We start from the raw sequence: 144,179 nt of genomic DNA, 5'->3' as shown, positions 1-144,179 counted from the left end.
TTCTGATATTCTCCAGATTTTTGCCTTTTTTTATTTTCCCAATTATATGACTGAGTTATATAAATAACAGATAATAATTTCTTGAAATAGGTTCTTAACCTCTGAATAATCCATCGAAAGCTTGGAAATGTACAAGCTGGGAAGTATCATCCTACTTATGTATCAAAATTGGATGGATAAATTAGACTCAAGTGCACTTTGGAAATTTGAGTCCCGCACGATGCAGTATTTGCATGATTCAGTATTTGCAGCTCCCGAACTTCTTCTGTGCATGTTTGACACTAAGTGTATCATACTCAGCAACAGGATTCGCTAAACACAGTTCTCATTCCTCAGCACATGCTGCATTGTCCTCGAGCAAGGTGCTGAACTCCAGGTTGGTGGCTCCTGCTGGGTGCAGGCCAGCTGCAAAGAAGCTCTGCTGTGTGTGTGTCTATGTGAGACTATGAGTGTGATTGGTTGAATAGGAAGCAATGTGAAGTACTTTGGGTACTGATAAGGTAGAAAAGTGCTATAGAGTTACAGGCTACTTAAAATATATCAGCATCGACACTAAAGTAGTGAACGTTGTATTTACATCATCATTTCTCATCTTCAGTGAAGTACTTCACTTCCTTTTCTTCTGTTTATCCTCCTGTCGTTCCTGACCTGGAGCTACCTGCTCAGCTTGGGGGGGCGTAGAACCCGATGGTGCTCGAAGCCAAGGTCCGATTTTCACTGTTTCTGATCCGGCTGCGAGCTGCTTAGCATGATGCTGAACACATTCAGTGGCCAGTGGTTCATGTCTGTTTATGTAGAGCACAGTTGACCTTTGGGATCCATGCTTCTAGACTGCGGCACAGGGGACAAGCGGTCTGCCCCCGGTGGTTAACAGTGCAAGTCATCATCAAGTTTGTGTGTGTGTGTGTTTGTGTGTGTTTAGAAAAATGTGGTAAATCTCCGATATTGTCAGGCAAAATTGTGCATATAGAGTTACTGGGTACGTGGTGGACAAAAAAATAATCAGGAGGTGATGCTTCTCTCCCTTTCTCTGACTGTTTCACACACACACACACACACACACACACACACACACACAAACACACACACTTGGACACATATCACCCTCCCGAGTTCTTACCAAAAAAAAAAAAAGCGAATCACTGAAATGGGCAATTTCATATCGTGCTCTGCAACTCTGAACAGTATCTTTCCTTATCTGCCTCATTATGCAGGAATCCGTAAAGATCTTTGACTTTAGAATGTGACTTTCAAAGTTTTTTTTTCATGGATGGAGACAAATGAGCAAGAGGAACGAGTGGGGGGGGCGGGGGTGGGGGGTGGAGGGGTGGAGACTCACAACGCAACAACAAAGACGGGATTTTTTTCTAAAACACTATTTTGTTAGAAATATTACTCTTTCTCAAGGACGATGGCATCTCATTTAGTCCAAAATGAATGTGTGTGTGTGTGTGGGTGGGTGGGTGCCTGCTTTCCTATGTAACAGTTACCTATTGCAACCAAGAATGGTTATTTTTTGCTCAGTTGCACAGTGCTGCTATACACTGAGAGCAACACATCACCTCTGAATGAGGTGGGAAAATTAGGTGACTTTGCTCTTCAGAAACTTAGAGTCGTGGGCAGGAGGTCGTGTGTATTGCAGGGGGAGACTGTTAAAAGGGGCCATAATGCAGTCATAGAAATGGGTGCATATAGGTGACACCAGAGAATTTCTCTTGCTGGAGCTAACAGTGGTTATGGAAGGCATGGTGGGACCTGTTTGTGGCATCTAGAAATCCTCTTTAAAGTGTACCACACGCACTATAATCGCACATTTAATAAAAGTAAAATAAATGTAATCACCACAAACTGAGGGGGGAGTCTGTGGCTAGGGTGGTGTGGCAGACAGCAGCATTGTACTAAACATTGTCCATGTGTTCAGACCTCAACAACATAACACTAGAACAAGAAGCACTGACAGTGTAGTATAAAGTGTAATCCAGTTTCCATGGTTTCATTTGTTTTATAATGTTATGGAGAAATTACCGAGGAAGGAGTTGATGAGATGAGGCTGCTGACCTGAATGTGAAGGAGCTGCGGTGCACTCCAGCTGGTCGGACACGTAACACATGAAAGAAGCTACTGAGCCGTTGTAAATGGAAAATAAATAAATAAATAATAACCACACACGTCCTGATCAGTTATGTTTCAGCATTACTGACAGCCAATCAAGAGCATTGGCCAAGGCCCAGCTGTGCACACACTCTACATTCAACACAACCACAGGGTGTGAGATCTTAATTAGACTTTGAAAGCTTTTGATCTTCCAAACCTGGAATGTACAGACAGGCAGTTCAACTCTGCCTCGTAAAAATATACAGCTGTCCTGCAAATGGAAATACAACTGGATTCAATTTTCTACTAACATAATAGGGATATAGTGACATTTAATATAAATTACTAACTAACTAAATACAATGTGTACGTGTGTGTGTGTGTCTTTAACTTCAGGCCCATCACTTCCTCTTCCTCGATTTGTCCCATCATTGAAAAACCATTCCCTTTTCCTCTGTTACTCACCAACCCTACAAATGTTTTTTTCTCTCTATTCCCCACGACACACACACTCCATTCCCCTTCCATTAGACACTGAAGGTCATCCTAATGGGGCCACTGGCAGATGAATGGTATTGCAGTTTAACACAAAGTTAGGACAAACCACCGCCACCTCTGACACAGTCATAAACACACACATACACACACAGTGTTGCACAGTGATCATACCATTCCTCTCACAAATCCCCGTGTTTATCGCCATTATTCTCTCACTCTCAGTCATTCCATCTGCCTCCAGCCATTCTCTCAATTCAGTTGCTCCATCTGTCCATTTCTCAGTCCCATTGACCCCTTCACTCATTAGCTTCTTACTCACAGTTGCCCACAGGTGGAGGATGCTGGACAATAGAGACACAAACTGTCAGCGAATATTTACAAACTGCGACAATGAATATTATTAATAGAAAGTCTAACTTATATACTTCTCTGAATAAAAAAACACTTTATAAAGGAAGGAGTGCTTCATTATAAATATATTTAAAATACAAGTACACTTTCAGAGTAAAAATAGACACAGGCAATAATAAAATAAAGGCATATCTAAACAGATGGTTGGTGTGCTCGTTTCTAAAGATGCCCACAGCCTCAACAGAGCTTAGAATCAGATTTCAGTTGGACAACACAATTTGTCTATGCTGTCCAAAAAAAAAAGCATTTCTTAATGATTAAAAATACTATGGCTGCATTTTGGTTTGGTGTGGGCACAAATATGATCTTATCACCGTTCAGAATTCCCTTCTTTAGTCTGAACAAGAATGAATCAGACATTTGAAATGCTGGTCAAGTCAGTGTCTGGTCTGCAGGAAGGAAACATGCAAGCATGAACATCTGGAAGTGAGCAGTTTGATCCACCTGTCTTGCCTTCTCTTTCCCCAGTGCCCTGCTCAGCAGAAGGTATGGATGGTTTTTTTTTGTTTGGTTTTTTTTGTTCCTCATTTTGATACGAGAATAAAATGTGACCTCGTAAAAATCACAGTCAGTCTTGGCAGCATCAGCTCAAAGGGATGCTTCCCCTTCTGGTGAAGCGTAAACCCAAAAACCATTCACCGTTGTCACCGTTTGTTGTCTATAAAACTATATTAAAAAACTAATTAAAAGCAAAAAATTCTAAAAATCCATTTGACACATACGATAACCATCAGCTTTTGTCACCTTCAGGGAATATATTTCACACAGTGACACTCTTAATTCTTACCTTGTGGGTCCCGTTCAGCAAACAAAATGTTACAAGATGTTTAAAAGAGCCCTGTCTTAATGGAAACTGTGCACTGCACTTCAGTGTTGAGGAGGAGAGACAGCAGCTGACATAAGTAGAGAAACTCCAGCTTCTGTCCTCCATTTAGCCAATAGGATAAACTTCCTCAGGCCATAACGCATCGCAGAGACTCAAAATAGCGTGCGATCTAGTGTTTTCCGGTAACTCATACAACACTCTGCCTTCACGCTGGGTCAGGGGGAGGTAGGGAAGAAAAATTAGATTCCATGTGTGTGTGTGTGTGTGCATGCTGGCCCAGGGACTTGATCTAGGGACCTTCTAGCTGTGCTAACCGCTCAATCACATTGCTGCCCTTTTCCAGACATTTGCATTTCCGTCACTGAAGTTCTCCAAAAGCACAAGTTGGGTGCACAAATAGGGAATTTGATACTAAAAACTATACTTTATCTTTAAAAGATGTTGCTTGGATGTAAAAACTCTGTCTGCTAAAGCTTCATTCTAGCTTTAAATACATAATTGCAGTGAAAATCTTAGCATTTCCACACTTACCCTCAATGAACTGTGCTCCTGCTCTCTTTCAAGCAGCCAGTATCCCCCCCCCCCCTCCCCCCTCCCCCCCTCAACCCTATCACCCCACTCAGTGGAGTGATGACCAAGATGCTCTTACAGTCCACAAAGCCCAGTTGTGTCCCGAGGTTGCACAGCCTGCACATGTTCAAACACTACAGCATTAAGCAAATACCAAATCACACATGTGATCCCACTGAGCTGCTAGTCCCTTGAAAATAAAACCAAAAACTAAATAATAATGCTCATTTGCTTTGTTTTGCTAACTTTATGCTTCGCTTACACTTGTTGCTATAGGAAAATTCTCACTTACAGGCTCTTGGCTCTTGATAAAATGTTAAGTGTATTTGTGGGTCCATGCCAATGACTCGTCTTTTAGCTTTCACTCGGAGTGTTCAGCCAACATCTCTAAACACTCCTAAATTACTAAAATATTTATTATTGCAATAAAATTCTTGCCAATAAAGACCTTTTTAGAAAATGACTAATGGAAATAAACCAATACTTTGGTGCCAGGGCTGATACACCCATCGATATGCTCCTAATGTGGCTGAGGAGGCGACATATTTTCCTTTTAAGGCAAGTAATAAGCCAATTATTTCTCCATAATGCATTGTTTTTGTGAGCTCTGCTATGTAAAAACTCATCACGTTGGGTAGAACCCCTTCCCAAGATTTGCTGTAATGCTGAGTCTGAATGAATTGTGTTGTTGACTGACATTATGTGGTTTCAATCAGTCAAACAATCAGCCAGTCAAACTGAATATTTAAAATTTTATGGATTAAATTCTCAGAGGAATAAGCTGCATTGCTCTCTGAGCCGATCGTTTGTTATCAGTGAAACGGCTGCCTGTGAAATATCTGCTAGCATAGCCTGTGACCATTTATTAAACTGGCAGAAGTATTTTCCATTTATCTCTGAGTTCCTGACTTGCATTTGTAATGGGAATGCTGTTTGTTTGTGTTTGCGAGCAGGCAGCAATGTAGGCACAGTAGGAGCTGAAACTGCTAAAGTGATCACTATGTTATTTGACTAAAGCTTTGTCAGCACTTCATGTTTAGCAATGAGACTGCCAGCTTTTTTCTTTTGTATGATATTAATATTGGGTACCACGATACTTGTGCATAATATCTGAAAAAAAAAAAAGAATGTTAGTGATAATCTGTTGTGACAGGAAGGATTGGAGTTACACAGACAAACAACCAAAAAGTATTTTCAGGGAACAGCAGCAGTTTTGATGTTTACCTCACCTATCAGACAACCCAGCGTCTTTATTTCTTAATTGAATACGGAACAAATGTGATAAAAGGCTGCTTTTAAGACTTGCTACCTTCAGACTGTTGAGTTAAAAAATCCCACAATGAAAGACGTCCCCAGTGTCACTGATATACAGTATGCATATTTCTGCATCCATGAAAATTGATGTTTATTTGTCAAACGTCGTCTTGTCCTGGGCGCGACGACGGTGGAGCGGTTAGCACTGCCACCTTACAGCTAGGTAGTTGTGGGTTTGTGTCCCCTGTGGAGTTTGCATGTTCTCCCCTAGCTTGTGTGGGTTTCCTTGCACGATCCGAGGACATGCATGTTAGGTTAACTGGTGGTTGTCTGTCTGTGTATGTCTCTCTGTGTAGGCCCTGAGACAGACTGGTGACCTGTCCAAGGTGGACCCTGCGTCTTGCACTGTGATAGCTGGGATAGGCTTCAGACCCCCGTCACCTTAAACAGGATAATCAGTTACAGATGATGGATGGATCCTCTTGTCCTTCTTTGACTCATAATCTAACCCCTTAAATCCCCCTGATGCCCCAGGCATGAAAAAGGCAATTGCTGTCTCTTTGCATTGGACACAAACTCCAGTCTGCTGTGGGACAGTCCTGTGCTTTGTTGATCAATCCAAACTTTTGAGGGTCTAAATGCTATCTGCTACTTTTTTGTTCATTACAAAGTTAGTAAGAATATGTCTACTTCTGCAGTCAAACTGAGGTCTGTTCCCGTTATTAAAAGCTACAAATCTGTCAGTGTGCTCCAGGCCTCATTTCTCTTTTCTTGCTGTTCTTGATCTGAGAAGCACCTGATTCAGTTGCACAGTTGTTGGCGATGATGCACGTACAACCTATTTAAATCAAGCCACTAACCACTTATCGTGCTGCAGGCCTCTGTTTTAACATGAAAGTCATGCCAGTGATCTTTAATTTAGACTGAAAACACGTGCAAATGAGAATCAACTCCCCAAGGCTTGTCCCCTGCCTTGGGCTGTGCACCAATAATAAATAAGTGCCAAAGCACTGTAGCAACATACGTGCTACAGTACCGTAGCTGAACATTAGCTCGGCACCCCAGATAATTCATCCTGAAATGTACAATTTGCAACTTTGTCCTGAAGCTCTATGTGATCTAAATGCTCACGGGAAATGTCAGTTGCCCTGCTAAATAAAAAGTCATCTTCAGGTTTATTATGGAAAGTTAAGCCCAGTATAAATGATTACCATACAAACATGAATGAGACCATCTACACATAAACATATAATATATATAAAACACATCTAAAAGAGAGGCTGGGATAATACAGTATTGTATACTGTAAATGGTCTGCTTTGAGGCCAATTATGCTTAACATTTACCCATTCACACACTAGTGATGGCAGCTGAACAGCAGGTATTTGCCTGAAACAACTTGTAGTGTCTTGTCTAAGGACACTTCGACATTTGTTCAGGGGGAACCGAGAGTCAAACCACTGACTTTGTTCAACCAGCTGAGATGCAGCTGCCACACTGTTGTTTACTATGCACCTGTGTGGAAAGAACAAGAAACCTTGAAGAAACAACATCATCTGTGCACTAAACCTCACATTCCCAGAAGCATCTCACTCTGTGGTCTCTCCTTGAACTCAGAAGCTGGACAACAAAACATGTAACGAGAAGGACACCCCTTGTCGTAGCGACGGTGAAGAATGCAACTTCCAAACACACATCCCCACGCCATTCGATTCCCCCGGCTCAGTGATATTTGAGCTAACAAATTTTCTTTCCTTTAGGGTTGAAATGTTTTTGTATTTTTAAAATCAGAGTCACATTAAGTACATAAAGAAAATTAAATAGACTCAATTTCTAGCCAACTTAAGTAGGTTTAGGAAGATGGTTCGAAATGAGCATTGTAACCCTTCTCTTCCCCCCTTATATTTCACAAGTCTCCTTAGAACGGGACACTGAATGTGTCTTTAAGATCGTTTTGAGGTAGTGTATATTTGAAGATAATATGCAAATGTCACACTGCTCATCTCATTACCTTTCAAGATTATGCTTTTAAAAATTTAAGCTTTGTCCTTCACCATGCTGAGTAACTTGATAAGCCCCCTCATTTTGCACCCAAAACGCTATCAAAGATCCTACTAATTGTTTCCACTGCAGCCTCAACAGCTCTTCGTGAGAAAAGGGATATTAGCAAGATGCTGATTCATGCTGATTCGCATGCTTGGTGAAATATGGTCAGTAATTAACAGTGGAAATGTTACTTCACATGAGGTCCCTGTGGCCTGTTAGGATTAATCTTTGGACACATTGAAGCATGGAAATTGTGTATGGGTCTAAACTTGTTTCACTTTAAAATCAGAAGAGTTTGGCAAGAGTAGTCCTTATAATCCGCCAATAGTGTATCAATCTACTAGTCCAATATGCAATAGAACCACTAAACATGCCAACGGATGCATATTCAATCTATTAAAATAAAATATGCACACACATAAGCAAACGCCTACACAGGAAAACACTCCTACACAGCTGAAGTAAATCAGGCTTGTGATTAGGGACCTGAAAACAGCACCAAGGAAAAAAAAAGAGATGGTTGCAGTAAAAAGAAAGTCCAAAACTCAAACAATGATGCTTAACGCTGATTGGCATATTCTTTGTCAATTACGCCGTAATCTTTCATAATCAACATTATACACAATGAAAGCCAATACAGCAACAAAACATTCGAGACAACATGTTATTAGTGGAGACAAGCGTGATGTATAATTATAACTGTCAAATCATTAAAATCACTTTCTCCACGGTTTTTGATTTTGGGAGAGATTTTAGGAGATAAAAAAAAAAATCTCTTGTGGTTGCCATGGACCCCAGGCTAATGATTTGCTTTTAACGAATTGGGTTGCCTTGACGTCCAGCGATGAGCATTTTCCACTCTCTGCTTGATGAAACTTAGTCGTTTTACCCATCTTGACGTGGAGCTTGCTGTTTCTCGTGCTTGTGTCAAAACACAAGTTCACTTGAGAGACAGTAAATGTGTCATTAAGTGTGTGAGCTACAACCAGTTCTGAGCTGGAACAGGTCTAGCAGCTGGCACTGCTATAGAGAACCGACTACCCTCTCTACCTCCAGCTTGTGCTTCGAATGCACCCGCCCATGGCACAAACAAATAGCCTCACAGCTTGCATCTCCATCACTTCCCTCTTCCCGACACTCCCTTTAAAACCTTTACTCTCATCTCTAAAGTCTTCCGAAATCCCTGGGTCTTTCACTTGCTTGCTACTTTGCCCTGTCCTTATTTTATCTTTCCTCTTCACAAGAGTGGATTTTTAATAAAGCTACTAACTCTATTGTCATGACACTGAATCTAGTGCCTGGCACTCGAGGCAATATGATATTCTACATAGAATCAAACAACATTTGGACACCAATGATCTGCTCTGAGTGGGTGGGTTTGGCTTTTATTTGTGCATCATTAATCTTAATGATTGACTTGTTTCTGCCTCAACAGTGCCTCATAGACCACAGAACAAAGTCTGCGTCTGTGTTTTCAGGCCGGGTTTTCCCAAAGAAATCATTCTAGAGACATTCTCTAAAACATGAACAAAAGCCGTCGCAATAGACCGTTACAGTGGGAGAATTGCAATGTGAAAAAAGTCTGAAGATCACGGCCGCGCCATCACCAGCTGAGCTAACAGCAGCTGATAAGGGGGTTAGAGCAGATAAATACATGGTATGTGTTGTTATTTATCAATCAATCCAACGAGATGGAAGATCATGTCGCTAAAAAGGCCCCAGTGGTTACAATGCAGTCAACAACTAACCTACAGTGCAGATAACATTTGTCTCGTCTTCATAGAAACAAGTGTAGTAACACGTAAAGGGAATTTAGCCTGAAAGTGGGACTGTTAAGACTTTCTTATTCACTCGCTGTTATTAGTTGCACTATTGAGCTGCTTCCATCAACACAATGTACACGCAATTACTAAAAGGTACTGTCTCTCTGTACTATAAATTGGCAAGGAGATTTGTACAGAACTAATACCCACATTAGGCACAGTTGCCTTGTACTGTCCACTGTTGCGATCTTTGGATTATGTCACTGCTGAAATCTGTGTGTTTGTCTAGGTACTGTATCTTAATACTTTCCCCACCACTGCTTTATCCCAACATTCACAATTAGAGGAAGGGTGAGAATAAGCCACAGGGGAGGTAACCCATGAGTCTCCCTTCATAGGGAATTCAAGTCACCAAATAGGCTTGTGCATCTTTATCTCTATCATCTTCCTTTGATTCCTGCTTTTTCTCCACTTCACTGTTCTTCAGCCCCATGTTCTCACCATCTCTCGGACATTTGCGGACAAGGCAGAGGAGGAAAGAGTGAGACAGCGAAAGCGAAACAGTTTCTCTGCTGACAGCCTGCTCATCAAACACAGGTGAGGTGTAAAAGAAGAAAAGCTCAACCAGAACCAACCTCTTATTTCTTATGTGTACTCTATGTGGATAAAGGACTATGTGGACCACCATGGTGTCTTTGTGATTAAGCACATGTACACTTTGCCATCCCTACCTTCTCAAAATTACGTTCATATGCAACTGACCAAAAGCAACTTCCAGGGATTTTTGTCACTATTGATATTGAGTACAGTGCTGCAATCATGAAAATAAAACAAAAAAAAGCAAACAGATGGTTAGAGCAAATAGTCTGCAGGATCTTTATACCACAAACCTGAGTTTGACCAGATTTGTGTTTGGGGTAAGTTTAAGCAGAAAAAGCATTTTGGTTAAGGTCAGAAAAAGATTTTTTTTTTTAAGGATTATTTTAATATGAATGTTGTATGTGAACTATGAATGTGGAGGGTTGTTTCTTTAGTGTAATCTGATTACATTACACAAGACTGTAGAGTATCACAGAATTTCAACATCTCCATCATCATGAGGTTTGAGAATATGACCAACAATTTCACATGTAGCAGACATGTTTTGTGACTAGTGTCAGCAGTAGTGTCCTAAAAAGCTCTCAATCCCAAATTCTTTTGGGATTAAAATATGACACATGAATATGAAGGAAAAGACTATAATCATACTTTGCAAATCTTATAATGAAACATAGTGTCAGGCCATTCATTGGCCATTCATCATACTTTAGCTTAACAGAAGGATGTGATTAGGGGAATGATAGGCAGATCCTGCTGGTGGGTTCAGTTTTCAGCTAACAGTTGCTGGCACAATGGGAAACAAAGGCACTTATGCTTTACTTGAAACTGTTGTATTTTTAAAAAAACTTATATCTAAATAAATCCTCCCAGAAACAAATGTCTTTCAGAATAGTCAGTAGTCAGTGAAGTTGTTTAATTTCATTTACAGCTATTTTGTAGTTATTGCATATGTCTTTTTTTCTTGGTCAGATGTTGATCCATCTCCAATAAACCCTTCCAAAGAACAATTTTGATGCCATGCTTTTGCTTCAAAATATGGAATGTAAATACAGCCCAGAAGTCACCTTGCACAACACCCACCCACACTCGCTGCAAATTAGGGAAAAATAGCAGTGCATACATAAACAGACAAATACACACTGAAAGATGCCAATAGTTGGCTCTGCAGGAGGACGTGGAAGCAGCTGTCTGTCAGCGAGTTATCCTAAAAGCAGAGTGAGTGTTTGGATGCGGGCGCTGAGGCCCCCGCTGAAGGTGGCTCACCTGAGAGCTCCTCATATCATTGAACATGAACACACACACACACACTGACGAAACCTTGTCAGATTGACTGGGTGCCTGGGGAACTTTTAATTTTGGGACACAGCCAACGTGAATGAGCAAAGAAACAAATGTAAACTAGAATTAGTTGCAGTGCCTTCCCTGCCAGCCAGTCAAATTGCAATTTACACACACACTTCTCCAGACACACGCTGTATTCTAATCAGTTCATCCATGCGCCCAAGTGTATGTTCGTGGCAGATGAATTGAAAATCTTTTTAGGCGTTAGTGAGGTATTATGTTGACAATAATGAGACAGACAAGCATTCACATTGACCTTGACTATTGAACACAAAAATCTTATCAGTTCTTCTATGTGACCAAGTGGACATTTGTGCCAAATGTAAGAAATGCTCCTCAAGGGGATCCTGGTATAGGGTCAATAATTAGATAGATTTGGTTTTGGGGTCACAGTGACTTTGACCTCTGATCACCACAATAAAAACAGTTTGTCATTGAGTCCACATGGATGCTTGTACCACACTTAAAAAAATTGCCTTACAGCGTTCATCAGATATTGTGTTTACAAGAATGGGATGGACACAAGGTAACAATGATATTGACTTTGAACATCAAAATCAGTTCATATTAGACTTTCAGCAGATGCTTGTACTTGAAGAAATTTCAGTAATGGGACAGACAGACTTACAACCCAACAACACAATACCAGTACTGTATGTGTACATCACAACAGTAAAATGTCTTTAAGCAAAGTACTGTAAAAAAAAAAATAAAATATTCACACAGCTTTCACACTCTGCAAACAATGCTTAGTGTAAAGTCAAGCTGTCTTTGGAAAAATTAAACACTAACTTCCTTTAATTGAGTATCAGCATTATTCAGGCGAGGAAGGGAATTCTGCCAAGCTTCTGCACATTCATCTGGCAATGGGACAAAAATGTTCTTTTGAACTGGAAATCAGGTAACAGCAGTTTGTTGGATAATTGGGTTTCAGGGCCAGCTGTTGCCTTTTATAACAGAAATCACTACATTAATCTACAAGTCAAATTGTTCATGGATGAAAGAAAGTCATTTTAATTTCAGACTAATTCAATTAGTGTTAGTAAAAAATGTATAATAATCTTAGTATAAAACATTAAAATGATACATGTAAATTTCTGCGGCGTGTCCCACAGATTCTAACTCTAGTAGATATTCCCGTATTTGCTTGTGACAAAAACAAGGGCGAGTAATTAAAGCCGAGTCTCAAATGACTTGTCTTAGAAAGAATTTGTCCAAAAGATTCTCCATTAAAATGTGAATTAACTGCACCACATACAAGAAGGAAATGATGGTTTAAATCAGATAAATATTGTAGATTGATTAAGTAGCACTTCAGTACAGTTGAGTCAAATATACAGTAACAAGGGTAACGAACACAGATGATAATGCCTGATGCACTGCGACTGCACTGGGCTACTTTAAAATGATGGTAAAAAAGCCCAGCCCTGAAACCAGGCCTATTCAGCTATAATCCCATTTTATGGTGATTCCTGAGGGCAGAGTTTGTAATGTAGAGGCTTGTTCCTAAAGCGGCAACTTGATTTTAGGGTAGATCTGACACGATAATAACTTGGAGGATATTTGCTGTTATTTGTATTTATGTGGAATGTCACGGGTATGTTTGTAGATACGCAGGTTTCTATGTTCTGAGAAATACTAATGTCATGGTTCTTCTCTCAAACAGCAGGTCACGTTAGAGGTCAACTACACAAAAAACATTCCTGCAGCCTGTGGACATTCATGTCTCGGTCAGGGACGCTTCTACAGTGTGTCCATACTTCAGCAAGCTACACTACCTTGTTGCCCAAAGCACTGTCAGTATTCATATCTGCTAATTGCTTGAGGGATTCTGGGTCCTTACGGTCGGGAGGGGGTGTAGCAAAATGTTCACATTTATACCACGGTGTCCACAAGGGATCCACAAGCAGTATAACAATGTTTAGCAGAACAGTGTTTTTAGTTAAGAATATTTATTATATTTTTGCCTGTTTTTGATCTTAGTCTTTCCTTTTATTTTTTGTCATCAGCAATAATAAAATATTATCCGAATCAAATGATCCCAAATAATTGACACTATTTATAATTAAAAAAAACAAGGACCCGGGACATTCCTCTGTGGCTCGCCGCATGGTACAACTTCGCAGGATAAATGGTCTTTCACCTCTTGGAACTCAAAGATGAAGCAAACCAGGGATGACAACAGCCTAAGTAACAGATTAAAACTGACAGTATCAGACTAATGAATAGATGCAGTTAAGGGTTAAAGGTGAGAACTGCATAGGGACTTGGACATTATATTTATTTATTTATTTTTTATTTTTTCACATTGTTGGTCTTTAGGTTTAGATTCAACATATATAGGAGCAATGTAATGTTAAAATCTTTAAAACATTTTTGTTCAGCCGTCACAGATATTTAAAAATTCTTTAGCATGGCATTCGCCTAGTGCATAAGTACCAAAATAACACATTGTATTCACAGATGTAGACGTGCATTTGCATACTGATGACATGTCAACGTCCTGCTTGATGGTGAGGGATTAAACTATTGCATCACTGGCTTTGTTCCAGCTTAGCTGATTGTACTGAAGCTGGTATTAATTGGTGTTCATAAATACATGCAGCACAAAGCGACGGCCCGGTTTCAGTGTTTCTGAGAGAAATCCACAAGACTCTGGAGGATCATTTTCACAATGTAAAGATTGGTCAATGTGCTTTAGAAGCATCTATGATGCTAACTATTAAAAAACATCCCACTGCACCACAACAGTTTGTTAGTGTCTGAATAACCCTCTTAGTTGCATTCATTTCCCCATTGGCTTATAACAATCTAATTACTATGAAAGGTAGATGCGTGCACATTAATCAGTCAGAAGCTTTTCGGGGGGGATCGATGAATCCCCCGCTCTACAAACTCTACAAAAATCGCTCTACACGTGTAGCAGATATTTTTCTTTTTCTTTAAGGGGGCCTTGTCTTGTAAATCACCCCCCCCACCAGTCAGCACGCAGGAATGGGTTACACGTTATAATTAGCTTCTAGAGTGGCTTTTATACATTGGCTAATTTGTGCTCTGAAAATGAATTCAAGCCTTGCCTATCTATGTTTTTGTCCTCAACTGCTTGTTGTGTATACTCAAAGCACATTACTTTTCATTATTATTAGAACACGCACACACAGGTTTGAGAAAATTATGAGCACAGCGTTTCTATGTCATTGCAAAGCCACTGAATACTTGTGTTCTTGCTTTCTCCCTCTTTCATTCTAAAAGAGCATAAATTACATTCCATTGCCCGTGATAGAGCATCAGTGATGAAGAAACCTCTATTGTAGGAAGAAATAATGAAACATTCCAACAATATGATAGCATAAGAAATATGCTAATGAACTCGTGAAATAGCACAGCGGGGCAAGTCGATTTCAAGGCTACACTATATGAAACTCACTTTCTTATGAGGTTTGAGGGGCACACCAGCAATGACTTTTTAATATGTTTCTAGCAGAGCAAAGCTCAGAGCTGATGACCTTTGTGAATGTACAAAAACAGTAGGTCTGAGTTTTATTTCCCCATACTATCAATCTTATTTTTAAATGCAACCCAAAGGAGTAGGCCTGGTAATAGGAGTCTGTTTAGCAGTCACCAAATGAATGCCTATCGAAAGTAGGGAAATTAGGAACACAATGAGAGATGAGCATGTAGGAAGCTGAAAGTCACCTTTGGTTTTATTGAGCCTTGCAACAGTAGACACGGAATTTTCTTTCCATTCAGAATCATAAAAAGCAAGACTTCATCCATGTAAATGTTACTACATTAAGTGGTTTGTTCAAATTATTAAGAATTCGCTGCCTGTACTTTTCTTCCACAGAGTTTTCTTCCTGAAGCAGAAAGAAATAATACAAAATAAATCATTTACCTGTTGTTGAAGGAGATTAAAATGACATTGTTATGCACAAATGGAATGTTTTATGTTTGCTTCAAGTGGATCTGCTCAGTGAGAAGTTTACAAAGGCCCAAATGAACAAAGCATTCTTTCATTTCACAAGTCTACTGACATTGTGTCTTTCATTCAAAGTCTGCACTTGAGAGAAAAAGAATGACAGGTTATAACTCTATTCATATGCACTCTCTTCATCTGAGATTGTGCATTGACAGGTCGCGTATTAAAGAACAACAAAAACAAAAAGAAAGTGTAATGTTATAGTACAATGAAGACTGGGGACATGCATGGAATTGTCTGGCTTGCTTAGTTTATTGTCAGACATTTTTATTTGCATTTATTCAAAGCCATGATCTTTTCCTAACCTTACCTAAACATAAATAAATAATAATACATTTTCAGAAAACTGAAGTGAGATGAGATATTTTGGTGGAAAACAAATATGTTTTCTCTGCACATCTTGCCGATATGTTCAGTATCAAGGTAGTTTTAACTTTTCAAATAAGTAAGAAACAAAAACAAACTTAATTTATGTAATAAATAAGACCAAATACAAAGCCAGGAATCAGCAAGTCTAGGTCCGTGACCTTGCCTCCCACACAGGTTCCATTGCACCAGATCCTGATTCCTGTCCCTGCAGGTGGTGGGCCCACAGGGTGGTGGCTTCAAGTTCTTTCTTTGGGCTGTGGCTGACCTGGTCCATGGGCGAAGGTCGGGCCAAAAAAGACGCTTTCACACATACTCCCCTGCTAGGTCTGCCTCCAGAAGGGTGCCCCAGTTTCCCTATTCTGGGTGTAGCATCACATTCCCGAGTTACTGTTTTCATCTAGGGTCTGTGAATTACTCTTAGTCTCGCCCTTCCCCTGCGACCACTTTGCTTTAGGAGACCCTATCAGGGAATGTTACCCTAGACAACATTGCTCCCAGGATCACAGATGCCAAGGTGGCAATTCTTGGATGAATTCTTGAAAGAATATGCTCGTAAATACAAGCCAACAAAATTAGTTTCCTCAATAGGGCGGCCAGGCTCAGCCTTACAGATATGGTTCAGAGCTTGAACATCTGGAGGGATCTCAGAGTACAGCCGCTTCTCCTCCACGTTGAAAGGAGCCATCTTTAAAATGGCATCTTTAAAAATGCCTTCTGGGAGCCTCCCAGGCATATTGAGCTGGTAGGAGACCCCAGGGTAGACCCAGAACATGCTGGATAGATTATGTATCTCCTCTGGTCTGGGAACGCCTCAGAATCCCACCAAAGGAGCTGGAAATGATTGCTGCAGAGAAGGTCATCTGGAAAGCCTTACTGAACCTGCTGCCACAGTCTCTGAATAAGCTAAAAAAATAATGGACTCTGCTCACAGCTACTTTTTATATGGAGCATAATTGCTTTTATAGGAGGCATTGTTGCACACATTTAGTAGATTTTTAGATCACTTTTTCAAATACTGAGGCCACTATACTCCTTCGAGTACTCAAAGTTTTAAATCCTTCCAACTTCAATTCGAAAACTTAACTAAACTTAGATAATGTTCCTTAACATTTATAAGCTCTTGCAAAGGGGCCTGGTGGATCAGTGGCAGAGCACTGGGTTGGGATGCAGAAGGCTGCGGGATTGAATCCCGCCCCACCAGGTGCGGCCTTACCCACCTTGGTGCCGGCCCTGAGCCTGGATAAAATGGGAGGGTTGCGGCAGAAAAGGGCATCCGGCATAAAAACTCATATCAAATCAACATGCAGAGCGTGTTCTGTTGTGGCAAAAGTTGTTGATATATACTTAAAGTAGCTCTTAAAAAAAAAAAAAAACTAAATTTGAATGCAAGGAATCAAATGTAATACAGAGTCAATTTAGTCTATGCAAATACACAAAATTGCCATGACGATGAGTTTTGTGTTCCTTAACTTAACTAAACTTAGATAACAGTCCCTAACATTAATAAGCAACCTTGTAAAAAAAAAAAAACGTGCTGTTGGATGCTTGCAGGAATTGTTAGGCTATATGTAAATAAGGCCTTTTTGTCACTGCTTACATACATAACTCAAGATATATGCAATGGATCACATTAAAACCCACAGATCCCTTAAGTAGTTCTCCATCTTAGCCCTCCTGGATCTGCAGATACACCCCCATTGCATTTAAATGCTGCTAGAAAGGTGCATTGCTTTAGAAATATTATCCATAAATGTGGGCTCCAATTTAATTTTCTGACAAACCACATGAGGGATTTTCTGTGTAAGACGTCTTGTTGAGAGCTTTTCTCTCGTCTTTTCATTTCAGACTCCCGCGACGCCCTAAAGAACCAACACAATATTTCCAACATGCTTTTAAAATTCAAGCAAGACACTAAAATTGAAAGAATCAAGGTGAGAGGCTGTTGAATCTTTTTTCTTATATTTTGGAGCATATGAAAATAACATTGATTACTGAAATGCTTTCCTGTGATGTTTTTTCATCTCTATGTGCACTAGGGCTTCCTGTTTGAACGTACAAACAGGAACTGTTATGATACCATAGTTAATGAGGCTGATAACACCAATAACCTCATCCCTGTAATGGGTATGTCAGTTTCATGTCTTAAGAATAAAAGACAGGCTTCCCGCTGTTTCAACATATTTAGGAAGGAGTGATTTAAGATAACAAAATAATTGCTGAATATGGGTTAGGGTGGTTGTTTGAAAATAACTAGAGAATACAAAGGGAGGCAGCATTTAATTTGGCATGGCTCAGTGGAAATGAGTAAGAAGTAAAGAGTTGTACCATAACTAATAATTCAGAGATTGAAGTCACTGATTGCCAGGGTTTTTATACTGATGAATCCCACCCCACAATGTGTGGCCCTGCCCAGCCACCGAGGACCACCTTTGTGCCCATTCAAAGCCTGAATAAAATGGGAGGGAAAATATATATATCTATATAATAATAATTTAAATGCAAGGAAGTTAATGTAATACAGAGTCGGTTTGGTCTATGCAAATACAAAAAAATTGCCATGAGGATGAGTTTTGTGATCCTTGTAGATGATCATTTCTACACTGTCCAGACCAACTTATGCACCACAGCATGCACCCTGCTTGGCTGAGGCCTGTATCTCCATATAAATAGGAAATAACAAATAATCAAAGCCCAGCCTAATGCAGTCAACGCCTGCTAGATGCAAGCATGCTGAGAGTAAGTACAGCAGCAGCAGCCAGTGTGACCATACTACCACTGATGAGCTAAGAGGAGGCTCTCAGCAGGATCTGTCTGTGCTGTGGCGCCATTGCAGCACTGGCCAGTTAAACGGCCAGGCATCCAGTCATCAAATGGCCTTTAGGAAGAGCCAAGAGGCGCAAGCTAACTGACCGAGTGCATGAGTCATCCTGCACAGCCACATGGTTTAATCAGAGAGCACAAAAACATGAGGCTTGATGCTGACAGGGATACAAAGCACAGAATCAAGCTATGCGGGCTCAACCTATAGAACAGTTTCACCTCCTTGTATTCAGGAAGACTAAAAGTAAACTTGTTGGCAGAGGACGGTCACTGAGTTTCAGTGTACAACAGAGATATTAATATATTGTAGATATTTGCCAATTGTATGAAGACTCGCAGGCCTCTCATTGTTTTACAAATTATTTTGGTGATGCTTTTCTGTCTGCAAATAGCTGGTGGGGACTGGAATGGATATAAAAAACTTAACTCCTAACGAAAGATGGATTGAGGTGGTAATAAAATCTAATGCTTCTAGGTTAACCAAAGTTGTTCATAATTGTTTAAGACATAAGCAAAACACCGATTTTAGTGGTGATTCTAAATAATAACGTTTTAGTTTGTAATCTGCCAATTGTATCGAGCGTCCTCTGGTCCACCAGAAACACCTGTTGTGATTGGCAGCAGGTGAGGAAGAGAGGTGAAGGGGCGGGGACATGAGTGGGGACACGCAAGGGCAGAGAACTAAATGAGAGAAAGGCGTAACAGGAATATGGAGGGATTAGGCGAGCAATAAATAGTTTGTGTAGATTAAGGGATTAACACGCGTTTTCCCTGTCATCTCTTCAGTGTAACGTTTGAAGTCTCTAAATGGGTATGTAGCTGTTAGCCGTTAGCCAAGCTAACCCCGCTAGCTGCTAGCTTAGGTGACTGGTTTAGTAAGCTCGGCTAGCGGTAGTTGGTTAGCAGTTAATGGGACATTTGTATAAGAACCAGACCACTGGAGGTTCGACCGACGCCGTATACACGGTTGGACAGTCCCCGCAGTGGCCGCGACGCTGTCTGAAGAAGACACATTCGGGACGTGTACAGGGTGCCTGCGGGCGCCCAGACGAGGATCTAAGAAGCGGCTGCTATCTTGTGTTTCCTGCTCTGCTCAAGACAGATCTGCTATGACTCAAGTGAACTGTAAGTGAACTGTATTGTCTTTTACTTTGTATGAGTGTATGGAAATGTATAATATGTATTTATTTAATAAACAACAGTCTAAAGTTAGTTATTTAAATAGATGGAATAATGAGTGAATTAACTTGGAATTAAGCCAGTAATAAAAATGATAGCTACCTATTTATATAAGAACCTTACGTGTTCCTGTCAGCCTTAGCTCCAATATGGGTTCTTTGCTAATTTAAGTTGTTAATTGAAATATACTGAAATGGAAATATTAAAGCATTATGCCTGCTGGATTTGCAGATGGAATCGCCTTTTCTTGTTTAAGTTTTGAAGAATTCTCATAATTGCACAACTACTACTATGAGAAGGACGTTATGTTGCAGATTTTAGCTTTAGAATCACCTGACAATGCAGTTTCATGTCTCCTGTTTCAGTCCCGGCTTCTCTGTAAATCCCTGGCATTAAGGCTGTGACATCTAAATTAATCCCATTTAACATGTCACTATTGTCTTCTGTGATGACCTATACCAGAACCCCCCCCCCCCCCCCCCCCCCTGTTTTTATCTTTTAAAATGTTGGCAGTAGTAATATTACATGAACTGTTGGATCATTCAGTCCACATACAAATAGTGTTTGACTCCAAACATTGGTACTATGTGCTCTTTTATTCTGCAGAAGTACTTGTATTCTTCCACACTTTGTAACAGACAGTAATTGGTGTTTTGGTTCTTCCAATCTGAGCTGCTTACAAACTGCTGCATCTCTACATTTGATGAGGTGTCGATCTATTTGTACACCACTGCTCTGCCTTCTCTCTCGCAGATGGAAAATGTGGCTGCGTTTCTATTCATTTAATTTTTTTGACAAAGCACTGGCATGTTACATTTGTTGTATTTGTTGGAACAATCAGACGCTCAATGTAGGCGAAGGAAAAACACAATCCCTCAGTGGATGCCAATTTACAGCCAGAGGGAGACAAAGGATCAAATTAAAAAAAATGAAATTAATCTCAACAGAGGAGCAAAATTATTTTATCCTTAACTTTTAATTTCATGTCACCTTTTTCCTCAGAGAATTCCGATACCATCAAAACCAGTAACATGTATAAATAATACTGCCTGCACTGAGAATGTGAATGAAACTAAACCAAGACTGAAAAATAATATAAAATTTATGTATGCATGTTATAAATGTTGATATATTACATGCACGTTGGCTCTGGCAGGCTGCTTGAGCATTTATTACATATCCCTGATATCTACCTTAATTTTCCTCTATTTAGTTGGCAGTTTGGATAGGGTTTGACAGTAGTGGGCAACTTGGTAAAAAAGTGCTTACTAGGTCACTAGATGGTGAAAAATCAAAAGACCTTGAAGCCTGTTTAACCTTACTAGTTAACTAGTGAGGCTGCAAAATCTTTACCAGTAGTACTAGTAAGAGCCACAACATCGACCTGTTAACTAGTGACAGACCTTCCTATTGGCTTAATAGGATATTAACAATTTTAAAGAAAAAAAAAAAAAGGTTTAAAATTGACAACGCTTGTTTTTTTTTTCTTTTTTGAGTTTTTATCTGTAAATGTAGGAATTTAAGGTCTTCAGCAAATAAAACAGAAAGGACTCTTCTGCTTTATTATTTATTTCCTTTAAACCTACTCACAGTTTTTTATCAACCAAAATACCAAAGAACAAAATATCTACCATATACTTTAAAATAGCGCCACTAGCACTGCTAGTGCCACTAGTAGAGCAAGTTGAACTTGTGATGCTAGTCAGGACTGATGGCACTAGTCAAACTAGCACAATGCAGTACTTTGCACTATCTATCAGGAGGTGGGATTGTGGGTATAAAAGGAAGCTGTGTTAAAATTATTTTATTTACATTAAAAAAGGGCTTTATCATGACCATATAAATTGGTAATCAAGTTTTGCCTGTTTATCTTTCTGTCTCTCAGTAGCTCTAATATGAAGATAAAATCATAAATGGATGTACTGGTATGTCAGGTTCTAAATTAAATGACACATTTCAGTGACAGGCTGCTCTTATGTCATACAAATGCTGTTAGTATTGAAGCTAAGAATTATGAATTTTGCCTTGTTTTGTACACAGGATAGTTATGAAATAATATAGTGGAGGCTCCATGGTCTGACTCTAAATGGCATGTTTTTTTTTCTTCACTGTCAATTGTAGGTCTTCTCTCACACCACTCCTGTTTCTACCTTTTACACTAAAAGCCCCAGGTCTATAGCTAAAAAAATCAGCTGATAATAATGAATATGAATGCTCAGTAGTTAACTAGTAAGGTATAAAAGGCTTCAACTAGTCAACTATTGAGCTTTTTGGCCTTCACTACTAATCTAGTAAGCACCTTTAATCTAGTGCACTTATATATCCAGAGGAAGTTTAAGTTTGATATCAGGGATATGTAATACTTGTTCAAACCACTTGCCACACTGCTGTAACATCAACTTTTCTTGTGCACACTAAGAAATGCTTTAACCTGTATTGTTTCAGTGGCTGCCATGCATTATGCAAATCCTTTTCTTGACATTGGATTTAATAACATAGTGGCAATACTGCAGTTTTAAAGGATCGTACTGGTGTCTCGTGTGACAGAATTGCTTTATACATCCAATTTGTTGAATTAAGATTAGGATTTAAAAGGTCTTATTTAACTGAGTTAACATGCTGTACTACAAAAGTTCTATATTCAATCTATATGCAAATTGGCACCCAATCTGTACATTTTATGTCTCCTGTAGAAGGGAAAACAAACATGATCAAGGATGTAATGAAAATGTGATCTTTGCTTCAAGTATTCTCCTGTCATACTGTGCTATCAGTTTTTAACAACACCATAGGTGTGTAGGTTCATTCTTAACTCCACTACTACTCCTAGTCTGCTCATTAGGTCTTCATCATGGTCACTGATCACAACTGTCCTCTTTCCTGGAAGGACTGGATGTTCAACACATCAGGACAATATTCTCTGTATAGCAAGTGCCAAAAGTCTGTCAAGCCTATGTAGCTGCTCCACATGTGACTACAGGGCAGTGGCAGACCCAGAATATTTTCATGTGGCTGCACAGAATGAAGACATTTTATTTACAAAATATATATATATTTTTTATGTATTGCTCCATAATGTTTCCGCTGCACTGGCCTCCCCTGGCCATCCCCTTAGCCATCGTTTTAGCTCCTGTATGGAAGGAAAATGAGAACCCAGCAATCTCAGGATAATAAAATGAAAGACAGAGTTGCTCATCATGACAGGATACTGTAAACTGATGCCAAGACTCCTACGCTGCAGCTAGGAAACCTTGTGAGGGTAAAATACACTATGCACGTTAAGGAAGGGAAGTCCAAGTTCAGTCCGCCTCTTCAAGGGACTCAACCGAAAGACCTCATAGCTCCATACTGAGTCTGATGGGAATACCTGCATTGCTTTATTTATGTTTGTGTTGTTTGAAACTTTCACACCTTCAGCTGAAGAACAGAGGCTTATAGAGTCTGCTAGATGTGACAGTCAACGTGGTAAGAGCCAGCAAAGCAATGACATTAATGCAGCTATTACTGTCTCTGTGCACTGCACATCCATTGCATTCTGGTTTAGAATAGAATTAAACATGCGAATCATGACTTCCAGACCGGATCGGTCGGGGCCTGGGTTAACGACTGCCACCAGAGGAAACAGAGGTGATGAGAACGTGATGGGCATGTTTAGTTTACAGGACAGGAACACAGAAGGACAGATGGTGGTTGACTTTGCAAAGAGGTTGGAAATGGCTGTAGTGAACACTTTCTTCCAGAAGAGGCAGGAACATAGGGTGACTTATAAAAGCGGAGGGAGAAGCACTGAGGTGGACGACATCTTGTGTAGACGTAATCTGAAAGAAATCATTGAGGGGAGTGTGTAGCCAGACAACACAGGATGGTAGTGTGTAAAATGATGCTGGTGGTGAGGAAGAGGACGAGGACTAAGGCAGAGCAGAGGACGAAGTGGTGGAGTTTGAAATAGGAAGAATGTCGTGTAGTTTTCAGGGAGGAGCTGAGGCAGAGTCTGGGTGGTCAGGAGGTGATTCCAAATGACTGGACCACTACAGCTAATGTGATCAGGGAGACAGGTAGGAGGGTACTCGGTGTGTCATCGGGCAAGAGGAAAGGTGACAAGGAGACTTGGTGGTGGAACGAGGAAGTTCAGGAGTGTATTCAGGGAAAGAGGTTAACTAAGAAGAAGTGGGACAGTGAGGACCGAAGAAAGTAGACAGGAGTACAGGGAGATGCAGTGTAAGGTGAAGGTAGAGGTGGCAAAGGCCAAACAAAGAGCATATGAGGACTTGTATGCTAGGTTGGACACTAAGGAGGGAGAGATGGATTATCTCAGGGTGGTGAGACAGAGATGGGAAGAATGTGTAGCAGGTTAGGGTGATTAAAGATAAGGATGTATTGACAGGTGCAGCGAGTGTGATGGACATGTCTAGAGGAGAAACTGTGAATATATTGGTAGAAGGATGCTGAGGTTGGAGCTGCAGGCAGGAGGTCTAGAGGAAGAGCAAAGAGGAGATTTCTGGATGTAGTGAGGGAGGACATGAAGTTAGTTGGTGTGAGAGAAGAGGATGCAGAGAATGCAGATGGTGGCATATGATTTGCTGTGGTGACCCCTGAAAGGGAACTTGTGCTCATCCCAAACCATAAAATGGGCGTGGGAAATCACTGTGGACCCTTCACGCCTTTTTAACATTTTTCATCTTCTCCTTTCATGAACCCCTTTCTTGCAACCCTTGCTCAATATAATGCACTCCAGTACAACTCCACCATACTAATCTCACAGTAGTATCACCGTTCTGTAGCTATGGGGCGGCTGTAGCTCAGTTGGTAAAGGCAGTCCTCCACGGACCACAGGGTGAGTGGTTCGGTCCCGGGCCCTAGATGTCGAAGTGTCCCTGGGCAAGACGCTGAACCCCTAACAGCCCATTCCCCTCCCCAGCTGTGCAGTGCCGGTCCAAGCCCGGTAGAAATTGGGGAGGGTTGCGTCAGGAAGGGCATCCGGTGTAAGAACTGTGCCAAATAAACATGCGGACAATGATCTGCTGTGGTGACCCTGAACTCACGGGATAAACCGAAAGGACAGAAAAAATCACCTTTCTGCCAGTTTCAGTTTCAACTTAAAAACTGAGAAATTCTAAGCTTGTAAAAGTAGAATTCATGGCAGAGTGGGAGTAATGGATTGCAATAGATTGTACAGATGTACAGTGAGCGTATGTAATGTATTATACCAATATAATCCCTTTTACTGTTCAAAGTAAAGCTAAGCAGGCTGTGCATTATGCATACGATCACACTCTCATACCATCCGTTGTATTTATGTAAAATGTCTTAAAATAATTTCTCTTGTCTTTTGGATGTGTTTTGTAGAGGAGAGTCAATGAAATGCAGCCCTGAAATATTTCATTTTTCCTCATTAATGACACATCAAGCTGAAAATAATCCTGTTTGTCTATGTGTACACTGCTTTTTGTATTAAGCCTCATGAAATCCTTGCTAATGCAAAGATTATGGATCTTTTCTCCCACACAATCACTGATATTTTGTACAGGTTTTGTTCTCCTGGGTCCATCCAAAATGGAAATCAATCAGAATGCCTCAGCTATTGAAATATATATTTGGCGGACTGAAATGATTTTAGAATTCTATTGTTTAGCGTGTTCAATACTTGGCATCAAATGCTTCAAAAGATTAGGGACAAGCACAAATGGATCCAGGCATGATGTCTATGTTTGTAGCTAATCCTATTGAAGCCAAATTGTTCTGTAAACTTAAAGTCACTAAACATTAAAAATTGAAACAGTTTTGAATGACACTCACACATTATTGTAAAGATGTATTTATCACATGCTTAACAAAGGCAAACTTTACAGATTTCCATCCCGAGTTGTTAAATTGACACAGAATTGGCATGTTCTCTGCTCTTCATGAGACTGCCTGCCTGCCCGCCTGGTGCATGTGTATAAGTTGAACTATTTCGGACATTACAAGCTATATAAGTTAGTGGCAGTGAAGCTAATGTGGTGTTTTGTTGACTGCGACCAGTGTTCAAGCTTTAGCTTCTTCCACCACTAGTCTTTCCTCTCCACACAGGCAGATTAACATGTAATTATACAACATTTGTGCACAGCTAGGGCACCCTGTTGGATCCACCTGGCCTATGCGGCCCACGGTGTGGGTTTCACAGCGCCTCTCTTCCTCCACACATGCTCCTCACAGGAAGTGGTAGTCATGTTAAATGATGACCTCATCTTGCCCATTGCTCCATAAGCCTTTCTACTGTATACTGTACGCAAGTGACAACATCATTGACGTCTGTGTATGACAGTGGTGCCAGAGGGAGGGCTGTTGAAACGTTGTAAGAAATTTTCCGTTTTTGCTATTTTTGGGTGTCTTTTGATATTTGACATTTACCTCATGTCATCGATTTCCGTAATGGAGTGTGTGGACAGGCTACGCTATCACCAGGACACGTGTAAATAACAAGTCCCAAACTGCACCGTAAACATTTGACACGAATAACCACAATACACATTCCATTACGTCTCGTGTCTCTAACCCTTAATTTGTCCACAGTAGCTGAAGAAATGTACAGCGTGTGCAATTAAACTCATTTTGATATCTCATTTCTGAATACATTTTGCAACTCTTGCAGTATTACTGAGGACAAGCTTGACATTTTATTATGACGATTGCCAACTAATAATAAAAAGGATAAAAAATCTCCTCATGACTGTGCTAGTGAAAGACAATTGTTATGACTCCTGCAGAGCTAATCAAACAACTGTTTTTAATAAGGGACTAACTGCAGTCTTGAATATTACCTTATTGTGCATTTGTGACAAGGTTATTGTGGATAGCATAAGAAAATATATATTTTATTTTTTTTACATTAGATGCTGCTGGAGAAGAGACCTAAACACTAACAGTCTTAATGTTAACAGAATGCAAACTTTCATGTGTGTACCCCTTAAAATAATGATAAAAATACTCCAGTATGTGAGAGTTAAAATGTAAAAAATGTAACTTATTTCTGTTGTGAAAAAACACCTTTTTGGCAAAACAATTAAAACCTGATTCATAAAAATTTAAAACTACTTTTGTACTATAAACATTACTGTAATGCCAACCTCTAGAAATATTACCATACTGTTAGGAAATGTCCAAATTATATTTAAACAAAAATGAGGGGGCTTACGTTTACTTTCTGCCTTACTCATACCTCACAGACCTTCAACTCGCCCATGGCTTTCGCAGGCTAACGTCAGAGAAACGTGGGTGCACTGATCCCGAAGGTGTGTGTTTGTGTGGCTGAATTGAGCAGACGTGAGAAACAATGTAGAGAAGCTAGTAAACTGTGTGTTTCCGAATGTCCATAGAGCTGTTATGTAATGTTTTTTTATTGATTTATTTATTTTTTAAAATCAAAACTTATACAGGTAATTAAAATGTTATTTTAAAGTCATATTTTTTTTCTTTTTCTTTTTTTTTTTCTTTTTAATCATTCGAACTGGAATCAATTACCCGCATCGTATCTTAATTAGCACTACTGGGTTTCTTCAGCCTGTAGATTTGCATGAAGAATGATGAGTCCAAGCCGTACAGAAAACAAGATGGAACAACATAAAAAAATATATAGTTTTGCAAGTGACAAAATTAAGCATAAGCCAACGTAAAAATCCTAGGCCTTAATAATGTGTGGACACTAATCAGGGAACACTGAGCCCACTTTTTCTCTATATGTGCACCTCTCTCACTCTGTTTGCTTCATCAGCAGTGACCTATTTAGATAAAATATAAGCCTAAGCAACAACCTTCCATGGATTGCAGCACACATATAAAAGCATATGCTGTGAAGTACAGTACTATAAATGCTTAAAATCAAAAGGAATGTGATTAATATGCATAACCAAGTCATCAAAATGGGTCCAGTAATTCATGGAAACTGTAGAAATGGTGAACTGTATGTACATTTCGTATGTGGGTGTATATACTGTATGTGCTCTTCATCCATTACTCTCTTTGGCCTCTGGATGGTAAATATGCATCTGTCTCTGCTCACTGGTATCCATTCATAAAAGGATATGCCACACCATCTATAATGTAAGAAATAGCCTGTTGCTTGGATTTTACTGTCTGAATCCTTTAAAACAGCCTAGATCCCCCTTACTGATAATTATATTAGTATTAAAATCCACGAGAAGCCTTTTTCCTCATCATTTACTGAGTGAGCAGTGGCTTTTCTGGTCCGGGAAGGAGTTGATGAGTAGCATTGTTATATGTGCAAAGGATTAGAAATGGCTATGACAGCCACCTGGTGACAGGCAGCATAACGTCCACCTGTTTCTTGTCTTGAATTAAAGGAAGAGAGCCATTACTGGATAACTAAAGAGGTTTGTGCCCAAGAGATGTGAGCATGTAATGCTGTGAGAAGAGGCAGTGGGAGGTTTCTTTCTTGCGGTTGGAAAATGTGTCTTGGTCAGCGAGGCTCAGTGTATGAGATGTTTTTGTGATACAAAGAGACAGTTTTAGTAGGTGTTCTCACCTAAATCCCTTTTTGTGTTGACTACCTGCTGTGAAGAGCAGAGGTGGTGGTGTCAGTAACCATCAAACAGTGTAATGCCGTTTTGGTGACGAGGTTTACTGGGCTTTGCTGTTTGTTTGCCCTCTTAGTTAGGTTGGCAGGCCGTTTTTGTTTTTTTTGTGGTATGAACACATCATGCTCTTGTTTAAATTTAAAGTCATTTCAACCTGATAAAATTAAGCTGAAACATCTATGGTACAATAGGGAACACAAAACTAACTAAATGTGTCTTTTATGATGGCACCTGAATTGGTTACTGTATTTTTTCCCCCATTTGTTTATCCTCTGCTGTTTTACTTTTTAATTTGAATGGAATAGAATTACTCCTGTACAAAATGGATAGTAGCAATGTTCCAGTGTCAAGATTTCAACAGCGGGTTGGTACAAATTGGTAGCATCGGAGATTATTCGGTAGCATGAATTAGGCTGCTCATATCACGTTGCATGTACGTTATTAGTCCATGTCAGCACCCCCCTGCTCTCAACACAAAGTTCAAATAATAAGAGGCTTTTAGGCCACTATTTGAGCAAGCATTATGCAGTATACTTTTTCTAAGTCAGACTTTAAACAAATTTATCAGAAAGTAATTTTAAATTGTGGAGAACTGTTACAGTCAAGATGTTTTTGCCTTTTAGCTTGGAACTGAACAGTTTCTTAGAATGAGCACTGCATTAAGCAAATGTGTTTTAAGCAAATGTGTTTTGTCCTCATAGGCTAAAGTGTATTATGTGACTTTTTTTTCAGTCAGTGCACTATAGTACACTTTTTTAAAAGAAGTTGTTCTCTGACAGCACATAAAAAAATGGCATCACTTGCAGTAGCTTCATATGATGGATTTCTTTACTTCTGTTACTGTCAGAAGTAAAAATGTAGTCAGTTCAAAAGAACACTTCTGAGTGAAGTGTCTAATATTTTTTCCATTTGTACATGAATCTATGAGTAGTGTAAAAACATAAATGTAGAATGTTTTCGTAATGATATGGGTAATGAGTAGGGGTGGGGTGACGTTTTGATCTAGTCAACTATGTAAATACATCGATTTATGTAACGTGTGTTGATGTGTCAAACCTAAAGCAGGAAGTTATAAAAAGCTGTATGTGCTGCACTAACTGTTAAACCTAAAACCCACAGGTTTTGGTGGAGACTGATGCCTGAGTCACCAGGCAGGTCCTTAGCAGTCGGTTTCATAACATACACTTGCCAGCTAATCAGTCAATCCTACTATTGGATTCCACGCTAGCTCGTATAAACAATTTGTATTTTTACTAAATAGATTTTTTTTTTTTAACCTGTTTTATTGTTGCTTTGATAGACAATTTGTGCAAGTGTACAGTTACAAAGAAAATAGTTTTTTGTTTTTTTTTAAAGAACAATCTCCCGATAACTTTTTGACGTAAATTGAAGGAGCTGGGAATCGTAGCACTTATGAACAGTGGGCAGCTCACTCTATTCTATCACAAAATCGCACCGTGAATCCACGATAAATATTTAATGACTGATTTATAGGGTAAGTTGCCTACTCTGAATCGTTAAGGTTAAGGTTTTAATAATATTTACCAGAGTATTTCTGCCATTTCTTAGAACTTGTCCCTAACCTTTTGGAACAATCCTAAATCACTGCACACCTTGTTTCCTCAGCTGGTTTTACTTTAGTCTCTGAACATAAATCTTGCTTCAAACAAGCTTTTCTGTCATTGCACCAAATCACACAATGTAATGTCCCCCTGCTACATCCACCATGAGGGTCTCTCATTCTCTTTCAATAGTTGGTTGGTTGTGCTGAGCTTCACCAATAAAATGAATTTTATCTTAGCAGTTCATTCTTCAGTGGACACATCAGTCATGATGTGTGAGTCACTGGTGCAGGGAGCCCCTCTGCATTGACGTTAGCCTTCACCAAAGTAGTGCCACTCTTACCTACAGGCCACAGATGCTCGATTGTCTCCACCTCAGCAATGCACACAGCACAGTGAGTGGACATTGCTGGAGCTAAAGAAAACGATGATGTGAAACAAGGAAGCTGAGAGAGTCACTTAACATGAAGAGTTAAAGGAAGATGGCATGAAGACAGAAATATTGTTAATATAACTTGAAAATCTTCAATTTTCTTCCTCCACAATGAAACACAGCCTGTCCCTGCAGACCGTAGCGAGCAAGGCTCAAAGTGACACTCTGCAACACAGCAATAGTAGAAAAAAATATATAGACAAAAACAATCCCAAATAGGAGACGGACATGTACCCTCACAGATAACCCATCATAGATGGATCACTGTGTTCCTGACTTCAGTTCAGCTTGTGGTCTTCTGCAAAATCAGGAGTTTGCACCCTGCAAACATCCTACACAACTCAGCCATCTTCACATTGTCCAGCTGAGTAAAACTTCTGTGTTTTTCTAATGGTAATTGTAGCTAAGAATCAGTTTCACTTTCTTAAAAAATAAATAAATAAATAAATAAACAATTATAAATTAAATCTATATACAGTACATTGTGTAATCTGTTCGAGTGCATGTTAAAAGCTGGGGTGATTTCCTCAACAAGCAAGCCAGCAGCAAGATACACAGACACACATAGTGGGGACTGGCTGACAGTATCTTCGCTCTAATCAGAATCTTAATTAGTCTGCTAGCAGCGTCCCATTAACATACATTCCTCCTAATTAACTAGGGACACACACATACAGAGGGAGAAAAGTGTAGCCAGAGAAATTAGAAGATGTTTCTTGAAGTTTCTTAAGATGAGAAAATAAATTAACAGAGCAGAACAACAAAAGTAAAACTTTAATCTGTCAATGTTGTTCTGCCGTGATGACAGAAACAGCTCTACTCGGCTCAGTAGCTTTCTTGAGAAAAGACATTGTCATCCAAAATCAATAGAAATCAAATTTTATCATTATGTGGGAGCTCTGTTTAGAGGAATGTTTCAAGTCAGTAAAGATGTTGTCATGTCTGGCCGCTGCCAATAAATAAAAAAAAAAAAAAGACATGAAATCAAAACTGACAACACTGGCTGGCTCTGAACACCAGACTAAAACTAGTTCCAAGATAAACTGGAAGGGGATGAAAGCCTTTGACCGGTAGTATAAGGGCTAACCGAGCCGACGTCAAAGAAAGAGCTGGGGACACTGTTGCATTGCCTCACGTCGCCGTCGCCTGGGCCAACAAGTGGCACGGCGCAAAGACGGCAGCTACCAGCCAACCACGGTGGCTCTTTAAGCCTGACAACATGTTGGCATTGTAGCAGCTGTCAGCTGTCAGCAGCTCTTCTCACGCACTGATCCAGAGATGTTCAAAGTTATCGACCTCACCGACAATGGGGTCTGACACACCTTGGTGTTCAAATGCTGCTGTAACATTTGTACATCCGTAGTCCCAAGGTTTCGGCTTTCCCTTCCTTTTTTTTTAATGTTCCTGCTAATATTCCATTGGCTCTTTGCAGTGTGTTCAAGTGCCACTTGTTCGCCCAAATAAAGGAGACGTGAGGCAACGCAACAGTCTGCCTTTGTTGCTGCTAGTCCTTTGATGTCTGCTTGGTGTGTCACTGCCCTAATGCAGGAAAGCAGGTGAAAGATCAAGGAGGCCATTATCATCAAACACCAAAGGGCACCTGTGAACAGAGACTGTTGTGCATGTGGTGCAATAGAAACACACACTCAAAAACATGGAAGGTTAAATTATGCCAAACAATAAAAATGTTGCAGACATTTTTTTTTTTGTTGGGGCTTCATGTATTTATGGCAATTTGATGATGTTTAAATTGCTTAATAGTTTTTTGTTACTTTGTGTGACTTTATACATGTGAATACAGTGTTATTTGTTTTATAACCCTGCATGTGTCAGGGCTGTGTGGTGCTGTGAGCTACAATTTAAACCCTAAGACCCTTTTTAAATTGAATTTAAACCCTTAGACCAAGTTGACAGTGGCAGTGCAACTCCAGTAAATAATATATTTGCATTTATGTTGCCTGGTCGATCTTGACATTTTCACCCAATAACAAACTGAGACACTGACACTGAGATTGTCCATCCTTGGTGTCCAAGTGGTTGATGAGGTAGAATCAGTTAATGATTATTCCCTCATCACTGACTTGTGATGTGGGGGTTACCAACAATTAAGAAAACAGGGAAACAGTGGTTTAGCAAAGACTAAAAGAATATTCAAAGTGAAGACAACGGGACATTTTTTCCTAAATGAATAGGTTTCAAACGGCACATTATTTGTATCTTTGGGAACCTTTTTCTTCTCCGTATGTTCTGCTATTAAAGGCGCTGCTGCCAGACAAACCCACTGCTTCTGTTACTGACTTCCCTGTGTGGTCTCTGTGCTGGAGTCCTCGGAAACTAGCTGTGGATAAAGCCGCTGCGGTGGAAAGGTACAGTACTAATTGACCAGTCATGTTGCAACAGAGTTGGTAGAGGAAATCGTGCAGTGAACATGATTCACACAAGTAATTTACAAGGAAAGCTCGCTTTCATATGGGGAAACGCACACTTTTGGCACCTTATCATCTTTACTTGTTTCATATGTAATTGCTCATGGAGTCATGGTTTTTATATTGCAAGTATCCACGGTGTGAGTCACCCTTTGCTGTAATGCTGGTATAATTTCTTGGCTGAACAACCACTGCTTCCCTTTGTCAGTTTAATATGAAACACTGAATGATTTAAAAACAAAAAAAAAAGAGGGTGTTGTGGGTGAAAGATGAATAGAAGTATTTTGCATTAGACTGTATCTTTGTTGTCATGCCAGGTTTGCCTACAGTTCTGTGTCATGACTCATGTCCTATCCAGAGCCACCAGAGCTCTATTTCTACACCACCGTGGCTCGGTTTCAAATCCCAGCATCACACTGTGCTCATATGAAATAAAGGCAATGCAAATTTGAAAAGCTCTTTGTTGCCATGGGAGGCAGATTCTTTTGATTAAGCAGGCTGCACTGTGCTAAATATGCATTTTGAACATGAGCACTGAAAACTGCTTCCACCCAAACTTTGGACTGTTTTAATGCCTTGCCCAAGGGCGGTGAAGTTTTTTGGTTTTATGATGTCTCACTCATCCCAGCATTATTTCGTAAGAAGTGAGATTCCGTCAGACATTTTGAAAGGTGCGGTTATGTGGCACTGCTTTATATCAGCAGGCTGTAGTGACAGCTGTCTTCCAGAAACCACACACTCTCATTAGCAGCTTCCTCTGTTCAGTAGGAGGCAAAGTGTTAGTGAGGGGATTTGAACCAAAGGGGGCACGCTTGTCTCTCTCACCCACCACTAAACCACCTCACGGATGATACGTGGAACTTCATGGGGAGAGTCCCAGTTTGAGCTGATGCACTATTGCACTCGTTCTTTTGGATTTTCTATAATGGAAATCTCTGATCCTCTGACCACTTGACCAGGAGGGAAGGTGCTATACTAAGTTTTGAAAGTTTTGTTCACTAGACTGCATTATTCTTGAAACCATTTCTATAAATGGGTCACAGTGGCCATGCTGACAATAAATGGAATTAGTTTTTCTTTTCTTTAGAACAATGTCTTCACGCTGAGTAATATTTTGCTAATAAAATACCTCTGGCTGGTAACAGATTTTAAAATTTGCCAGTTAAATTTGAGTAATTTGCAACAAACATGAAAGTCATTTCTTCGCTTCTTGTGTAATCACAGTGCACATTCATCAATGTAACATGCTTAGTTTATAATGAACAAAGCATAATGCTAAACTAAAATACTCTTAAAAAAAAACAATCCTTCAGTACAAATCTAGTCGTGTGTTAACTTCAACTTTATTTCCTTATAAATTTAATAATAAATTTCACCTGAAACTCCAAATGTATTTTCCTTCACCATCCGCTCCTCTTCCCGTTATATGTTCTGTATTGATCACCATTTATCAATTCTCAAAGGTTTATTTCTTAATCTGTGTATTATCCCAACTATGTATCACCTGTATTTATCTTAAAATATACATTTATCAAGATCAGGTGATCAATTGTCAATATTCATATTGATAAGTCGTATTGCTAGAGCCAGTATGTCTCATCAGCTCAACTGTGCAGTGGATTGATAAGGATTTTACTGTCCAGCAACTCATAGACTCCAACAGTTTAGAACTCTTATTCTGGGAAATAAACACAGTGCTCAATACTTGCAACAACGCTTCAGTATTGTTTGACCGATGCTTTTTAAAAGATTTTAATATAATTTTTTTGTGTTTATGCACTGGTAAACTATAACAATATAAAGATTGTGTCAGGGTAGGCTTTTAGGGTGGACCCAAGAGCAACGAGGCGAGAGGGGTTCGGTTAGATAAAAATGAGTTTAAAGATTTTAACAGGACAGGGAAAAACAACCGACATAAACTCAGTCCAGTGAAGGAGGATAAAACTGGCAAATCCCAGAGGGATGACTACAAAACTAGAAACAAGTAATTAACTGAGTCAACCACAAAGGAATTTGACGAGGGCAGAAAATGACAAACTAGGAGGCGGAACGAAAGATAAACGTGTGTTAAATGACTGGTAACCTAAAGGTTAAGGCAACAATACAGGAAGCGACTGAGACACGGGGATCAAAAAACAGAAGTCCAGAAGAACAGGGTCAGGACTCCACGAATCATGAGACGGTTAACTTGGAAGGCGACGTGTTGCACTGATGGCAGGGACAAACAAGGACGATGATCTGACCAGGAACAGGGGGAGAGCTGGGGTTTAAAAAGGGCAGGGGAACAGGTGAAAACAACTGTGGCTGTTGATGAGGTGAAGCTGTAGTAATAAACTGGGGACAGGAAGTGGAGAGAACGGGGAACAAAATAAAAGTCCAGGGCAGGAAGTGAATTACGGTGTCAGATCAAGACAGATTGAAAGTATATTTGTTTATTGAATGTTTATAAAAATTACTACTTTTTTTTTCTAAATTATTATAAAATTCAGAATTCAACCTCCACATTCTTAGTTTCTGCTTCACTGTATATTTTTCTGCCTGCACTGACACTAAACATGGACGGTTAGGTGAATCATGAGGTGTGAAATCCTCCAATATGGATGTAATTCCACAGGTCACTGGTGCTTTTAAAAATATTTATTCACCAGCTACACCCAGATTTCATTCTGACTGACCTTTTTCAAGTTCTCAGTCAAATAACAGGATTGTAGCTTTGCATTTTCATATTTCCCTTTTTTAAAGGGCTGGACTGAATGAAAAGAACCATAATTTGTGGTTATCCCTTAACCGTTGGTGACACAAGGCACCACTGAAATAAAAAGCTGTTCTGCGACGTGTAAGAGAGAAGCATGAGCTGCTTCCTATTCAGTGATGAGACGAAAGACTTTTCTACCAAAGGTTCACTTGGATAAAAATCAGCTCAGTTGAACCACTGTGAGGATTGTTGCCCCTAAATAATTAAAATGTGGACTAGTTTTCATTTGTTTGAATAATTTCCCCCCCCTTTTTTTTCTCCTCTTTATTTATTTTATCAGGCCAGTAGTAATGTTCTAATTTCACAACAGTTGGACAACTCTCAACATCTCGGAACTCAGCATTATTTACCTCAGCATTTAATGTGCTGTACTGATTTTTATGATGAAAAGCCCTGAAATCAAATTACATGAGCATTTTTTTTTTTTTTTTTTTTTTTGGACAATTCAGCCACCCACTCTCAGCAAGCATAAAAATGACTTTGGAGCTTCTGAGCTTTGGTAAAAACTTGTTTGAAAAGCTAGGAACTGTGACCACATCAGTAATAAAGTCACAATAAAAATGCAAACAAATAAAATATTAAAAGGAATTGTAACTCAATTGTAAGAATATGGCCCTTTAAAATATTTCAGTGTTTCTTTGAGAAATGTATGAAGTTGATGTCTTATGACTGTTGTACCAGTTTTACAGTTGTGTACATTTTAAATAATCTTTAAATTTACATTTTTTTTTTTTTTTAGATAAAAAGAAAATACAAAAAATATCAGTCTGTTGCTATTGTGAAGAATAAACACTCAGAGGCAAATAATTAGAACTGTATACAATATTTATTGACAATGTATTGATCTCCATAGGTTTTTCATAGCAAAGACAGATACTGACTTTTACAGGGTTTAACTTTAAGAATGTTACAGCTTTAGGGTTTCTGGGAATGTTCTGGTGAGTGGCACATATAGGGATTTATCAAGGTGGGGGTTGTTGAGGGGGTAGGAAGGTTTGATGCTGCTTGGAGTGATGTCCAAGGCAGCAGGAGGCTAAGGCTTTTTCTGTGAGTGTGTGCAAACATACACCGTCACTAAGATGTGTCATATAGGCTTTTAAGGACGTCGGTTTGTCCTTGTGCTCCACAGACGCCTCTGCTGTCTGAAGATAACCTTGCATTTCTAAAAGAAACCTTAACTTTCCAGGAATTAAGAAAAAAGCCAGTTTCCAATCATTTCCCAGCATGTATTTTTCACTCTGTATACATGGACTATAAAACGATTTCCTTAACATACTGTAGATCTTAGGTTTTCAAAATCCCTAGAGGATTTTGTCTGTGTAATATAAACTGTGAAAATTGCCAAAATTGGATTTTTAAGGTTTTGCCAAATGACAGTTTGCAATTGTTTTTGCATGGGACTGTAGAAATATAAAAATATATAAAACCAAAAACGGGCTGTGAAGTACAAAGTGTATAAGTTGTAAAGCAGACCATGTTGCAAGTGTGCTCTGGAAACGCGTTACTTTCTGGCCAGCATACACCCACCACACTCTTGCAAGTCAATCGTCCGCGTCATACCGTGTACGTTATATTTCCAAAAGGTTAAAACATATTTGGGACTTGTCTATGACACAGATGAATTTAGTACCTTAAAGACTTGTAGTCAACGTAGAAAGCAAAGAAATTATAGATGCACACTGAAATAAGCTCCCTACTTTTCCCTATGGTACAATTCTAAACTTTGTGGCTGTAATGTTGTTTATAGTACGAGTTGTGCTGACCTGAGATGGTTGAATTTTGGACTGATACGAAGGCATCACTAGCCTCTTTATTACTTGACCCTTTTGTGTGTGTGTGTGTGTGTGTGTGTGTGTGTGTGTGTTTATAAATGTACATTAAGCTGTATTTAGCTGATCATTGGTGCAAGAAATTGTTATAGCTTTGCTGATACGTGCTGCATCAACTACATTCATGAATACATGTTTACATTTTGGTAGAACTCAGAAAAAAACGGCAAAAAGAAACAAAAAATTACACTTTAAAACAGACTATTTACATTGTTTCAAATCAGCCTTTGTATTCTCATAACATTACAGTATAATGCTTTAGATTATGCATTGGATTGTACAGGCGAATGTAATGAAGTGGCCAGTGAGTGTAACTTATATTAAATAGTAAGTTACATGTAGGGCTGGGTAATATAACAAAATTATTGAATCAAAAATAGTTTTTTTTTCTGCTTTACCTCATTTTTTTATGTTTCCCTATGGGGAAATATCATCTACAAAATTTCTACTAGCAAAGCTGTTCTCTGTTTATCTTCTGTAAACATTGTAAAGGGGTGGGGTCTGCTGTGGAACAGTAACAAAAACACTTACCCAGGGCAAGCGAGCTCTAAACACTTCCAAGACATAGACGTTTTATACTCTGTACTGTCCCTGAACACCTCTAAGAAACATTACAGCTGTGGCTAATAGGTCGCATATGCTATGGCTTCTATATAGAGACTGTTTTAACTTGTTAATGTGAAGCTCACACACCAGTGGGATGTTAGTCATGTTATGTCAGTGATATGGAAATCGCCATCTTTCTTTGGCATTATTTTTTTTAAACTGTCAGCTGCTGCGGCCACTAGTCCTCATGCTGTTGACTGGCCAAGCTCACACACGTGCAGTCGTGCAAGAGAAGAGTAACAGCTGTAACACCAGAGAACTGCTGACACCATTAATAATAACCTATATTTGAATGATTCAGATCTACTGTATGTATTGCCCAGCCCTAGTTTCAGTTGATGATCAATAATATGTTATCTGTAAGGAAAACATTGTACCCAAGGGTATTTGCCTAAATGAACAACAAACTGAAATATAAAAATAATTATTAGAAGGATTATGTTGCCATAATCAGCAGAACTATCAAAGTGTGACACCGTGTGAAATTGAAAACCTCCAGTTTTGCAGACATTAATGATCAAACATACATTTGTACAGTATGAATTCTTATTTAAGGTAAAGCAAACACAAATGCGCAAAAGAGATTTCAGAGATAAAAGTGAAAATGATGAAAAACACAAAACAAGGAATTTCTACTGGACAGAGCATGCAGCGAGACGAAACTAAATGCAGCTATGCTTTAGGTAAATAACTAATTAAAAAGGACATTTTTAGGTGCTTTTTTTTTTTTTTAACATCTCCAAAAATGCATGGCAAACCAGGAGAAATAATCCATTCGAACCATGTGGAACAAAGGAAATTCATGCTTTTTAAAAAACAAAACTTATTTAGACCTGCCCTGTCCGCCATTAAGTTTTCACGTGGATACAATTTCATGTTACTTGTAGTAACTCTACTCTGGTCCAACTTGAATTCACTCTATGATGAATGATTTGGTACGTAGGCAGAGAAGAGGCTCTAACATCACAGTTCATTCATACACAGTGTGGCAAATTGTTGGGGAGGAAAATATGACACTCTTTTGTATTGCAGCCCTAGTCTTATGTTTACATCTTCATCTCGTTGTAACTGAAGCCTTAACTGTAATCGTAGTAGTAGTAGTAGTAGTAGTAGTGGTGGTGGTAATAATAACAATGTTCCTCCTAAGACAGCTCCCATAAGCACCAGGTATTCGATGAACTACGATACAGCCTCTATGGCTTTTAAGAATGTGTGTGTGTGTGTGTGTGTGTGTGCAAAATCTTTTATAAAATCTATTGTGTGTACATAAAGTCAAAAGCACTGAGTCCTTAATAGTTGATTAACAGCAATAATTTCTCTATTTTGGATTGACGGCTTTCTCCTTTTATAACCTTTTTCTTAAAATGCAGCAATTATTAATGAATTATAACTAATAATTTGGCAAGGGAGGCAGATACAGTATATAAACATTAAAAACAAAAACTGCAGCCAAAAAAACCCCACATCTGCATAAAAATTTATACTGAAGTCTAAATCTGATATTTGATGATTTTTGTGCTTTTGTGTATTCTGGCCTTTCTGTCGACCATATTTTAGCTTTTTATTTTGTTTTTTGTTTTTTAAGTATAAAAGTTATCATATTGTAATGTTTTTTTAAACAGCTGTGAACATTTTTAGCAGTGTTGTAAATATATCCAAGAAAGTCAGAATAGGAAGCTAAAAAGGGGAATTTATAGGACATAGTTTCCCTTTAATAAATACTATACAGGTTATATTTACATATATATGTGTTTAAAGGCTAGACTACTTTCTTAAAATACAGTACATACCAAAAGCACGCACCACATGTATATGTGTTTAGGGGTAAAACCCAATATTGTATATGTAAAGCCAAGATAAATAATGTGTTTGTTTTCACATAATTCTCTTTCTCACTATTTGACACAGTGGACACAATAATGAGTATCCAATTTGGCTGAGTGTTATTTATTTATTTTTTTATAATATATAATGCCATGTTTGATGTTCAGGCCTCTTGAGTGCAATCAGAATCAAATCCTAGACTTTTGAAATCTCAGTAAATATTCTTTCAGGTAATTTGATTAAGTTTGATCTAAGAATGTGTAGAAACAAAGTATGTAATGCTCCCAACATATTCCAAATACAAAGGGGTTTTTTGTCCATATTACAAAGTATTAATATATTACAGATCTCTATATGTATTTTGATGTGCTGTCAGTGAAGTTAAATGTCAGAATTTTAAACTAATACATCCACTTGTTCATTTGTATCTCACTGATATGTGTTTTGGCAATTATTTATCTACTGTTAATCTAATGTAGTAAAACATATAAAATATGTAAATAAACACTTTTAAAAAAACAACAAAGATAAATATGTAAAACTTAAACATTTACTCAGGAACAGGCACCTTATGTTTTCAATCTTTTTTTTTTCTTTTTTTTTTTCTTTTTTACAAGGTTTTCACATGGTATTCCAAATATGGTTTTCAAAGATATGATGGATCTAGTCCTGAATGTTGAATTCATTCTAATGTTACAAGATCACATAAAGATGAAATAAACCAAATGCTAAGAAATAAGCAATCTGTTTGTTCTTGCCCCCAATGCCGTCCTTAGGTTTTCTTTTTAATTGACATAGTAAAGCCAGTAAACAATATTGAAAAAAGAAAAGACAGTCGGGAAGATCATCCTTGACCATTTGTCAATAGAGTTTACGTCAGTCAAGTCTGGGATTGTGATCTTTAGCTGCGAAGCACGCCTCCGTAGTCGGCTCTTCTTTTGAGTCATGTGGCGCTCCAGCGCGTTTCGGCCAAAGTTGTGCCTGGCCAGCCCTGCTTTGCGATACTGCAGAGTTGAGCTGTCATATGTCAGCATGGTATTTCGCGGGTCATTGAGACCTAGAGCCAGCTCTGAAACACCCATGTCATTCTTGATGTCGAAGGTGCCCAAAAGGATGTTTTCATGTGGGTCCATCTGCCCAAAGCAAACAAGTAAAATTTGTCTAGTGTATTAATATCAGTCAGTGTTTTCTCCTAATCACATTTTTCAAAACGTGTCATTTTAAGATGTTCCAACTTTTGTTTTCATAGTTTTTATAGTAATGTACTCCAAAACTTAATGTGGAGAGGTTCCGTTGAAACTTCTAATAGTTGTTGGGTGAGGCTCACCTTTCTAACCAATCAAAATAATGTCTGCTTGACATTGGGTGGATGGGTGGAACTGATTATGTGTAATGTGAAAGGAGTCGTGTCTTGTAATGACCACACAGAGAATTTATACTATGTGTGGTACATTTAGTTCATGAACACAATTTGAACGCTAAACTTTTTCCCTAAGAATAAGTGGAGATCAAAATGGAGGAAATGGGATGTGAATATTGGACTTTTAAGCCAAACACTCAACTCCAAATACTGCAAATTCTGTTGCTTCACCCTGAATTTATTGGACTTTTTAAAAAAAAAGTCTGAATCCGTTTTTTGGCTGCATTGAGTTACGCAGTTAAATTAGTAGCAGTAAGATGTTGTGTAAATGTTTAAAAGCAGATTTGATGTCGTTTGATGTATTTTTGACATGGGTTTTTGGCAGTACCTTATTTTTTTGATCGCCCAGTCCAATTGCTGCGTCATCCACAAAGATCGGTTCCCACATTGAGTCATGGCCATCGAGATCCCTTTGTTTCATTCTTGCATACAAAGTATCATCCCTGCCAACCACATTGCCCACCAGCCACTGCAAGCAAACAACATTGCCATGGTTACGCGAGCAACTAAAAGGCAGTGGAAGAAGCCCATATTTCTGTAGGTGGGTATATGTTTAGAACAAAGATGTACGTTTTATGAAATGATTAAATTGCTTTAAGTAGGTAAATGGAAATCACACGTGGACATGAACCACATGTGTCTAATGATTCTTGTCTTTGCCTTCAACTGATATCACAAGCTGTTAATGCTATTTTTTTCTGCTCACTTCCAATCAGTGGTTTGTATTCAAATGAAATCAGCAGCCATGTTATAGGGGCCACTTGGCACATCTGCTAGTAAGTATTTGGTTTATTTGAGCTGGAAGCACATAATAGGAAGGTGAATTCAACTCTTTCTACCAGGACAAAGAGCCAAGTGGCTCGGAGACCATCTTTCCCTAGTTTGCAGCTGGCAACATGTCACATTTGGATTTCAAACAGTGATGGTACAAGCCTATTAAGCTGGATTTACTTGGCACAGTGAAGGCAGGAAACATTAGGTCAACCCTCAATTTGAAGTTGTGCCTTTCTTTTCCTTGCTAGTAATTATTCGGAGCTGCTTAGACAGCTTTATGAATAATTAAATTTAAAGTAAAGAATATGTGTGATTCTGTGAATCTCGAGCAGAGGAACTGTGTTTACTGTAAATGTGAGTGTATGGGAGCTCATCTACAGATAAAGCTTGACTCTTCAAACAGTATGCAGATTTTTCCACATAAGTGGATCAGTTTTTTCTGAAGAATATTGTGCATTAGTGCTTTTATTCAAAAATAGGATGCGGCCAAGCTCAGCCAATCTTACCTTGTTTGGATCCATCCTCATCTTTTCATTGTTGGCTGTAGTTATCTTCTCAGCTGCCTTTTTCTGACGCTGAGGCCCCCGTCCAAAGAAGATGTAGTTGACCAGTGCATACTCCAGTAGTGCCAGGAAGACAAAGACGAAGCAGCCCATGAGGTACATGTCTATGGCTTTGACGTAAGGGATTTTGGGGAGGGTTTCTCTCAAATGGGTGTTAATAGTAGTCATGGTAAGCACCGTGGTGATACCTGGTAGAGAGAGACCATATCCATGAAACCACTGACAGTATCATCAACAGTGGAATAAGCTGCTTTTATTTGTTTTTACCCCTAATAAGTGGGACGGGAAAGAAATACATTTTATTAAGTCTATACCATCATCCCCATGAATCTCTTTTATCTACTATTAGGACCTGTGTGACAGGTTTAATCTCCACTACACCGCAAGACATCTTTGTAATCACCTTGATGAAGCCCATCATGATCAATGAAACCTAGGGGGTTACCCCCATGACTTAAAACTGAGCTAGAGACGAGCTAAGAGACATGTAGCAGACACTGAGCACCAATTTGAATTTGGCACATCAGCCGAGTTCTTGATCATTAGTGGAGAAGACCTACTGAGAGTTTTCAAACCCTGCAATCTGGGGTGGAGGGTTCTGGGTTTCTGCTCATGGTGAATGACAACTCTTACCAATTAGAATTTATTTTCATGTTTTTTGTCACTTCTAGCAAAGCATTGGCTTGGGGATGTAGTGTATGCGCGGAATTATAATTGGCTTGAGAAGGCCAACACTAAAACTTAAATATGGTAAAAAAAAGTGTTTTCTCATCTATAAGTGCTCATGAGTCCTCCCACACATACTTGTACGTTATACACTTATTTAAGACAATTTTTGTTTCAGCATCAACTTTCTTCAGCACAGTGACCATTTGATTTACATGTAGTGGGGGAGGGGGCTCCCCTACCTCTGCTTACTGTCTCGATTATGGAGCACTGCTTGTTTTTTCTTTTTTCAGTAAATCTGATGCATGCGTTCCCCCTCGATCACTAAATGGAGCTCATTCGTCAATCAGCAATATCGCCTTGTCGACTAAAGCAAAAGACTGTCAGAAGGATGGATAAAGCTGGGGGCATGGACTTGGGTGAAAAGACGACAGGGAGCTTCAGATAAACTCGGACAACGCTCAATACAAATCTCACCGGCTACTCGAGGTTTACGTGATCAAGGATAATGGGAGAGAATGCTGACTTTCAGAACAGACCTGATCCTAAAGCAATTGTTGTTGTAACAGGATGGATCTTTGACCCTGTTTAACACACAGTGAGACAGTAGTTGTGGATCAGTGCAGTGCCACTCTGTGGTCTTTAAATACACGATACGGCTCAGAATGAGCAGCACTAATACCAACAGTATTCTATGAATACATAACACTACAGATTTAGGCTTGATTTGAAGAACTGCATATTTCAGCCATGTCCTTGATGGCACTAAAAAGCGCGTCTGTGGTCATGAATTGTAGGAACAACATTTGACCTATTCACAAACAATACTTGAAGCACTTATTTTTTTTTATTCTTTTTTGGTCTTTAAATAGTTTACTACAACACATTTCCAGTATCTTAGACATTCAGATTTTCCTGCTCTGACTTGCTGTAATATGAAATGTCTTGTGATTTCTTTTTACCCAACTTATGGACTCCAAAGATTGCTGCATCACATATTTGATTTCAGTCAGTCAGTCTATTCCAGTTCCAGTGTAATTTTCCTTGAAGTGTCCACCCCTGGTTTCAGCGCCTGCCGTTCTATCTGCTGTGTATTTGCATTACAGGCCTCACCTAAAGCCACTCTGGCAGCAGAAGCATCGTAGTTGATCCAGAAGGACACCCAGGAGAGGATGGTAATGAGGATTGAAGGCATGTATGTCTGCAGGATGAAGTAGCCAATGTTTCTCTTCAGCTTGAAACTCAGGGACAGACGAGGGTAAGCACCTGCAGAGAGGGGACAGGGGGGACAACAGAAAGCAAAGGCGGTGTTAGGTGACGTTTTCACAGGTCTCCAGGACTTTGTGTTCTTCTTATGCTCCTTTAGTATAAGTATAGTCTTTCTAAGTATAGTTTAGTGTATAATGTGTGACTATCTCAAAGGTGGTGGTCCAAAAATGACAGTGTTGAACATGCTTTTATTGATGCAACTATACATCTATGCACTTGATTTTCACGCTGTAACTGGCAATAACCAGCTTTTTTTTTTTTTTTTTCACCCCCATGTTGAGCATAGTTCCTCATCTCTGGATTGTCCACATTAAAAAGCCACATTTGTTGTCTCCTTTGAACTGAAGCATCAGCACTCTGCACTATAAACTTTTTCCACTGCACATATTTATGCACAGTATTGCAGGATATTCAGTGGTTTATCTGTTAGGGGTCTTTTTTTTTTTTTTTCCTTTTCCCCCAATTTTTGCTTATCTCTGCTGTATTTGAAAAAGGCCTACGGTGGGGTTTTGTTAAGGGCAAATCGTATCAAAACAAACATTTTGCTCCTTAGGGAATTGGCTCTAATTTGCTTTGAGTTGCATAACCAAATTACAACTGAATGGGGGAATGTGCACACAAGAGCTGGAATACAGTGCAATTACAGTTCATTAGAAAGTCATGCAGAAACCGAAGAGGAGTGAGGAAGGAGGATTACTTTTTATTTATTTATTTTTTTTTAATGAAAACAATTCCACCAGGCTCACTCTGATCTGCTTTTTGTGCAACAGTGACATTTTAGCATTTTTAGCAAACATGACCCTTGTATTGGAAAAATGCACAGGCACTGCTGATGTTTGCATTTTTGAGTGAACCCACCCCCCTGGGTCAGTTCCTCAATATAGCAATAAATGTAGGAGGGAGCCCCCATCAGTCTAGTAGATAATACAATCAGGCACAGTTCATACATGCTGTTGATGATATGAAAAAGTACACACACACATACACATTCATCAACAAGCATTATATTATTAATAGGGTTTTGTGGAATATGTGACCCATGCAGAGAAAACAATCTCTCGTTGGTGGAGTGTCTGCGTTCTTTTTATAGTAATACAATACAGTATTCAGTATAGCGCTACAATAATTCAGTAGCTACCTAGAAACTATATTCAGCAGAACCACTGTCCTGCTTAGTTGCTTGCTTGCATGACAAATTCATGAATATGAAAATACAGAAGAGATGAATATTTAATTGTATCAGGCGGCATTTGTTGTTTATTGCTGTTAAATAAGTTATAGTATCTTCTGTCTTCTAGGGCAGCACTTAATTCAGTTTGTGTGCCCGTGTACTTCATAGAACTTGGAATTAGTGGATGCTACTTTCCATATCAATAAGTGCCAGCAGTGATGAGCCAATATGTATGAATCGCCATATTGCCTTTTATGCCTCAACAGAATGATAATGAAATGTGATATCTCTAAGTGTCAGAAAACAGTCAGTGGCTTATTTTAATGAAAATAAAGCCAAAGCAACAACAGTAAACGTGTGGAAAAAAAAAGAACATCCACGCTGCAAGATGATAATTATTTCACAGCTAATGATTTGCTCCTGCATTATTTGCCTTTATTGTTGCTGTGCCTGTGCTCAGCATTGTACAGCGAGTTATCACGAGCCACTTGTTCTCCAAATCTAACACTGTGTGTGTTCATGCATTTTTCAGTCTGTTCAGAGCGTTACCTGTGGAGAAGACAACATTTTTGGAAATGAGCTTATGATCCACAATGGAGAACTGGGGAAGCTCGATCTTGTCCACCCCCGTCACAGCGTTGTCTCCTCCTCGCCAGTAGAACTCAATGTCATCTGTAGTGTAGCCGTCTGACACAGGGGGCAGATGAGAGGAATTAATCAATATTGTCAACGTCCTGTATTTGTATTTGTTTATAATCATGCCCCATCTGAATTGGAGACCGTCCATGATTAGGTCATCTAACATTTCTGTGAGTGCATTTATAGTACAATTGGCTTGTTTACTGCCACTGATTTGAAAAGTTCCAGATCCATTCTTCCCACAGTTTTTTTGCATCATACTTTCATGGCAATTGTCTACCTACATTGGACTAGACTGGTCAGAATTTATGAAACTCATTCATTTACGCAGTCAAATACAATGCACATTAAATACTTTGACACTTTTCAAAGTACCAACAACAATTGTGTCAAACATTATTATTTAACATTCAAAGTTCTCCACTTTTGTGCTCTTTGCTCTTCTTGATCCCTCGTAATAGTTGAGCATGATGTAACCTTGGAAACACATAGGACAAATGTTGCGAAGCACTTTTCATGAACGGGTTCTTGTTTAACCCTTATTCACGAGTGCATACTGATTCCTGCTGTGACGACAGTGGACGACTAAGCGGCTCCACAATTCAAAGGCCTCTCGCCGTCCACTGTGAGGTACTGTTGAGCAAGGCAAATGCTCACGTCTTGACAATAAGTAATTTATTTACTTACTAACAACTAATGAAATGTGAAATCTATACCATACAACCTTTTCAGCACGTGAAACCCTTTGCACATACTGTCAAATGTTTTTTATTTGTCACAGCTTTATATTGTTTCATCCCTTGAGCAACTAAATGATTAATACCAAGAGTTATTAAGAATTATTAAATGTCTAAGCTTGCCCTCCATTTTTACTCCTGGAACCCACTAAATTCTGCAAAGGGACATGGAGCAGGTCCATTAATATTAATCTCAACCAAAGCTGCTCCTTCTTTTGCTCTCATTCTGGCCAAATCCGTGGAGACATGGACAGTGAAGCAGACAGTGGACATGCTCAATAAATGATTGAGTAACACGGTGCTCTGTAGTTGGGGCTGAAGACACGTACTGTTAAAAAAGCAAAAGGAAAAGTGGACATTTTTCATTAGTCCATGGAATTTAGCTCTTGCATAATCCACTGCCTACTGTCTACTCCGGTGCAGTTGTCATGTCTGCTGACTTCAGGGCATTGGATGCAGAGAGGGGAGAGGAAGGAAGGTGGGGAGAGGAAGGAAGGTGAGGAGACGAGAAGAGACAAGCAACAGCTAGGGTTAGTGCCCTCTTCTTTTTCTTTTTCTTTTTTTTTTCTAGAAGGGTGGTTCCCCAATAAAACTGCGAAAAAAGACATAATCTAAGAAAAATGGCAGGTGTCAACGAAATATTCAGTAAGTCCCATTAGCATGGTTTAAATTTCTGTGCATGTGTCACGACAGCCCTGAAAAACCAGCTTTCGCTTTCTTCAATATTTTTCAGTGTAGTGCAACACAATTGTTATGCTGTATTTTTATTTTATTTAACATAGTAAGCTATTGTAGCGAGGAAAGAGTATCTCACAGTTCTGATGGAACATCGTGACGAGTGTATTGAAGTGTGAACTTTCTCGGTTTGGGAGAGAGGAGGCAAAAACTTGCAATACATTGTTGCCTTGCAACAAACGGCTGAATATTTAAGTTTTGCATCATAAAAACTGATAAAACCGCTCGATCCCTCTGTTTTTACAGGTATGTGTATTGCTCCATTTTTGGCAACAGCAGGAGATTAAATGAAAATGGTGAATGTTGTCAGCATTTGAACATGCAACTTAATTTCATTTCTGATGGTCGCAGCACTTGTTACAACTGCCTGTTTGCGGCGGTTGGGATTTGCATGCAGGCCTGCTGAGTTTGCCTGTGTGATTATTTTATCATTTGATTGCATTTGTCGTGCAAAGCTGTTACTCTGTTCAACAGTGATGATGGTGGAGTGTCTGCAATGTTTCTCCTAAATCTCACGGAGAGGGGACATGTTTCAGGTGTGTGTGTGTGTGTGTGTGTGTGTGGGCCTTGGATGATGGTGAAGACATGGCAGTGTTGGATGATGAATGAAGGATATTTGACACAATTTTGAGGGAAGTCTTACCTGAGCCGTATAATTGATTAGTGCATTAAATATAGAACCCAAACCGCTGTCTTTTTCGTCTTGTGTGCTTTTTTTCTTTTTCTTCTCCAACTTATATATCTTGCTTTCAAACACACACACATACACACACATACACACACACACACACACACACACACACACACACACACACACACATATATATATATATATATATATATATATATATATATATATATATATATATATATATATATATATATATATATATATATATATATATATATATATATATATATATATATATATATATATATATATATATATATATATATATATATATTTTGATTTGATTACACCCCTCTTCTTCTTTCCTCTCGGTTATTTCTCTTTCATAACTTGTGTCCATATGTTTTACACTTTACCTTCTCTCGTCATCTTCATCCCACATACACCTGCTCTGCTTAATTAATACTTTTGTGACCCATTTATTCAGTCTCAGTTATTAAAGCAGTCCTCAGTGGCTCTTTCAACACCCCCACCCTCTGACATCCTCTTGGCAAAAGTAGAGTTGGTTGTTCAGTGTTTGAATCTACTAGAATACGTTTTAATATACGTATACGTAATATACGAATACGTCTTATTTTCTTACAAAATTATGCAAAGTAAAATAATATACTTTATTTCTAGAAGTTTTGAGTGAGATATACTTTAGGTACTCATACCTAATAATCGTGATCATCATCATCACCCCCTCACAAAAGGATGTATGCTAAAAGCAATAAGTAGCCAAAGGGGAGAGAGTGAAATGAGATTAATGTGTCCTCGTAGTTCCAGTAAAAAGGCATCCAGCTGCAGACAACTGAGTGCTATTCTACTAAGTGCAACATATAAGCAAATCGTATTAGTCAAGATGGGTAGAAATAAAGACGGGTCATGTTAGGGGCAGACAGAATAACCTAATTTTAGATACATTTCTTAAGTGGTAAAACCACAAATTAAAAACTTCCTCCGTCTGAGATTTAAAAATTTAAATTTGAGTCAATGTGTTGGGTCTCAGAGGATCACCCCTACAGGAAGACCAGGGACCCTGTGATTTCTCTTGTGTGTTTTTCTCCCTTCCTGTGCTATCATGGCGGCCTGCTTTTCTACCTGCACACAGGATATATCAAAGTAGAAGGAAGTTTACCTTATCAACTAAAATCCAGCATCTACACAGCCTGTCCAGCAATGGCTACGCAGTATTCTAGGAATAACGACTGCAAACACACAACAACAATTGTCCGGTCTCTGACTTACACACTTCCAGTAAAGAGAAGTGAGTGCATTTTTGCGAACCGTTCATGTATCAGTCAGTTATTTGATCCAGTCCTCCATATTTTTGATTGTCTGGCAACTCGATCCACTTAACATCATTGTTTCTACATAAGTGAGGCTGACTGTGCACTTTTTCCTCACTTTGCTTTCACACAGTTCTTACGTTACACAGTTTGGCACATTTCGATTGTTTGGCTTTGCATCTTGCATGATATTGCTTGAAAAGAGGGAAGGCAGTGAGTGAGTGAGGGGGGGGGGGGTAGGGTTAGAAAAAAAACATCAGTACATCACATAAAGGAATAAATCTGTTAACTATGAAATGAGGGGAAATAAAGGATACGCTCTGATATTCCTCAATGGGAAGACCTGCAAAGTCAAGCATTGAAAAAAAAAACCAAAAAAATCCTTCGGTGGGACAATATGTATTCTGTGCTACCACGAAAGCTTCTCCCACACATTCCAAAGTCTGGGGGCATTGGCAGGCCGAAAATGAATGGAATTGTTCACGATGGCATCAGAGGAGATAACAATACAATACTAAAGCCATTTAACTGGGACTCTGGCATATCTCCCTGACCAAATCTGACTCCAGGCCTTTTTATCAAGCTTATGAAATAATGTCTCCGTTGATTTGTTATAATGGGCAAAGAAGGATTTTGAAGCAAGATAAAACACTGGCTTCGCTTATGAAAAAAAAAATTAAATAATAATTTATACCTCGGTATCACCACTGTAAATGTGACTTGAAAGGCTGTTTGTAACGACTAAAACTATCAAATTTACTCAACTTCGTCCATTGGTTTTTTTATTTATACAATGTGTACAAATCTCATCAAAGAATAAACACCTTTACAAACAAATGATGCTACGACTTCCTAATTTCGTCACTATGAATAGCAATATTGAGAATTTGTGATGTTGCACCACCACACAAGTATTTAAAACACAGAAGGGATCCAGTGAAATGTGTGTTTATGCCATTGAAAAGTCAACCCTAGCATCATTACACGCACACGCAGGCACACAAACACACAACAGTCATGTCAAATCAAACCCCTGGAACAACTGTCTGCTACTAGCTCCCCCATATGAGCTGAAGAGACTCTTACATTTGTCTCAGAAGAATTTCGGATTCCACGCACTTCAAAGCGACTTTAATGTTGTTCCTGGTATCCAATTAAAAACTCTGCAGCACATAGCAATCTGCAGCCAACTGCATGTGTGGACAGGGATGGAACATCTGAAGATAAGATGAATAAATAAGCCATGCAAGCCCATGAGTAGGAACCGTTCACACCCCAGAGGATATGTGCAGTTTCTAAAAATGGGATCTGATGTTCCGAGAGAGAGAGAGAGAGTGAGAGAGAGAGAGAGAGAGAGAGAGAGTGGAAGTGGCTTCGTCCATATGATGTGGATCGTTGGTGCAGAAAATATAACTATTAGCTGGTAGAGATGCTGTAATGAGACAATAGTTTCATTGTGAGTGCACAGCAACTGTGTGAAATAACAGTCACTATGTGCCTGTGCCCCCCCCCTCTCTCAGTGTATACAGAAATAAACACGGACGTGTTAATCTGTTTGGTCATGCATGTGTGAGCATGTGAATGTATTATTGACTGCAGGTTTGTCTCTAAGTGCTGCTTCAAAGTAGTTACACGGTTTCCTAAAGAGCCATGTACAGTCACATATGCTAAAGCAGCTAATCAGTGGAAATGTGTTCACAGTTTTAATGTGGAGTGATCCTTCTCTTGTTATGACTTAAGAGGAGCACAGCTGCTTCACATGTGAATGGACTTCTGTACATCACCACAGTACATGTGCTTTACTGTAACAGCTACCCAAAAACTGGGTTGGGGGGGTGGGGTAGTCGTGTCTTGCAGTGAGGTGAAATATTGTGTGGCCTACTGCACTAGGTCGAGTCTTGGAGTACACAGTGCCTCATAGAGATGCTGAGGAAGTACCAACAAAACTAATGCAGGAAGACGGGGCTCTGTAGGGTTATCCAAACCTTCATACAACAGTGGTAGCTGTTAAAGTCAGAAAAGCCAAGTGTCATCAGAAAATTAAAGAAGTAGCTATAGTGTATTTTCATTAGATCTTTGGGATCAGATCAAAGATTCATAGACGACAGTATTGCCTGATAAACAAAGAAAATTTGGCTCGTTTGAGCTCCAGTCTGTAAAAAAAATCCAAAGAATATTTGGAAATTAGAGAAATATCAGGCTAAAGTTTTTTTATAATGCACGAAATATTCGGCTAAATGACATCGTAGTGCTGTGATCTTTGATCACATGTCCAAAATGATTTTACGGTTTAGATGATTAGCAACCTTTTAGGAGACAGGATGACTAAACATGAATGTAACAGTAATTTAATCTCATCACAACCCACGTTAAAGAGACAGAGACACAATCTATAGAAATCTTATGTCCATCACATCATCTGGCGACGTCAACATAAACACAGGGTTATGACAGCAGCTGTGTGATAAATCAGATTTAAACTAGTTTTCTCCAAGAAGTTGTTAATGCATCTACAGGCAGAAGAGTTTCAGTACTGGGGACGAAAACGACACTTTGCAACAAAAGACAAGACGAACTGCAGGTTGGATTTAATGAGCCTTTTTCGTAATTAAAGGAACTGCATTCCTGACGGAACTTTCTATGGCTACAAATGCACCTATTAGGTAGTTTGTGCATTTACAATAAAATTAATTAATCTTGCACAATGACTTGCCACTAGTCAATGTACTATACTAGTATGTTGTACTAGTCAATGGTTGTGGTAGTCAGTGTTGTTTTTTTTTTCTAGAAAAAAACACAAAGGGTGAGTTACAGGGCATCATCCACGTCCATTCATCATGTCCTGGTGTGATCCAGTACAGGAAATCGGGGGGGGGGGGGAAGCTTCCGAAGCAATGTATATATTTACAGACAGTGTTGCTGCAGGCTAAGAACAGCTATAATTGTCTGGGTTGCCGGAGAAGAATCTGCAGTGTTTTCTGGGTCACCTTTTATGTAACAAGAACAAATTATTATCAGTAATTTTTTTTTGTGTTTTATAACCTGATTCTATAATTACAAATGTGTTTTCAGTACAAAACAGTGCATTAGCTCCATGCTCCCCTGCAGTGGATTGAAACTGATTATCGCTCGAATAAAAGTTGGTTATTAAACCAGGGTGTATTGTTTAACTTTTGCCTGATACAACTAGGAAAGGTCGCCGTGAAAGAATAAAAGCCTGATTTCTAAATAAAAGTGTTGTATTCAACTTTTCAAACCTTATTTAACCAGTCATCTCTCATTACCAGTCATTTCTGTGGCAGGAATGTTAGGAGACATTAGGGTGGTTAACAATTCAAGCGATAGAGGCAGAACAGCAGACAAATTATGACCCTGATAAATATGTGAAAGAGAAGAGCTGGAGATGGACAAAAAAACACAAGCAGCAGTGTCCAAACATCAGCCATCTAACTCAGTAAGTGGACTCATCATCAGTCCAGCACAGCCCTCCTTACTGCTGCTACACAGGTCCTTCAACTCTCAGGGCTCAGATTAAATAAGTGTGTGTGTGTGTGTGGGCTGCATTAAATAGACACATACAGTGCCATTTCCAAGTGCCTGTAAATTACACACACACACACTAGCATCCATATCTGTCTAAAAACATGCACTCTCACACACCACCACAGCTGCTATTTCCCAGTCAGTATGTTTTAAACTTTGTGGAACAATCCTATCACCAAATTAAAGCCAAGTGGTGTTTACTCATTTGTAAACAATGTATTTTTTCTCTTCTAGTCATGTACTGTAGTGTAAGAGTGAACTCATATTTAACGTTAAAGTTTGTTTGCATGGATAATCAGAATAGCAATGAGCTTAGTCACTGGAATCGCACTTTCCTGTTTGAAGGTGACACAACTGTGACCAGGTCAGCTTGTCGTCATGAGTTAAACAGGAAGTCAGAGGTGTGGAAATGAGTATGAGTAACTCGGATAACGGAGAAGTCCCCAGTGTTACGTGTAGGCGCAGAGGTCATCGTCAGCAGATTAGAGTGACACCATGGATGCAGCCAGCTCTCAATAATTTAACATGAATTCACTGTAGGTCAGTTGTACGGGTTTGAAATTGCGAGGCCAACTGTAAAACCAGTCAAACGACTACTACAATGAATGTAACCTGTTGGCAGGTATTAAACACTGCCATCTGTTGCCTAGCTAAGTGCAAAAACAAAAAAGGCTGTATCATATATGCATAACAGCTTAACCACAAACATGCATATAGCATGTGGTGCATATAGCCCCAGGTTGGTTATAAACAAACTATTGCTATAAGCCCGATGAAACCTGCAGTGCAGTTGAGCCTAATGCACCAAGCAAAACACACTGTGATCCATTAGCTGACTACCTTCCAGCCTTTATGCATTCCTGTAACCACACTCTCACAGGAGTGGTTGGAGCAGGCTGCTGCAGGACAAATGGACAGATGTCTGGATACAGAACATTTTGAAAAGTGGCTATGATGTTGTGTGTGCATAATCTTTGAGCATAGAACGTTCTCTGTATTATTATTATTATTATTATTATTATTATTATCATTAGATTTAGTGACTAAATGACTGGAAAAATTATTATGTAGAGGTTGCAGTAAAATCTTCACACCAGCACTGTTTTATGGAAATTCTTAGGGGATAAACACTTTCCACATGCACACTGATGGTGTCGGGCTTCTCCAAAACCTTACTGTGTAACTTCCTGCATTATTTGGCCTGGAGTTCTGAAAGACTCTTAAACCGCCTCCTTTGCTCCATACGCTCTGTTTCTTTTAATACACCAGCACCAGCTGCAGACCTTCCAGCTCAGATGCACAATTTTCTGAAACATCCTTTAACCCTCTGTATATGTTACACTCATCTGGATGCATTTACATTTATCCAGTTGACTTCTGGATAAACCACTTGTACTAGTAGATGAGTTGAAACTACCTGTGTTGCTTCGCACACCATTAGCTCCCGTCTGTCAATTCAGTACCATGGACAGCACGGTTTGCATAACGAATAGCACACAGTGAAGATAGACACACAATGAACTGTAAGAATAAGGTCATTTGATTTGGTTAATCATGAATCATCAACATGTAACTGGGTTGACAAAAGTAGGCTAATCTTAAATCACCTCACCTAAAGTCCCCTTATTTTTCCATTGTCTTTGTGCTATATATGAGAAATTGCTTAAAAGGATAATGTAATAATACTTTTAGAATCTGTTTTTGTGCAATAAATCAGCACAGCTATAGTAAAATGGAGTTAATTTGTCATAATATCTCTTCTCTGGAAAAGCAAACCCAGCTGAGGGTATATTTGGGAAGGTTTATACTTTTACCAAGGGAAAATATTGTAAGTTGTATGGAAAGGATTATGTTGAAAATGTAAACATTCTAGTGGAGCCCATTTTTACGTGGTTCATAATAGCTGGTAAATTAACTTATGTAAAGAATTTTAAAATGCAGCACTGACGAGTAGGAAAACACTGATAGCAAGGCCTATTATTAGGCTGGATAAGAATGTAATGGTAAATAATTTTCAGTAACTGTCACACAGAAACTACCATGTGCGTTTCATGTAAGAAATCTAGATGTATATTGATAATATATAAAAATAAATAAATAAATCCAACAAAACCCTGTTATCGGTGAGCTGTAATGTCAAGTACTAAAATATCAATAAGTCATTTACGTTTAACTGATAAAATAAGGAGTTACTCACAACTCTCTATCTCGAGTGTGCAGTTTTGCTCATCCAGTGGATACCGTCTCAGGTCCATCATGCAAGCGGCGGTGGTAGTGATCCTGAAACGACATGACATAATGAAATGTGCAGTTCCCACTACTGTGGCACAATCTGACAGGAGACTGGCTGTTGGTTGTCTTTGGTGGTAAAATGACAGTAATCTTCAGTATCTGCTTTGTGTGTACCGACAAATGTAGAGAGGCCAGAGGTTGATGGAAAATCCTCAGTGGATTGCAGTTTATGTGGATTGATTATTTATTTACTTTGTGAAAATGTAATTTACCGAAGCTCGGTAATTTTAATGAGCATTTACAATATTAACATTAGCCATGAATGACTAAACATGACTCAAATCATCCCAAACTTTAAAGGAAAACACTTTGGGTTCGGGGTAGTTGTGCCAGTGGGAACTCCACTGGGGATTACAGGTTAAAGCTAATCCTTATGTCCCCGTTTTTGCATTGTTTGGATAATCCTGTTGGTCCTCTGTTAGGCCGCACCTGTGGACGTGAGACACTGCAGGGATCAAACACGGCGTGTCAGTAATGACGGGAATAGAGCCGAGACAACAGTGGGAACGATTGTCGTCTGTTCATGGAATAGGTGTGATAAAAGGGGGGGCGTTACAGCCTGACGACATCTGGACATTTCATAGATGGTTGCATATATTGCGTGATGCTTCGATTGCTACTTCTACTAACTAAAAGTACCACATCATGGTGGTTTTCCACCACGAACCAGTGATTGCAGTTTGCATGCATGTCTGCCCAGACTCCTTTTGTAATAAGTTCACACAGACTTTGTCAAATGTAAAAAGTCAATGTAAAAGTTTCATCAGTTCATCTTCAGCTTGTCTTCCCTCAGATATTGTGTTCTAAAGGTGGGGGCACTCATCGGGACAGATGGACAACCTGAACATGTGATACCTCTGTCTATAGCTGTCAGCATTGCAGAATAAAGAGAATTTATTTTCACAATCCAGTCATTAACTTATTACAAAAAGCATTTGTCTTGTAAAGGGTCAGGGGGTTGCGGGGTAGTAATGATCTTAGTTTTCATTAAGCAAAAGCCAGGATACAACACACAAATGCTTGTCTGTGTCACTGGTTACTTCAGCTAAACTGACAGGGGGGTTTTCTTGGTTTGGTTTTCTTGCAGTGGTCATACATGTCCTCACCATTTGTTGCATTTATGTATTGTGGTGTCAGTTCATGTATAGAGCTGAATATATGAATAAACAAAAAGAGACGAGATTCTTTTCTATTCGTCTCCTCTTATAATCAAAGCACATCTCATGTTTCAACTTCTTGACTGGTGTCTCCTTCGAAGGAAGCGCTTATGAGGTTCAAACACAGCTCCACAGGAACAATGCAAATAGTGTTATTTATTGTGAGGTGCTGCTCTCTAATTAAATTATTATTATTATTATTATTATCTGTAGTGTTTAGCTATCATACTATGCACCATATACACAAAAGGATTCTGTCTAAAGCTTGTGTAAATCAAGGGAGTAGATTTTGTGTAGAACATGGAACTGATGGTAAAGGCCTGTACAACAGTGGGATTTATCTCATCCTAACTTTTGTTCAGAAGTTCTGTGAGTTATGATTCATGTAACACCTTCCGTCCAAGGTAAAAATTTGTTTGCTTCGATAATCTAGTCTCTTTTAAAGAATCCAGCTGTCCAACAGCAATTTTCCATCGGAATCAATGAGGTAGTAAAAAAAAAATAATTGCATGTAGTAAATAATTTGATTGGCGGCAGTGGCTCAGTTGGTAGAGTGGCCGCCTACCGACTATAGGTTCGGGGGCTCTTCCCGACCACATGTCGAAGTCTCCCTGGGCAAGACACTGAACCCCCAACAGCCCACCCCCATCCCCATTTGTGCAGTGCTGGTCCCTAGTCCAGTAGAAACTGGGGAGCGTTGCATCAGAAAAGGCATCCGGCATAAAAATGTTCAACAAGACTGGTTGTAGTGTGTGGGTCTCGGGGGTCCTGCGCTTACCCAACTGGATTACTGGCCCATCCACTTACTTGCCAGATGTTTTCAGGTCTGTCAGAAGCAGAGTGCTCCCATCACCTTTCACCATGTCTAATAGGCTTTTATAGGGAAAGCCAAAACACTTACATTCAGTCATGTTACTACTTTCAAAACTAATTTGATTTATAATTAAATTGTCACCGGGTGACATATGAAAAAAGCTTATGATGATTAAAAAAACCCCAGGACTCCAGGTTTGCTTCGTAGAGACTTGATTTTATTTGCCAAGAGGTTCACATATTTTGCACATTGCAAATGTTGATGATTTGGAGAAAAACTTTACAATTATTTGTGTACTATCAGTACATTTTTAAATAAATGTTAGAACTAATTGCATTTATTAATAATAAGTTTGCTTAGTTTGTTTGCCGTTCTAATATTTTATATGCAACCACATAAAATGTCAGTGGTTTTTGATTAAATAAGTATTTAGTGTAACAGAAGCCACGGGGTTTGTTCTGTGAGCTTCCTACTCCCTGTGTTTACTTGGTAGGCTGTAGGTGGGAAGCAGCTGGCTATTGGAGATTAATGCTCTCCAAATGCTATCATTATCTTAAATATCAAATAATGCAGCTCTGGATGAAACTCGTGGGACGCTGCAGGCAAAGACAGAAAAGTATTGAGATCCTTTATGAAAGTAAAAATGATTATACTGCAATGGAAAAAACAAGAATGACCCTTCAATGTGTTACTCACATTAATGTCATTGCAGCATAATTTCAGTGTTTTTAAAGCCCATTTTAAAACATAATGCTAACTTTTAAGTACTGCTCTCGGACTGTGCAGAGCATGTGGTCATAATACCACTTTTATCCTGTCCTGCCCCGTAAGCAGCTACCCAGCGACCCAAGGCACTGAAAACTGTGTTGACCAATCACTCCGAGTCTCCCGTCTCTACTGATGGCAAGACAGTGACTGATTAAACTGTCAGCTTAGCTTAGCAAGGCGTCAGTGGATGCAGTCACTGGATGCAGTCACAGCTATACCTCGGCTTCACACTAAATTGTTAATTTAAAAGCTCTTGGAATGTCTACGGCATACGTATATGTGATGTTTTTCATATTCTCACTAGGACTGGACGCAAGTCCACCCTAGCTGTTACTATACTTCTGTCTTCCAGCCACCCATGATAATGCCTGACTCCTGGCGTCTGGTCTGAAGCTCGGTTTGGTTGCCATGCTGCTTCCATGTGGTTCTTTTGGTTCGCTGTTCACGCTGCTCCAAGTTCCTGGTCTTGGCTTTGGGCCTGCTCCAGTATGGGCATTGTTCAGGTCACCTAATTTATTAGAACTATACGACTAAAACATAAGCTCCAACGTTCACTGCTTCAACAGCTCAGCTTCTCCATTTTCCCCTCACACATTCACTCCATGACTGTCTGTCACGCTAAAGACCATTTCTTCAACAAACATTGTCTCACGCGGCAACAACGCTCAAGTCTACTTCCAAATCTGATAACTGATAATCACCTAAACAATCAGGTCATAAATGAGGCTTGGACATAATAACCTATTGCACAAAATACTGGCGATTGGGACCAGTACAATAAAGTGACTATGAAATTATATGATCTCTGTGTTTAAAGAAAACTGTATTTACTTTGTACCACAAAAGGAAACTAAAATAAATCCACTAAGCACAAGTGTGCAGCCAACAGTCAACTTATTGCTTGACCTTAATGCTGGTGACTGCTGGAAACCCTTAAGGCTGCTTGGCCCTGATTTGACCTCACGAGTTTCATCCATTTGGGAACAGAGTCTTCGAGCAGCATCTGGTAAATATGGAGGGGCACTGCAGGTGATGCAACATATGGGGCTCAGTTGGTGTGGTTGGCGGTGTCCTTAGGCAGTAACCAAGCAACTGAGGACTACACTAAGTCTTACATACTGACACTGAGCACGAAATGTGGCTGTGCATCACTTAATGGATGGGAGGAGTGGGATGGTATGAACAGGTAAATAGAAATCCAGACAGCTACAAACGCAACACAAATGCGCACACACACACACACACACGCACACACACACACACACACACACACACACACACACACAGAGCCATGCATCACCTTTCCCTTTCCCACACAGTCTTTTCAAAGACTCTGCCAGAGGCTTTTGCTCTTGGTTCTACACCACTGATTCCTTCTTTAGTACAGAGATCAGAAAGTTGCCAAAAAGTAACTGGCAATTTATTCCTTGGTTAAACACTTAGAAGCCAAAGAGGCCCATCACCCAACAGCAAATCTATCAGAGAGAAATAAACACTGACAACAAGAGGGGGGAAAAAAAAAAGGGAGAATCCTTTCAAACCATTTGGGCTCAAACAGCCTCCCCTTCTCACTCCGTGGCAGGAAATTTAGAGGTAGCGTTATATGAAACCTGCTATTACACGTCCCCTTGAATTCCTTTTGTTGCCATCCAAAAAAAATGCTGTCATGATATTCCTCACTCTCTTTTCCCTGATCACTCTCCCTCCTTCAGATTTCTCCCTAATCTTTTGTTTTTCCTTTGACTGCAGTGGTCTCGTTTGCCTTGTGCTGCCTTCGTGAGTCACAAGTCTGGATGTTTGTTGGTAACAGCAGAAACTACAGTTGTGGTTGAAGTTTGGTTAAATCAGTGTGACTGGTAGGAGAAAGGTTTTGAAATCAGTGAGGTCGGACGCTTTGTAGTAAACATACAGTGTTTGAGCACACAGACAATTTTTACTGTTGATTTTTTGGAAAGGACAGTTATTTGGCTGCAGTATTTGACTGCTAGAAGCTGCTTGCCAGGCAAACAAACATAGTTTCAAAGCTATTTATTGGCCATTATCATTTTTAATTTCCTCTTTTAGAGCCTTATTTACCACATATTGTGGACTGTATCTTCCAAACATTTTATTCTGTATTGATTGTAGCTTTTGCTATCTGCAGGAGTAGCAACAATCAAATCGATTGTGAGGAGTTAAAGCAGCATTTCAGCCGCACCTCACTGGCAGAGCATTGGGTTTGGATACAGAAGGCCACAGGTTTGAATCACGCCCCGCCCAGCCACCAAGGGCCACCCTGGTGCCAGTCCCCAGCCCGGATAAAATGTGAGGGTGGCCACAGGAAGGGTTGTGGCAGGAAGGGCAACCGGCGTAAAAACACCTATTGCAACACTGCAATAGGTGACAGGTGGAAGATTAGTTCAAACAGAAACAAACTAGATAGGTGTGTGTGTGTGTGTGTGTTAGCAATTTACTTTTCATGTGTATTGTGAGGTCTGCCTCAAAATGTTTACAGTTCACCACAGTGAAATGCAAAGTAGTATGTGAACAGATGGTGTGTGTGTGTGTGTGTGTGTGTGTGTGTGTGTGTGTGTGTCGCTGTGAATAAGTTCCTACTGTTGCAATTTCATGTCTAGTACACACTGGTTGTGTTCAGCATTAGTACACTTAAAGTGATAAGGTACTAGATTCACCAGAGTTTGTCATTTTTGACTATACATACAAGTATTGTCATATTCCTGAAGGATCATTTCAGAAGATTGCTGCCAATCAGATCTCGTTCATTTTTTTTTTTTAATGATGTTGTTCTTGGATGGCTTGGCATTTGAAAATGCATAGATCATGAGAGGAAAAAGATCAGCATTGGCTGTGGCTGTCGGTGCGAGAGAGATTCACAGAGGCACACAGGGGTGATTATCTCTGCTGTGTAACTGTGAGGATTGGACTCGAGATGAGCCCCTCCTCCGGCACAAACGTATCTGTGTTGTCAGGTGTGCTTAGATGATTACCCACCATGCTGTGCTTCTCTGTGGCAACTTCCTCAGTGGGAGTCAAGTTCTTGCACAAGACTAAAGGCAGGCGAAGAATGGCAGCCTTATTATTCACCGCTTCATCCTTACGTTCCCCCTCTCACACTCTTATCTATGGACTCATGGTTGGCTGCTGTGATGAAGCTTTATTATCCATCCCTGTCTATTTGTTTTGATAGTTAGTACAAGGCAAAATGCTAAAGTATAATGCTGATATGTACATGAAACATGATGGGTTCACTCCGAATGCCGTGCGATTTCTTTTGAGCATTCACTCCATCACTATTCTACTGAATTAATTTACTTATTAAGTTTGAATAGAATTTCAAGTAGAATAATTACGAGTGTGGTGTTGGTTGTTTTTTGTTTTTTTTTATTATTTTGGAACCGGTTTTTAAAGAGCTCAAATAATAGATAATGAAGCACAAATAAGAGCATTGGGGTGGATAAAGGTGATGGCAGAGGCCTTGCTTTGGTTCTCAGTTACATCATCTTTGCCATCTTGTTCAGTTTTATTTTTTATTTGTTGTAAAATTTGCACTTAATTATGGAACTGGTTTTTGCATTATGTAATTCAGCCAATTTTTTTCGCCCTCACACTCAAAATGTCCCTGCTCGCATTCAGTGTTACTCTGCTCGCACTCCAAACCATCAGGCCTATTTTAGCGTCAGTGTTTTCTATTGCTATACCCAAAAAATGATTTCCAATAAATAACCAGACTGTGTGGTGGGTTGTTGCTATGCATGTTTAGCTTTAGTCCAAGGCCACTGGGTTTTGGTTAGCCATGTTGCTAAAAGTGTAAAAACGAATAAAAATCTGAGAAAAGTTTGAGTAAAACTGAATGCGAGCAGGGACATTTTGAGTTCCACACTTTAAACACTTTTCCACACGTTGCTCTGAACCTTTGACCCTAAGGACTTAAAGTCCTGCACCTTCTTCACCTCTGCTCCCTGTAACCTCACCGTTCCACCTGGGTCCCTCTCATTCACACACGTATTCTGTTTTACTGCGGCTAAGCTTCATTTCTCAGTTTTCCACAGCAGACCTCCACCTCTCTAGATTTCCCTCCACTTGCTCTCACTACAGATCACAATGTCATCTGCAAACATCATGAACTGTACTTCCTCAAAGCAAATACTGCATCTGTTGGACTCTTTCTAGGCATGAAACCATATTGCTGCTCACAAATGTTCACCTCTGCTCTTAGCCGAGCTTCCATTACTCTTTCCCACAACTTCATTGTGTGGCTCATCAGCTTTATTCCTCTGTAGTTGCCACAGCTCTGCACATCTCCTTTGTTCTTAAAAATGGGCACCAGTACACTTTTCCTCTAGTCCTCAGCATCCTCTCACTCTCCAAGATCTTGTTAAACAAACTAGTCAGAAAGACTAGACACTTCCATACATACACAGGTATGTCATCAGGACCAACTGCCTTTCCGCTCTTCATCCTCTTCAACGTCCTCCTCACTTTACTCTTACTAATCTTTGCTACTTCTTGCTCCACACCAGTCACCTCTTCTACTCTTCGTTCTCTTTCATATTCTCATTCATCAACTCTTCGAAGTTCTCCTTCCATCTTCCCATCACACTCCTGGCACCTGTCAATACTATTCCATCCTTATGTTTAATCACCATAACCTGCTGCACATCCTTCCCATCTCTATCTCTCTGCCTCACCAACCTGTACAAATCCACCGCTTTCTCCTTAGTGTCCAACGTAGCGTAGAAGTCTTCAATTGCTCTGTGTTTGGCCTTTGCCACCTCTACCTTCACCTTCTGCTGCATCTCCCTGTACTCCTGTCTACTGTCTTCAGTCCTCTCAGTGTCCCACTTTTTAGCTAACCTCTTTCCCTGATGACACACCAAGTACCCTCCTACTTGTCTCCCTGATCACATTAGCTGTAGTGGTCCAGTCATCTGGAAGCACCTCCTGATAACCCAGAGTATCTCAGATCCTCCCTGAAAACTACACATTCTTACTTTTTCCACTTCCACCACTTTGTCCTTTGCTCTACCTTTGTCATCTTCATCTTCCTCACCACCAGCATCATTTTACACACCACCATCCTGTGTTGTCTGGCTACACTCTTCCCTACTAATACTTTAGAGTCACTGATCTCTTTCAGATTGCAACATCTACACAAGATGTCCACCTGAGTGCTTCTACCTCTGATCTTATACGTCACCCTATGTTCCTGCCTGAAGAACGTGTTCACTACAGCTATTTCCACCCTCTTTGCAAAGTCTACCAGCATCTGTCCTTCTGTGTTCCTGTGCTGAAGACCAAACATGCCCATCACATTCTCATCACCTCTGTTGAGACCACTAACAACATTGAACATCACCCCTTGAATTTTCAGCTTCAAACTGGAAAACTGTCCTTCTACAATGCATGTGGCCATTCTTTCCTTAATAAAATACACATATTGCATTTCTGTAACAAATGAACTATTTAGAATGATGCACAGATAACTGTTTGCATCACTAAGCTCACAATGATAAAAACAAATCGTCATAAAACGATAGCAATTCAAGTCTGAGGCTGCTTTTTATTAGGACAGTTGCTTTTACAGTAAGTAGAAAGACGCAGGAGACATAATGCTTGTACACTATGCGCTGTATATATTTCCTGATAAATAAAACCGTTTCTCCATCTGCCTAACACTTTGGTGAAACATCTCTGCCGGCTGTCTGGCAACCTCACAATGATGACAAGCCTCCAGGAAGTCACTGGCAGTTGTTGTTCTTGTTTTCCTACTGCAGATATAGTTCCAACACGTAACAACTTGTAAAACCACAAACTGTCACTTTCACATTCCAGTTTATGAACCGTATAAACAAACAAAACACTGCATCTTAATTAGTGAGATTTAGAGATGATGTTAGGTTTATTTTAACTCTGAAGACAACTGCACAAGCTGCCCCCCCCTTTCTGCTTCTAGTATGTATTTAAGACATTCAGCTCACAGATTCCACCAAATGTCAACCAATTAACACTTTGTCCCCTGAGTTGTGATACTGAATAAAATTAGTAATTCATTTTTTATGCATGTATTTATCTTTGAAATGTCAGAATATGGGAGTTATCATTCCCATGACCACTATTATAATTCATATTTGATTTTCTGCAGTGTAGCTTTACTACTCGCTTCTACAAAGGCACCAGCGTTGTCAAAGGGACCAAAACATTCCACACGGCATACTCTAATCTAATTTATTGTTATAATGTATTAAATAAGTAACTAAATGTTTTTAGGCTTTTGGGAGGGGCAGTAATATGCAGTATCTGCATGTGCTGCATGGCTTTATGAGCAATCATTGACATGCGCAAGTTCCCATGACCCAATTTAGGATTTGTAAAAATCTGGTCATCCTACTTACATGATATTGAGTGTCAGGGGTGATGGATTTCTTCCCCCAGTTTCAATCTAATCCCACTTCATCCAAAGTAATATTTTCACTGCCTGTGTGTCATAACTTCTGCCGTGCATGGGAAATGTTCAAACCCATATACCAAGTGATTTTTCATTTGAATATTGGATTCTGTGGATGGGTTGATACCACTGAATCCAATATGCAAATCTGCTCTAAGTCAAATGACCTGACACAAAGAAGATTTGTACTATTTGAGTTCTGTTTTCATGCAACCTGACCCCCACAATCTGCTGATGCTTTTTTTTATTATTTATTTTTTGGTCTGCTTATGTCCGCTTTCGATATCCTAGGAATTGAATGAGCACATTGGTCTTGAAGTAGGACAGTAGCACATAAACACAGAATTGATATTTTTATTAAATGAAACATAGTTCAAGATGTCACTATGGTGTTGGAGGTATATCTCATTGAAATATTTCTGCCATTTCCTACCATACTTTAGACATGAAAACATTTGAAAAAAACAAAAAACCTAGCTTCAGAACCCATCAAGCACTTTGCTCGATGCATTGTTTACAGTGTGTAGAAATAAGTTATGTAATTCTTTGCCTTTTCATTAAATTGTCTGTAGCAATACCTTAGCTGTGATCCTGGAATAATGGGCTTGTCGTTAAAACAACTGTAAGTTTGACAATAAGACAAAGATTTGACAAGAGATTTTCCGATTCTGTCTCAACTCAAGAAAATGCGTCAATGAACATTAAAAGGAATGAACAAACTGAACGTCTGATTGTTGATTGATGTTTTTTTTTTTTTTTCTTTTGGCCCGTTGCAATAATGAACCTAAGGATCTAATTACTATTCTGTTTGTTGGAAAGAGAATATGTTGTTTTTTATATTTTTTAGAAAATTTAAAGCCTTAGTATTTGTCCCATGATACATATAATGTGGCTTATTGTTACTGAGAGAGAGAGAAGTTATAATTTTAGTCAAAGAAGAGCAAACGTTTTGAGAACCTTTAGCTGCCTGTATGGTTTTCTGCTACACTTATTTTCTGTCCTTAAGGATATTTTCCTTTTATTGGTCTCCATCTCTAAAGATGTTGATTGTACTTGAGGCCATTTGACTCCCACCTTGACTGCTGCCATAGATACAACACTCCCCATTTTCACCAATTTATCTTTTACCCATTTTTACCTTAAACCCAAGTTTTCAGATATGTTTCCTTGGTTGACATAAAGGCAGCAAAACACACAGAGCGTGTTCACGTGTGAGCAAATTATAACTTGCTAAACACTGTAACGGTGCTGCCGTTGACAGACGGCATTGATGAAGACCAAAGAGAGCAATATCGGCAAGATCGCTTTTAAACCTTCCCCCCCAGCATCACGCCCTCCCCTCTTTCTTGTCTTATTGTCTCTTGCTGTCTATATTTAATTTCACTCTCCCACAGCCGTGCCAACGTGCTGCCATGGTAGCCATTAAGGCGTTATGGTATTCAATAACTTTTTTATAGTGTTTGGGCATCGGAGGCCTATTTGCAAAATGAACTGACGAGATATCAACGGTGTGTGAGAAGTGCGCTGTCATCATGTTAACTTCAAGACTCAAAGGGATGGGTCAATCATTGCATATGGCACAATAGGGATATAGTTTCTGGCAAATGGGAAAACATGTGGGACATGTCAAATTAACATATCAAATGTGCATATGCCCTGATTTATTTATTTATTTTTCTACATTTTAAAAAAAGAGAGAGATGTGCACGAATGAAGAGAGAACTCAAATGCTGAGCTGGGAACTGCACTGTTAGCAGTGTGTTCTCAGCTCCTGAAAGGTAAGTTTTTAGTCACATTAACTGGACTAATGAAAGATGAAAGAAGTCACACCTGGAAGACTAAGACCCTTCCCTGACTGCTGCACGTTGTCCCACTATGTTTCTAGTGCCAATTTTTTTTCTAAAGACGTAAAATTACCTGCTGGATGTTGGTTTGGTTGCTCATTCACTGAAACAAAACCACTGTTATTTGATTTCAGTTTAACCATAAGACTTATGAATACTCTCATTCAGATAAAGTGTATCTGACAGGCTTTTGGCCTGTCTCTTTAGGGGTCACCACGGCGTAATGTGTTCCGCAGGATGTTCATTCAGCAGCAACCCACCCGTGTATTTATTTATTTATTTTCTACCCTGGATCCAAGGTGGCCCTTGATGGCTGGCCGGGGCCGCACCTGGTGGGGTGGGATTCTGCGGCCTTCTGTATCCCAACCCGATGCTCTTGAGCCACCGGGCCAAACTAAATACACTCTTTTTAATACTTCAGTTAGTAATTAAAATGTATGCAGATGAGATAATAAAGACTTGATTTAGTGGTACGAAAGCACTGAGCCGGTGATGTGCACGTGTCCTGTAAATGAGGACACAAGTAGGTCAACTCCATCAACAAAATTTTAACCCAGGGGTGTTTTGCACCTCACATCAGTAGTTTTCTTCATCTGGCTCTAATGAGCTAATTACTGAGTGAGTCTGATGTAGAAACTGTTGGCTCATTGTTATATTAAAGTTGGTAGAACTTTTTTTTTTCCCTCCCAGGTTGTTTATTTGATTTTAAAAATAGTGCACTGGCAAATGTTGAAAGTGTTTGACAACAGGGAATGAACATTACTACAGTGGACATTTGTGCAGCAAAGTTTCTGATGATGTACTCATCAAGTATGCTGGATATTTTTTTTAAATTGATTTACACATGTAATGTGTGTGTAGTCAAAAGTGCTATTTCAAGAGATTAAAATCTCACCTTAAGCCATACAGTACGGTACCATCTGGGTGCAGTCGGATCATTCGATTTTTTACTGTGACTCCGTGGACAAACGATTTCTTGTCATTGAGGAAGTAGGTGTCAGGGACCCAAAGCTGGTCAGCCACCCTGTTATCTAAGGTCAGATTGAGGGGAATTTCAGAGTAGGACAGCCGTTTGTCTCGCCAGGCCTGCTGGAAGTACATCGTCAAAGTGTAGTCCTGTAAGGGCACAGGGGGACAGAGAGGGGAATGGAAGAAGGAAGAAGAGGGGAAGGAGACAGATGGAGTGCAGCCAAGAGAGGAGGAGGAAGACAGTCAGCAAAAGGGACAGTTACTCCAAAAAGTGACCATTTTACACAGCTGCTCACTTTTCCACTGCAAGCTCTCAGATTGAACAAGACTGGGCTTCAATATTGGATGAACTTCACTTAAAAGCAAATGGAACAGGGGCACTACAGGCCTAAAAACTCTCAGTACAAAGCAACAGGGAATTCCCTCTGTTCATAAATACATGAGGTTAAGGCAGACGGTGTGAAAGTGTGTGTGTGTTTTAGAGAGCTGAAGACAGACACAGATGGTCAGTGATTGGTGTGTGTGTGTGTGTGTGTGTGTGTCAGTTTGGGGTCTGTTAATATATGATACTTGGAAGTAGCATATTTGCATAGCTTGCTTGGTTGGTTTATCATTTGTTTTAGAGTGTTTCAGTTGGTATGTGACACTCGTACAGACACACAGAGAAAAAGAGACCACATGCTCCAGACAAATGAAAATAAGCCGCTTCAAAAATCTGCTTTCTGGTGCACATGCTGTTTGCTTGGACATTAGCCGTCTGTCTGGGAAGAAGTGGAGTTTGTGAAATGGGCTCGCTATGTTGTATGTGCATAATATAATCACACATTCTCTTCTGTCCATTTCTCCCCGGAATAGTAGCCCATCTTCTCACATAACATCAAGGCATATGCAGACAGCACATAAGCTTTAACGGACCGTATTTGTCTGCTTTACATAGCTGGGTCAGTCCAAAGTGTAATGGACATGTTGTGCATCCTTTTTAAAGAGAAACTACATGAGGCTTGGATGAAAAAGTCCGAAGAAGCTTGTAAAATGCTGCAGTGTTACTAGGACAAATGCATATTTATTTTATTCGGATGCTCCGTTACATCCGTTGGGGTTTTGATCCCTAGTTATGCTATAGAGCAATGTTGAACAATGTTTTATAAAGAAGGAAAGGCATTTGTTTGGGATCCATTTTTTTATGATGTGAGACACATGCACACAATAACCTAGAGAGTAGTCAGTAGATTGGTGCAGCATTTCTAAACCAATTGTAAAAGTTTTATCCTGTGTACTAAAAAGCCCTGATGGTAAAACTAGGACAGGGTGAAACCGTAAAGCCAGCAGCAGTCAGAGGCTTGTGTGTAGCTCACTGATGTAAGACGCCTACCAATCATCCATGGAAACTAAGTAAAATAAACTTGCTGTCTGAGGGAACTTTTTCTCATGACTGGCACATCCACTTCCAGGTGAAGAGGCTGAACATGCATTTTTGAATATGCCCGTCGGCTACAGATTTGACATCCCACGGCACCTTGGGAACCGGAGGTTTGGATATTGACTGGATGGAGTCGGGGAAAACGGGAGCACTGAAATCCTTGTTTGACTTAAATAGGTTTTGTCGTGCTCTTGTTTGCACCTTCTTTGGCTTTGGGGTGCTGACAACCCAGAGTTTGAGAAATGTTTTATTTTTTCCCAGACATAAATAGTATAGTGGCACTTCCATCATCCTGCACTATAATTGCACGAATGGAGTGTTTGCAACTTGGATCCTGTCAGCTTTTAGTATACACATCTGCAGAGTAAATAAGTTGCTTAATTAGATTGAAAGATTGGAACAAAAAATAAACACTAGGTTTCTTCCAACAGCAAAATATCTGGGATTACTTGTACTGTTGGCAGATTTTAAATGCCTTTTTTTTTTTTTTTTCTTCTCCTCACTTTTCACCCAACAAATAAATGCAGCTCTCCAATATCTGGGTGGCATTACACTTGCACGAATGGATTCTTGGCTGCACGTGCTGACTTTCCGACGCCTGCAACCCTGCCCGGTGGTTATGTAACAGCTCACACTCCGTTCTGTCTGGCGTGCTGTGCATCGTGGCACGTGCGGCTCAGGAGACGCTCCTAAACGGTCTCCTCTGCACTCGACAATAGACGTCGTGAAACAGGAGGATTTGCTGTGATGAATGAAACACTTTGGGTGATTCTCTAGCTTTTCTTTCTTACATGCACACATGCACTGCATCTTGTATCCTAGTGCATCGCAATGTGTCCTTAAAAAAATCAGTCTACTGTGTTTCTGCCTCTGGGTTTTGATGCATTTGTCCATGTGGGTCTACGTAGACTCGTGCTGTATATACACTACTCAAAAAAACTCAGGGATATGTGACTTTCGGGTGAAATTTATGGAAATTGTCCATTTCTTCAACTCAGTTTATTAAAACAAACGCTAAAAACATTGGTGGGTATACCCCCAGCAAAAATGTCAATGTCTCATGATGCTGATGAAGAGGACTGTTTAAACACAAATTCTCAATGAACCAGATCATTTAGAGGTCGATTCACGGATCAGACACTTGTTGTGATTTTTGCGATTAATCACCTTGTTGGACAACAGCGCGTTATGCAGTAACTACTGAAACATTAAAGAGTTTAGAGCGGGTCAAATCACCCCGAAAGTTAACTATCCCAAACTTTTTGTGAGTAGTGTATGTGTATGTTTGTTGTGCTTCAGGGATCGCAGCCTTGGCCGAACAGGGGGTGGAAGTAAACAATGCAGCCATTTTCACTTGCCAGTTGTACAAGAGCTCTCATTGTTATAGAATCCTTAGCAATATGGAACAACAGGGATTAGATAACAAGAGTCACAATCATTATATCTGTTGAAGACCTTGCGCTCATGATAAGCTACATTTGTTAAAGCCATCTCCCATTAAGACATATGCACATTTCTTCACACTTTTTGAATATGAAGTCATCTTAAAGTTAGGAAAACAAAAGTGACAACGACTGGGGAGTTAAGAAAGTGGTATGTAACGTGATGCATAGCTCCAAAACTGAATGAATGTTTCCATTGTCATCCCTGAAAGCCTGCTCCTGCAGGCCTATTTACTTGAGGAAGTTGTGGTTTGCTTTGTGCAATGGGCCCTGTGAAGGTGCCACTGTGAGTATTTACTGTGAACATAAAGCTCTCTCCTCATAGTGTGCATTTCTCTTTCTCCCTTTTTGGGAGGAGGAGGTTGTAAATTACCAGAAGGAGGAGAAAGAAAGACTGCCAAGGAGCAGACAATGCAAAGTGATCATTATACTGTCACCGTTAAATCTGACAGAATGTGTGAATCCATTATAACTAATAGTCCAGTTCCACAGCTCGCTCCCTGTTGTGTTAATCTGCTCTTATTTTAAACAAATTCCTTGCTGATATATTACCAGTACTTAAATATCGAAAACATTTCTTGTCCGTCAGTGAATCAATCAAGCATCTTCCTGTTGTTAGTGAGTCTAACATAAAGTACAGTACGTACAGTTCTGTAAAAACCTCCAACACTAGCTTTGGCTTTAATCTACATCTGTGTTGCAGGTAACAGAGCTACATCATCGTCTCTCTCTCTCTCGTGGCAGTGGCAGAGAGAATCTGTGTCATTTCAGTATGGAGTGCTGACTCCACTCACCTGGCTTGCCTCTGTAGTGCGAGTGAGGCGCACTCATCCCCACTCTGCAGAGCGTGTAGCCATCGCAACACACCAACGGCCAATAGTAAAAGCCCCAATTATTTGCCAGCACATGTAGTGGATTGGACACTGGGTCATATGTAAAGTGCTGAGCAGCTTTAGTCAGTCTGGCTTTGTTTTGGAAAATTCAACATTCTTCTTCTTTTTATGTAAACTTTGGTTTGACTGAGTTGCTCCCAAAAGCTTGTTTCATCACTGAAAGGTCACATTTCACAGCCAGTCAGTCTGCGGGCAGATTTTCGGACAGAGGCAAAGAGTCCAAACGGCTATATTCACAGTACAGTATATTGTATGTTTGGTCCGTCGGCCCCTCAGGCACACAAATTGGACTAAATCTCCTCTTGGCATTTCATCTCACGTATATTACACTTTGAGCCTCATAGAATTTGGTTGAAAAACAGTCTCATAGGATTTTTGTTCTAAAATGAAACTGCAGCATGAAAATATGTTCTGCGGGAAACACAAACTCAAAGTCTAATAATGTTTCAGTATGTCAAGGTGCTGTACATACTTCGATAGTTGCTAATAGGTTCATACGTGATACTGAGCATGTGACCAAAATCTTCTGCCCAAATGTAGACACGTTCAGAGAACATCATCAACTTTTTGTGAAAACATACTTAAAGTGAGAGACAAATCATGGTCTGGTTTAAGTAAGACAGTCAGTCTTCAGACATGTTTCTTTAAATGTACAGTGCAGTTTAAAAAAAAAAAAAAAAAAAAAAAGAGAGGGAGAGAGAAACTTCCCTGCCTCTGAACATAGTCCATCCAGTGATCAAATAACATACATAACCTATTTCTTGTTGTAGTTATTTGCACGGTTGGACAACAAGAGTCACGAATACCCAAAGTGTTCATTGCTCAAATGAATGTCACAATTAGCCTAGTTTGTGTATATGCAGCATTACTATCACAGAAGATTACACCCAGAATACATCTATCTTCCTCATGCTGGGCCGTTTCCGAACAGATCAGTGTGATCTTGTGGAAAACAAAAACAATTGGAAATCAAAGCCAAAAAAAAGCTGCTCCAGCTGCCCACTCTGACCTCGTCAACCCCACTCATCATCCGAGCTGCCCTGTCCACTAACCCTTCGCGTCTCATCCTAGCCCCTGCACCACATGGCTTCTCTTGGACTGACAAAAGCAGGAGGAACTCATTTAAAACTTGTTTCCTTATCTTACACAACCCACTATTTCCCGTACTATTTGTGTCGTCTAATTGGTAAACCGTTTTTTCTTTTTTTTTTTGCCTCGTAACTGTTAATTAACAGTTTCTGTGAAAATGGAAATTTTTTTTTTCTTTTTAAAGTAAGTTCTAATTAACCAATCAACACAATATTATTGTCATTACCTCCTAAAGCAACACGCATAAGCATTTTCCACCACTGCTGTGCATACAGGTTAGTTCCTGGTAAGGCAGCTTTCACAATCCCACACTGGTGTCTAATGTAAAAGGTGATGCTTTCACTGACAAACCGTCTGCAAATGATCTTCTGACTCAGCAGTTTTCCTGGGCTCTAAATGCGGCTTTAACTGTCTGGTTGACTGTCTGACCACTTTAATGTTTTTGTTGTTCTCACCCCATGGACGTACAGCGGGCAGCTGATTTTAACAGTTTAAGCTCTAAAAAAAAAAAAAAAAACCCACATTGTCCTCTACCTACCCAAAGCCAGACAGCACACAGACAGGTTAGGTTGGCTTGAATGCAGCTGGATAATTCCTATCTTGGACTCCAAACAAAGTCTTACATTGGCCTGTGTTCTGCTGAAGAGAAGCATAAATTCAGGTTCAGAGATTCACCATTCACCCTGTTGATCCCCAGCTCCTCCTGTTCTAATGTGAAAGTGTTCTTGGCACTAAACCTGAAGTTACCCCATTGGGTCTGACGACTGAGTGAGTGTGAATGGCTTGTAAAGCTTCTCGGGTCTATAGGGTAGAAAACCTCTATATAGCTGCAAACCATTTACCATGATGATAAAAATGTATGATATATGACTTCTTCCCCATTAGCAGCTGGTAGCCAGAAGTCACAAGCTATACAGCCATGGGAGGTCTGTCTGTGTGAAACACAGTTCATGTCAGGCTTTTGAACAAATGACTGATGCTGTTGTTTGGTTAAAGTAGGAAAAAGTCTAAAGAAAGTGGGGGGAAGACAGAGAACGGCAGGACGTGAGTGAGGAGTGATGCAGGAATTGGAGGGAGGTGAGCACAGACGGAGGAGAATGGAGACTAGTCTGGAGACGGGAAAGACAGATGAATCATAACGAAGGGGGACAAGTAGTGAGTACTGTGAATTGTTAACAACTTTAACACCAGCTTCAGTCCTATATGCATCAAGCTGCGATGCACTGTGAATTCTCACACCTGTCGACTTTAAGACCAGCAATAAACCGGACCCATACCTGACTCCTGCCCCCCAAAACTCTAAAAACAGCCCGGTTGTATTAATGTGGTGGCTGATGGGTGCATCCCTTTCTTCCTGCTTCTCTTAAAGCCAGTTTTCTAACTGGCAGCTGTGGAATGGCCAGGTGAGTTTGCTGGAAGTGCCGGCAGTGAGTGGTAAATGAAAGGCATCGGGAATCTCAGTGGAGCAGTGATGCAAATTGCTTTTATTCTCACAGCTTTTCACTTCCAGTCTCAGATTTCAGCACAGGCACTGACCTCCCTCTGCCGTGCTCTCTTCACTCTTCTTTTATCCTTCATTTTCCCCATCTATTCCCTTTTTCCTCTCTCTCATGTTATTCTTTTCCCCATTTAATCTCCAATTTGCCCTCATTCCTGTACACAAATCTCCTATCTACTTATCCCCTATAGTGTCCGCTCCCCTTTGTACTCTCTCTACATCTTCATCTTTTTGTCAGGGGAACTGTTGCACTTATTTTCATAAGTAAAATAAATAAAAAGGGAGAAGATGTTGGGACACATTGGGGTAGAGTGTGAATGGCTTAAATTATTACAACTAAACCAAGCCAAGGGTGAAATAAAAAAATAAAATAAAAAAACACGTCAGGTGTTGGATCAGTCTCTGAGGTGCAACAGTGAGTTCTGAAGGGCCTTGTAAAAGACTCAGATATGAGAATAGCTCTTGCTCAAAGCTTTAATAGCATAAAAATTAGCTTATTTTATTTAGTTTTATTTATTTTTGGTTTTGGAAAAGTGCACCAGCTCGAACCCTAACACTTGGAGAGTGGCACTGACAATAAACTGCCTCTCGATCCTCCCACTACCTCCGTCTTTACTGTGTCTGTTTTCCTCTCTTGTCTCCTCTTTTTTGTGGAAAAGCCTTCAGTGGGCAGGAGATGTGATCCCAGGACCACTCAACCACATATCTGTGCTCCACTTCATCACCCACCTACTCCAGTCCCTCCAAAAAGCCTTCCTATCCTGAGTGGCTTTCAATTTCCTGTCACGCGGCCCTTATGCCATCAGCGACAGGGTATGAGGAACCTGGCACGGGGCACCGCATTTCCAAAGAAGCCTAATAATAAACATGCCGATCCCCACAGAGCTGAGTGACATACATTCCCCGGTCTCTGGAGATCTGTGTATAGACTCCTTAGGATTCAGCTGTGTATCCGGAACAGCTTGTGCACTGCGTGTAGTAAATCTGCAGCAGGAATGCATAAAGGGGCTGCTGCAGGGGTTTCAATTGGCCTGTTTGCTCCAGAACAAATAATGGGTTTCTTTTTTTTTTTTCTTGTTCATGCTGACAGGCTTAAACAAAAATCTAAAATACATATAAAGACAGTAGCTGCAGTATGTTTGAGCTAATTTTACACTGACAGGTTTATGTTTGGAAAATTATTAGTGGATTTTAAACTCTTGTATTTTGATATCAGCCCAGTTTGTGAGGTCGTCCAATTATGTGCGTACTGTATGTAGTAGCCTGCACATGTTTTTCTGTAGTATTAAGGTCTTGACATTGAATCCCCATAGGGACATTACTATGACTAAAGCTCTCAGACTCCGTCTAAGTTTTGTATTTTTTATTTTTTTTCCTCCCCTCAAGACCCTTTCCTTAGTTTGTGGCATGTCGGGGAGTAGATGATGGATTTCAATAAAGGCCAGACTCTTGTTTGTTTACTTGTACTCTGTCTAACATCACTTTCCATCACAGTGCTCTTCTCTCCCTTCCTCAGTATCTACTAGCCCCCATCTCTGCATATATCCCTTTTCCCCTCCATACTCTTTCATCATTTACTTACGCCTAGACAAAGCTTTCAAGAGAGCTCGCTGCTGATGGTGAATCAAATTTAGAGAAACTTTTTTTTTCTTTTTTTTCTTGTTTCCCCTCCTCTTCTTCTGTGCTCTCCCTAAGTAGAGCTTCACAGCTTTGCCAGTTGGCAGTCGTGCAGCCTAACTGACTACATACAATTTATTAGAGTTGATTGGAGCATCTGCAGGTCCTTTTGTGCCCCTGGAGAGGAGTAGAGTCGAGTGGCAATTTGGAGACGGCGGTGGCGGCAGCGGCGCATTGGAATAGGGAAGAGGGGACAGAGCAGGACGTGCATTATTAGGCCGCTTTTGAATCCCTATGGAAGACGCAGGAAAGCTAATGGAGGTTTCAATACCAGCTATCATTCACACAGGATGGAAGGTTGGCTGGCCAAAGAGACAGCAGGAAGAAATGAGTCTGTCTCTGTGCACGCCATTTGTTCCACTTACTGCCAATTCAAGAGACTGTGTGTGTGTGTGTGTGTGTGTGTGTGTGTGTGTGTGAGAGAGACGCACATGCATATGAATGTATGTGTTTGAGCCATTATGTGCTAAAGATGCTCTAGACAGCTATCTTTTGAATACTGCACACACGCAATACACACACACCGTTCCACTGTGGGAGGCCCACACCTCATGCATTATTGAAGCCTGAGGAACTGAAGGAGAAGCAGATTGCTATTCCCGAGTACCAAGCAGCATACACTCCATTTACACATTGTCAACAATGAGAGAATACAATATCTAGACATCTGTGGATCAATAGAGAGCCCGAGTCAGTACAGAAAACTATCAACATATATCTGAATCACAAATTCAGTTTATGCTTGTCTGTATTTTCCTTCGTCTGTGTACAGAGTAGTGGGATTTGATGGCTAGCATACAGTGTCTCTTTGAGCTAGGACACCCTTGAAGAAGCAATATCTCCTCACTGTTGGACTGACCTACAAGAGACACAGGGGTGCTAGTGTCAGCTTGTGTGTGTGTGTGTGTCATCTTCCTTTTGGGAACAAAAAGAAAGTCTCTATCGTGAGATTAAAATATTTCTACGATGAAGACTTTTTAAAGAGATAATTGGGCTCATTTCCTAACTAATTGTTTAGTCCACAATAACCATACAGTCACTAGCAATAACTCTTCTCATGTTGGGTTAGTTGTCAGTCAGCCTCCTGGATCAGCTATTGTTGTCTAAAATGTTTTAAAAGCCATCAGGCAGACATATTTCTTCATTTCCTTGTGTACTGTGGTTGGTCAGCTGAGAACTCCCAACATCTCCTGTGTAGTTACAGTGATAAACATCAGTTTGGACACACACATTTGTGTGATCCATGTTATTGTCCACATTCTATTGAAATGCAAAGGCTGTTCAGTAAACTGACCTACATAATGTTTATTTCAATGCAATCAGTAATAAGTATAAAATTTTGTCCTACTTCAATGACTAAGCCCCTCTGATTCTATTTTATGCTAAAACTTTAAAACATTCTAATCAATTTGGTTTCTTACATGCAACAATGTGTAATAATACAGTAACCTGATTTGAGTTTTAAGAAGCCTTAATACGCATAGTACTCGAAAATGAAAGTGCATCTCACACAAACCCACTAATACATTGTGGTCAGCGTTAATCCTTACAATGTTATTTGTCTTTCCGGGGAGTTGTTTTGCTCCTCCCCTCATCCTTACTGACCTTTTTAACTTGTGACATAGATCAAGATTATAGACTTATATTTCTTTTCATTGGCATTGGCCAAAAAAAACAAAACGTTTTTTATTATTTTCTTTCTATGCATCTCTTTCTTGAATTCTGTCCCAAAACTGACAGTTAAGGTAGAATGATTTACGCAAGCCTCTAAACTTAGCATATAACTACTGATTTAGAACTTGAAAGAAAAAAGCAATATTAGCTCGATTCAATTTTCACAACTTCCTGGAATCAAAAGGAGAGAGAAGAACGAATAAAGTTAGTTCCTCAGACCCTAAATAACAAAACTTAAAGGGCAGCCTCACCAATTCAGCCTCACCAATTTTCCACTTGCTTTGTATGGCTTTAGTTTACGGTTTTAATTAACATTAATGCTTTTAAACTTCTCTCTGACTTCCCTATATTAAAATATGTGTCTGCTTCTAGCTAAGAATTTCCTCCAGGTGGCATCATCCTGAGGATTTTTTTCCATCATTATGAGTTCAGATGATGTCATCTAGGGGAGCTCTGGAAAAGCAGGTTGACCATGACAACAGACTCAGTAAGAGCAATAAGATGACATAATCTGAACTGAAGGTTCCTCCAAGTGATGTCATTTGGAGCCAATATTCTGCTCAAAGCAGAGAGATATTTTAATGTAGGGAAGTCAGAGGGAAGTTTAATGGCATTCGTGTACATGTACTACTTAAACTAGAACCAAAAGAAGCAATTTCAATATGAGTGAAGGTGTCCTTCAAAATGAAAGCACGTGTTGCAAAATGAACAATGCTAATGTTCAGCTGTTCCATGAAATATAAGCAGAAATACAGACGGGACACAAAGTGATGACAAAAGTATCACATCAAGAGCAACTGCTGCATAATCCCTTTTGATGCTATCCCATTATCAGCTCTCAGTGTCATGTTCAGCTGCTGTGAAAAACCAATCCACACCTGTCGTCTCCCCCGTTTGGCCATTATCAACTTCTTGTATTTCGACAAGCTGTGATAAAACAACAGTATAGGCACAAAAAAAAAAGTCCCCACATGCTGTCTCTTTTCCCCTGTTGCTCTATGTTTTATAACCGTTTTAATCAAGTTGGAAATTGCCAGCAGGTATTTATGCAATGCCATTTATTTCGGTTTTACATGCAGGATGGTGTTCATATAAGAAATAGCACATTGGTGCCTGCCACCGTGACCAATGACCATGACCAATTCCAACACGTTCGCATCCCACAGCTTCACATAATGCATCAAATTGTGCCACTTTTTACACCCCTTTTACGTCACTTTTTGAGGCTCCTCCATTTGACATGACAAGAATCACTTTACGTAAAGAAAAACCTCAGCGTAAGTGGTTTAGGATTAGGGCAAACAAACGTCAGGGAAAAATTAAGTTGGAAGACAAATTTACATGGAAACAAAACGCATACAGTGACATTACACGTACTTCGTTACTATAGCAACCACATGTGTAACATCGTGCAACAATCGTCCTTAAAGCGCATAATGTCTCTCGCTGCAGTCGAACTCTGGTCTCCTGCGGAAAAAGTCTTGTCCACTTGTACTTTCACTTCATATACTATGTCATTTCTTTAGGCATCAAAAATTGCCCTATGTGTCGATTACCGAAACAAACACATGCCGTAAGCTACAACTCAAAGCGGGCTGTTCATCCATTCCAACCTTCATCTTAAAAGCCATCTTCTGCCAAGATTAATATCGTCTGGCTTTAAATCAACTACTCCCTGCCCAGGTGGGTAGTAGCTATCTTTATCTCCAACCAGGTTCCTTTGGCCTGTGCTGGCACAGTGGGGCACTGGGGCAAGAAGCTGTGCAAACACTGACAGAAGTCCCACTTGCTAATTGTTAATAAATGCCGACCGGTGATATAAAATGTGATTAAAGCAGGTAAAACAACAAAGCAGGGTAGAGAGAAGATGACATGTGGCCTCTTAGTCTCTAAATAATTGTACATGCTCTAAAAATTCCAGAAAGAATAGAACTTTGCTTTGGCCACATTGGCATTACAAACGCCTTTACCCCACTGGAGAGCTTTTTGAAAATGCTCTGAGGATGTTGTACAACGATACTCGATGGAATACAAGCTGAGACTCTCCCAGTCCCTGACTTGAACATCAGTGAGAATCAGTGAGGAACATGCTTCGGGTTTGTGAAACAACCAGAACAAAACGTTCCATGTACGTTTTAATGGTAAAACTTGAGGTATCATTTGGATTTTTAATAACACACAATAAACTGCATACACAAACTAGTATGTGCTCTCTCCCTCTCTCACACAGACACACTTTCATTTTGACCTCTGTTCGGTCACAGCAGGTGGATGAGCTGAAATGAAGCAATCGCACTCTACTCACACTTTATAGAATATCATGCTGAGTGTGTCAGTCTGAACATGTTACCTTGATTAATAATCTAAAAATAGGTCCCGCACAGAGATGGTGTTAGGCCCCTCAACACGACACTGAGCAGAGATGCTCAAACACTCAGTGTAGGTGTGGTAAATTGTCCACATCACTTGGAAAGAGTCCAAGTTAAGTTTATGCAAAGTTTAAAGTTAAACTTGTCAGTTATGTCTTAATTGCTGCCTACAGAGGGATGTAAACATGAGCTGTATACTCAAAGGTCAAACAAAGAATCTTCCAGGATAACTAATGTCTGTTGTCACAAAGTGGTTTTTTTTTAAATTTCTGGATTAATACCAGTGGAGAACCTTGTTAACTGATGAAGTAGCGATGACACAGAACTTCCATAGGCTGCAGAGAAACAAATTCAAACCTTGTTGTGTCCTATTCTTGATATTTTCTTTCTATAATTGTGAAGGCTGAAGCAAGGTGGTTTATGCATGTAATGTATCACATGAGTGAGAAATGGCTTCTCTTTAGAGGGGCAGTTCACGATTTTTCCCCCTGGTCTTAATAGAAACGTGAGTGCCCTAAATGGAACGGGCTTGTTTGTCCTTAAAAGCTGTTTTCCACAGTGTCCGCAAATGTTTGCACCCTGAATGCATCTGAACTACGCTGTAAAAAATGTCTTGCTGAGAAATTGCACTTCAAAGTTCACCTGACTTATTGGGCTTATAGAGGGCTTTTTATGTCTGCTATGCGGGTGTTGAGTGACAGATGTGATTGACACTTGACAGTTCACTCACGACGTTCTGGGCTTGCACCGAGTCTGACTTTTGGAGCTTCTGTTGTGTATAAGAAACAGTATTTCATCCCAGATAGTCAGGGAGAAGATTCTCACAGAATCCAAACAGATGTGAAGTTTGGGTAGCACTGTACTTCATGGCTTGGAAATTACAGGATAATAGTCTGGTAAGGTTTTGGAAACAATATGGGTAACATGTTGGTAATAACATAATGGCGTAAGAGGGTGATTGTGTCACTAATAAATATAATAAAACAACACGATTGACATGGGTAATAATATGTCAACATTAAACAAGTGGCACTGTAATAAATTGGAATTATTTTCAGTCGTGTTTGTTTATGAGCATAAAACAACTGCAAAAGGTAAAACTCCCACCGTTGCAGTATATATTCTAAACGTATTATTGCCTACAGCACTTTATCATTACTTAGATATTTGTAACCTTGTTATTTGTAAAATGTTAGCTTATTGTTAGTCTGCTATTAGGGGCGGCTATAGCTCAGTTGGTAAAGGCAGTTGCTTACGGACCACAGGGTGAGTGGTTCGATCCCCGGCTCTGGCTATATGTCGAAGTGTCCCTGGGCAAGACCCTGAACCCCTAACAGCCCATTCCCCCTCCCCAGCGATGCAGTGCCGGTCCAAGCCCGGTAGAAATTGGGGAGGGTTGCGTCAGGAAGGGCATCCGGCGTAAAAACTGTGCCAAATCAACATGCGGACAATGATCCGCTGTGGCGACCCCGAACTCACGGGATAAGCCGAAAGGAGAGTAGTAGATTGTTAGTCTGCTATTAGTTAGTCTGATATTGAGCTGTAAATAAAGTGCTACGGCTGTTTATTTATAAGGGATAACCAATGATCCTGTAGCTTGGACTGTTGGGCTATCTCTGTCTAAATGGCAAATGGTTTGCACTCATTTAAAAAAAATAAAATAAAAAAATTGGTATACAAAACTTCTTAAGTTCAGTGTCCTACCCAAGAGATATGTGGACATACAGTTAAGTCCACATATACCTTGAGACATTTGGGATCAAACTGCAGATCCTAGAGTTAGTGGACAACCTCTTAACCTCCTGAGTCACAGGTAAACGTAACAGTGTACAGCATATATGTCCCTGTAGCTGTGCATTTTGTCCTTGCATTTTTGTTCAGCTCCTCTTTTTCCTGAACAATATTCATAAATCCGTCTTTAACTTGCAGAGTTTGTCATTGCCTCAGTTTGAGCTGAGAATTGGCATGTAACTTTGCCTTCTCGTTAAATGTGTAGGTAATCACACCACCTTAAAAAAACGTGTGAAGACATCTCCATGCAGTTAGCTGCTTCACACTGATCTTACATCAGGTGCAACTGGTATTGTTTTCATCAGAACAACCAATCCAGTGTGAGCAAACTAGTGTGAGCAGTAACACACAAATGGATTGTGTTGGGCGGTGGGGCCGGTAAACTGAGAGATGCCCTCTGAAATGGTTGGCCGGCCGGCCCACTTCAATTTGTAACTCCGTCTAATCCCCCCTGCAGCCCCCCCCCCCCTTGTGTCATTATGAAACAGGCAGAGAGAATGAACCAGTGAGAGAGACCAGACAGAGCAGATGTGCAAGCAAAAGTAGCAGAAGACAGCAACATCAGCTTGACATAGTACAGGTGTGAAAATTATTGCCCTGCACTGAGCGAATGGCAATATGCTGTCAATTCCCCACCGACAAGAAAACAAGACGTTTAACAGTTAGACCTACAGCTGCAGGAAATGGGCTGTTGTGTGATGGCCAAACATGCTCCTCATCATTCACTGTCATCGAGCACAGTGAATCAGATGCCCAACTAACTAGCTTGTTAACCTAGGGGAATTGATTACACGCCTTCCTTCCCCTGACATTTGGAGCTGTGTTACTAATTGTATAATAGGCAATGTCTGCATATAACAATAATCTAAGCTGCACGTCTTTGGTGGCTTATGATGTGTGTACAGTAGGGGTGTGTGTGTGTATGTACAATGGTGTTCAAAAGACATACGGATATTCAAAGTAACACACACACACACACACACACACACACACAGACAAATGGTAATACAGTGTTAAGAAAACTGTGAACCCGACTGCAATACTACTTCAGTAGGTCATACTGAAGCAATGTATTGCTTCATGTTTCTTAGTATAAGGAGTCAACGTTATAGAGAGCCGGAGTGGAACCCGAACTTCCAGGTTGCTTTCCAGAAAAGGAAAAAAAAAAAAACAATTTCATCCTGTTGAGAATTTTAACATTGGTAATACCTACAAAATATATAACACTGCTTTCTAAGAATGTCATTACCTATGAGGCCTAAGTGTTTGTGTGATAAATGTAAATGCACAATCAACGAATGAGTCCGAAAGCTGCAGCCTTTTCAGATATGTCTGGAATAGGAGCAAACCATCTCTGTAGGCATTTAGACAGCAGAGACATCGAAATAACGACTTTATTCATGTGGATCAGATCGAAGCACTGTGATGGAAATACTCGCCCTGCGGCACTTTCAGTTCTAATTCTGAATTACGGATTTAGAATAGTGTATTAAAATCACAAAGGTTTGGACTTTTAATAACCCGTGCTGTAGTTGTTGATGACCTTACTTGGAATATGGAAAGAGAGACAATAACTGGCTGCCAAGTAATGTGTCACACGTTCACTGTCTTAGTTTGGTGTGTCAGCGTGTGACATTTGGCGTAGAGGATAATTGTAAGAATAACCAAAGTCACGGTGCAGTGTAGGTAACTAATAGCGTGCACATAAATAAAGAGAGGAAGCAAATCGTGAGCACAATACTGACAAGTATAACAAAAGGGAGTGCAGTTCCATACTATGCTGAGAATTTGAAAAACAAGATCCATTTGAAGCCTTTACGGAATAAAAAGCCAACTGCACAAACCTGTTGTACGGATAATGGACGACACGTAAAGTGAAAGCCGCCGTGAGAACGGAAATAACAATGATCTAATGCCACAGCCACTATGAGATCACATCTTTGTACACACCCAAAAACCTGTGGTAACCTTCCCACCTCTCGTCCCCCCTCCGCCTGTAGTTCCTCTCACTATTCTTTCTGTTTTAAATTCAAACCTTTTTCTTTAGATGTTTAATTTCTCACCTGCCCAAGAGCTGTCGCTCCCGAGTTTCCCCACTTAATATCAACACGCAAACAAGTCACCTGCTCATCCAGTTGCACCTCATTTGCAGTTCCCTCGAATGCGTACGAATGGTAGCTCACAGTCAGTCCAGATTGTCTGTGTTGTCTTCCAGCCTTCATTCTGTTTCCCCTGTCTCTACCTGTTTATAGGGCCATCTGCTTTGCCTTTTGATTTATTGCTCGTCTCTCACTACTTTGGCTCTTTCTTTGTTTGCATCTTGTAATATGATAATTGAGCAAGAGTTTTAACAGTAGATACTTAAATCTGAATTTCGATTTTCAATTCTGCAAACAATTAAAAAAAATTGGTATATGCCAGTGTTTGCTATTAATGTTTAAGGATAATGCTAGTGTTCATTTTCCTACTTGGGACAAATCAGCCTCTAAGACCAAAACAAACACTGTATCGGTCTGTGGTCCTCAGCTCAAGACACCCTAAGCTTTACACTAGTAAAATGTTCAAAGTTTTATTAAAAAGTAGCATCTAGTAAACACTGCTGTATTCATCGCATTGTAATAAAGATCTAGTTTACATGATTTATTAGTTTTTAGTTCAACAGCTGAGTTCTCTGGCATGGAAGAATAACCTGTTTGATAAAAGCGCATTTGTTGAGGCTTAATGATTTGAACTTTAGATAATACTAACAGGTGGCTTACAGATCTGCAAAAGTAGACTTGTTGACTAGTGTTGCTTTGCAAAATGTGTCTGAGTCACAGGCTGATACCTGTCATCCTTGTCCATCATTCTCCCCCTTTTCAGAGGTTGAGCTCACATCCAAGTCCCCGAGAAACCGATAAAGTGCTGCGAAGTGCACACAACAAAATGGAAGCTCCCACAACTCTTACTGCCTGGTTTTCTCTGGCATAGACATGTGCTCAGTGTGATCTAATCTGCAACATATAATTCCAGTCATTTTGTGGAAGGGGTTGTTTTTGCTCGCATACATTTATCCCCCCCGTATGAATATAAAGACTTTTTTTTTCTGGTGTACCACCTTATTCCATCATTATGATCACCCTCACCATCCTGGCAAAACAACCACCACCTCTATCATCTTTTACATTAGATGAATTTATCAGCAAACACCAACCCTCATGTTTTGCCATTGGTGGCATAAAAATCCTCTTTTGAGTAAACCAGCAACCCACTCAGTGTCTGTCCTTTTAATGCATTCGAGTGACGCATGATTGTGGCCCAAACTGATTACTGAAACTCTACAGAAAGGCATATGTATCAGTAAGTACGAGGATGAATAATGCAAGTTGGAGCTCAGCTCTTTTCATCATCTTCAGACACACACAATCCATCCACTCCCTCCAGCATCCCTTGTGAGTTTGGCTACACAGGCCTGCTGTATTTTTCTATATTTGTATGAGCAGTAATATATGCTGCTTTGGTGCGTTCTCATTTTTTTTGCTGAATGTGATGATAACCACAGCAGGTCACCGCCTAACTCTTCAGGTGAGCAAGAAGAAGCCAGCTTGAAAAAGTCCTAACATTATGTAATAAAATGTCATATTATGACACAGAGTAAACAGACTAGAATATGTTGCTACGCGAGAGCTGCAAGTTCAGTGTGTACAAATATTTGAGGTAAAAATGCTGCAATAGTAACACATGTATTCGATTCGTTTAGAGAAATTCAGGTTTCTACCCTAACTACCCTTTAGGCCGTTATCAGTCGAAAATAATGCTTTAGTAGGGTCCTGCGTGTTTGAGCTCCTAACCAGCAGCAGTAACCAGGTCTTTTTTTTTTTTTTTTAGTGCGGAGAGAAAAAAACAAAAAAACCAGCCCATGACAATCCCATTTGCATACCACCTGCAAACTGACAAGATTAGTGACCACCTAGTGAGCACAGAGTATCATTTCGCAGCTGAAAATGCATGTCTTCCCCAGGTGTCGACGACTGCAAAACTATTCACATCACCAACTTGGAGTCGGATGATAATATGTCAATGTTTTCCTTTAGGGTCCAAAGAAATAATAATACACTGTTGTAGATTTTAAGGTTTTTGTGATTGTGCTGCATGGACAATAATTACATTTCTTTATTTGGATGATTGCATTCAGTCCATGCCTCTGAGATTTAGTTTGTTTTTCTATAACTCTTAATTGAGCAATTTCTGCTGTTTAACATGATGGTGACAGCCGACTCACTAGGAACAATAACAATTGAATCTTCTATTCAGTAGGCATTTTTGATTTTAACTATTATCTTCTTTGTGTCCATTGTTTTCTTTGACCCTAACCTCACCTGTCTACATACTGTTACTGTAAATGTGTTTGTTTTTTTTTTAAGGAATTGTCTTTCAACAGCAGCCCAGTCAGACTGATGTACATTCAGTCCTAGGCAGTGGAAATCAATCTATAGTCATCATTAGAGCTCCCTTCCATTATAGCACAAAACCAAGTCTTACTGAACCCTGGTTGACTTTGTCTAGGTTCTGTCCATAATGTAATTCAAACAGCTAATTTCCTGGAAGCTGCATTAACTAGGTAATGATAGAACATGGATGGAGACGAGTGGGAGATTAGGAGAGCAAGCATCCTCACTTGAGATATCATAGCTATCCGGGTATGTCATACATATTTGCCTTATTTGCTAGCGGGCCATAAGCTCACTTTCGCTGCAAGAGTCAGAGGACATTCAGTAACCACAATTTTAAACGCAGTAGATGGGAATACTGTAATTCCAATATACAGCCAAATGAAGAATATGATTTTATCATCAATCACTGCACATTTCCAAAATAAAAAGCCCGAATAGCTCACTTTTACTTGCTCCTCTGTACCAATTGTCCAACCAACTAGGCAACGTTAGGATCTGTACTTGTATACCAAGTACTGCATCACAGGGTACATCTGGAGGTTAACGTCTTCATTAGCATTGGGGTTTTAAATATAGCTTGGTAGATCATTTTAATGCAACACTTTAGAGCAGAACAAAAGGTGTCTTCATAAAGTCACACATTTAATTAAGTTTTGCACATTATTTACAGTATCCACCCCCACCCCCCCCCCAATAACTCTTCTCCACACACACGCTTTGAATGTGTTTCATTTGTAATCTTGTTGTTGTGACTTCGCACTTTGCTTCCACGCTTACTTACTATGCAAACTGTCCTAGGCGATAACTCGCATACATACAAAGACTGCAGTGATCAAGCCTAGTTTTTAATGTTGGCAAAACCGAGCCAGAAAAAGAGTTGTATGCGTGGTGACAAAAGAAACAATGGAGGCACTAATTTCTTTTAAGAAAATGATATGAAGTTGCACTCATTAAATAAAAAATGATTAATTGTGGCAGTCATCTACTGACGAGTATAATTAGCCTTATAGTGAGACGACTAAGGCTGCATTTAGTTTATCATTGATATCATGGACTCAACGTTAACTGTACAGACCCATGTGAAACCTATTAAAATCATTTTACCTTACAGGCTGATGTCAACTGCTTATCAATTTACGGTTTGCCCACATCAGCAACAGAATATTGAGGGCAGGCACTACAGATGCTGCCTTAATATCATTTTAAAGCTCTCAGGTTTGGATGAGATATTACGCAATACCACAGAAGTGCTTCCACAATCTTTGTTCCCCTTGATTATCATATGGCAAGCAATAATGTTTTGCCTTTCAGCCAACGTCCATTATGATGTATCGCAAGTCTATAATATATAGCGCAGGCCTAGATTTCAGAGCAATCTTGACGCATTTCCAGCAGACATCACATTGGGGATATCTTCTGCTGAGAGGTGGAAATAACTGGGTACGAAAAGGGGGGGTGGGGGGCTGATTTTCACAGTCCCCCTCTAACAATCAATAAGCTCTTCTTGACCTTTATGTGCATCAATAATGGTATTTCTGCCTTTTGGAGGAGGATAAAAACTTTAGTTCATCCTCTGACAGGAGTATTTCTTCCCCTGTGAAAACTGTTGGCTTAGGATTCAAGTGCTCGGCAGCTCAACTAAAAGCAAATATTGAGACTTAAACAGCAGTGCAGACAGTGCACAAAAGAGAATTGCTGGGAGACAGAAAAGGAGAAATCAACTAGCGCCTTCACATGTCCGCATTATCCATTCTTCCTTACCAGTGCACAGTTGAAGGGTTGCCAAACCATTTGCCTGGGGTTGGGTGTCTAACACGACATTGGTATTCAGTGTCAGCCCAGCGCTCTGTATGTCCACCCCTAAGTCATCCGGTGTGACCCCTCAGCAGCTTTAGGTTCATGACCTTCTCTCTAACACCAGCACCACTGTTCACTCCCCACGTGGTAACTTGTTAATGTCACTGCTGCCTCTCCTTTCTGTCTCTTCCTGTTACACACTCAAGGTGAAAATTTGACTCTTTCTCCTTGCACAATCATATTCTATCACCGTTTCACCCCTGAGGCCTTGGGACAGGAACAAGTGACCTTTGATGGGAATGTAATGAAGACTAGCCACAGCTCCCTCATCCCATGTCTGGCTCTGAGCCTAAGTGACATAGCTTTCTAGTTGCTATATGACTCGGGGAGGGCAGCTAAAGAATCAACAGCTAAAGATTCATCATTTACAGCCCTTCCTTAGAGGCTAGTCTAAGGAAAGGTATGTGCATTTGGACGCCCTCTGGGCTACTCACATTTGAAGACTTGCATACTTAGTCTGACTCTTAATCTAACGTGAGTTGAAAGTTGTGTTGCTTCCAAATGGGTTTCTGCTGTGTGACATTGGGAACAAAGTGCTAAAACAGATGGTTTAAGACAAACCTCTTTGCACTTCCTTGTTTTAATGGCCCCGATGGGAAAAAAAAAAAAAAAATCAAACGCATACATCATGGTATCGCTCAATGATGCATCTGCTTTTAATTTGAAGCCTTCAACAATAATCTATCCGAGTGCTAGCAGAAAATATGAATACATACTAAAGCATGGATGTCCCCTTTGCCAAAATGGCTAGTGGTGCGCTGTTGGAAAACGTCCCTCGGTGACATCTCTCCATTATCATCAGCCCTCTGCCTTATCTGAAAACAACTGAGGGTGTTTCTGTCCCTGCACCAAAATAAGTGGCAGACAGACAGACAGCCAGATGGGGGAAGAGAAAATAGAAGAAAGGAAAGTGCTCCTACGCCAGCTGCTATCCTGAAAAGTGGCTACATTGCAAAGGGAGCAGATCAAAGATGCTGAAACCATTAGGAACACACGTGGCTCCTTCTTTTCACGACAGTCCAATGGGTCAGTTGTTAATCACTCCCCTTCCTACATTTGTGGGTGTTTAGTGGTCCAAACCTGACAAAAGAATGAGATGATCAAAGAATCCGTGTGGCACTGGCTTTGTGTGTTATGGATGAAGACTGGGACTTTTTTTTTTTTTTTTTTAATGGGTGTGTGTGTCAGTGTGGGATTATCAACCTCACCGTAACTTACATCTTGGAGGATGTACTCATCACTTTTTTTTTGTTCTCATCAAATCCATAGGGCTGAGGAGCTGACAGCAGTGGATAAAATAATTAACTGTTTAAAGATGCATAACACTGTATATCAGATAGGTATAACACCTTTTCCTTAAACCCAGCCTGTGTATTAATGGGACATAACAGCGCTCAGTCATTAGGTATTTGGGATGTAAAATAACCACTTACATAGCGTTTATATTTGATTCGTGCAAATGCAGCGTTCGATCTCCTTCATGGGTTACTGCGAAAATTAGCACGGAATCAAGAATTCAACAGCTCTGTGGAGGGTTGCGGTGGGTGTATGGGCGCGCTTGTGTGTGTGTCTGTGATAGTGCAGATCTTTTGTGTAAACACATGCAAATAGATATGGCATCGTCTGTTTTCGCGTTTCATCAACATATTCCACAGGAGTGCAAAGATAACAACATGAGCAACAGTTTCTCGGCGCTGCTGCACCAAAATATTTAATTCCCTTACAGAACAATGTGACTTGTACCGTAGTAACACCACAGCAAGTGCTACCACAGCAGGACACATCTGTATAAATTGTAAAGAAGATGCAAATGAGACATGTCAGCTGCAGCAATAGTGGCCAATCACAGAAAAACACAATGTTACCACAATAAATAATAATGTTGGACCTATCAAAACATGATGTTTGTTGCTATAAATATATATTTTTTGCTCACTGTATTGATTAAATCCTACAGAGTAAGTATGATACAATGCTGACAACATGCACCCTGGTGTCTCTCTGTAAAGTTAGGTGTAGTTCTAACATGGTTTCACTAGGAGGTGCACTTGTATGAAGCAAAACTTAATCTCCACTTCTCATATCCACAGCTGTCAACTTCTCCTTCTGTCACTGTTTCCACTAAAGCACTTACAAGCCAGATGTGACCGTCAAATCGAAAACATTTCTCCTGAGGCATCTGATTCTGTATGTCTCTGTGAATTATTGCCAAGATTGAGAGTTGAGTGAACACATTTCAGCCTTTCCTATCAAAGTGGGGAAAAATGCGACGTGTTTGACGTGAAAAAATGTTTCAGTTTTTTTTTTCCAACTTGAATCTTAGAATGAATTTATTTATTTATTTAACGTTAGAATTGTTTGACTGTTTATCTGCTCAGAACAAAAGTCAGCACTTTGCTAATGAGACTGAAAACAAATCTATGTCAATCAATTCCAGATTCCCCAGAGAAGTTTCTATTCATGCCATCGATGCACAGACAATAGGAACATTGCCTGTGATATCTCCAGCCCACGGGTCGATGCAGATGATCAATGAAAAAGACACATTCACACAATCTTACATTGAGAGGTGTTTCCCTGATGGTCTGTGAAGGAATTCCCTCTGGGTGGCTTATGCAAAATAGCAGTGATCATGGGACCAATTTGTTCAAAGGCAGAGGTAATGATAACCTACTTACCATATTGACTTCTGACACCATGTCTATGCTGGCTATGTCTATATTCATCCCCACTCCAACCGGAGGACCTGGGACAGATCAAACACAACGTTAAGGAAGGAGACCCACAACATCAGGTGCAGCCTGCTGATGCATTTAAATGTTTACTAGGGAGTGTGTGTGTGTGTGTGTGTGTGTGTGTGTGTGTGTAATGTGTGCGTGATGGGAACACAGATTAACACTTGTGAACTTGTCAGCCGGATAATAGTTTACAGTGTTTATTTCGGTGGGATTAGATGAGCTGTGGGGAAAGTGCTAGTAATTCTCCTGAAAGTTGTTGGCATTAAACCATATAGCCCCTTAACATTTCTGCTCGGAAATGAAGCATTCATACAAGCAAGGTTTGACATATTTGTTTGATTCCAGCAGATTGTTTTTTTTTTTTACTAGCTCATTATATTTTCCTGTAAAATTGTCGTTTTATCTGCCCCCCCCCCCCCCCCCCCCCCCATAATGTCGGAACTCTGACTTGTTTTGACACATTTAGTCTCCATTGTATTACATAAAGCGTCAGATCGTGGCACCTGCAGAAAAGCCGAACATGATCAATTCTCATAATGTTGCTCGACTTTCCGAATCTGCCAGAGCGCGAGGAATCGCGCTCGTGTTAACGCTGTGCTATTATACAGGCTGACAAGGTGCATCCTCGAATAGAGTTGGTGAGAACATGAGTTCGTTTACCTCCGAAATCTGGCCTCAACCGTATATCATAACCTTTCAACAGCCTATCAACCGTTTCTTTAACCAAAGACATATTGCTAGGGTCACTGACACTGGCACTGCGGAGGAAAAAAAACAAAGAGAGAAAGAATACAGCAGATTTCAATAAACCTAGACCGTAAACTGTCCAAGTATTTTTTTTTTCTTGCCGTCTGCAAGACAGTCACACTTAAAAGAATGAGTGGAGCATCCCCCCCCGACCCATCTTTTCACGTACCTTTGGGCGCACACCACGGCCACGACGAGGAGGAACCAGCAAAAGCAAAAACACCGCATTCTTCTTATTCTGAACACTGCCATACTTGTGTTTTTGTTTTTTGTTTTTTCTTATAGTGAAGACAGACGAGGTCCAACTTATTCTTGCCAGCGCAGTAATTCCAATGCCGGGCGCATGCGTATTTCCGACCACAACATCAAGAAGCAGCGCTGCCGCCGCCGCTGCTGGTGGAGGTAGTACCCAGTCAGGGGAGAAATTTAAAGGAGACCACAAGTTTGTGAGCGGCACACGGGGGTCTCCCTCGTTTGGTTTTATTCGGCGTGACCGTTTGAGAGGCGCCGACTGTGACGGGAAAGTCGGTGGTTCGGGGCGGATGATGTGGGTGGGGATGCGTCTCTCCGGCCGCTCTGTAGACACCCGTCAGCTGCTCCTAAAGCTGTCCCTGAGTTAGGCACTCCACCCCGCTGCTCCGGCTAATAAAGTCTGGACTAGGCACCATGAGTGTGTGGGTGTGTTTGTGTGTGTTTTCAGCTGTTGGTACAAAGAGCCACTTTTAAGCTTCATTTTGTTTCTGTTGCAAAATAGCACTGCTGATTACTAACAGCACAGCCCCCGAGTCTGGGGATTGCTGAGGGGACACATCTTGACACATCTTCCTCTCCTCCCCCCACCGTTTGGTCAGTTGGTGACTCTGTCCATGGTGCTGAATTTAGCGACACCCTCTCTCTAGATCTCACGCTTTACACACTTTTTTTTGGGGGGGGGGGGGGGGGGTATTTTAAATGCATCCCTGCACCAGCAACAATTGCTCATGCATCGATCTCCACGCGTTCGGGCCTCGTACGAAAACGAGGAGCGTGCTGTAATACTGTGAGAGGCGCGCCTCGGGGTTGGAAGGGGGACGCATGGAGCAGAGCAGCATGCAAGCCTACACCCAGCACATCTGCCAGTGCCATGCGCGCTAGCGGCTCCACGCACCGGTAAGCAGGATGTGCGCAACCGTGTGAACTCGGACGAGGACCGTCATGGATGTGGTAGGATCAGAGGCGGATGTTCAAGCGATGAGCCCTGTGTGGGAGTCCTGCAGCGGCTCCACTGCCTGAGCGAGGAGGTGAACAGAAGTGATCCTACCAGGAAGATAAATTTTCTGTGAAGGCGCAAAATGATGACTTCATACAGCATGCAATGCATTTATTAGTGCTGAGATTTTATGGTTTGATTTGGTCACATCTACTGCACTAAAAAAAAGGAAAAAAATCAATATCTGCACCTCATGTGACCTTGATAGAAGCGCTATGCATTGTAATTAAAACTCATTGAAAATAAAACTTTATTTACATTTTGCAAACCACTTGCACAAATTAGGAATTTATCTGCAGGGAGTTGGCAGCTGGAGTTTTTAATCCACTTTAAATGTAAAACATGTATATATATTAAAAAAACATCAACTATAAAAGACCATATACAGAATTTTGCATTCGAATACCTTTGTTCCTTTGAGTGGTAATAACATTTTTATGCAATCATCAGTTTATAAACTGGCTATAGTAACTCTCGTCTTTACGTCTCTTTCTTCACATATTTCACCATTGTGCAGTTTTAAATTGGCAGACTTGCCGTGATGGTTTGGTCCCAGACAAAACTCAGAACACTCACATATTAAAATGGTTACTGTCAGCCATAATTAGCAGCCTGCAGCTGACACCATTAAACTTTATATGGCTGACCTCTGTAGTCCCTTATGAGTTTTGTGACTGAATTGCATGAAAACCAAAGGGCCTTTTTTTAAAATTGTGTTTGCATTCATGTGTCTTCTTCATGTATTTTTATTTTTTTTACTAACTATAAACTGTTATCAATACTATTATCCGTTATTTTAACTACTCACACTATTAGACATGATTTATTAACCGCCCGTATTTGACATTTGTTAATCAAACTGAACTGAATCGTATTTTAACTGAGCCTCTGCCTCAGTCAAAGCCTAAATATAACCACAGACTAGGGGAACCCAAGTGCAGAGACTCAGAATGTCTTGAAGCCTGAATCATCGGGAAGGTTAGATAAGTGAGACAAGACAACACAAGGAATAAAACACAAATCATACACTTGAAATACTATAACTCTAATCTCAACGTCGAGCACAGATTTAATATAGTGCTCACTCAGGTGAATGTAATGATGTTTATAACTGCAGTTATTCTTTGGCGACCTGGTTACCTGCTGACGGCAAAGTGTAACCACCCGGTGTGCCCGCGCCTGCTCTGGGGCTTTTAGTTGGGTTGGGATTCGTGACGTTTGTTACATCTTTTCCTAATAGGCCTGCCACCATATTTCATATCAATTATGTAATCAACAATCTCAAGTCAAAGTTTATTTATGAAGCTCAATATTGCAAATCACAAGTTTGCCTCAAGGGGGCTTTACAATCTTTGCAGCATGTGACACACTCTGCTCTTTTAACCCTGACATTAGACAAGGGTTAAAAAAAATGGAGTGTAGAGATTTACAATAAAAGCCCTTCTGAGGCAAAACAGATGGTGGAACCATCTCGATAACGTAAGTATTAAATAAAAAAACTTGTGTCAGTGAATGGAAGCCCTCCCTACGAATCAGGCACAGAAGCAAGCAAACAGACATTTTGACCTGCTATGCTGTTGTTAATGCCTGATTTACTGTATTGTTGAACATTCCTAAAGGGCTTGAGCTCTCCTCTTTTCCCTCTCCATCAATGCCTTTCTGCATCTTTGCACTAAGAGGAACACAATAACTGCTATTCTGAGCCCCTCAGTAAAACGCCATGCGTTTCAGCCAGTGCAGCATTCAGGTTGTCCTGATGGCGGCGAATTAACAAAAAATGCACATGATGTCAGTTTGGGGGGGGGCATTTGTGTTGTTTCATGTCATTGGGGTGGGGGTTGTTTGCTTGTGTGCTGGCATCTTGGCAAGAGGATAGAAAAGGAGCATGGTGGGGGGGGGGGGCAGGCTTGTGATAGCTCTTTCTGTTGGTGTGTGTTTGTCTCTCGGTTTCCCTGTGCACATGTGCCTGAATACACAGATAACACAAGTTTTGTTTCTGCGACAAACAAAAATTCCAAACACCTGAATGCGCTCGTTGACGAATTAAGAGTAAATTTGTCCCTTGGCGCAGATGGTAAAGGGAAAGCACCAAAGCTTTGGGTTTGGTTGTGTTGGCTCATTTTGCGTTTTACTTTTGGTAAGTTTTGTTTGTTTGTATTAATTTTCTGTCTATTTGCAGACGCTCCGGTCTGTTTTTGGTCATTTTGTCAATTTATGGACATTTTTGTCTCTTTTTTGGCCATGTTGTGCTTTATCTGGATAGTTCCAAATCCTTGTTTACCCCTTCTGAGTCATTATGCATGTTTGTGTGGCAGAGTACACTACAGTACATGTTTTAACTCAGACATGTGAACAATAATTTCAGAGGCTCTCGTCCTTGATCTACTGGGCATTGGGCCTGTGCCCAGTAGGCACATTCAGTAACAACTCTTCACACAAAGAACACACTATTTTTAGTTTTTATTAAAAACTGTCTTCTTCAGGATACATTTATTTTGAAAATGCTCGCATTTTGACTGTTGAACTATTTTCGTCCACAAATTGCTAATAAAAAAAATCATTAACATAATTAAGAAGCCATCAAAGTAAAAGTAGTGCTTCAATAAAGGATCTCGTGAAGTGCAGTGCCACTTTAAATCTAAGATTGTTTGACGGTCATCTGTCACTAGAAGTTCATTACAAGAAGAGGTTCATATTAACTATGACATTTCTTTATAGGTTTATAATTGGTTTCACGCCGTATCTCATTTGTCCTCGTGTGTCCTCTTTTAAATCTTGCTAAAGCTTTGTAAAACCTCACTAAACACTGACAAACTAATAAAGCCAATGCAATCAGCTTTTATTTATTCACACATTTCAGGGGTAACAAGAGTGAAGGTGGTTTTACTATGCAGTGCTTAATAAACCTCTACAGCTTGGGGTCTTACTGTGGAGTCTGCACCTGGTCTGTTCTTAGCAGGTAACACCTCCCATGGTTTAGCTGTCTGATATCCGTCCAGCCCCGCAGAGGTGGAGCGGCACAATGCCAAAGCACATGGCCAAAATACAGTGGCACCATTTCAGCCACATACTGCCATGACTATTTCTTTGAAGAGCCCGTAAATACAACGAGATCTGCCGTATCTGTCTGTCTACAGGGAATAATAGTCTGAAATCGGCATTGGCTGCCACATCCGAATTTACCAAACAATGTAAGCTTCAACGGTTAACGTATATAACATTTATAGTATAATCAAATGCAATTTGTCTGCCAGAGATGAAAATTGCACTCTGCCTCTCCATGTAATTAAAACACCTCTCCGTATTTCTTTTTTATGTGTACTGCAATTACTGCATTGACATTGCTGATGAGAGATCCTTAACTCTGCAGGAGAGCTCTATTAGAGGCCTGTGGAAGGCACATTTAAATGATGGCCTTCTAATTATTGACAAGGTGACTATTTACATCAGTGAGACACAAAGAGGATTCAGGAAATGAAAAATAAGATGGCCAGAGAAGTGTAGTGTCATTATAGTAAATAAGGGGTTGAGATTTTATTTTTTGGGCAGCGCGGTGGTGGAGTGGTTAGAGCTGCCGCCTCACAGCTGCTGCCTTTCTCTGTGGAGTTTGCTTGTTGTCCCTGTTAGCGTGGGTTTCCTCCAGGTACTGTTAGGTTCATTGTTGACTTTAAATTACCCGTAGATCTAAATGTGAGTGTGAAAGGTTGTCTGCATGTCTCTCTGTGTTGACCCTGACATAGGGTGGACCCCAGCCCTCACCCAGTGACAGCTGGAATAGGCTCCAGCCCCCATGAACAGAACCAGAATAAGCTGTTAAGCAGAATGAAGGGATTGATGCTTTTTGGGCTTTTCATTTCATTTCAAGGCACATTTTTTTGAACAAGAAACACACCTAACCACATGCCTGCAATTATGCTGTGCAGGAAATATCCAGATCCTTGTTTCAGTAACGCTAAACCATACTTGCAAGTGACAGTCTTATAAGTAAGTATCAACTTTAGGTAAATGGTACCTGCTAAATGCACTTAAAGCATCAAAGTGTGCAGCAATTTTATAGCTTTGCCTACTGGTAAGTGATTCAATCTGTGAGAAACTGGCATATTTTTATAAAATCACGATTTGTGATTTGTATGTAAAATGATGCAGGACCGAATTTCTCAAATTCAATGTGGACTACAAAATGACACCATATATTTGTCTGTGTAATGATAGAGAAGTGAAATAACATAAAATGATATTATATATAGATATATATTTTGTGCCTACGTTACAGCCACAAACATAAATGTACTTTAAATGGGATTTTATGTGATAGACCAACACACTGTGGTACATAATTCTGATGTGAAAGGAAAAAGATAAATGTTTTGTATTCAGTCCTCGTTACTCTGATACCACTGACTAACATCCAGTGGATCCAATTGCCTTCAGAAGTCCCCTCATTAGTAAATAGAGACCACCTGTGTGTAATTTAATCTCAGAATAAATACAGCTGTTCTGTGAAGCCCTCAGAGGATTGTTGCTCTGGAGGAGCTGCAGAGATCCGTAGCTCAGGTGGGAGAATCCGTCCACGGGGCCACTATTAGTCATGCCCTCCACAAATCGGGCTTTTATGGAAGAGTGGCAAGAGCAAAGCCACAAGAAGTCCCCACAAGCCATGTGGGGGACACAGCAGGTGCTCGGGTCAGATGAGACCAAAAGTGAACCTTTTGGCCTAAATGAAAATGCTGTGTGTGGCTGAAACCTAAAACTTCACATCACCCTGAACACACCATCATGTTGTGAGGATGCTTTTCTTCAGCAGGAACAGGGAAGCTGGTCAGAATGGATGGGAAGATGGATGGAGCCTAATACAGGGTGATCTTAGATGGGGAACAGAAGACTGGGGCAGAGGTTCACGTTCCAACAGGAGAACAACCCTAAACATACAGCCAGAGCTACAATGGATGGGTTTAGCTTAAATAATGTCCATGTGTTAGAATGATGCTGTCAAAGTCCAGACCTAAATCCAAGTGAGAACCTGTGGCAAGACTTGGAACTTGCTGTTCACAGATACTCTCCATCCAATCTGACTGAGCCTGAGCTATTTTCCAAAGACGAAAGGGCCAAAGTTTCACACAAAAGACTTGCAGCTGTAAATACAGCAAAAGGTGGTTCTACAAAGTACGGACTCAGTGGGTCTGATTACAAATGCACGCCACAAATTCTGATATTTATTTGTAACAAATTTTGAAAAACATTTATGATTTTCATTTTGCTCCACAATTAAGTACCACTTTGTGTTGGTCAACCACATCAAATCCCAATAAACAAAAATTTACATTTGTGGTGGTAACGTGACAAAATGTGGAAAATTCCAAGGGGTATGAATACTTTTGCCAGGACCTGTGTGTGGGTGTGTGTGTGTGTGTGTGTGTGTGTAAATAATATGGCATAAATATTGATTTGATTGGAAACATAATGATCTGTCTTTCGTAGGGACCCTTGTTACCACCAAAGAACTGCTGTTGGCCAGGATCTCCACCTTTCCCAGGCAAAATGGCGCAGTAGCGTTTCCAACCTCTGAAGATTACGTTGGCAGAAGAAGCCTGCACGCCTCATCACTCTCACTTTACCAGAGGAGGCGCCACCTGCTACCTCTTCAAGGTTTCAGTGTCCTTTCCTGTCAAGCTCGCACCAAAACTACAGAAAGTTGGCCAATCCCTTGCCTACCTCCACCCTCTCTCTCTGTCTGTTTTATTTTTTTCTAACATTGCCTCTGACAGACGTTGGTCGTCGTTGCCAGGACTGCTGACAGGAGTGCAAGGTAAGTGTCAGCTTTAGCCACAGTTGGAAGGGGTGGAAAGATGGGGGGAGTGATGGAAGGAGGGAGGGATAGGAGGATTATTTCAAGGCCTTTGCCAGAAGCCCCTCTTTTGGTGTCTTGGCATCAGATTTAGGTGGTGTCCCAGGATGATGACACTGTAGTCGGCCTCTAGCATCTCTGTTGCACCACACCACCTGCAGAAGCTGCAGTAACAGAGACAAACTATACACTTGAAGCCTTTTAAAGTCAAGTATGGGATAGATACAATGTGGGCAGACCTGCTCCTCTCAAACATTTCTTTGTTTCTCCCTAAAGAAACCTGCACCAAGCAGGTCAGTAGTGCATTAAAGACTTAGAAGAACAAAAAGCTGCTTGTGTGAATTTAAGTGCGGTCAACCAGCTGTTTCGACCAGTCGAACTCAATTGTATCAGCTCACCTTGAAGACATAGCTCTGTAGCCAAACACCCCCTCTGCAAAGCATGCTGACTTTAACCTGACTTCCATAACTACAAGTGGTAACCATAGAGACTAAACACTGGCTCTCTATTCTCACATCTGCTGAAGGAGGGATATCATATGCATGGCAACTTTCGGAATGTCAGGACAAATTTAGTATCAGCCAAGTGATTTGTTTTTTTTTTTTAAAAAAAAACAGGGTTAAAAGGGAACAAACCTAAAGGACGCATGGCTTCTATCCTGCACTTCACCAACATATCGTCACTCAGAGGTCTAAAGGTCAGCCTCAAAGCTGTGTGGCCAACAAAAGTTCATCTTTACGCACTGTTACTCTCAGAGCTTTGAGGTTGAGAGAGTGAGGATGTTTGTGAAGTGGTCACTGTGGCCATTCCTGTGGGGTGGGGGGGTGGGGGGCTGGCTGCCTTAGAAAGCATCATTAACAGTAATGAGAAATTTAATTCTGTTTTATAGTTTTTTTTTACTTTGACATAGACTATTCTGACTTCAGCAGTGATAAAGGGAAATGTCATTTGGAGGCAGCGATGTGCTCATTAAGGCCTTTAAGTGAGAGACATTTTCAGGACAAAGTGCTGTGCTGCACTGTATGAACTGTGCAGCACAGCACTTTGTCTCATGATTATACTTAATGTTTTCAGATCTGCAACAGTGTTTCGTAAATGAGTGGGGGGGAAAAATGTAAATATGTTTTTTCTTCCCCAGCTGAAATACAAAGGAAATGGCTTTGAAATGACACATTAAAAAAATGTCTTTATGCAAATATCGTACACACCAGTGCTTTCAGAACCAGTGCAAACGTGTGTGTGTGTATAAATAAATAGCATATGTATGACTTGAACACATGCAAAAGGAAAACCATCGTTATGTCTTTTTTTGTGTTTCACTGGAGGCTGTTGGCAGAGCTTTGTGCTGCGAAAGTTATTTCTGCATGTTTCACTTGTCTGTGTTTTTTACAGGTCAGCTGAGGCAGTAAGAAAAGAAACCTTTTCGTTTAAATTTATCTTGCAGCAAAATTATGTGACCATAAGAACGGTATCCTGTTATGTGTGTAATGTGTTTCATTTATGCGTTGATGTGCTAACCATATGTGGCCACGTGTGCAGACCAATAATGTACTGACGGGCACGTGCACGTCTTCTGTTTATTGGCAGTGTTGTTTTTCATTTGGACTAAAGATACAAACCTTGAGGCATTAAAGTGTATAGAATTGACTTACAGCCTCTCTCTATACTCTCCTGCAGGCTGCTGACTGTTGTCCAGCACAACTCGTTGTAAAGCTTTTGGCTAAACTCGGGCAACTGTTTTTTTTTTTGTTTTTTTTTTTCAAAATTCAACATTGATTTTATCTTACTATGATATGGTTTGGTCTCCATGGAAACTGGAGGGTTTTTTTTTTTTCCCTGACATTGAATCCACTGGAGGTGGTGCAGCACATCATGTCTAAGAAGAGAATTTTGAGAACTACTGTATGTGCACACTGCTGTGTATGGGAGGCTGTGGGGGTTGAGAGACAGAAGAAAACAGAGTCCCGAAGTTTTCAAGTCAGTATGTGTTGCATACTGTATGTTCCTCCAACAATTGAGCCATGCACATAGAAAGCCAATGCATACGTCACCAAATTTAAGCATGTTTTCATTAGCTACATTAGCATTCAAACTCCTATCAATATCTGAACCAAACATCCATAAATTCGATTCAGTTTAACCCTTAACCTCCAGGGACACCGTGTACTTGCTGACCCGATCTTACACTAAGCCAAGCTTTACCCTAAACACAAACTGTGTCCTAAATCAAGTCACTTTTAGAAACAATGTTCTGAAATTCCCCAAATTTCTATTCTTGTCTTAAGAGGTGTAGTCCTTCACAGTCAGAAATACACACACACACACATTCCACTGCCAAGTTTCTCCTAGTTTAAGTGGTTACCATAGATACCACATGGCGAGGCTCATGAAGTACAGTGGGTCTATCTCACGTGGGAGATCTTGTGTATTTATAGAAGCACTGTAGTGTGGCCAGAAATGAGTTTAGACAATGCACCGTTTTGGGTGATAACGAGCAGTGAGTTGCAGTACAGTGTACTAGTACGTAAGGCTTTGTCAATGTGCATAGTACTTCAGTGTACTGGATTAAAAATAAGTTGATTCGACTTGAAACTGTCCGTGGTGCTGAATCTATAACATACCATTTAATATTGACACCGAGAGCGTGAGCGCTGCTTTATTCTGCTCTGGTTTTTGAACATGTGCAGCTTGTTTTCCTTACTTTATGTTCATGTGTATGTCAGCAGCCGCCTGTATTCAAAAAGATAATGCACTGAGCATGCAGCTTATCTAAACACCCCCAACTCCAATTCCTGTCCTTTGGAGAGCGTCTCTTCCCACAGAAGGTCAACTAGTTTTGGAAGTTTCCTGGCAATAATCTGCTAGCTCTGCACCCTGCTGCTTCACAGGCTGCGATATGTTTTACGGGCAATCAAATCCAGCGTACATATCATGACATATTTAATTAAATCCTATTTTGTTGAATAATGAACCAATTAACAAACTCCTACTGAAGGCTTTTTTTTTTTCCTCCTCTCATCAAAACACGTCGGATTTCGAAGTGCGTTCTGTTATCTTCCCGAAGTAATTGTACTTCCCAAATTGACGTAATTGAATTGCTATCCACCCCGGCATATGAGGTGTATTGTGCTCATGGAACGAAGCATACCTAATTGCAATCCATCATAGTCACTGTGCCTTTTTCATCTCAATTCAGACCTTAAGTCTTATGAATGGTTCAGCGATTGTATATTGTGGTAATATTGTCTATTAAATATAATGACCTCCCATTATTTAACACTGCTCGCTTGACACGGACGTTACGAGCTAATGACCAATTACAGAGAAGGTATGAATCGGGCCAGACAGCATAGAGAATGAGATGTCAGACGGTGTTGTCTAAGGCATGCTAATCAATAAGACAGGTAAAAGGATTAACCCAAGCAGACTTTTATTACTTTTCAATGTCAGGTTGTCGGGTTAATATCGCTTTCATGCAATTATCCGCATTTACATGGCTTCCAATTTGGCCAGGTTAACAACCTGCCTCTGTACTCTCCGCAGCACTTAATACAAACGTTTGGCTCTGGGACTGACCGAGAGCACGCTCGGTCTCCAGGAAGATGGAGATCCAGTCAATAAAGACGGGATCATGTTACCTTTTAATGTCAGTCACCCAGTCACTTAGGAGATGCATCAAGTGAGCGAGCACACCACTATATCAATGGAGCATTCACTGTAGCTATCCCATTTACACAACCCTGCAGTTATAATAAAACATTAATAACTGCCCCGGCAGACAAGTCACAGAGATATGCATGAATGCACATGTGCATACAGTACATAGATCCCCATTTAGTGGCTGCAGACCCCTCGTAGTGTCACACATTCATTCAGCATTGTACTATGCAAATGTTTTGTGCCTACTGACTCTTGCAATGGACGAAATGTGTAAAAGCAGAGTCTAATGGTGTGTGTGTGTGTGTGTGTGTGGGGCCAGTGAATGATACTTAAAGCGACCAGTTACAGAGCTGGATTAAAGAGCAATGGCTCTTGTCTGTCGTGTGTGTGTGTCTGTGTGTGGGAATACATATAGGCCTCTGCTTGCTGCTGATGCCAGGAGCTGCTGGACAGCATGCTAAGCACATTCACACCAGTGAGGAATACATTACAATCACTTGCCGTCCTGGGTCATCCATATCCTCAACCAGAGTCAGCAGAGTGAATCGGGGCAGGAGCCGGCCATGGTCAGATGAGGCGAACTTGCAGTTGATAAGGTCGAGTTGGTTACACCATTACGTGGGGATGACTGTCGACTGGCAAGTGAACAAAAAACCAGAAATTTTTTGTTTTTACACAATATCACTGCCATTACCACTGTTTCACTATACTACTTTGGTGCATGACTGTACCTAATTTATCAGTACTTACCAGAGGATTGCAGACGCCTTCCATTCATCAGCTACATTACAGTAATGATGCGTTTTGACCTGAAAGCGATCCACTGTTGTTTGCATTTGAATTTAAATCATATTTTGAGATCATTATATAACTTGCTTTATGAGCACAAAGAGACCAGAACTGAAGGATTATGTTGCATAATCAGTGTCCACATTTTAATGCTGTCAGAATGATATCCTATATTCCCCCCCCCCCCCAAATGAATTATTGATAACAAGACTGTGATACCACTTATAATGAAAAAATAATGCTGTGCTGAAATAAAGTATTCTACTTCATCGATCAGTAGAGACTTAACATAGAGCTTTTCACTGCAGTTGGATTTTATTCCGCCCAGTCTAAAGTTATGTCAAGTTAAGTCAGGGAAATGCTTATGTATGTATATCCTTTAAGTCACAAAGGATCACCCAGTGCCTTCCCCACAGTGCTCAGCAGCCTTTTGAGCAAATGATCATCACACTGAATGCATCACAGTGGAGTTCAAGTTTAAAATTCCCAAATTCTGCTTTTGTGCTTGGCCAGCAACCATTTGTTTGGGTTTTTTTTTTTTTTTTTTTTTTCCTGTTGCCCCTTGTGCCGTAACCCATCAGCTGATAGTTGTGCACACTAGCTAGATGTCCACTTTACTGAGCACCAGTGGAAATGATGCAATGTCTTGGATTGTGCTTGTGCAACAGGGATAAACTCACGTCAGCCCAGTAGGAATAGCTGATTTTGACAGCGTGGTATTTTCCCCTTCCCCTTGCTCTTGGTCTATGGATATTGTGACTTTGAAGCTGCACTAAATGTATCTACCACCCACTCCACTCAACCATCCAACCACTATATGAATCACAGTTCATCATGCTTTATCTCTACTTGCAATTTTCTCTTTGCATGTCCAAACCCACACACACACACACACACACACATACTGAGACACACCGGGGTAACAAAAGCTTAGAAGTGGAAAGAAGAGTGAAGTCATTTCAAATTCTCCTGCATTCAGAAGCTCTATGTAAGGTCACTGCTGTCCATTGATATGATAACACTGTTTGTTCAAGCCTTCCTCCTCCACTTCTCTCTCTCCTTGCTCTGTTCGTTTCCATCCACCGCTTTTTATTGTCACAGCCTCGTTATTCCCATCAAACAGAAACATTTCCGAAACATCTACACTTGCGCTCGAGACCAGTGCAGCTCCTGTAAAATTCCTTGATCAGTTAATGGTAATGCCCCCCCCCCTCCTTCTCTTGACTCTCTTAAAAACTCTTCAGGTTTTTCCATCTGAGCGATTCAGGCTGAGGCGGGCGCAACCGCACTAGAGCTGAAGTCAAGTCGTGCTGGACTGGCGCGATCTCCTCGCACCGTTCGCAGCAACAATAACAACCAAAAAAAAAAAAAAAAGAGAGAGAGAGAGAGAGAAAAAAAGGAAAAAGCCTGACCAGCGTTTATTCGTGCTTTGACATGATGGAATATGCTGGTGTTAAAAGTTGACCAGGGATTTCTAGTTGTGGGCTGCTTGCGAGGCATGGCTTTCATTTTAACTTGCTTATTTCTGTCTTGGTGAGTATGACAACTCTTTTCTCCGCATCCGACTTTTTACGCACGACAACCAAACGCTGTGGATGCGATTTGCGCCTGAGAAAACTCTTTGTTATCAGCTGTTGAAAGCATTTGTACTTTATTCACAGTGCGAACAGGGTCTGGGGGAATCAGCACAGCGACACCAGCATCTATCTGGATAACATAACGCGTATTTTGGATCGATTACTGGACGGTTATGACAACAGGCTGCGACCGGGATTTGGAGGTATGTTAATGAGCGTGCCAAATATTATATGATGTCGCCTCATAAATGTTTGCATCGATGTTCCTTTGCCCAGAAGTTTTACTCCAGTGTCTCATATTTATTTAGTTTATGTTTTAATGTGTAAATCTTCAATTGGTTGCGTTTCATGTGTACAGGGATGTCAAAATCACTAGGGAGTGTGTGAATCCACTAGGAATTAATGTTTCTCTTTTTAAAAACAAATGTGATTTCTAATACTCTTTCTGCTCTTTGTATAGATTATACATTAAGTGTATTTCCACCGCTTTATGTTTTGAAAAACATGAAAATGTCTGATCCAAAGTTGTTGTTTGTGTGTGTATCGAAGTAACCACTGATCCTCCTGCTGTAGGTCCAGTTACAGAGGTTAAAACTGATATCTTTGTCACCAGCTTTGGACCTGTTTCAGATGTTGAGATGGTATGTAAACCACCAGGCCACTTAACTAGCTGCTAAGATTTAGACATCTCTTTGATCACTTGTCAGTAAACCCACTGTCATGTTATGAACACTATAGGAAATGTGTGCAATATTATCCCATGTAGCTTCAAGTCACGGTGCTCCTAGTCGTCTTTATTCCAGCATTTGGGCAGGATGTCATTAGTGCAGCTTAGGAGTTTAATCTGGTTGACAATCCCCCCCCCCCCCACCCATCAGAGAGGGAGAGAGAGAGAGATGGGGCTGATGTTGGGATGGTATAGGCTGGCTACTCCTGTCATGGGATAGGCTCAGTGCTGTGTGTCTGTTGAACTCTACGCTGGTTAGGCTTTAGATACCGTTTCGCTAAAGCCTGCTCGAACTGCCATGTGATAGAGTGGTGGTGGTTCTTTAGCGAGGCCATTCATTTACTCTGTATTGTAGCTTTTATGCTTAAGATTTACGATACAGTTAATTTGTAATCAGTTAAACGTGCACAGTTGCTACAGGAATTTAATACAGACAATAGAGAAAAAAAAATTGTTGATTGACATGTCAGGGTGCTTGTTTGGTGGACACTTCTAACTCAAGTCCCCAGGATGAGATAGATGTCATCTTGGGAATATTTTGAGGAAGTTACAGCTTGTGTTCTGCATTATCTTGTTATTATGTTAAATAAAAAATAAAAAGCCATATTAACTTTCTAAAATTAAACATGAACAGCTAAATTCCTTGATCATACAATTTATAAATAAATGCAAATCCTAACTTCAGATTTTTAGTAGCACTGGCAGCAATAGTTGAAGAGTCCCAAGATGGGGGGGAAAAAAATAAAAAATAAATAAAAATCCCACTGCCAGACACATTGCCAGAACTCTATCCAGCAGGTTCCAAAGAAACCATTGCTGACAAACCCATCTGCCATCCTCTCTGGGGGTAGTGAAGATAGTAGCAGCAAGAGCAGAAGCAGCAGCAGAAGTAGGAGTGGTGGTAGTAGTAAATAAATCCGTGCCCCGTAATCTCTCCACCATCCAGGAATACACCATGGACGTGTTCTTTCGCCAGACGTGGATCGACGAACGGCTGAAATTTGAGGGGCCCATCGAGATCCTGCGGCTCAACAACCTGATGGTCAGCAAGATCTGGACGCCGGACACGTTTTTCCGGAATGGCAAGAGGTCGATCTCTCACAACATGACCACCCCCAACAAGCTGTTCCGCATCATGCAGAACGGAACTATCCTCTACACCATGAGGTAACAGTGCTGGACAGTGAGCGCCAAGCCCAGCCAAGACCGGAATAGAGCACAGACCTGGAAATCAAATCAAACAAACAAGCATCCAAGAATATGCACAGGCATGAAAGAAATGAAGTGCCATTCCAAAAAAGGAAAAAAAAAAAATAGTGCCATCTGATACTGCAGACAGGCCTGGAAAGCCATTCAAACAAACATGACGCTAGCTTCTGTTCCAAAAGGAGAAATGCAGCATGAAAAAAATGCCTCTAGAGTTGGCACAGAAACAGATTTTCATTTTTAAAATAACTAGATTATCTAAGCGGATCAGCTCTACTTTAAACCATTGATTGACTGAGTTTAGCGGCTTTATTTAATCCGTACTGTGTGCATTATTGAAAATTACCTATCTTTGCAAGAACTAAACTTTCTCAACCAGCGTCATATACTTCCTAAACAAAAATACAAATGTATTAATCTTCACCTTGCATTCAATTTTTCTTTTCTCTTCTCTCCATTCTGACAGGTTGACCATAAATGCCGAGTGCCCCATGCGTCTGATGAACTTCCCGATGGACGGCCATACCTGCCCGCTCAAGTTTGGTAGCTGTGAGTTTTATTTTTTTAATTTTTTTTTTGTTTAGTTGTTTTCGCTGAGCCTCACTGGTCGGACCGATGGTGTCACTCAGAAATCATCAGTCTGTCACCGCGTAGCTGACTGCATGACAGGATATGTTTGAGGCTGTTTGGGATTTCAATATGAGACGTCACATCACTTTGTAATACAGCCCACAATTTGCTGATACTTGGTGACGCATACACATAGGTGCAGTTGGGGGAAGCAAACTCAACTTGTTTTTTTTTTTTTTTGGAGGGTACAGCACTGGGAAAATAAACCGAGGCCTGTGAATTTAGGTGTTCACATTGTTCGTGCAGCCGTACAACTCGTCATTACTCTCTAATGTAAAACGCATGTTTCACTTATGAATATTATTGCAGAGTGTAGAAGAAAATACATCACACTGCAGGTTTTACTTTGGAACATTCAACCCTATCGTGCAAAAGAAATATATTTCTCAAGATCAATACAACAAAGCAGAAATAATTACAATAAAACAAAGTGACAGTATATCAAACACATATGTTAATAATAATATTTTTAATTGCGTGACAAAAATACAGTTTATGTATAATGCATGGTGCTTCTCCCCACTTCCTGTTTATATTTTCAGGGGCTGTATTAGATGTTACCAAGCTGTGGCAGGAGTTCCTCATTCAATGCGGTTGAAATGTTCAGAAAAGTTGTAAAAGTGTCTGTGAAATGATATTAAGGTTGTGACTGCTCAGTGTATCTTCACATCCATCCGCTTTCAAATTTATAGCATTTCCTTTTTTCAAAATATATTCTTTAAAAATAAGGATAATCTTTCAATTGCCCGGTTGTTTCTTATCTACTGTATGAGAGCGCACACCAATAATTACATCCACGATGTGTATTTCAAGCTTTCGCTAGCATGAGACTCAGGATTAATCCACTCTATTTGTTATTGTATCCACTGTTAAGGGTTATAGTCTCAGCTGTCATAGGGTGAGTGGGTGGGGGGGAACCTGTGGACAGGCCACCAGTCTATCACCCACACAAGGAATACACATAAGTTCTAACTACTCAAAGAATTACATGCCAACAGCCCGGAGAGGCCACTGATTCAGCACGTTTTAACAAGGCTCTTCAACCATCTTGTGTAGATGCTTACCCCATCAGCGAGATCGTGTACACGTGGAAGAAAGGTCCTCTTTCTTCTGTCGAGGTGCCGCGGGAATCATCCAGCTTGCTGCAGTATGACCTCATCGGCCAAACGGTGTCGAGCGAGAAGCTTAAGTCCAATACAGGTGAGCAAATACTGACTGCAGTCCAATGTGCAGCGTGTGTGTTCCACCCTTTTCAACAGTTTGGAGCTATGGGGTTGAGGGTGATGTACGGTTTCCACCTTTGACGTTGTGACATTTTTAGCGATTGTGAACTTTACAGTACATTTTTGCCTGGTGTTGCAGTGAGTGATAGAAGAGCTTTTATTCCAAAGCACGATACTAAAAAAAAAGAAATAGCTTCATGGCACCAGATAACATCCCATCAGAATCCCCATCTTTGCACAAAGCAGACGTTTTACATGTTAAATGACAGTTCTGTTTCTGTATATTTATGAGTTGATATTTTTTTAATTCATTATTGTTGTTGTTGTTTACTGTCTCAGGTGAATATGTCATCATGACCGTTCACTTCCACCTGCAAAGGAAAATGGGCTTCTTCCTGATTCAGACCTACATCCCCTGTATTATGACCGTCATCCTCGCGCAAGTCTCTTTTTGGATTAATAAGGAATCGGTTCCAGCTCGGACTGTCTTTGGTAAGATTTCTTTAAATTCGCTGTGTGAATTTGGAATAACTTTAGTAATTTTCTGGAATAAAGGAATTTTAATAATCCCCACACAGACATTCCATATAGCAGGGAATCAGTCTCTAACCTGGATTAGTTTCTTCATCTGTGCTGTAGCCTTTCATTGTTGTTCAGAGAAACAATAGAACATCAGGTAGACACATCCCTCCATTGGGTGACGTGTTCGCAGGATGTAGTGTCTTTATGGGGTTTGTTGAAAATGTGAATGATTTAGATTAGAAAGAATTATCCTTTAACCTGCTGCATTATGATGTGGAGTCTTATTCTTATAGGTCTTAGACACATTTGCAATGTGTAAAATTATCAAGTGTTTGTTCTCAGTTCTCAAAACTCAACTTTACTTTCCTCAAGTATCTAAAACAGCAATTTAAATTCTCCATATTTATCGATTTGCCTCCCACTCCTTGACCCCAGGGTGACTCTAGCTCTGCAAACTTTAAGCAGTCGGACATTCTGCACTGTGATTGGTTTAATCTGCACGGAGTTGTTATTAAAATACAACCATCTGCGGAAGAACAAAGACTGACACAGTCATTGCGGTATGTTTTAACGTTTCTTCATTATCTCGGTTCCTCCTCCGCTTCAGTTGAGCTGAATTATTTGGAAATAATTGACATTGGTCATGGAAGGCCAGAGAGGGGGAGGATGTTTACTTGGCCTTCTTCCGAGCCCTTGCAGGTTCCGCTTGCTCACATTACATCATGCTACAGTTGTCGCCAAACTCGAGCCTCGGGATCAGAGGGGGTGAGAGACGCTGAACAAAGACAAGGGGGGCCAGTAAGAGGAACGAGACAGACACAAAAGACAGAGACAAAGAAAAAAGTAGAAAGTGTGTAGACATTTCCTACGCTTTTCATTGTCCTTAATGTTACATTTCCATCAACTTTGATTATGATTATGGTTCTGTGGCCTGTGCTTGTCTCTGGAAGTGAGGCCGCACTCCTACGGGTTTGCATACTACTTCAGAGAATACATCCCAATCATTACTGTTAGCATGTGGAAACCATATCTCCCACATCGTTTCACTCACTTCTCGATATGAGATAAACCTGGTTAAAATGCCTTTTTACTACATTGGCATGTGCATTGTAGTATCAGTGCACGTCGGGTTGTATTCAAACAAAAAAAAAAAGAAAAAGAAAGTGGGTGCTAGTGGCTCAGGTGATAGAGTGGCCACCTATTGAATGTATGGTTGGTGGCCACACATATGTCCCTGTTGTTTGGTGAGACAATGAGGCCCCAAAACTGCCCAACATCCGCTTCCGAGGTTGCACAAGCCAGCACACATCTGAGCAGTGGTCCCAAGCCCCGTAAAAATTGAGCTGAAACCAAAAAGAAGATACGCCTAAAACAGACTGCTTTCATTGCCACCATTAGTTAATTGTGGCTGCATATTTGGCAATAAAGCACACGATTTGGCTTGAAAGCAAACGGGTACATTTTATGAATGTCATTGATCAGGCATGTGAGATGGAAAGCTGCGAAGGAGGGAGAAGAGATAAAGTGCTATAGAAATGGCTTCACGAACGTGCTTCATGACAGTATATTAAGCCATAGCATGTAGTGCACTGGATTGTCAACAACCTCCCTAAGAGCTGAAAATCCCTTGGGCACAAGTCTCACAGACTTAATTGAGTGTGGCCTAATTTGTACCTTGCTTTTTACTCCTATAAAAGCACATAAATGCCCCAAGCATTTCATTTCTATCCTGTCTTTATACTTCATCCCCCTCCCTCCTACACTCATTCTTTCTCTGTTTTCTTTCTCTTGACGCTCCCTCCCACCCTGACAGGCATTCATCCCGTACCCCTCCCTTTTTGAAATCATTTAACACGCGCTTAAGATTGGGACTGTCAGCAGTAGGTAGGCTATCGAAGGAGGATGTTGGCCTTTCTCTGTTGAAAATGCTCTTGAGACATTATTAGGAACATTAAATCCCCCATAAGTTCCCAGGCTGCTAATGAAATGTGGACAACTACAGAGCACATTTTGTAAAAGCATTGGACAGCAGTGTTCAATGACCCCTTTTCCCTGCTTGCTTTAGTTTGATGAAAGTGAATTAGATATGTACTTTGTTAATGGGCCATTAAGACATTGTCAGCATCTTTGTCTGACTTAATAAGGACGGAATTTGGCCAAGGCAGAAGAAAATCCTTTTTCTTGTGATTAACAGGTGTCCTTCTAGGTGTGAAAATGCCCTTATTTTGTTTGAAAACTCTTATGGGATCTAAATTTACTGTATTTCAAACAGTAGCCACGATGATGAGTCGCCTTAGATCCACGCATGGCTTTTTTTCCCTCAAAGGGATCCCGGCAGTCTGCAAGTTTAGAAGGAGAACTTTAAAAAAAAAAAGTGCTTTTGCTTTTTTCCACAAATACATACATAGAGATTTCTTGCTTTAATCCATTATCCTCTTTAATGGTTTCCCCCATAGCCTGTACTGGGAAACAGACACATATTATCAAATGCTTTGTGGCTTTAGTTTGGTCATTTGCAGGAGGCCTTTTTATCAGACTGTCGTGCCAGTGCGGGGGCATGGGTTAGTCTGCTTACGAACAGATTAGCATTCCCTCAAGTGACTTTTTGGCAAATCTTACTGAGTTGATGTGCCACATGGCCTGACATTTTAGTTATATGCCATGAAACAGATCTGCAGTCATGTGTCAATGATTGGGAAAGCCGCTTTGTGGACACACTTTTGTTTGAGGAGCAAAATGTTTTGTATTCTTGCATATTACAGTCTCGTATGTTTCGATTCATTTGTTGTAGAAAATGACGTGTAATTGTTATAATTTGTATTTTAGAGCAGATCATTTGCTCAAGAATTGGTTGAAATTAATAATCAATATCTGTGCAGGCATGTGTATGTTACAAAACTCCAGCCTGTATGCAATTACGTCCCACATGCATGTGGGAAGACATGGAAACGTGTGTTTATTTCATTTAATAAGAGCTTTAATTAGCATCCACTGTACGCTGTGTGAAAACGGCGAGTCCCATGCAAACTCAGGTCAAAATACACAGCACGTGTATTTATGTTTGTCTTTAGAAAAAGTCTAAATCATCAATCAAAGTATGTCTTTTCAGTAAACTGGTGAAAGGAAAGTGCCAGAGCTTTTCGAAATACTGCTGATTTTTTTTTTTTTAATGTTTGGGACAATGATTCACAACAGTACATGCCAATACCTAGTTAGAAACAAACGTTCTATCATCTCTGCAGCATGTCGGTCTAATAAACTACTATCTGATCTACTGATCACAGACATTATTTGACAGAAGGTAACATGAGAGTTGAAAAAGCAATTTTGTAAAAAGTTGTTGCCAATTTTTGCTCCCACTTAAATAATAACTCAACTTTTCTGAATTGACAGTTCTGATAGATCTATTTGAAGACCTTCTGACAAATGGCAGGCTGATTTGCAGCTGTTTAGCCTGATGATATTTTCTAATATGTAGTTTATACATGCGTGCTGAGTGTTTTTGCCTTCCAAGAATAATTGTATATATCAGGGTGTTTCTATTTTTTTTTTTTTGTCTCCTTCCTATGTGCAGGCATCACCACCGTCCTGACCATGACAACACTCAGCATCAGCGCTCGCCACTCTCTCCCCAAAGTTTCTTATGCCACAGCCATGGATTGGTTCATCGCCGTTTGCTTTGCCTTCGTCTTCTCCGCCCTGATTGAGTTTGCAGCCGTCAACTACTTCTCCACCCTGCAGGCCAGTCGTGAGCGGAGAAAGGCAGCGGCCATGAAGGTGGCTGCAGCCACAGGGAGCGATGGAGAGGTTCCCTCAGTAAGTTCGTCCCACTTGATTTAAGCTAAGTAATCACATGCGGTGAAGAAAAGGAAGCAGATGGAAGTGGAGACATTCCTACCCAGGTTGCAGGGGGTCGTAGGATTAGTGGTGTTGTGATACAGTGGCATAAATTGCAATTAGCCACTATGATAAATGGTGATCAGAGCTGAGGTTACACTTGCAGGAAGAAGGTTTTGTGGCTTCTCTTTGTCTCCACATCAAGCCGTTCTCTTTAAACTAAGCAGCTGGGGGCATTAAGTTTATCCAAAATAAATCCTGACGTTCCACGTTCCGTGGCATCAGTAGTCTTTTTGAATCCATACGTCTTTACATTGAGACAATTGTTTGCGAACTTAGCAAACTGCCAACGTTCTTATCCTTTAGTAAAAGTATCCCACTGCCTTTAAATTACAATACAGTGAATCAAATGAGGCAAGAGGCCTGTTAAATGCAGCAGAAATAGTGAATCCTATGTGTCACATATGACTTATGTGGAGCTAAATTATTGTGTATCTGTGTAGAATTTGATAAAATTGCAATAGATAATATAACATTCTTTTGTACTGTAAGCAGAGGTGATAGAGGCATCACTCAGTTTGATAACTAATGCTTTTTAACAGCATATGCATCATTTTGCTGTGAATGCTGATTTAAAATAACAGTTGTTACGGCCATTATAGTTATACCGTTATATCACTGTTTAGAGGGTTTTCACACGACGTCATCATGTCACATGACACCTCATTGTCCATTATATTGAATGTGTCACCATTTGTCCACACATTCTGCTGTTGGCATCGTGGATGTGGTGCAATATATTATATATATATATATAAATAAATATATTCAGAAATCTGGGGTTTTGTCCACATATCCCTGCCTGCTTCCCTGATCCGGATGAGTGACATCAGTAACGTTAATCAGAATAGGAGTCCAGCATGTTCTCTTAGTCGCTATCATAAACTTAACGCATACTAAAATCTGGCAAGCGACACTAGCTGTACGATAATTGTGTGTAGCACATGAGGCTGCTACACCTGCCAGCTGCAAAAATAAAAAAGTGGCAGTTTCATTCATCTCGTGTCCTTTGTTTGTAAAAAGTTCACAGTTTTACTATCTCAAGTTCATGAGATTACATTAATGCATTACTTTACTAAAATTACTTTTCCCAGAAACAAGTGGCATCAAAAGTTTAAAAAAATAAAAATATTGCAGTTTATCCCACTGAAAACAGCTCAGCGGGTAGAGCTGTCATCCACCAACCCCAGGGTTGTTTGTTTGATCCCTGGCTCTTCCGCTATCATTAAGGTGGCGCCGCGGATGGTGGCCTCACTGTTTCGGGGTGCTCTACTTTGTCTGGTTGTGTGTTTTAATCCAGTTTTCTGCCACATTTCTGGTTGCTCTTACTCCAGGGAAGAGCTCATGAACATCAGAGCTACCACCCCTGTGGACTCACTTACTACTTTTCTGGCTTCTAATTTTTACTGGCTATTTTGATGAAGGAGTCGTGTAACAAAGCTCCGGAGAAGTGGTAAAAGCTTGTGTGGGTTTGTGCATCTCCACTGACGTGATCAGTATGTTCCTGTCTTACGTGCCCTCACTATGCAGCAAAATGGACGAGCTGACCCTGCTGCTATACAGATGAGTCAGGAGGTTTCAAAATATTCTTGATACTAGAGAATAGAACTTTGGTGTTGCCTTCACCAGATTTAACGATCTGGCTTTTAGAGAAAGTCTTTATCAATGTGGATGCGTTCATAACGCTTTACCTTTTGTGCCGTGAGACCAGTTCTTTTGTAGAGATGTTCAAGGCGACTGCCTCTAGATTTGAGCTGGCATATTCCCAGAGTACATCAGGGGTCAGAGTGAGTGAAGGTGCCACAGTCTACAAAAGGTTATCTAGTTCAGAATTGCTGCTTGTCCCGGTGAGTGAGCTGGTCCCGGGGACTGTAGCCCAGCTTTCCCATTGGTGTATGAGTGCAAATTGGTAATAAGAAGCAGTGTAAAGTGCTCTGGGTACCAATAAAGTAGAAAAGTGCTTTATGATGGCTGGCCCTGCCCAGCTACCAAGAGCGGTGCCAGTCCCGAGCCCAGACAAAATGGGAGGGTTGCGGCAGGACGGGCATTCCAGTGTCAAAACTCGTGCCAAATCAACGTGCGGAACACGGTCTTCTTTGGTGACCCCTGAGGGACAACCTGAAAGCCACTGATCCAGAAGTCACGCTTTTGGATGTGTCACCATAAGCAGTAAGTTGGTGTGGAAGATGGAACTGCCAGCATTCAGCAGCTGGAAATATATAATATTATTGTAACATGTAAATTGTGTGAAGGCAGAGGTACGTTTCTGTCCACTTTGAAAAATGCAATGTCAAACCTCTTGAAACAGCACAACAATTTATAGTAGAGCTCATGGAGATGCACTTAAACAAAGATGAGCCTGCTGCAGCTGCAGAGGATGAACATGGTCCTTCAATGGCTAAACAAGTAAAACTGGTTCTTAACCATCGACAGCGACTACAACAAGCAACAAAGAACTGACAAAGCTTGTGGCCCCACATGTGGTGGATGAAATGCAGGGACGTTAGATAACAAGTAATGAAATAAGCTACTTCTGACAGGGAGTAATAAGTAATAACAATAATTCTGAACAGAGTAACGGGTAATGAGTACTATGTTACATTCTCTGAGTAAGTAGCCCAACGCTGATGGTTGTTTACTCTTAGTTTTGGTTCCATGCATTCTGGAAGTTTCTGAGGTGTCACTTCACCATGTGCTTTATTTGAGGTTACTAATCAAATGCTTTGATGCACGAGGCTGGTCTTTGGCCTAAAGACCAATTCAGTGGTTCTCTGTCCAAACTGCAGACAGGAGAGCAGGTGCTTGCATAATTTTTATGTAAACAATGCAACTAGCGATGCAATATATTTGATATTACGTCTGCCAACTGTTCACCAATATGCTTAATTGTGGCCGCACATGCATTATGTGCAGCGTGAACAACGCGCTCTCCGGTCTCTCCTTCATAGTCTCCCTCATCCCAGTAAAAAACCAACTCTCATAAGCACACACTCCTTACTTTCTTCCCCCACGTGCACAAACAAAAACTCACTAACAATATCCTTATTTGTGTTCTACTTCATCTCTAGACCCCGGCTGTGCTTTTCCACTCTACTCTGTCTGCACTGACACACACGCACACACACACACACACACACACACACCTCTGTTCCCCTTTTATCTTTCTCCTTACCTTTTTGCTTGAATGTGCTACCTAAACATAAAAACTGAAGCACCGCAATCTCCGCTTTATCCATGCTTGTCCCCACACTTGAACACACAATCTCTTATAATTACAGCACATTATGCCCCTCCATCCATGCACTATCATCTCCAGTGCATGTATCATCTATCCAATCCTTCTCTCCCAGTCCACTATTCTGCTCTGTAACTGCGTGATAACCACAGAGAGTGACAGCCAGTGGCCCTTTGACCGGCGTTGCTACAGATTATGTAAGAGCCATAGATTAAGGGAATCCAGCAGATCACTGCAGGCTCATGAGAAGTGGGGGCCGAGAGGGGGCCGAGGGAAGCTGGCCCGACCATTTTTTTTTTTTGTGCAGCAAGATGGAGAGATGGACGTGAGGCGCCTGTGCGGTTTGTTTTCGTGTGCGAGAGAGAGTTACACTGAGAGAAAGATAGAGTGGGAGGGATGCATCATGGAAAATGACTGCTTTCACCAAATACGTAGGAGGGAAGACTCTTCGTTACATAGAAAACATTAAAAAAAATAACAATGCGGTTTCACTGGGAATAGAAACGGCCATCTTTCCGATGTCACGATTATGACCTGTTGTGTCTGTCAGGTGAAGCCATAACAGGACTGAAACGCTCGCAGTAACACGAGTCAAATGGTTCATTTAATGTATCAAATATACGGCTGTAAACACAAAAAGGGGAAGGGGCTGTTTATAGGAGTGTGTAAACAGTACTGCACGCATTGTTGATGGTGTGTGTGAGTAGGTGGTGCAGGAAATTCACAGAACATCAACCATTGGTAGGAGGAAATACGGGAAGAGAGAGATGGAAAGGTTAAATGATGGGGCCTTTATTTATAGGCCCAGCTACAGGTACTTGTACATGTAATTGCAGGTTTGTTGAACGTCGCTTGGGTGGAGCGACATCCTAATTATGCCGGGGCCGTTGTGATTTTCAAGCATTTTTCCTGGCGTTCCCACAATTAGACTGAGTGTCTGTCAGGATTTTTCGGATCGGGCAAGAGTGCTGACAACCAAAAAAATGCCGTGTCAGTGTTTAGTCCCTGAATTACCCCGCGGAGTCTTTTTGCAAACGTGTTTCTGTTTGCATTCAGTGTCTCAAGCAGATCCTGTGTGTTGCAATGTGATAACTGGAGATTCCAAACAGTCCTTGCTCCTCAGAAATTGCCAAGAAGCCTGCCTTCTCTCAGCCAACCTAGTGGAACGGTGTCAAATTGAAGGACCTCCGATCCTTTTGGTTGGTGCTAGTGTGTTTCACAGCATCCCCTACATAACCTTTAGGGGTATTTTCATTGCAGACAGATAATTTAAAAAAAGGCAAAGGACCTCCATTGTCCCCCACCTGTCCTATACAGAAGAGGCATCATACAGCTTTGAATGTAAATTTTCTCTCTTTCTGGTCATATGTGTCTCCTTTTGGTCATTTGTAACTGCTCAGTGTCATTTAATTTCCCTTTTTTGTTTCATGTCCCTTTACATTATGTGTAATTTCCATCTCTCTGTGGTGGCTTTATGTTGGCCTGATGAGGAATCCATCCATGAAAACATCTGTCTGTAGCATTTATGCTTACATCTTAATAGCTTTTTTGTCTTCTAACTGATGTGTGTTTGCCCAGGTCGTAAGTGTAAATGGAAAAAAATGCAAAAAGTAAATGATATTTTTGTCACGATGTGTTTCAAATTTCCTGCAAGTAAATGTAACGTTTTGTTTCGTCCACCAAATTATTTCTAAAATGACTGGATTAAACCAAAAGTGTTGGTTAAGAGATTGAAGTGTGAACAAAGGGCACCATCACTGTGTCCAACAGTAAATAAAGTTACTAAAGCTGTTTACATGTAAACTTTGGACATTTGCAGTTATGATATGCAGTCCCTCTGAAAACGGTCTAGAGAAGTCCAGGGTTGCAGCGCAGGTGTGAAAGCAACATGATGAAGTCATTTCTGCACTTCCTTTCATCCATCAGGCCTTTTTAAAGAATTACATATTAATAATTAACACAGCTCAGCCCTCACACTGCATTCCGAGCTAAGCTGCTGATTAGCAATTTACCTTAAATCCTAAGTGGACTGCACTTTCCTACCTTGCAGGCACTTAAAGCACTTTACAAAGTTGCTTCCCATTCACCTATTTGCATGATGGTGGCAAACACTTTTGCAGCTATTCAACTAAGGTTACATCATAGACTTTCTATAACCATTAATTTTACCCCTGGTAGCCATTATAATATTTTGAGAAAGGTTCCAATGGGGATCACTATATGAATGGATCAGTTGCAGAGATCACTAATGCACTAAAACTGTAGCATGTAAACTGCTAGAATACACAGATCAGAATACACAGATCATGAAGCAAAGCAATGAAAACAAAGCAGTGCCATAGTGGATATGTTCAGGATGCTGATGGTCTTGCTTCAAATATATTAGTATAAAATACATTTACAAACACCTTTGATATTCATGATATTCATCCACAGCATGTACACCCACTCAACTCCTACACCAAAGAACCTGCATGCACTTACTCCCGTGTCAGATGTATTGATAGTGTGCGGTTAGTGTAACCTTATTTCTCACACACCTACGCACACACAATAAGACAAATAGGACAATATGTAACTCTAGCTATAAACCCCCTCTCAACACAAACACACACACACATATACCAAAACAACATACATCTGTCAATCACTCTATGCCCATTCTGCCTATGTCAAAGTGGGTCTGTCAAAATCTGGGGCAGTGGATAAAGAGAAGTGGAGCTGATCCCTCTGGCATTTGACAAAGAAGCCAAACAGGCATGTTGTTATAGCTGGTACACATCGGATCAGCGGAACATACATACAACCACAAAAGTAAATGTATTTTATTGGGATTTCATGTGAAAGACCAACACAAAGTGGTACATAATGGTGAAATGCGAGGAAAATGACAAATGGTTTCAACATTTTTTTTTACAAATAATTATCTGAAAAGTGGGAAGTGCCTTTGTTTTCAGCCCCCCTTGGTTGTAGGACCGCGTGCAATTCTTTTGGGGTTTGTCTCTACCATCTATGCACATCCAGAGAGTAAAATTGTTGCAGAGCGTCTGTGTCGGTCTCTCACATTAAACCCCCATAAAGTACATTTACATTTATGGTTGTAACGTGACAAATAGTGGAGAAAAAATAAACACTTTTGCAAGTCACTGTACACAAGCTAATACATGCAATTTTTTTTCTGCTGACATTTCAAGCCACAGCCTGATGTAGTGGTCATTTAGGACACTGGACTTTTCCCCTTCAGATACAATCGATGCACACACTGTAATTCACTGTAATTCATCACCTGGATTTTCATCCAGGTGGTGTTTTCTGCACTCCGAAGGATTTTGACAAGGGATGCCCCAATGCAGCTTTTTCCCAGACTGAGAACAAGTACTTACGATGGAGTACTTAGCAAAACCGAGTACCGATACGAGTACTTAATTGTTTAGCTTTTAGTGTGACTAGCTGGACAGCAAAATCCTCCTCAATCCACAATTAAGCTATTGAGATACACTGGCAGACACTGATGGTCCAAGTAATAGTGGGGACACACGTCAAGACTTAGACTTTCAATAGCTTGTGTACAAACATTGTACGTCCCTATAAAATATGGAGTTTTGCAGTCACAAGGTTTCGACAGGACAAAACATTCTATACATTTAATAAGGTTTTTTGGGGATTTTTTGGGACTGTGCTCATTTCTTTGAACATAACACCGATGGCATCTGTTCCAGTGGCTCTTCTGTTGAGAAGTTATGCAGTTTCCTGTATTTGAAAAACGGGGATTGCTCGCTATTTTAGCCTCCTCTGGCTGACGGCACCAACAGGCAACACGGTGTTTCTCCACCCATCTTTCGGATGCACACTGCTTTCCTCCCTGTATACTAACACTGTATCTGATTTACAAGTCTTGAAGCAGCGAGCGTGAGCTGTGTTTTACAGTGGTTCACCGAGAGTTGATCAGGCGCAGTGATAACAAGCTGTCGATACACCGCGAGCCTCTTTTTACAATATGTTTGCCACAGCTGCACACATCTGTATCATGGCATCAGTCGAAATCACATCAAATCAACAGGAAAATTATACAGTAATTGACATTCTTGTGTTTAACCCAACCGGCTATGGTGCACTTGCTATATCTATATCTATCTATAGCTACTTCAGTATGTTATGATTGTATCACTCACTGGATGCAACAGTGCAGCATCGGACAATATTCTGTTTGATGTGATTTTTTTTTCCACTGACAGTTTCCAAATCTTTCTCTTTGCCTCATCTAGATGGAAGCCAGTAGTGCGCTTAAGAAGCGGATCAACTCTGCCCCGCTGTTTGACCGCCCTGCCAAAACATTTCCCAACCCACCCGTCAACGCCCACACCTTCCTGCAGCAGGGTTCAGCCGTCCCGGCCAACAACGTTCTGACTGGGACCAGTATCATCGACAAGTACTCCCGCATCCTCTTCCCCCTTTCATTCGGCGCCTTCAACCTGGTCTACTGGATCGTCTATCTCACCAAGGACACCATGGAAATGTCCAGGTGAACAGATGGCATGGTTCTTACAAATACTTCCAGCATTTGTTTTGTTGAGCACCGGGTGGTGTTTATTGCATAAGTCAGAGAGAGATGGTGGGTCTATTTTTGTGCACTACCTCCTCACTGAGTGTAATTTGTTTGGTTAAATCTTGCATAACCTTAGCCAAGTTCTGTGTGTGTGTGTGTGTGTGTGTGTGTTTAAAAGCTTGGTTTTAGCCCATTATTCCTGCCAAAACTCACAATGCAGACATCCAGCAGATTGATTGCTGTTTTACACTGTGGGGAATGAAACTGAATCAGATTTTCCCCTTTTTAAACTCCTACATCTTACGAATAAATTCCAACAGTAACTGCTGGTTTACAAGTGATTCACGATGTACGTCTGCATATCTTACTTTAGTCTTTAATGTGTGTTTAGATTTAGAGTGCAGTGATCTATAATTAGACGTGTTTTAAACCACACTACATGGTTGAGTGCACAGAATTGCCCTCAGAATTCAGAAAATCATCTAGATGAAACATGCGTGGTGCAATTCGGTCAGTTCTTCTTCTAGGTGAGTTTGATGTACTGCATGCAGTATACAGCATATCACTCCTCTGGTTTGTATGAGTGTTTGCCAGCCTAATAACCCATCTCCTTTAAACAAGCCTTTACAGATTGGGCACAGGTTTTATTAAATGGCTGCACTGGCTACAGGACCCACATACGTTAGGCCATGTACTGTACAGAAGGGTGTCACCAACTGTCACCTCAGTGATGGCAAGTAAAGCAACCTTTGTTCTGGTGTGTGTTTGAGGATCAGTATTGATGCTAATTTGGGCCTTTTTTTTTTTTTTTTTAAAGATCAGTATCAACTGAACTTTAATGCAGCCTGTTAGTTCTGCAGCACTGCTGGTCTCCTTCGCAGCTGGTTTCAACCGCTCAGCTTCCTGCTGCGGGAGTGTGAAGACTTATTTGTACAAACTGGTGAATTACTCTGAGTTTGGCTAAAAATTGATCTGCTAATCTCTGACTAATTAGCCGGTCATTAGCAAATGACATTCACACCGGTACTGGCACTGCACTTACTGGTTAAAGTGACAGACATCTCCAGCAGCTGTCACTAATGAACATTAAATCTGAATACCTCACTGAGTAAACTGCTCTCTGTAGCCAGATCAGTACGAAGCCAAAGAAAGAGTGTTGGTAAGACGTGACACTTCACTCCGTAACACCTCTGCACATCTCACACAGCGAGAGAACTGTTTGTGTATAGCTCCAGAAAGTCCAGTGGAGATGTACAACTTGAATCTTATCCTATTGTATTGGTGACAGCGATCACATTCTCCCAGTGTTTTTATTTTTGTCATTTTTGCCATATCTACGGTGGCCCTGAGAGCTCATTGCACTGACAATATAGAAAACACAAGCAAAGAAACGTGCTGCAAAAGCCACAACACAAATAAATGATGAAATGTGCTGCAAAAGCTGCAACACAATAGAAATGTGTCCGGGAGCAACTAAAACTACATTTACAAATCTAAATGTCCATCACTTTTTAGTGTCATAACAATGTTTCCAGATGTTAGACATTTCACTCAAATCCATAGTTTCTAGAATTTCAGATATTTGGCCGAACACTTTAATAAAACCCCTTAATTATAGTTTTTGCATAGTTTTATAACTTTTCCCTACTTTATTAATAAAATACAACTAGTGTGTCACCAGTTTACAGTGCATCCAGAAAGTAGTCACTTTTACAGCCTTATTCCGAAATGGATTAAAATCTATCTTTCTTAAGCTTTTTTACAATTACAGCCTCAAGTCTTTTTGAGTATGATGCTACAAAGCGGCCAAACCTGTTTTGGGGCAGTGTCTCCCCTTCCTCTTTGCAGTAGCTCACAAGCTCCATCGGGTTGGACGGGGAGCGTCGATGCACAGCCCTTTTCAGATCTCTGCAGAGACGTTCAATTGGGTTCAAGTCTGGACTCTTGCCGGGCCACTCAAGGACATTCACAGAGTTGTCCTGTAGCCACTCCTTTGTTAACCTGCCAGTGTGTTTAGGGTCGCTGTCCTGTGAAAGATGAGCCGTGTGTGTGTGAGTGTGTATACACACACACATCAAACAGTATGAAGAATGTCACTTGAAACAAACATACTGGGTTTCAGAAGTGCAGCGGATAATTCTCACAAGTGACATCTTTCAAATGCACTTAATAAAGTGAGACATGTACATGACTCACGGCTTTTATCGATTGCAGATACACACAGCAGTGTTCGTAGCAGCGGTATTGCCAAAGCAATATGTCTGTCAACAGATGACATCACGCTGCAATATTTTGAGGATATCAAGGAGGAGATGTATCTCGTCTCTCTGAGCCTGTGGGGTTTAACGCCTTCACAGGGTGCTGAAGGAGAAATGGCTTTTTATGATGTGTGTGTGTGTGTGTGTGTGCACTTGCGTTTGATTTGTCCCATATGCTCCCAACAGATGCACATGCCTGGCTGTGCATTTATGTGCACAGTATTGATGTGCATCACCAGTCCTTAGGCGTTTCTGGTGTGTGGGTTCAGGTCCTTTGGTTCGCTGGCTCTTTCTCTAAAACGAGAAAAGCCCTGTGGTCTGTGATGAGACAAGTCTGATGACACGACCGTGTTTGCAGGCATCAGGATTTCTCCGTGTGACCGACCATCTTAGTGCCACTCTCTGGTTCTCTTCATGTATTGGGAGAAAGCAGATACTTAAAAATTCCTTATATATTAGCAATAAAGTGATGGAATTTACGTCCTGGAATTCAACAGGAATTAAAAATGATTTTTTTTTTTGCAGGACATGTTTGCATCCAATTGCATGGATGAAGCCGTGTGGCGAGTGAGCTGCCGGTGTATTTCAGGGGCTTTGGAGTTATGGATAAATAACAAAAGAACCCTTTGTTTTCGATTGAAATTTAACTTTTGCTTTATGATCTGTTTGTGTTCATTTGTGGACATTTTTTTATTTTTTATTTTGGGTGATGTTATTTATTATTTGCATACTTTTACTGTTAGAAATGTTTAGTTTGTTCTAGAAAGTCTCAGGACTATGTTCATTATTTCTGAGCTGCTTTGCATGTTGTTGTGGTCTTTTTGAGTTGATGTTTTTTTTTTTTTTTTTCAAACAACATATAATCAGTACCTTCAGGGGCTTACAGACCCTGATCTCTCGGGCCCCCGGACTCTGTGCCCAGTAGTCCCGTCCACTAATCCATCTGTAATTGGAGTAGGGTTTACCCTCACATGCTTACATCCAAGAAAAACTAAGATGTATTGCAGTTACTGTAGACTCGAGTTCTTGCCAATCAGACACGAACCTCGTACAGCAGTTAACGTGACCGTAATGCAGCATCACAACTCCACAGTTAACACTTTGCAATTCATAGCTATTTGGATACACCACCACCCACATTAGTGACCCCTTGATTCTGAGTTAGAACCACCTTAATCCAAATATCACGTCCCTTTTCACTTCACAGAAATAAATATACGGCTCCAGTGCCTCTGACTGAAAGCGGATAGCGGCGCATGCAACAGAGCCCTTTTTCTCTCTCTTTGTGGCTTTGCTTTTATTATGGAAAGGCCTCCTGCAAAGAGGAGCTGGACCAGAAGAAAAGAGAATCTGCTTTTTGTGAGTTTCGCGTGCGCAGGTGGATTTGTGTGTGTGCGTCCACTTCTGTGAGTGAGGACGGAGGCACACAAGTGTATAAATGTGCTATGGCAGCAGTGCCTACCGACTGGAGTCTATTTTAATGAATAGCACCATTCAGGGCGAGACTTGAAGGAAACAAATTTGCTGAAAACACTTCCTTCCATGAAGGGCCCCAGCTGGTTTGCGGACTGGTTGCAGGCTGGCTGACTGACTGGTGGATCTGTGTCAGAGTGGGTACAGCAGGCGAAAAGCCTTGTTCCTCTTTATTGCCCATCAGAGTGCCAGGCTTGAAAAACAAGGTTCCCATTGTTTCCCATAAATCAAAACCACTAAATGCTGTTTCGAACTCAATTTCTATTTTCAACTGTGGGGACGTAGCAATAACTTTGGTGTAACGATCATTCAATTACAGGCCACTCAGACAGGGAGTGAGGAAGGCCGATAAAAACGACGATCCCCCCCATCTATCATATTTCTGTCCGTGGCCTCCCGGGAACTGTGGGGATTGCTACATCCGCTGTGTGTCCCTGCATGAGTGCATTTCTCACACATCCACCTGTGTTTACATGGACATCTGTGTTAGTAAATCCTTAGAAGACAAACTATCACACAAGAAACCAGCTCTCTGTCCCCGACTTCACTTCATATACACTCCCCTGCTTTCCCTCACACTCAATTGCTTTTTCTATTTCTCACTTTATCTCGGTGTCACCCTCTCAGATACACTCTCTCCCTCTTTCTGCTGCCCCCTTTCCTGTCTCTATCCTCCCCCACCCCCCCTCTCCAGTGAACTGCCTGTACTCCGCTTCATCTTTGTTAAGACAGGACAGGCCTACAGGCAAGCAGAGCGATGTCCCTCTGCTTTACCTACTCAGCATTAATCATCCAGCCGTTTCAGAGCAAAGAGGAAGCTTGTCTCTGTAGGACTGTGCTGATGTCTCGTCTCTTAATCTTCTTTGCTGGCTGTATAGATGCATATTTGCCATCTGGTTAGTTTGGCAAAAACATTTAATATAAGCTAGCAGCCTTGCCTGGGTCCATCGGCAAAAGGTTAAAGGTCAAGTTTCCGCAGGAGCCAGTATCCGTCTGTCAGTGTGTCTTTAGGTTGCCTGATACAATCATGACTCATCACTCGTGGGCCTTAAATAAATGTATTAGTGACTAATACCTGGGGCTGTGTCAGCGGTAAAGATGGCAAGTGCACGGACAATATGGCACAATAAAATGCCCAAGCTAATTACATTTACCATAATCTATGAATTTGATTATTTATTTATTTTTAAACTGGTTTGAATTGCATTGATGTTGATTTAGCTATGATCATTTTCATTTTCATGCAAACATTTAAGTGTGTATCTAGTAACCTTGCAGTGTTATTCGGACACGTATGACCACAACAATCAACATGCAGTATTTGCTATACTGTATGAGCAGGCGTCTTATTATTCGGCTGAAATATTCACAAATATTCTGCCTGTCAAAACTCTGCACGTTTCATGTCAAGTGTTACTTTTCATTTTAACCGTTACTGCATAGTTGTCACATACAGTGCAAAGGTTTGAACTAAAAAGGGAACGTCAGTCCCCACACCTACACACACATACACATTTTATGCCAAATGCTTTGCACCGATTGTTTCAACTTTCAAAATCAAATGACTTCAATAGAATTTCGTCCTCATTTTTTTTGCACAAGAGCACACTTTGCCTACAGTGTCCCCAAATGCCTCTTCACCTACCAACCAAAACACGCAGAAATCCTGCTTTTTTTGTTTTTTTCTTTCTTTCTCTCTATTTTTTGTTTTTTGCCAGCAGCCATGCTAGTTCTCTGGCTGAAAATGGCTCTCAGTGCTGTCAAATGTGTCTCCTGCTATAACACATCAGGCACAGGATGTGGAGGTGTGAACTACCTGGCAGAGGTTCCTAGACGATTTTCACAAGGTCCTTGTGAGCAGCATTGGCAACAAGGGACTAAAAATAAAATCCAATAAAACCTGGAAAAAAAAAAATTAATTCAGTCTTTAACTGATGCCAGTTGCACAGGAGCATGTTGTTACATCATACCAATGGTTGTTTGTGCTTGTGTGCAGGCAGATGTGGATGGATGCGAATATGAGTAGGTGTGTGTGTGTGTGTGTGTAGGTGTGTATATGCAAATACTTACATGTTTGAAGATGATAAAATATATTCCATAATTCTATGAGAAAACCTTTATTTGCTTGAGGGAACATTTTTCACTCTCTCTTTTTAACATACACACGTGTGGCCAGTTTTTTCTTTACTAATTCTCCTCTTCTTTCTTCTCCTCCTGTCTTACAGGGACACCGTCTAAACCAAGAGTTTGTCTGCACACACACACACACACACACACAAATTAGATGACAGACACTTGCCAGGCACTATTTTATGCCGCCTCAGTGCTTTGTTTCCCTTTTTAAGTTCTTAAGAGCAGATGTACCACCTCCTATTGCCAACTTGACCCAGGAGCTCTCAGCTTGTTCCACACTGTGGAACAAATTCAAACTGCAACTCTCGTGTGTCTCCCTCACTTCTTTATTGCTCTTCTCTACCAGTTTTTTATTTTTTTAAAGTTGCATACTATAAAACTTCTTCTTTCCATGTCCCCTTGGCTGAGTGGATGGGGAAAGATGTAACGGCTGAGCTGCAGAGCTACAGGCGGAGCCCCTCCTTTGTTGTGTGTATATGTCGCTGTATGTGTGCAACATGCATGCATTTCCACACATAACAGCAAAGTTGCATGTGTTTGATATTTTGAACACACTCGAGGGGATGAGCTATAAACTGTCGGCCTGCCTGGATCAAGTGTGAATACTGGACTGAGTGGCAGGGACTCTTTCACTCCTACTTCTTCTCTCTGCTATTTTTTTAACCCCCCTCCCACAACCTCGTTCCTTTTTTTTTTTTTTTGGTTCATTAGCTCAATTTCCCTCCGCTGATGGAGTACAGAGGAAGTGCAGGAAAATCTTCAAAGCATTTTCATGTTGTGTTCCACACAGACATTGGGCTGGTTTAATATTCACTGTCTCATGCACATGTGGATGGAGGAAAGTGCAGATGCAAATACAGACACTAAAGCATCACTCATGCCACACTTCTCCATGCTTTTCACAAAGACACGTTCCTATGTCCTAGATAGAAATATCAGTGCATGAATAATATGACTTGCATAGAAAACATTGTTGTAGCTCAAAGCTGTATGTGATCCATCTGGAAAATTCAAATGACACAGTGAAGGGAAAACATATGTTTAGGTTTGTTTTACACAGGAATTAGTTTTCAACAATGAGTCATAAGGGATGTGAGACACATCCTATGTCAGAGATTTAGAAAAAGAAAGAAAACATTTCAGATACATTAACTCGCTCGAGCATCTCACACAGCAAGCTCTTTGTAAACCCTGCATCCTTTCTTTGAGACGATTTAGGCCCTTTAGTCATTTCAAGGTACAGTAGAATATTTCTGCTAATTGTTCTGGAGATGACAGCTTTGGCTTCTGGTTTTCATTGAAAAAAAAGCACATAAACCTATAATCATCAATTATACAAAATGCAAAAACATACTCTTTTATTATCCACTTGGGTGGATTTGCATATGAGTATGCAATCTTTCCAATGAAGTGGAGCAGGTAGCATGTTGAAGTCGGCTAACAATGTTAATGTGGCATCTGCATATGAGCTGATATGTGTTTCTTTCCTCATCCATCATCCATGAGGATGATCATTAACGGTGTTGCTTATTAACACAGGTGTCTTTTGACATAAAATAAAGACTATACACTGTGCCAAACGATTATTGTGTAGTCTTCAAAGCTGTGCACATTCCAGCTAATTAGCGGATATTGGATTTAATTTGAAGTCATCACACAAACTTTGTTAAAAAAAAAAAAGCTTCACAGTTGTAAATTGCCCCTGTTTTATTACTAAGTTTTGCAAATGATGAAGACCACATAAGGTGTTAAACAAAGTGCATCATTTATTTTTCTTTTAAAGATGAAAATATGCAATGCAATAAAGAAATACAATATAGACCACGAATGCATCCCTGAGGGTGGGATTCATCGCCTGAAACCACGTTCGGACGTTGGTAAGTTTTCGTAAAGTGGTTGCAAACGAGCAACTCCATCGCCAGGAGCGAACACCAGCATCAGACAGTTGTGTGAAACAGCAGCCAAGGAAATCAAACGGTCACGTTGTACAGCACCTGTGCATGGCAGCTAGAGCGTAACTAAGGTCAGACTCAGCCCCTTGGAAGTCTTTGTTAGGCTCACACAAAGATCATGGTTACCGTAAAATGATACATGATAGTATCTTAAATATTTCATCACTTGGCATTAAGAGGATGTGTAACCGTGGCCCAGAAATGCGAATGATTCATCATTTTGCTGCCTGTTGTTGCATGTTTTCTTTTATTCACTTATGCACCAGAGGACTGAAAGAACAGTGGTGTCAGGCTGTGTGAACTCTCTTTGTATCCCCCCCCCCCCCCTTTTTTTTTCTCTCTCTCTACTTCCCCACCCTGCGCTCCTCTGTCTTTGAGGCAGAGGCTGAAGAGACGGGGCCTCTCAGCCCTGATTGGCCTGTTTGTCAGGCTCTATCACAGGAAGCCCTGACAGCTCCATTGCACCTCTGGGAGAACCTCACTTGCATGACCTCCAACCCTTTTTGTGCTTGTTAGGGTTGTTGAATGTAGAAGGTTGTGAACTCCATAGGAAAAAAAAAATCTTTTAAGCTATGGCGACTGCAGCCACAAACTGTCCTTTAGTCATTTGGTTTTCTTCCTCAGGCATGAGCTTTATTGATTCTTTAATTCAGCCATTGTTCATTTTATTTTATTTTATTTTTGGTGAACACACTTTAGAAGACAGTGAATGGTTTACATTGTATTTGAACATGTATATTTTGTAAATATGATTATGTATTTCGGTAGGCTGCTCTGTGTTCCGACTGTACGAAACTGCTCGATGATCAGCTACACTCCATTTTGACTTAGTTTGAATCGCAGACCACAGTTTTGTTTTAGCAGTTTAGCATCATTTTGTACCGTCACGGCCTCTTTTTAGTGCAATTTTAGTCAATTGTCCCACTCCTACTTACTTTTTCCATAAGAATGTATATTATTATGTTCAATAAAGATGAATTATGTATATACCTATAGTTCCCTCTTACAGTCTCTTTGTATAAACCAACATCTTGGAGGCTTTGCTGATTGATGAAGATGCACTCTGTAAAGGCTTTAAGCTTCGTGTGACGCTGGGAAATAATTGCACATTAAACCGTGGTTTAACGTGACCAGTTTCATGTGTGTCTTCTCAGCTCACACGTGAATGCAAAGTGTACACTAAATGTGACTTGTTTACTTCAAATATTCATACTAATGATGTCATATGAGATGTTGTGCGTGGTGGCTGACTCATGCACTTATGTAATTCACCCTCAGTATGTTCTGCTCTGTGAATGGGTTACACCAACTGCGTGTAGGTTGAGAAATACGATGTTCTATGACGTGTATATATGAAAATGAACACATGAACAATGCATGCTGTCATCAGATGAAGTTTTTAGCTAAAGCGTTTAGCCCCTAAAGAAACAGAGTGCTGTAACCTATCAGCCCCCTCTCATCCCTTTTCAGTCCTGCTTTTATTCCACTACTCTAAGAGCAGCCAGCAGGCAGAGAACTGACAAAAGGAAGTTTCATCATCCAACTTCCTGTCCCATTCAGATCTAAGCGCATGTGCTTCCAGACCTGTGCTAGTCTGGGTCACTGTAGCCAATCACAAAAGGGTAGAGTGCCACCTATTGGTGCACAAGTTAAATCCTTTCCCTCACCACCTCTCCACTCTCCTTCCTCCCACAGACACTCTGGAGCTCAACTCCTACACACTGACTCACCATATGTTTTACACTGACATGTGGAAATATCTCTGTGTATACATGAGGCTTCACACAGATGCTCATGTGTTCATACATATGTAGAAAATTACAGCACACTGATTCCTCCCAGTGCAAGAACTGAAAAATACTCAGCATTCAGTAACAATCACCAGATGATTTACATATGTGAGTTGTACATTTTCTTTTCTTTGACACAAATCATCATAAACCATGATAAGTCTAGTTCAGCTAGGGACCTTTGGTACATGTCATTCTTCATTCCTCTCGATCCTTACGTCATCTTATTGCTGTCCTGTCAAATCTATGATAAGGCATAATAACTATTTGTATATAAATAAATATGAATACAGTAATGTAGCAAACCGTTTGGCTTGAGGTTTATTGGCCATTTATGAAGACACCTATTCAGTACTTCTGTGTGTGTGTTGGTTCTTGTTTTTTAGTACTAAAAAATATCCTTGAAAGATTCATATAAAACTAGTTTCATTAGTCAGTTGTTCCATTTATAATTGACATAGAAGAGAAATTCTAGTTGTAAATAAAATGCTAAGAGAGTGTGAAAACTCCAAAGTGCTCAGTGTAAGGTGTCACTATAAATGAAGTGCTGATTAAGAAAGAGGAAATGGTGCCAAGTGTTGTAACCCTTTATATTTAACGCTCCCCTCCTTTCCAAAGTGAGCTTGATCCACAGGAAAGGATCATGTAACATGAGATTTGTGAGCACCTGCTGTTTACTGCAAGTCCACCAGTATGAAGAAAGTTGTGTGTGCCCTTTATTTTCTCCTGTGAGCGAAGCTGTTTGGCTTTCACAGCCATGGTGATGGTGAACTCTTGAGGGAATAGCTGTTGAAGCATGGATGATACGTGTAGGCAGAGAAAAAAAAAAAGAGGCAGCTTGTTCTGCTGACCTTTGACCCTCAGGAGAAAAATGTACACACATTCTCCTCTATACAGACACACTGCCACGTAGAGAGCGAGGGTAGCTGGGTCTCCGTGCTCCTTCACTATGAACAGTTCCACAGTGCTGTCAGCAGGCACCATATTAACCACATCACATTCACTCAAATGCCAGACTGTCACATGCAGTCTGATTCATCAACTTTCCACACTGTCAACCCAGGAGAGAGGATGGAGAGACAGAATGAGAGGGAAAGGGATGATGCAGGGAGGAGCGAGGAATAGAAAGGTGAGAGAAATGGTGGAAAGATGGAAGAGCGAGAGGAAAGTCAGGAACGAAGTGAGGGTAGTGGAGAGAAGCAGGAGCGAGATAGAATAAATGGGAAGATGGGTGTGTGTGGGGGGGTGGGGGGGGGGTACTGGATTCAAATAAAAGGTGAATAAATTAAAGGGGCACATGAGCAGATCTCCAGCTCTTTCCTGCCTTATATGGTGAGATGTTGCTAAAGAAGAAAAACAACGGCATAAACCAATAACCCAGGAACTCGACGCATCTCGCAGATGGGAAACATAGTCAGACTCGCTCCTTCTGTCCATCGCCGTGTGACAGAAACACGAGCCGCGGCGTTTTGTGTGGAGGTGCCGGCTGACTCTCGTTTTGTTCCTTCATTTTTGTTTTTTATTTTTTTCTCCCTCTGAAGAATATAATGTGGTGTCATGCCTACAATTCCACTTGCTGCTCAGTGGCAGTACAGTACATAAAACAACCTGTGATAAGTGGCACAGTCACTCAGCAGATCCCATTCCAACTGTTGAATGTATGGAAACTGATGGCCTGAAGCGTTTATCATGTTGAGGCTGTTGTGGTCTTTACATAGACTCATGATCTCATTATCCTGAGCAGAATGTACCCAGTGTTTAGTATTATGCAACACATCCGATACAATAAGTAAATAAATGTGTAGTCTTTGTACTATTTGCCGCGAAAACAGGTTTTAAATCCATTACAACATCTTTAAGCTTTGTTAAATTACTTAAAAAACATGTCTTATTCGTTTTAATGTCAGTGATGCAAACTTTGTAAATGATAGAAACAATGCAGGCAGCACAGACGAGCGTTCCGCCTTAATAGAGAGTATTGTTGTAAAATCTTAACCTTCCATCATAAAAAATACTGTATAAATTTTAACGTATTGCTGCATCGGAATAAGAAATCATCAAATCTCTAGCGACACATGAATAAACAAAAAGCAAACTTCATACAGGCTTTTCATTAACTTCAAAGATGCCTTTGTTTAAAGGTTATTGCCACATTCTAAAATAACTAATAAGCTTTGCTTCTTAATCTAAGCCATTAGTGGAGAAATTGAAAAACTCAACCCTGATCTGCATTTAGCCCCAGTAACCCTCCTGTGTAATTGACCTTAGTCAGCTACATCGTGGTGGGGGTGTACGCACGATACGAACCCCGTCTCATTTCATAGAAATATATTTCCTGCTTAATTTGATGAGGAACATCCTGTTCCGATTAGACCTGCACACAGGGGATGTTTAAAAATAACCACGGAATCCGTGAGAAACGACCTCCTTCGATACGCTCGAGCGCTCCACTCTGGGCAGATGGGAAATAAAGAAAAACAGAACCTAAGTATAAATTAGTTAACAAAGGGAAAATAAGAAAAACAAGTCAGAGGAACACGATAGATTCTAACGCATGATTTATTTTTAAAGAGGCTGATTTCATAAAACACAAACAGCTGTTGTTCATTGAGTTACTTTGTGTGGTTTATTTAAAATAAATAGATGATGTCTAGGTAAAAATGAAGTTTTGCACAATAAAAAAAAACAAAAACAATTGATCCAAAAGGTTTTGCCTTTAGCCCTGATGCTGTAGAGAGTGTTTGTCACTCTGTGGGCTGATTTGACTTCTGATTCTGAGAAAAAAGTAGTGTGAATTGGGTTTACATGGGGGGGGGGAGGAAGGAAGGTGCTGAAGAAATGTGAATGCTGTTCACATTTGATCCAATAATCCTTCAAATTCTGCTATTTATGAAACTCTACATGACAGTTTGCAATGACACAAACACTGCTGAAAAGCATCTATTCCCACTTAGATATTGCTCGTACATTCTGTGCGCTACACATGAAGCGCTAACACACACCTGAACACTGTTTAAAGCCCAGTGCTGGCAGCTCAATTATCTGTTGCCACACAGGCATGGAGATGTAGGCCACTCTTTGCAGGCTTTAAACGGGCGTCTTTAAAGTGTTTACACTGCAACGCCCCCGAGCATATTATTAAAATCCCTCTTGATACCATAGCAACTAAGTTTTTCTCATTGCAAGAGGTCAGTGGAAGCTTGTAGAAAAGATGGCAGGCTACGAGCAGCCGGGTCTCCCACGCCGCCAGTGGAAAGGTCTCATCTCCAGTTCTGCATCAAGCTCTCCTCCGACAAGTTGCTTGCGAATACACATCTGTTTCTTTATTTGTGTTTGCTCACATCCTGGCCGTATTTCGAAGACCCCGCGATAACTCTCATCAGCATTCAGGCATGTTATGTTTGGCTCCTGCAGTGTTTCTCGACACGTTCACAAACACCTTGCTGTTCCGTCAAAGCGAAGATGAAGAGACTTTCTAATTTATCTCCTCCCAGCGGATTCATGTTTCATACATTCGCTCCGAGTGTACGATTCACAAATGTCATCTTAGCCAGTTCCTATGTCAATTAATTAAACCTATAATATCACAAATAGCCTGTGCGTGCCAGGGTAACATAGTAGTATTTGATTACAGATTGAGTTGGAGGCTAAAGTTTAATAATGAAGTAGCTACAGTTTGTGTTGCTTTTTTTTTTTTTTTTTTTCTTGTAGGAAAAATTAATAGATCTACTTCTGTGGCCTGGGCGACCAGCCAACTGAGTTCCAATCAAACTATTCAAACAAGACCTAGCAGATGAGCAAATCTTGGCTCTGACAAAAAAAATATATATAAAAAAGAGAGAGAGAAAATAACAAAACTATGAAATAGTTCAGCTCCTTTTCAGTTTACAATAAACTCAAAACAAAAGGAAATTACATTTAAAATGCAGGAATTATTAATACACTTTCATGTCATATGTACTTTAAAGTCATGACTACATGAAAGTGAGAACGTCACCTCACCAGTCATAACACGTCCAGTAAGATTTCTTTCTTTCTTTTATAAATGAAGGTGAAAATTTTCACCAATCACCAAGAAAGGCCCAAAAGATCTTTATAAGCTGATGAGAGTCTACAATTTGGTTTATTCAAATAAAACTCCAATCAGCAAAACAACGGAACGAAACCCTCACAGTTTACACTAGAGGTTGGAAACGAATTAATAATTCAGATATTTTTGTACCTGTGATTCTGACAGCGCATGTGTCTTATTCACACACACAGACCCGCAGTGGCGGCACCAGAGGATGCCGTTCATCGACAGCTGAACCTTGAAATAACATGACTCAAGGCTTAAATTTCGGCTGGCAGCACAAGCAACATAAAGCTGAAAGAGGTCAAAGGCTCCACTTTTCTTGAAGTAATGATAAAAAGCTGGACTTGACGGGGTGTTTTAGGGCCTTAACTGAACATATTAACACTGCACCTAATGCTGCCCAGGATGTGCCGATGGAAGACTGACTGCCGGTCTTTTTAGGGGGAAACTCATGGAGGTACAGCAGATACGGCAGGGTTTTTTTTTTTTTGGGGGGGGGGGGGGGGGGGGGGGTTCAGTTTGATTACTTTTATTGATCCTCCAGAAGTCCGACACACATACTTGTATCACTAGTATTTAAAATTGTAAATATTGCTCGAGTGCAATTCAAATATTTTAACCAGAAAAAGTCACTTATTCAAAAACTTGTAATAATAATAATAATAATTAATAAATACTAAATAATAATTCAAACTGTGTGCAGGGGCATGCAAACTTAACGTCACCCTACCAGCTTGATGAAAAAACATTTGTACCAGCTTTAAAAAAGTTTGACTTTTTTTCTGCCATTTTAAAATAGGAGGATGCAAACTTTGGCACCCTGCTGTATTTCACGGGAGGAGACCCCCCTTCATATGGCTGAAATGTAGTCGCACAGTGACAAACCTGCCATACAACAAAAGCAGCTCTGCGGTGATTCCTGGCCACAACATTTATTCAGGGTGTGAAGCATCATGTGCAGTTTAGGCAAAAGACATCAATTGTGACAATTACAGCAAATTAGAGAGGGACAGAAAGAGAAGCACATCAGCTTGGTGTGACCTCAACATCTAGATTACACTGCACATCATTAGTACTGTGGGTGTACTATTATTTCCGATACTGCACAATGAAATAAGACACTAGCTCAGTTAATATAACAGCATATCTTTTCATTTGGCTTTTACTTTGGTACAAGCACATCAACTACATGATGAAAAAGAATGTGTACGTCTGCTTTAACTTAGTTGAGTACTTATAACGTGTAAAACAGCTACGTCGGCAATTTATAATGCCCAGCAGTATGTTGGACGATGTGATATTTTAATTAATTAAAATAATGCATTAGTGCATCTCTGCACATCCACTCAGTGGGAAATGTCTCATTGGCAGGACATCCTGCCTTCCCCTCAGTTAGAGCACCCCACTGAAATCAAAGGATTGAACTTATTTTAGTATGGATCATAAAAAACTTGAAGGGGCTAAAAACTGAATTTAACCTATGCAGGGAAAATGCTCAGTAGCCAGTAAAAGATGAATGTCAACAAAGCAGCTCACATTTAACGGTGGCTAGTTATTACCACATCATCACAAACCTTAGTAGAAGCTACATACTGTAAATACGAAGACTAATGATTCCTTTGTGACTTTATGATCATAGCAATGAACAGAACTGGCCCGTGGCAAAGGGAGTGTGGGCAAATTCTAAGGGTGGCGTCCATTCAGGGGGCACCACAAATGGGGGAAGAAAAAAAGTGTAACTCAATAATAATAATAATAATAATAATACTTTTCTAAGTTCCCCCCTCCTCTGACTGATTAGACTGTCCCTGCTCTCTGGGAGGATGATCCCCTAAGGGACCCCCGAAAGTTTTATCAAAAACAATGTGAAAGAACAGGAAAAATGTGTTGCAGCCATCAAATTTAAAATGAGCTCATATTTTCCACAAAATGTTCAGATGACTCAGTTTCAACATCTGATGTGTTGTTTATGTTCTATCGTGAATAAAATATGGGTTGATCAGGTTTGCACTTATTTTATTTATGTTTTACACATCTTCCCAACTTTTTGGGAATCGGGGTTGTAAATTGGCAGTGGAAGGGCGGCACCACCAATAATGTTGCCTAGGGCACCAAATTCGTTAGGACAATAAATATTGTGCCGCTACACATGCAAATGAAGCAAATCTTACTGTGCTACAACACTAACTTACAATCCTCCGTCATTCGGCTTTTTTGTTTGTTTGTTTCTTCAGGTTTCTTTAGTGGAAGATTAATCACAGCATACGTGCCATTGACTGAACCTATGCTAACGAGAAACGCGGGAAACAATGACGTCGAGCGCAGCTGGCGCCGCCTGAGTCTGGAGTCTGTGCATGTTGGAAATAGGTGTTTACATGTGTGCGTGAACAATAGGTAAAAATGTTGGCGTAGTGATGAAAGAAAAGACAAATAAGGTCAAATCTACATTACCATGGTAACACACCAGAAGGGACCAGCTGGTCCATCTGTTCCTCGGCTAACTTTAAGTCAGTTCTCCCACACCTCATATCATCTGCTGTTGTTATAGTCATACAGGATCTGTGTGTTCACTCAAGCAGCAACATCCTGTGCTTTGCTGTTTTACTCGTATCCAATTCTAAGAAATGTATTAATAAAAAAGAAGACAACAAAAGGAGACTTTCATGCCTAGGATTCATTGCATTCCAGGCCTTTGTAATTCCCTTTGGATAAAAGTGTCTGCCTCTACAGCAACATATTCATCCATGACCTGGAGACCCCTATAACCTTAACCGGTAGGATACAGCGAGAATGGTTCTGTTGTATTTTACGAAGATGCTGTTAAATGCAACAGCAAGTGGAGCCTGGTGGCTTAGTGGTAGGGATGCAGTGGTTTCGAATCCCACCCCACCAGATGTGCCCCCACCCAGCCACCAAAGGCAACCTCGGTGAGGATCCCAAGTCCGGATAAAAATGAGAGGGTTGCAGCAGGAAGGACGTCCGGCCGTTGACCTATTAAATGCGACAGCAGCACAGGTGTCAGTATTTACCAGTTTTGTGCTTTCAAGTGTGTTGGTGAAGTCCTTCCAGACGTAGATAGGTGACACACTAAAGATAACTATGGAGGCCCTGAGAGCTCAAAGCACTGCAATCTGAGAAAACACATGCAAATACAAGCAAATTAAAAAAAACCATCTCCATCCATTTGACAACACAGGTGCAGCATGAACAAACGCACTGCAACCAAATTGAGAAATCCTCTGCAAAGGCCACAACATGACTGGAAAATAACACATTTAGAAATCTAAATGTACATTACTTTTTGATGTCCCCCGGAAACATTGCCATGACAGCTGTCTACAACAGTTCCGGGGGGAAACAAAAACATTTTTAGTTCTGTAAATGTATTTTTAGTTTCTGTGGCGTTGTGGCTTTTGCAGAGCATTTCTCGATTTGGTTGTTAATGCTGAGCCCGTGTTGTCAAATTGATGAAGTTGTTGGTTTTGTTTTGTCTATTTGCATGCGCTTTCTCAGACTGCAGTGCTTTGAGCTTGAGCGCTTGCCCCTGTGAAATGAGGCCTTTTTTCACAACAACCCTACGATAAAATCGTTCTAACTGTCCTCTATCTTTTTTTGCTGACACAGCCTGATCACGTCCTGCATTGATATTCTCAGACACCTTTAGAGGATCATTGGGGGGGTAATTGTTCGGCTGTACCATGTGTGCAAGCATTCATTATATTTTTCCTCTCATATGTTTAGGTCCTAGTCACAGCAATGGCGGTGCGTACATGCTGGCCTGACAATCAGGAGATACAGGATCCTGCTCGATGACATTTTGACTCATCAACGCGAAGAGCTGAGGATCACCCTGTGATTACTTGACAGCTGTTCCAGGTTCTGAGCCACAGTTGCTCTTAATCTGCAAATAGTAACTGAAACTTTCTGAAGGGTAAAGGGGTGGGAGCAGAAAACAGCACTGTTTTTCCAAATTTAACCAAGTTCAGATGTCACGCAAAAAAAAAAAAAAAAAAAAAAAAATGACAGTTTCAAAGGGCAGGGATCTTAATTTGTCCTTTTAATCAGAGGTCTGCCCTTTTCTTCCCCACAATGCTTTCACTCCTGCAGCGCAAAATCACCAGGGTCACAGTTGCATAACGTGTCTGGCTGGAGTGTTTTCAGTCTGTATGCCAAATGGTTCCTTTTCTGGGTAATTTCTCGCCATGGCAGCCATTCTGATTATCATGAGTGGGGGGGGGGTGGGGTGGGGGGGGGCTGAGAAGCTAATGAACAGCTTACATAGTCTTCTGCCAAGGTTGTCTCTCTTCGTCAGGATGTCTGGGAAAAAAAAACAAAAAAACCTCAATGTTCATTGGAGCGGGACATTTATATCATGGTTCCGCTTTGGAAGAGAGAGAATGAGAGCGAGAGTGAGAGGAAGGTAGCAAGGGAGGGAGAGCAGGGAGAATGGGACAACGCTATGAAAGTAACAGATGGCCTATAGTTGTCTAGGTGGGTGGATGGCTGGATGAGTAGATGGATGGATTTATCCATGTGTGCTTGGATGATTTTAGGTCAGTGGCCTAAGATATGTGAAATCGAAATGTCTCGGGACAGTTTGGGAGAATACACCGGTTTATTTCCTGTCATCACAGTTTCCCTGTCACCTATAAACACGATGCAGTGAGGGAATGGAGCTCAAGATGACGGCCGATCCGAAATACTACGTGAGCGAACACGGTTATGAGCGCACACACGTAATCAGACAGCCGTGCTGTTTGTTGAATGGTTCGCTCGTCTGCCTGGACGGTTTAGCTCCTCCTGATAGCATACATAGGGTCAGGGTGATGGTTAAGTTCAGACTGAGGCAAAGGGAAACTTGGTCCCCTGGAGTCCACTGTACTCGGAGGCTTTGGCGTCTAATTGTGATTATGATTATTATTAGGGTCAAATAGGACAAAACAAAGTAGTCCTATTAGCAAAGCCTGAAAGTTCAACTTTCCTCGGATGCAGAGCACTAGTGTTTTGAAAAGACATTAAAATTCCATTAATGAGGCACATCAGCGGAAACTGCAGTGGCCTCGTTAATGGTAGTGAGGGGTCACTTTCATTAACAAGGCCACTGTACATGACTCAGTCACACCAGAACTTTCCTGCTGCTGTAAATACTCGCAAGCAGAAAACCAAAATGGTAACCAACCAACGCACCGCCGAGCCCAGCTGTTTTAAGAAGCTGCTGTGCTTTTGTTTAAAATGCGGATTTGCCCCCAAAATTTAGTGCTGAAACTAAAATGGTGATTTATAAAATAGTTATTATTAGGCCCATAGTTACAAATCTGCACCAGAACACTTTATCATCAATGAATCATTTACACATCGTTGCATGTTCTGGCATCTGTATGCAGGTCAATACCATAGTTTCCAATAAAGTTACAGTACCTGCAAAAGATTTAGTGAGGCAATAGCCTAAAAGTGCTGATACCAGGTTATTTCAGGAATTACTGGACTTGAGTATTTCTATCCTCTTCGAACTTCAAGAGAATACAGTATAATCCCTACCCCTTCATAGTCTAGCAGAGAATTTGCAAAGGACCTGTACACAACCAATAATAAATAAATGAAGGTCTTGCAATAAACAGGTAAAAGTAAACGAATAAATGTTTACCCTACAATTGAGAATAAATCTTTTCAGTCTTTTCCTTCTATAAAAGGAAACATAAATTACTTGCTTCAAATGGTTTGTTTAATACCACTTCCCCAACAGGTTAAACCTGGAAATGCATTTCCTTTCCTATAAACTTAATTAGTCCTTTCTCGGTCCATGAACCAAACGTGGAACCGAAACAGTCTTCAATCCAAAGAAAAATAATGAGTGTCTCCTAAGACAAACCCCGAATGGTCAATAAATTGTCCTTAAATGATTTTATTCATTGGCCAGAAAAACAAACAAACATATAAGTAAACTTAGTTCTACAAAAAAGGCGAAGGAATGATGGAATGAGTTATCAGGCAGCCACTGGCAGTGTAGAGCCGAAACATGTAATGAGAATAACAAGTAATAATAATAGTAAAAATAATAATCATGTAATATTACAGGTACAGGTTATTATACAGGTTATTACAATGTCACAACACTACGGCATTTAATGTTCATAGTTTGCACATGTCACTTGCACATGTCACTATTAGCAGCATCATAAGTAGTAAGCAAAATGTGCTAAGAATATGTTTTTTAAAATATGTAAGTTGTGTAATGTGAAAACGTCTTTATGTACTGACTGTCATAATCTCTGTCTTAGACTTGGCTTTGGTCTTCTCTAGCCTTCAGTCCACAGTCTGGGCACACACACACACACACACACACATTCACTTCTCGCTCCTGTTGCCTCAGGTTGTTCCTAAATCCAACTTTTCCCAATTCGGTGTGGAAGTCGTGATTCGCACGATTCATTTGTCGTGTGTTTTACGTCGGATGCCCTTCCTGACACAACCCTTTGTTTTTATCCAGAGCTTGGGACGGGCACAAGAAGACACTGGCTTGTGCCCCCTTGCGGTTGCATTTCACAACATATTTAATATATGTATTCAATAAGAAAATGTTTGAAACCGTTTATTGTAAAAAAAAAGAAAGAAAGAAAAAAGAAAAACATCAACACAAAAACAGTTTTTTGTGTTTATATAGTTGTTTCCCACATTTGCTTGTCAAGCTCTAAAATAACATTAGCTTTCTGTTGTTGCTAATTGTTGTTATAACAAATATGTTGACTAATCTTTCACGTAGAAATAAAAAACAAAAACCAAAAAAAGCTGATAGGTTTTTTTGGGCCTACCTGGATGGACTCACCCACCCTGGTGGAAACCATTAATAACATTAACTACCAAGGCTGTGACCTGTGTCTGCAGCTGGATAATTGGTTACTGATGTAAGTGGCTGTACACTAAAGAACAACGGCTTTCAGCTCGTCCCTTCAGGGGTCGCCACAGCGGAACGTGTTCCGCACATTGATTTGGCACGAGTTTTTACGCCCGATGCCCCTCTCAGCTGACTCCAGAATGTGAGGCATAATGGGTTTTTTGTTTTAGGTTAACATGACTGTGTTAAAGTTTGTTTTATTTTGACAGATTATAGTTGGTTCCCAAGATTATAGAACTAAATTATAAAAAATAAAACATTTTCTATTGAGAGTCGTTTTTCATGACCAATCAAAATCTGTTGAGAATCATTATTGAAATGACGCCTACTCAAAAGGCCCTAGTACTACAATATTGCCATGTGTGTTTTCAGATATTTTAATGTGAAACATTTTGAAAACCATTTAGAATATATAATATTTTCCTTTCACTTCACAATTATGTACCACTTTGTGATGGTCTATCACATGAAGTCCCAATAAAATGCATTTACATTTGTGGTTGTCACATGACAAAATGTGGAGTTTCTGTACACAGAAGATGAATGAAACATTACTGAAGGTTAGAGTCATACACTTAAAAATGCCCTTTAGATGGTTCAATTGTGTAAAGGTTAAATGCTTACGTTGAGATATTATTGTACTATTGTACTGAACTGCATTGAGATATACTGTATTTATGGTACAATTTTTTTTAAATGAAAACTTAGTTTCCCAGGAACAGCCCTGGTCTCCCACAGCCCTGATGTCCCACTGACTGTCCAACCACAACACTGTGTGTTGAAACTCACAACAACGCTTCTAATTCAGTATAAATCTTCGTATAACTTCTGAATGTGCTGTAAGTATCTCTGATTCCCGTGTAACGGCTTTTAACAGCGCATAGTATTGTAACAGTGTTTCATGAACATGGCATTTTGATTAAATTGATGAACAAAAGTTTAAAAAGAAACAGCACTTGTGATTACTGTTTCTAGAAAAATAATGTGCTTGCAATATACTGTGGGAAACTGTAGACCCCCTGCGAATAAAGTTTATGAATATAAATGTAGTGAATGTCAGGAAACGGTGATGTTGTGGACTGAGCTTAATTCACTGGCAATTTGCTGCAGGCTATGCAGTCAACCTCATGTTGAAGCTGTGTTTCTCACTGCTGGGTGGTTTTGCATGATCGAGCTAAAAGCAAAACCTACACAATCTCTGAGTTTACAGAATATGGGCATAATTGATTTTTTTTTTTTTCTCACATTAATGAAACGTGAAATGCTGGAAGAAAGAACATTCTGTTTAATATTTCACAAAAATCAACACCAGTTTTTCATGAGTGCATCTAAAATACATCCCCAATTGAATACACTATTTAATAATGGGCATAAAATGCAATGTTCCTCTTTGTGCTGTCCATCTAACTATAGGCCTAAGTCACTTGTATCACATATTTAAAGACCTAAAATATGCTGCTTTACTCGAACGTTGCATGGAAATCTGTAAATAATCTAACTGCTCCAGAAGAGAGCGCTCACTAGGGGGCATGTCAGATTGAAGAAAAAAAGACAGCAGAGGGGAGGGAGAAGACGGGGAATGAGAGAAATACATGTCCGATGAAGAATCCAAGAGGAAGACTGGCAGTAGCATGAAAAGGGTGGGAAAGAAGAGCATTAAGAGTTTGCGATGGAATAATGAATAATGATATTTGGAAGACCGACTTTTAGGCAAATGCTGGAAATGAAAGCAGAATCTGGGGGAGTGGACCAAACGGATCAAAGGCAGGTGGAAAGAGGAGGACAGTATTACACTGTCAAGGACGAAGTAACAGATGTGGGCACAAAGGCAAAATCTTGTATTGTGGGAACAAAGGATTAAGGCAGGGGAGAGGTTCTGGGAGTGGTGTTAAGGAGGTATGAGGAGAGCAGAAGGTGGTTGTGAGAGTGGTTGGAGACCAAAAGGAAAAGAAAAAAAAATGTGTCTTTTGTTGTAGGGAACAATAAAAAGTAAAACATATCGTGCTCCTGGGAAATGAAAAGACGGAAAGCAAGAGGGGACTGAAAAGTAGAGCAAAAAGACACGGTGGCTGAAGAATAGGAAACAAATAGTGGAGCCAGAGTAATTTAGTAGGGCAGGGGGCGAACAAAGAGTGAATTGGAAGAAGATAAATTAGCATGGTGGGGGTGAATAAGGATGCAGAAGGATAAAAGACTTACAGTATAACAGTACAGGAAAAGGCGGGATAAAACGAGGAGGAGCGGATATAGTGGACACTGTGAGAGGAAGATAAGGGGTTGGCTGGATGGATAGATTCATATCTGCTGGTGGATGGATGGAGGAGGTTGTATATGAGCAAAGAGGGGTTTGCCAAAGACGGGCAGTGAGAAGGGAAAGATAAGTCACATGACCCCCCCCCCAAAAAAAAGGGTATAGATGTGTAGTTTATTTAGAGGTAAACAACAATAACGGAAAAGATGACAACGCCGTGCCTCGTCCTCTGCTCTGTGTCTCCCTGGCATGGATGGCCTGCTTGTCAGAGATTACTTCCCATATAAATACACTTCACGACTCATGCATCTATATTTGACATCAACCAATTTACGGGCTGGTCTAAAATGCTGACGGTGCTCGAGTAAATATCTGCTCCAAGGAGAAACTTCAGGCCGGTGTTGAGTTGACATATTTCACATCAGCACATGTCTTTCTAGGCCTGGCACTCAACCCAAACAAAAGAAAACATCCCTTATTTCATAGCCCTCGGAAGCTCAGCTGTCATCCCACGAGACCTCCGCCAACAATAGATTACCTACAAAAGATTACTTTTGCCTAAATAACTGAATAAAATGAAGGTCAAAGTTTTCTGTGTTCAACTTAAAGTTCAGTTTTATTGGGAGTGTGTTTGCATTAAGATCTTTGTTTTGGTCCGTCTGTACTACTTTTACTTTGTTAGGTAGTAAAAAGTTCCCATTACCAGTTCTTCCAGGCAGTAAATGATCTCTTTTCAACGTCTTTGTGGAGTTATTTTACTTGTTCGGTTTAATTTAAGTACTGAAAGGGCCCTGGTGTCTCAGTGGTAGAGCATGGGGTTGGGATACAAAAGGTCGCACATTTGAATCCCACCCCACCAAAGGCGACCCTGGTACTGCTCCCAAGTCCAGACAAACAAAAAATAAAAAATAAAAAATTGGGAGGGTTGGGGCAGGAAGGGCTTCCAAGTGCAAAAACAAACGCCGAATTAACGTGGCGAACACGTTCCGCTGTGGTGGCCCCCTGTAGGGACAAGCTGAGCTTTGATTCAGTTTTATGGAATTGGGAAAGATCATTTGATGAGGATCCAACCTCCAGAGAATCTCTGTCTCCAGG

The 144,179-nt window shown here is 40.5% G+C and overlaps 2 protein-coding genes across 4 annotated transcripts; one reads left to right on the top strand and one right to left on the bottom strand.

Moving 5' to 3' along the window:
* Positions 1 to 36,306: 36,306 nt before the first annotated feature.
* Positions 36,307 to 92,545, bottom strand: LOC137108035 (gamma-aminobutyric acid receptor subunit beta-2). Of its 2 annotated transcripts, XM_067492307.1 has the most exons (10): positions 91,324 to 92,063; positions 91,068 to 91,165; positions 90,348 to 90,415; positions 67,453 to 67,673; positions 55,435 to 55,517; positions 46,171 to 46,308; positions 44,295 to 44,447; positions 42,459 to 42,703; positions 41,507 to 41,647; positions 36,307 to 40,891 (listed from the first exon to the last, which is right to left on the bottom strand). In XM_067492307.1, exons 1-10 carry the CDS (start codon positions 91,404 to 91,406, stop codon positions 40,544 to 40,546), a joined length of 1,578 nt encoding a protein of 525 aa, XP_067348408.1. In that variant the 5' UTR covers positions 91,407 to 92,063; the 3' UTR covers positions 36,307 to 40,543. The 2 variants fall into 2 exon arrangements, with proteins under 2 accessions (XP_067348408.1, XP_067348409.1); XM_067492308.1 differs by lacking the exon at positions 46,171 to 46,308 and having other exon boundaries at positions 91,324 to 92,545.
* Positions 92,546 to 103,946: 11,401 nt separating this feature from the next.
* gabra6b (gamma-aminobutyric acid type A receptor subunit alpha6b) lies at positions 103,947 to 129,139 on the top strand. Of its 2 annotated transcripts, XM_067491314.1 has the most exons (10): positions 103,947 to 104,230; positions 104,359 to 104,477; positions 104,848 to 104,915; positions 105,948 to 106,168; positions 106,674 to 106,756; positions 107,894 to 108,037; positions 108,400 to 108,552; positions 112,157 to 112,398; positions 119,980 to 120,236; positions 126,217 to 129,139. In XM_067491314.1, exons 1-10 carry the CDS (start codon positions 104,142 to 104,144, stop codon positions 126,227 to 126,229), a joined length of 1,389 nt encoding a protein of 462 aa, XP_067347415.1. In that variant the 5' UTR covers positions 103,947 to 104,141; the 3' UTR covers positions 126,230 to 129,139. The 2 variants fall into 2 exon arrangements, with proteins under 2 accessions (XP_067347415.1, XP_067347416.1); XM_067491315.1 differs by lacking the exon at positions 104,848 to 104,915 and having other exon boundaries at positions 103,949 to 104,230.
* The last annotated feature ends 15,040 nt before the right edge of the window (positions 129,140 to 144,179 follow it).

The sequence above is a fragment of the Channa argus genome, chromosome 22 (genome assembly GCF_033026475.1).
Source record: "Channa argus isolate prfri chromosome 22, Channa argus male v1.0, whole genome shotgun sequence".
Lineage (NCBI taxonomy): Eukaryota > Metazoa > Chordata > Actinopteri > Anabantiformes > Channidae > Channa > Channa argus.
The sequence above is the reverse complement of the archived record's forward strand: the minus strand, read 5'-3'. Positions and strand labels throughout refer to the sequence as shown.

What these genes read in the sequence shown, in the direction of transcription:
- gabra6b (XM_067491314.1), top strand. Translation starts at nt 104,142, where the DNA reads ATGCTGGTGTTAAAAGTTGACCAGGGATTTCTAGTTGTGGGCTGCTTG. An exon ending in GCTGCGACCGGGATTTGGAG is followed by an intron (nt 104,478 to 104,847) that starts GTATGTTAATGA and finishes CTCCTGCTGTAG; the next exon opens with GTCCAGTTACAGAGGTTAAA. An exon ending in CTGTTTCAGATGTTGAGATG is followed by an intron (nt 104,916 to 105,947) that starts GTATGTAAACCA and finishes TCCACCATCCAG; the next exon opens with GAATACACCATGGACGTGTT.
- LOC137108035 (XM_067492307.1), bottom strand. Translation starts at nt 91,406, where the DNA reads ATGGCAGTGTTCAGAATAAGAAGAATGCGGTGTTTTTGCTTTTGCTGG. An exon ending in ACCGTACTGTATGGCTTAAG is followed by an intron (nt 55,518 to 67,452) that starts GTGAGATTTTAA and finishes ATGTCGTTTCAG; the next exon opens with GATCACTACCACCGCCGCTT. An exon ending in CACACTCGAGATAGAGAGTT is followed by an intron (nt 46,309 to 55,434) that starts GTGAGTAACTCC and finishes CCCCTGTGTCAG; the next exon opens with ACGGCTACACTACAGATGAC.